Source organism: Parus major, chromosome 4A (assembly GCF_001522545.3).
Source record: "Parus major isolate Abel chromosome 4A, Parus_major1.1, whole genome shotgun sequence".
Taxonomy (NCBI): Eukaryota; Metazoa; Chordata; class Aves; order Passeriformes; family Paridae; genus Parus; species Parus major.
The window spans coordinates 18,172,860-18,314,705 of NC_031772.1; the positions used below are offsets into that span (position 1 = coordinate 18,172,860).

A 141,846-nucleotide genomic window follows, 5' to 3' on the forward strand; every position below is an offset into this window, starting at 1 on the left:
GACATACACATATATTGTTTTTTGCATTAAAATAAAAACTTCCTGCTGCAACAGCTCTATTGATTTCACTTTGAAAATGAAGCTGCATCATTTCATTCTGCTCGTGTGGATCTCCCCAGAGGAGTTGCAGCTGTTGCCTTACTCACAGGCCTGAATATGTTTTGCTGGTTTAATACAAAACCCTCTTGTTTGGCTTTTCCTTCTCAGTTTACTTTAGTGGTGCTGCTCATACAGTTGTTAGGAATTGCATTTGACAGTCCCTCGTCAGTTTATGGTCCCTGATTTATAGCACATAAAACGTTGCTCTTGGCTTAGAAATTTCTTGACACGAATGAAGTTTGAAAATAGGAAAATATCTGGCAGATTTTCTGATATTTCAGATAAGAAGTTGCCCATGAGTCAGTATCTCACAAGTCAGCTAAAAAGGGTTAGAGGGGATTTAGATGAATGAGCAGTAAGAAATACTGTGCTGGACCAGGAAAAAGCACTTAGGGCTGAAAGGAGGGAAATGGAATAAAGCTGGACAAATTTGGAGAGACAATCAGCAGCTTACAGGCAAAGGTTTTTAAATGTTTTTTAGAAAATATATATATTTATATAATGATCCCCTTAGTTTTGAGGTTCCCTGTGCAAATTTTGTTTGGAGACCGCAGTGTTTCTTATTTGGAATGCTCTGGAAGGGAAGCACTAGAAGGGATTATGTATTTTTTAAAAATGTTCTCTAACTTTGCCTGTACCTTAAATCACACAAGTTTATAAACAGCTGCAGCAGAGTCTCTTTAAAAGCTGATTTTCTGACAGTTAGAAAGGAGTTGAGATAAAACTTACCCTGTTCCTCTGAGGGTTCAAGGGACTCACCTGTGACATCAGTAAATCATGAGCAGCCCTATTTGTAAAGTTCTCAGACTTATCTAAGGCTGGGGGGTTGATAACAGAGAAATTCTTCTCACCTAATAAACGCTGTTGCAGATCTCCACAATAAAATAAATAAAATGCAAATAAATAACAGCGGCATGGGAACTGAGAGCTGAGCATTTCCTCTTGTACGCGATCGCAACTGATCGGGAGCAAAAATTACCACGTGAATATTTGGAGGAGGATACATAAAAATAAACGTGATGGCTCTCCTGGGCCTTTTGGTCTAAAATCCAATTCCCTGTGAGAGCAATACCTGGGGCTACTTTAGTCTGAATCTTCGGGGGTGAAAACCGAGGAAAAAGGAGATTCTTCTCCCTCCCCACCCCTCAGCTCGTTCACGGGCTCGGGAGGAATGTGGCTGTTGCACTGATTTGGGAACAGCTCAAGGACTTTGCTCTGCTGCTTCAGCTCCTTTAGCTGATGAGACAGCCACTCCCCATTTGAAAATTATTTTTAGAACAAGGGAAAATATAATTATCAATTCACGCATATTGTAAATGTGTGCCCCGTACGGCAAGAGAACAATGGGTTTTAAAGTCTTGCTGCTGGTACCAGTTTGGACACAGCCTTAAATCGGGTTAAGATTTGAAGAGAAAGAAACACATCCCAAATACAAAATGCCTCTTGAAGTTTTGCCTCCCCCGGCTGTGAGGGTTGTTTGAAGTCAGTAAGATACATCAGGAAACACTGTATGAAATTGGATGAAAAGGCACCTTCAGTGCCATGTGCATCTGTAAACACATGAACCATTAACACCGATGTCTTAACCAGCAGAATATGTCTCAAGTCCTCTACAAATGAGATTTAATACTGTTCTGTCTGTCTCTAGGGGAACGTAATCTTAATCCAGATTTATTTTTTTTATTTTTTTGACTTCTGCTGTTTCATTATTTACTTAGGAGCTGTCACCTGTGGTGAAGGGCATTTCAGCTACTGGTTGCAGCAGCTCTGCCTACCCAGAGGCATTGGCAGAGTTTAAGTTCACTTCAAACTCAGCTGCAGCTGCCCTGGGGAGCCACAGTTTGAGAAGGTTTCGTTTTGTTTAAATGAAGGTAACTTGTTTTCTTTCTTTCCCCTTTACCACGATCTGAGGGTGAGATGGAATGTAAAGGGGAATTACAGACCTAATTAGCTCTTAATTCAGCTTTTTTAGTTAGTGTGAGCAAGCTTGGGCTGGAAAGTACTTTGCATAAGAAGCCCTCTTACCCCGTGCAAGGAAGTCTGAGCAGGGTGATGTGTCCTGCTGTCACCCTGCTGTCACCCACGGCATCGGGCACAGGAGCTGCTGGGAAAGAAGAGCCAGCCAGGGGAAATGTGCTGGAGCCTCTGGAATGACTCTCAGCCATCCTGCCTTTATTTTGGGGAGCTGAGATTCCAAGTGCCAAACTCTAACTTTAAACAGAACACCATTAAAAACAAATAGTGCTACTGGAGCTGAGACTTGGACCAGGTAATGAGGAGTTCTGTGCTACTTTATCCTGCAGCAAAGCCCTAACCTGGTGCTTCTGATGTTAAAAACTCTGTCTGTTGATAGGAAATATTTCATCTCCAGGTGCAAAACTGCTTTCATGCTGCTGGATTGCTTGTGGTAAAGTTTTGTAGAAAACAAGAGTTCCTTGTTTGTGTTTTAACGAACTAAGAAAATGAGTTATTTCATGCTTAAGGCTGAGAGTAGCCAAGATTAATTTCTTTTAACTGAAATTAATTTTAAAGTAGCACTTTGATACAATGTGATAAAGATTAAAGCTCTGTAGGAGTTTCTCACAAGACAGGAAGGCTTAGAGCTACAGAAATACCTTTTGTCTCCCAAAAGCAAGAGTCTCTCTCTTCCCGCCTCCTCCCTTCTCACATTACTTTTAAATATCTCTGATGTGACCACCCCGGTGAGGATATTCAAACAGGGGCTTTTAAAACATCCAGTTATATAAAATACAGTGCACAGTCTGCTGCTTCCCCTGGATCCTTTGGAAGTGCTGTGCTGAAAAAGCAATGCCTGTTCCTGACCTGTGTGACAAATACAGATCACAAGTGGACAGTGGTGCTCAGGTTTGCTTTCATCTCTCTCTGTAAAGAAGGAATTTGGAGGCAGACACACAGAAAGTGAGGAAGTAAAAGCATCTGATACTTATTTATGACCATTAGACACTTGATTTTTACCTCATGTTCCCAGAAGCAAACACAGCTCCTTGGAAAATGAGTGTGCTCCCAGATATTCAGATGAACCCAAATCTTAACATCACATCTCCTAATCCCTCTTTGTTAGGTTTTGGGCTTTTTGTTGGAGTTGCAGAAGCTTTGGTTCTTAATTACTGATTAAATCCTTAAATAATAGCACTGGGTTCCTTCTTTCTTTGTAGAAAGCTTCTCCCACAAACATCAAACTGATTTTTAGGGATAAAGTTGCAGATAGCTGCCAAATTGAAAATGTAGGTGAGGGTGGAGGTGGGAGTATTTAATTTCCTGGAGAAAGATGATTATAGACACAATAAAAAAAAATAAAAAAATAAAGACAATCCATCCCTGGGGTGGTAAAACTTCCATAGGAATGTTTGGGTCAAATTCTGCAAAGAAGCAAATTGATTTAAGTGACTGAAGAATTCCTGCGAGCACAAAATGAGCAATTTGCATGTTTGTGTGGAATATGCTGTAGAAAGGAGTGTGGATATAGTAGAAGCATCTTGCAAGGGTGAGAAAGCAGGAAGAAAAACATCAATAAAACAGCTTTTTCTGCAGCCCTTGTCTTCAGTTTGATGACATTTAATGTATCCATTTTTCTGAGCACTGTGTTAAAATAGTCACTGTTGGATCCCCTTTGAAAGAAGAGTGTAGGTGGAAAGTTTAATTCCTTTAAGAAGGGAGGACAAAGGAAATTTTTTGGCTCTTGTTGCCCAGATAATATTAACAGAATGATAACACCAGAACATCCTGCACTGCAGAAAGTACTGGGATTAATTTTTGAGGTTACATTTGTTTAGTCCTGCTACTTTAACACTCTGGGTCCTGTGAGACAGTTACTGTTGTGTGCAATCATTAACTGAGAGAGTAGCAAATGTTCTGAGCATATGGTAGTGGGAGAAATAAATTATAAGTACCAATTTCTTAAGTTTTCATGTCAGCTTTTCATTCTCCTCAAATTAAAAATGCTTGCAATTTAAGCTGTTGATTGCTAGCAAGATTTTTAAACTGAGTATTACAAATCTTTCCTTGTGTTGAACTTTCAGATGTACTAACCAGACAGGATTTGTATAAAAATCTGCAAGATTTTTATGAAAGTTTTATAAATCTGTCTGGAAGTGAGTTATGTTAAAAATGGAAATCAATCGATGTTGCAGAACTGATCCTGCAGAAGTTGCTCCAGAAAACTCCTTGGGGTTGTCCTGCTCTACTCAAGCCCTTCAGCTCATCTCTCAGGATTGGGTTTCCTGGGATAATAACCCTTTTCTGGTCTAACAGGATAATGATTCTGATTATAATTAATGAAAATACAATTGGCTTTCTGTTTTCTGGTGGAGAAAACAGATACTTGCCCAGTAGCTGAGGCAGATAAAATACCAAATTGTTTAACGAGCACAGAAACACCAGGGAGTTAAATACAACTTTTAAAAACAACTTACTTTCACATTTTTGGTTAAAGAGTGAGTATAAAAAATGATGGGGGCAATGGAAATTTAAATTTCCATTTTTTCTTGATACTGATTACAGTAAAGCAGCTTTGATTTAGAGTTTCTGAGTCAAAATGTTCACACAAATGCTGAGCAGTTACTCTTGGAGATGGCTCATTAGAAATCCTGTGGCTTCAAGGCAAACTCAATTAGTGAAAGGGTTGCTTCTTATTTAGCTGTATAAATGTACCATTTCCAGAAGATTTTTACATTCACTGGCCTGATCTTTAGCCATATCAGAAAATAATAAAGATAATAGGAAATTGTATCAACACCTGAAACCATTCTTGGATTTGGTGTTGTGTTTTTTTTGTAAAATTGACCTCCTTCAGTATTGTTTATAAAAATCCTCTGCTATTTCAACACTTCTCTGTGCCACTGTTGTAAACTAAGGACAGTTCAGTGATGGTTGTGAAACACTGTGGCAACACACTGGAAGTGTTCAGTGATGACTGTGGTGCCTGTCCTATAAAACCTGGCTCATTTCATGAACCCTTCTGCACAGCAGTCCTATTCAATTGCAATTCAGCAAACCCCCCCCGGTACAAACACATTTTCAATGTGCTTTTCTGTCTCTGAAATGGAATAGAAAAAAAAAATGCCATTATATGAAACACAAAACTTCAACTCTTTGAAGAAAGTTTAGGAAAAGCTCTGCCCCTTTTTCTCATGTTTTATTTGTAAAGGATTGGGTTTGCTCCATCAGAATCCATCTGGAACTTGCTTTTAGGTTTGGTCTGTGCCCTCAACCATCTTCATCCAGACTGTGCTGGCTTATTTTGTCCACCCCCAAATAATTAATTAATTGTTTAGCCTTTAGTTGGAATGTTGCAATTCCAGTCTCCCAGGGAAATGTTGTTATAAATATAATAACTGACATAATTATTGCAGTGAAATATTACATAGCAGGAGATGTGGAGCACGTGTCCCACAGTCCCCAAACCAGCTTTTACTTGGGTTTTCAGCTCAATATTTCTGTACCAACATGTCAATGCTAACCTACAGCTGCCCCAAAGCATAAACCCTGGCATTTCTAAAATATTTCCCACGATACAACTCTATTTTTAATATTGAGAATTTGATGATTTTTTAAAAAATTATTTCTTCTCTAGTCACCCATAGCCTTCAGGAGGAATTTTACACTTCTGTTTTGTATCCTTGCTGCACGGTTCTGTGTTTTGCAATATGAAATGTGCTCTGCTTTCTCACCATATTTGTGGTTTTAGAAATCGGACAGGATTGATTTGATTCTTTTTTGTTTGGGTTGTTCTTTTTCCCTGGGAATTTCTTATGTGGTCTATGTAGGTCCCTTGAGATCCTCTGCAGAGGTGTAACAAAATGTTAAATTCCCAGGAGCTGGTGCCTCTGTGAGTCTGTTTCAGCCTCTGGTGATGTGATTTCTCAGTGTTTAAATGGGAATAGCAGCAATGTTACCCCACAGAGAAATGAACTTCAGGCAGATACATTGTGGCCAAAATTCACGTGTACCAAATGCTGGAAGCGTGTGAGCAGACAGGCCTGGAACAGAGCTGGGGTTTGTGCTCCGCACTAAGGGTGGCACAGTGAAATGCTTTAAATCAGGAGCTGTGTTTGGGAATGCTGGTGATAAGCTGGGAAGCTGGAATGCTGCTCTTGGGGCAGGCAGGTGCCACAGGCACAGCTCCTGCTCAGTCACAGCACAAGTGGAGGCACGGGCTTGGGAAGATTTCTTAGATAATCACCAATTTTTTTTTAATTTTTTTTTTTTTTTTTTTTCCAAGCTGTAGAAGTGAGTCATCAGTTCTGTTTCCAAGTCTGGGCTGCTGAGCAGGGAATGAGCAGTTTGCCCACCAGGAATGGTGCCGAGGGGTTCAGTGCTGCTGTGGTTCTTGGCAGACCCCTCCCAGAGCTATTAACAGTGTTGTAGATGTTCAGAGGGGGCAGATCTGAGGCTCTGGGCCCTGGCAGAGCTAAAACAAGAATAGGCAATGTGCTAATATTGTCAGGAATAGTCTTGCTTTGGCAGGAATACAGATTAGACTACCTGATAAGTCATCTTTTAAAAAAAAATGTCTAGTCTTTGAGTCACTGTTACAGTACCAGGAATCCTACTTTAAAAAAAAAGCCAACAGTGATTTTCTAATTTATTTTTTTTAATACAGTAAAGATAAAGGTGATCCCAAAGGAATCCTTATGGGATAAGAAATTAGGAAATATAAAGAGATTTTTGCTGGTCTGTTTCCTTCAATTCTTCATTACTCATAGAGGTGTTTCTCTCTAAATAATTCTGACTCCAGAGGCATTTCTTGTGTTACCCTTTTAGAACAGCAGAGTCCATTAGAGCAGCACATGCACGTGTCAGGCTTTAACAATTTCATGCAGTTAACAATTTCAAGCTGTATCCTGATGTTGTGCTTCCCTCATTATGTGAGTGAAAAGCCACAGAGAGATTCCAGCACTTTGGAGAAAGACAGGAGCAGGGAAGGTGCCACCCTTTGCTGGAAGGAAGCTGGAGAGTGAGGGATGATGGAACAAAAAAAGCAACACAAGGATGGAGGGATTGATTGCGTTGGTCTGGCCTTTGGAGGTTGTAATGAGGAGCTGAGATTGGATTATACAGGATTGAATTTGTATCAAAGCTCCCCTCCAGAGCTGGAATCCTGTGGGCTCTCTGGACTGACTTTGGAGCGTGGCTCATTGAAGCTGAGGGGAGCCAGGCCTGTTATGATGAAACACTGATTTTCTACACATTTCAACTGGGCCTTGTTGGGCTGCAGCAACATCTGTGCTGGATGGGATTTTAGCATTTCTCCCCTTGCAGAAACTCTGCTTTGTGCCTGAGTCCCTGAGCAAGGGAGGCTTGTTTGAGCCTGCTGCCCTCCCCATGCTGCTCACTCAGCCCTGCCTTGCCCAAGGCTCTGGGCTGGGTTTCAACACAAGTGTCAGCCTTGGGTTCCCTGGTGTCCTTATTGAAGGGACAGTGGTGTAAAAGTAAAAGTCACCTGGGCACCTTGAAATGAAATCTTCACCCCTTGTTTTCAAGGATCTAGAGGCGAGACAGCAGATCAGCTTAGAGCAGCAAAATCGTGGTGACACTTTTATCTTCCACAAGTTCTTACTCAGAAATTACTCATCAATGGGATTCATCTTGTGTAACCTTTAAACACAGAGCAGAGAATTAATTTGGTAAATAATCTGAAAAACCCCCCAATAAAAGTAGTTTATCAGCAAAATTACTGTGAGGTTTGTTTTTGCTGAGAAAGTGGATTTGTTTCATCACCTGCCAAACTTTTATGCAAATAGTCCAACCCAAAGCACAGGTATCTCTGATGGGTAATGTTTGCCTTGGAAGCTCCTTGTTTCATGAAGTGCTGGTGCTGAGCTGATTGATTAGAATTGGTGGGAGACGTTAAGTGATGGTCTGATGTTGAAATGTTCCTTTTGCACCTGTAAGATCGTTCAAGATCAGCTGAAGGCTGGCAAAAGGGCCAAGAAGGAAACAGAAGGGCTGCCTGTTTCAGGTGGAGGCAAGCACCAAACGGGGATTTCTGAGAAAAGGGGCATGGACACATCTGCATTCATTTCCATGGGTGCTGTCTGAGAGCTGTGCTTTGTTTTGGGAGCACTGAGTCAGCCAGGCAGGAGTTAATGAAGGAAGGCAAACAGAAGAGTCAGGGATGTTCACCCAGGCTGAGTGCTTCCCTCAAGGGGAAGATGCTTTCTTGGCACTGCAGCAGGGGAGAGAGGAGCAAACACCTCCTGTTGTACCCACCTGGAACTGTGACAGTGATGTTTTAATCTTTTGAAGTGAATAAGTTCCTGTGGCTGGGTAAAAATTCGCCTGTGAAATGGCTGATTCTGTTGGTGATATGCTCTCCCTTTAATTAAATAGCTGACTTACCTTGACAATTAATTGGAGTGATGTATTATTTTTATTAGAAACCCATGACTAATTTTTTCTTGCCGTTCCTGGTATCTTATTGTTCTTGTCTCACCCCCTCCCGAGTTCTGCTGTGTGCCAGCTGTGTCCTCCAGGCACTGGTGCAGACCAGTGTTCCCTCTTGCTTGGGCTTTTACCTGTTCCAGATAAAGTCATTGTTTTCAGGTATTTTCCACATCGTGTTTCAGAAATTTTCCATTTCATCACAGTTTTGCTTCTTTTTTTTTTTCCTATGTTTTGTTTTGTTTTGAGAGTCTGGGATTCTTTACTTAAAAATACCCCATCAATCACAAACTCCTCAAAACATCACCACAAACCCCCCCACCGTGTAATGTAGTTTGTTTCCTTTAATACCACATTTCCTACTTCATTAAAATAACTGCCAGGTTAAAAAAATCCTCCCTGCAGTCATCCCTGTGCCTGTATCTGCTAGGAAACTCAAGTGAATTTTGTATTTAATTACAACAGGCAAGATTCAAACTGGATGTGACTGAAGATGTTTCTGTTAAAATCAGAGCAGCAGCCACAAGGACTCAGTTTGTCCCTTATCCTGCTCTCCCTGGCTTAAAAGAGCTGATGCTCAATCCTCTCTCTAACCTTACAACAAATGATGTGGACTATTCTTTACATTTTTTCCATTTAGGAAGCTTTAGTCTTTTTATAGGAAATTTGTTTCCATGGGGGAACTTAGGCATGGATGAGTGGGGAACAATGCATTGTTTGTTAAAACAAATTTTTTTGAAGGGAGTGGGCTTGAAAGGAAGGAAATGTGGTTTAGATTTAAGTTTCTTTTGAAATTTCTTCCTCTTCTTTTGCCTCATCATCCCCACCCTCCCCCCCAAACACAAAACAAATCCTAACAACCAGAAGTCTCCAAATTGGCTTTCCACCACACACATCTTTAAAAGATTTGGTATAATCTGGAAAGCCACAAGAAGTTTAAAAATCACTGCCTTGTGTATCCTTCCTTTCCCTTCCCTCTCTGGGTTGTTCTCCCTCAAGGACATGCAGTTTTGTCTCAGCTTTTCTAGTCCCTATGTTGGGCAGGGTTCATTTAGCCTGTCTCTGGTGTGTGCATGTGTGAAGTTTAAGCCTCGGTTTAACCACGTGCTTAAAGCTTGTGCTGAACGAGCTCCTTGCATGCTCTGATCCCTGGGCTTCTCATTCACAGGATGGTTCTGGAAGGAGGAGGGGAGCAGCTGGGGGTGCAGATTCTGGGGGAGGAAGCTCAAGGCAGGAGTTTTTGGTTTAATTTTTAATTGGCAGGGTTTAAAGCAGGCAGTTGGCTGGAAATCTCTCTCTCTCCCCCTTTCCCTAGAGGTCCGTGGCAGAGCTGCTGTGTGACAATCTCCTCCCTGCTGCTGGCTGCCATGGCTGACCCCATCACTGAGGAAATCGTGTCCCAAGTGCCCGAGCTGTGCTGTGAGTGTGGCCAGGCTCACCCCTTGCTGGACAATCACCTGTACAACTTCCAGGACGAGGTGGACGATGAGCTCATCTGCCACATCTGCCTGCAGCCCCTGCTGCAGCCCATGGACACACCCTGTGGGCACACGTACTGTTTCAAGTGCCTGGAGAACTTCATGCAGGAGTACAGCTTTTGTCCCATGGATCGCAAGAAGCTCTCCTTCCTGCAGTGCCACAAGTCCAGCCTGCTGGTGCGGAACCTGCTGGATAAGCTGATTGTGCTGTGTCCTTTCAAGGCTGAGTGCCAGCAGACCATGCAGCGCTGTGAGCTGGAAGCTCACCTGCAGAACAGGTGCATTCCCCTTCCCATCCTGTTATTGCTGTTGTGCTGCTCATCAGAACCTCAGAGCAGCTCCTCAACTGGGGCAAGGTGGGACACCAGAGATGCCAGGGTGAGGCTGCACAGGTGGGTGGGTGAGGACAGTGTAATTGTGTGTCTTCTCTGGAGGAGAAGGATGAGCTGCTCTCCTTCAGGCCATCTGCAGACACTAAACCTGTCAAATACCTGCCAATGTTTGTGGGTCCTCAGCTGGGGCACCAGCTCTGGAGTTGTTAGGAACAAGCTTATTCTTGTTCTTTCCCTCGTGCAGAGAAGAAAGGCACAAAGTCAAGGCTCTGAAAGCAAGGGATTGTGCAGTGCTGCCGGTTTAATTGGTCCAATTAAGATGTGCAATACGTAAGTCTTTGATTCAAATAGTGCAAGTCCCTCCAAGCCGCACATTATGCACTTGCTAAATCACCTACTTATAATTCCATTATCTTCTCTCGTTCTTTTGCTGAGAAAGAGAAGCAAATTAAAATTACTGTGGGGTTTTTTTCCCATTCCTCTTGTGTGGAGAAAGGGAGAATTTTTGGTGCTTCACTGCTGGTGGAGCTGTTGACAGGCAGGATATTGTCACTTTAAAAGGAGCGCAGGTGACAGAGCTCTTGCTGTGGTGTGTGGAGAACCCTTGTTCCTCCCTGGTTAATGATTTGCAGGAAAGGGAGCTAAGTGCAAGCCCTGCTGCAGGTGGAACAGACCTTCCTTGGCAGGGTGTATTTGTTAGCAATAAGAAATGCCACAGGCTTGGGTCATTCAGCTGTGTTGTCATTTGTTGTGGCAATGACAGATTTTATAAATAAGCCAGCCAGGGAACAGGTACACTTAGGATACCTTTGCAGCTCCAGCCAAGGATGACCCTTGTGGTTTTTGCTTCGATCCCCATGAGCTGAGAGCTCGTGCTAGAGCCAGGGCAAGGGATGGAAGGTGCTTGGGTGCCCCTTTCCCTTCAGTGAAAGTTTATAATCTCCTTTTTCTCAAAGCAGCCCTTTGTCCTGGCTGCTCATTATCAGGCTGGGGCCATGGCTCACACCAGGGCTGGGCCTTCCTCTGCTCTGCAAATCTGCCCTGCTATCAGTAAACTCCTGTCACTGGGTAATCCCTCTGGCACAGGAGTTACACACAGGGGAGGGAGGGAGGGAGAGAGAGAAGCACCTCAGATGTTTACGTTAGAGACCTGCCTGAAAACTGTATCATTCTCTTATATATTCCACGGTTGTTTGTGTCTTTCTTGGGGACAGAGTATTCTAAGATTCCAGACTATTTCACCTGGGCTGTTTGGCACAGTCTGACTGAAAAATAGGGAGAGAAAAAAACCAACAAACTGATAAGAAAATTGCACTGGGATTTAGGGTTTTTCTTGTTTTAAGTGAGATTAATAATTAATAATTTAATTGATAGGAAAAGATTTAAGGAAATAAGAAGCACACAGTAACTTATTTTCTTGGGGGATTTCCCTGCCTTTTTCAAATTGAATTTGTGTTTTGGTATCTTAAGAGGGACATGTACACAAGTGGATCACTCAGCTTCTGTCATTAAGTTCAGGGTTATTTTACTGCTTGGAGAATAAATAAGTAGGAATAAACCAGAGGACGTAATACTGGGATGAGACTTCTTCAGCCAGAATGTAAATAGTTCAGTTTAATTTGAAAAGTGACTCTGCTAAACACCCAATACTACTCATGTCTCTAAAAGTGATGTTTTTGCATTTATCACCTCCTCACCTGTCACCTTTTTTATAAATACTCGTGATAAAAGAGCTCACCCATTAGTGCTGGGACAGGCTGGTGATGTATCTGCATCCAGGGCACATTTTGTGTGTACAGCTGCATCCCAGTTCTGGGATCTCAGTGGGGAGCAGTCAGTGGGATGAGGAATTCAATTGCTCCCATTCAGGTAGAGCCATCACCTGCATGGACTGGGAGCGCACCCAGGCCCAGGGTCAGACCTCATTCCACAGCAGAAAATGCTCTGTCCTCCCTTGCTGCTCTTGTGTGTAGCTGATGTGTTAAAACAAAGCCTAATTCAAGGCTGAGCTTGAAACTTGAGCCACTTTCTTTGCATCAAGGTACAGTTCACAGCGATCTCTACAACGTCAGAGCTCAGTGTTTGCTTATATTTAAGGATTGTTTTCTTCATGGAGTGTTTGCCAGGTAAATATTTAGCAAGGGAGACTCCTGTTTCTATTATGTTCTTCTTTTTCAAATAATTTACTTAATAATTTCAAAAGTAGTGAAATAACAAGGCTGCACTTAAGCTGATACTTGTGTAAGTAGAAACTGAAGGTCAGATGAGAATCAACTCTATCATCTGAGAAACCAGCACTGCACTGGTGAGATCTGGAACCAGCTTCTTCCCACAGCTTTGTCAGAGCTTTCGTGTGCTGGGTCACCTGCCCAGGTGGAGGCAGTCACTGACAGTCCCTGCCAATCTCTCTCCAGGTGTCCTGGGTTTAAGAAATACAAATCTGAACTCCAGCGGAAAAAGAATCCCATTCCCAAAGGGAAGGAGGATCCTCCTGCCAGGGGGGAGACAAACAAGGATCCAGAGGTCCCAAGTGGAGGCTCCTCACTCGTGGCAGAAAGCTCTGGAGCTGCTGTGGTGTCACTGGGGACTGCAGAGCCTGGACTGGTTAACCCAGCTTTTGAGGAGACTGAAGAAGGTGAGAGATCGGTACAGAGGTGGAACTGTGTATTTACCTTTCATAATATACAAATGAGGCAGTTATCTCAGAAAATTCAGTTTTTAAGTGTCCCCAGCACTGTCAGACATCCTTAATGCTACTCAGCCGTTAGTAGCTATCAGAGGCATCTCTTTCTTGAGCAGAAGGGAGATGCATTCATGTGCATCAGGAATGGCAGAGTCTGCTCACAAGCACAAAACTCTACAAAACCATTTGGAGAAAATCTGTGAGATTGCAGTGAGTATTTGCAGTATTCCATGGAGAAACAAAGGCAGTCCCTGGCAATGTGAACGTGGAGCACTTAAAGCCCTTGCAGAAGCCAGGTAATTTGTAACTAGGAAGTGTTCCAGGTTATTTTTAATCTTGTTAGGAAAGTTAAATACACAGTCAGTTTCCTGGAGTGGTCAGTACCTCCCTCCTGGTGCTTTTCTAGCACAAGTTAAGTTTTGGATTAACAGGCAGCTCTGAAAGCCTTGCAGATCAAATCACCATCTCCAGGGTAGCAGCACTTGTCTCAGCTTGGTAGGAGGCAGCAGCGTGGAAACCTCAGTGCCTTGTCTCAAAGTCAGGCTCAGCTTCCAGCCCCTGTGCCTGGGACAGGTAACTCACAGGTCACTTCAGTTCCCTGCTGGCTTTTTCCCAAAGCACACCTGGAGCAGGTTTTGCATCCCTGATGTGACACCTGCCCCTCGCCCTGCCAGGCCCTGAGTGTCCCCGTGCTGGGACATCCCACTTGCCAACAACAACTTTCATCTTCAAAGTGCAGCGTTGCTTAATCTCCAGTACACTGTGAAACAGCCAGACATTCCTCCTGTTTTACAGGGGGGATGGGAAAAGGGGAGCAAAGGAAATTAGAGGAAGGAAGTTGCAGAGCAGTAATTACAGCTGGGTAGTCCCTTTCCCTCACTGGCATCATGGAAACTGGAATTTGTTATGTGAGTGCTTCTAGCAGGCCAGCTGTCACAGGAGAAAAATAAATCTCTAAATATAGCCAAACCATGCTGAATGCCTTTTAATAAACCCCAAGCAACAACAACAAAGAGTTTGGATTCACCAAAAGCTAGGAGAAAACAGAAAAACTTCTGGAGAAACTCTAAAGAACAGAGGGGTTTAAAGCTTTTTATGCAGCCTTAGGTCTCCTGATAGCTGCTTTCCCTCCAGATGCTACACCGAACACAACTGCCAGGGGTTTGAATCCTGGGGTGCTGTGAAAAGGAAAATTCTGTTAATTTGTTGCTTTTTCTCTTTAATTTCCACTACCAGACCTTCCTCAAAGAACCAGTCTTGTGGCTGAAACTACCACCATCGAAATCCACCGGGAAGATCCTGAGGAAGAGCTGGGGATGAGGATAGTTGGGGGTAAGGACACCCCCCTAGGGAACATTGTTGTTCAGGAAGTGCTGAGAGACTCTGTGATTGCTGCTGATGGAAGAATTGCTCCTGGAGACCACATCCTTGAGGTAGGGAAACCCCCCTGGTAGCCCCATTGCTTCCCTTGACTGGGGGAGGAGAGTGCCTGGAAAAACTGGGAAATCTCTGCAGCTGAGGGTTTTAGAGCACAGATCAGATCTCTGTGTCAGGAGCATTGTGTGTCACTTTTGGCATTCCTACCAGCCAGACTCGTATTTCTGTGTATTTGACAGCTTTTTGAAATTTAGGCTGTTTTGGATAAAGTAAAAGATTCCTGACAGGTTTCACACAGCAGCCCCGTGTCTCTGCTCTAGTTAGGAAGTCTCATAATTGCTTGCTCCACTGTGTTGCTTAAGCTGCATATTCTCCATGGGCAGGTCCAGGGTGAGAGCTGCTGACTGGCAGTGAGTATCAGCTCCAAAATGTGAGTAAATGCAGAGCTCCAACCCACGGCCAGCAGGGCTGTGTGGCCCTGGGTGACCGAGGTGACACCTTGTACACACTGTGACAATGGTTAGCACCTGCAGCCATGGCTGCCCAATCACCTGCCAAGCCATAAATCCTCATTATCCCATGGGATTGGGCACCAGGAAGGACTGGCAGCCCCACATACAAGTGGCTGATGAGATCTCTGAGTTGATTTCTCAGGTGGACCCACAGTGACTCCTGTTTTATCCAGTTGGATTGTCCATGTCTCAGTAAATAGGGCAGGTCCCACGCTTGGGAGCTCTATTAACATCCCAAAAAACTGCACAGAATCTTGTGTGACAGCAGGCAAAGCAAACGTTGCCTTCTCAGAGTCACCCTGGTAAAAGCATAATGAGATGGATGATTCCAGAAGCTTGTAGACTGTGGACCACTCAGAAGTGGAGATCTGGGTCTTTTCCAAGCCTGTACTGAATGCTGGAAATGAAGGGAAGGCAGATCTGCATTTACTTGGCATGGAAGGAATGACTGAACATTTTCAGATCTGTTAGTTGTGTGGGTTGTCCTGTCTTGTCCCTGTCCTCAGTTATTCACCAATTACAGCCTAATCCCATCATCTTTCTTCATTCTTTTCCAGAAAACTTTGCTCCCTAATGTGCATCAGAGTCAGAGATTGCACGGGGAGTTTTCCATCCTGCTCCAGCCTGGCCGTGCCCCACAGTGCGGACAGTGCCTAATTAATGTGGGCTCTGATTAGTGAGTGCTTTGTTTGTCTTTGTAGGTGAATGGCGTCAACATCAGCAGCGTGACTCACTGCCAGGCTGTCTCCTTCCTGCGCCACCCAGGCCCTGTTCTCCACCTCATGGTCCTGCAGGAGAAGGGCTTTTCCAACAAGACTGCACAGCAGGATTCCCCTTGCACACACCGGGAAGTGATCCATGTCACCTTGGTGAAGAGAGACCGGTCCGAACCCCTGGGAATCAAACTGATCAGGAAGACTGACGAGGCAGGGATTTTTATTCTGGATCTCTTAGAGGGAGGCTTGGCAGCCAAGAATGGGAAGCTGAGTCGGAATGACAGAGTCCTGTCAATAAATGGCCAGGATTTGAGGCAAGGAACTCCCGAGGCTGCTGCCCAGATAATCCAGGTGAGCTCAGACATGGAGAGGGTGTGTGAAGATGGCTGTGAGTGGCTGGTGGCAAGGCTCCTGTTCTGAGCCAGGGCTAACAGAACACACCAGGGCAAACTGCATTCCCCCAAATCCCTCCCATGGGAAGTGACTCCCCTCTGGATGTGTGGGAAGCGCTGCTTCTGAAGGAAGATAAACACCAAGAGTGGGAATCCGTGGTGAGTCATCCCTGCCAGGTCTGAGGGGAAGCAGTGGCTCACAGCACAGGAGTTCATCCGAGGAAATTGCATCTCCAGTGTGGTGTTTGCAGCCTCAGCCTTGCAGAGGGAATGTTGGGATGCACAGTGTGGATTGATGGGGTCAGGGCAGCCTCTTGTGCTTCCACCACGCTGAAGGTACTGCCTGGGAGATGGGATGGGCTGGCAGCACAGAGCAGATCCCTCTGATTTGAAGCCCATTTTACCTGTATTTGTGAAGAGAGAGTGGAAAATGACGTGGGGCACCTCAGGCTAAAAACATTCCAAGGTACTAAATGGGTAGAAGAGGGGTGGTCTTTCCCTGTGGAATGTGCTCCTGTTGCAGCATGCCAGATGTTTTGGTGGAAGGAGTGGGCAAGGAGTTCTAGTTAAAGGATTAAGGATTGCTGCATGTGCAGCAGAAATCACATAGATCAGTTGAAATTCTTTATCTCCCCAGGCGAGTGCCTCCAGTTTGTGTTTTTATCAACAGATCCTGACACAATGCACCTCATCCCACTCTGTTTATATCCCAGAAAGGATGTGAGGTCAGCAGGAGGGAGAGCCTGTTCCCTTCACAATTATCAGAAGAGTGCAGTGCCATGGGAGAAAGAGCAGAGTTCCAGCCCTGAGGTCCTTTTCCATGTTGTGCTTCTGTTCCTCTTAGAATTTGTTTGCATCCCACAAGTGCTGCTGCATTTCTGTTGCAGTGTGCACACACAACTCCCATATGAGGAACTTTTGATCCCATTGGAAGCAGCAACCAAAGTCTCAGAACTGGCTTCATGAGGTTTGGGGGCTGAATCTCTTTGGAAGTGACATTTGTGTATAACTGTGGCAGTTTTCCAAACATGATCTGTTCCTCTGAGGGCTGATTAAAATCCTTGCTTAAATGTAACTTAGAGTCTCTTTTCCAAGGCCAGGGAGCTCACTCTGGCACAGAGAGGCAGGGTCCCGTGGCAAGGAGGGAGAGCAGCAACTGCATTTCTGTTATTCCAGGCAGGAAACGAGCACGTGGGCCTTTCCCCAGTGAGTCCTTCACAATAAGGTTCTGTCAGGTGATCTGAAGGAACAAACCCAAGGAGAGCAGCAGAAACAATGGGAACACTTCCCCTGCAGCCCTGCCAAGGCCAGACATGCAGCTGGTGAAGTGTTTAACCAGAGGTGCTCTGGGGAAAACATGGATGGGAGATGCTGAACAATAGATGAACAAAGCTGGGGAGGGAAAGAACTTTAACAACTTCCTTTGCAATAAAAACTGTCATGGTCAATGTGAGTGGGCCAGCCAGGGTTCCAGCTCTGTTCTCTCTGCAGCACAACACAAGATGCTGTGTTGGTTGTTTGTAGTGAAGTGCAGGAATTAATCATCCCTTTCCACCTTCTCTTGTTTGGCATTTGTGGGGGAGAGAGGCACGAGTGAGGCCTGCCTCTACTCCTGTTCCTTCTGACTCATGTTTGCTAATTCCCTTTTTCTTTTTCCAATCACATTCCCTGGCTTGTCACAAAAGACTTTTGCATCACACTGAGGATGTTGGAGAACCTCAGTAGGAACTGATGCCAGCCCTTCTCCCTCCCCGAGGCAATGAGAGCTGTCCCTCATTTCTAACCCATTTCTCTGTCTTTTTCATTTCCACTCCTTGTTTCTCTGGGCAGACCACGGAGTCCAGAGTGAACTTTGTGATCCTGAGGCAGCCTGGGGTGCAGCTGGGGGAGCCAGTGGAGGATGGCAGCACCTCCAACAGCAGCAGCAGCAGCAGCAGCAGCAATGGGGGGAGCCCAGTGCACCACAGGAGGCGACCAGAACAGAACCACTACAGACGAAAATCCAGCTACCAGAAGGTGAGGATGGGAGAGGAAACCAAGGTGCTGCTTATTCCCTGTTTAACAAATGTATGGTGGTGTTCTGTGATGGTGTTTTATCACAGAAGGCTGATCAGCAGCTCCATTTCTGCTTGGGCAGGTTTGGGGCCTTTGGTACTGAAGAACCATTTTGTCATCTGTAGGGAAACATCATTTTAAGGGGAAAAGGTGACAAAATTTCTTCAGGGTTGATGCAGAGCTGGAAAAACAATCCTTTGTTGTCTGGAAAGGGCAATGAGAAATTTGCTGTCCACAAGATTTTTTGGGATTTGCTTCCTGACATCCATCAAACCCCACACCCTGAGGGGTGACAGCCAGTTGAGCTGGTGTGGAGCCAGAGCCTTTGTGGTCCAGGAGAAGAATCTCCAGTGGTCCCCTGGTGCTGCTGTGACTGCAGTGTGGGTCTGCCACCCCTATGGGGGACACAGCAAATCCCCAGTGTGCTGAACCCAGAGAGAAAATCTGTGTGTAGAACTTCCAGCTGAATGAAAACCTGCTGCAGCTGCTCAGTGTGTATTTGAGTGTCCCTGGAGCTCAGGAAGTTGCTGTCCTGCATGGCTGGAGTGTGGCTCCTGCATTTAAATCCCTGAGTAGCATTTACACCCTGTTGTACAGCCTGTGCTCTAATGTGTGCCTTCACTGCAACCTAAACATTCCTTCAGCTTCATTGCTTGGCATGAGCAGCCTTGAGACAAGCTCACAGCTGGTTCCTCAGTGCAAAATTCCCCTCCTCAGAGGGAGCATCTCCCTGCAGCAAATGGATTTGGGAAAGTCACTGATGGTTCACCTTAGAAATGCTGCTCTGTATTCCCACCCCAGCAAGGACGTGGGGAGCTGGCTTTGCCCTCCAGCACCACTGCTGGAATGCTCTGGATGAAGGAAACAAATGTTGTTGTCTTCCAGAGCTGGGCTTCTCCTGTTAAATGCATTAATGAAAGCTGCATTTTGTGCTGTCATTGCTTTGCAGGATTTGCCTCAGGGATATGTAAGTCATGAGAAGACAGTTGCAATAAAAAAGGAGCCAAAGGAATCTTTGGGAATCACGATTGGAGGTGGAAGGGATAACAAAAACAAGCTCCCTATCTATGTGACAAGTGTGCAGCCCATTGGATGCCTCTTCAGGGATGGCAGAATCAAGAGAGGTAAGGGAGGCTCTCAGACACTTTATCCTTTAGGAACTGTGGGGTATTTCCAATGGAAGCTGGATTTGGACACTGAAGAGAGGCTGGAAACAGAGTTCCCATGACCCCTTCAGGCTGAAATGGGCTCCATAGCCAAAAGTCTGCAATAATCCTCTTTTATTTCATCAACAGGGGATGTACTTCTGAGCATAAATGGCATTGATTTGACTCATCTGAACTACTATGAAGCTGTGTCAGCACTGAAATCCAATGCAGCTTCCCACTCAGTGACACTGAAAGCCTTGGAAATCCTCTCCCTGAACTCCCCAGAGCCATCCCTGGACATCAGGGAGCAGGGATTCAGCTGGTCTCCCCTCTGGATCACGTGGCTTGGATTGCCCAGGTATGTTTGTCAGGCACTGGATGGAGAGCTGTTAATTACAGGGTTGACTTTCACTCAAACACTAGAAATTAATTACTTTGTTGATGAATTTGGAAGCATTCCCGGTATTCCCATTTAGCTGAAAGGCAGTGGAAAGCCTCATTTGCCAGTGAGATCATAGAATAATGAGTACATAAGGAACTTCCAGTGTTTTTCTGGAGTGCCCCATCATTCCCACACTCCTGTTGGACAGTAACCTTGCTTTAGAAATTCTGAAACCCCCTTTTTAAAAGAGAAATAGCCAATGTTAGATACAGTCCTTGCTAAACTACTGCCTGAAATTCTCTGTGGCTCTTTCTGCATCCCCTAACACAAGCCAAGAGACACCTGGGCTGTCTGGGAGTTTCTAATCTGCCCATCTCACTTAGGGGCAGACATTCTTTCAGTCTAATTCTTGGCTGTTGTAACGGTGTCATCTTCAGCACGAAGCAGAAATGATTCTGCACAGCTGAGTTTTCCTGCTGCAAAGCTTTGCAGCACAGGCTTAGCCCAGGTTTTAATCTGGTAAGTTCCAAGAGAAGCTTGAATTTCCCTCTCCTTCCTGGAGAGGTGAACCTCTGGCTCCCTCCCTTTAGCAGCTACATCAAAACACCGTGAAAGGCAGAGTTTGTTGTCACCCCAGCTGACTGCAGGAGCATCTGCAGGTGGAACATAAAGCCAAACCTGCTGTGGGAAGCCTGGATCATGTACAGCCTTGTTCCTTGAGACACCCAGAGAAGAACCACTCACAAAGCCTCTGTTGTGTTACTTAGCAGCCTGTAAATGCTCAACAAACCAGCCCAAGGAGAGGCAGCTTTTGTGTCTCCTGTACTTGGCCTGTGCTCAGCACCTCCTCCCATCTCCCTCTGCTCCCCCAGGAGTTGGCCTGGCTGCTCCAGGCAGGTCTGGTGTGATCTGGCTCTGAGCTGCACCTGGAGAGCCCAAACCTGGGCACAAACCCTCAGATGCTGCCTGGTGTTTGTTCCTTGTGCTGCTGCAGGGAACTGCAGCAAGGCAAAACCTGGCTGGGCTTCTTTTCTTCCTTTCCCAATTTTTCTGGCTGTCAGGTGGCTTGCAGCTTCCCCACACTCTGCTGCAGGAGTCTTCTGTGCTCCTGGATCTCCTGCCCTCATTTCAGGATGTCCTGACATTGCCTCCATTTAATGCATTGCTGGAAATTCCTTTGCTGCTGGTATTGATGTTCCCCCTTCATTTGACTCCTGAAGCAAGAAATGATTCCTGCTCTTCACTTCCTTTTACTCCAGCCTGAATTCTGGCCGTGGAATGTGTCTGCAGTTGTGGCTGTGGGGGTTGGTAGGAGGCACACAGCAAGGTTCTTTGGAATCTGACAGGATCTTCCTCCCCTTTCCTGCACTAAGAAGGGCTGTAATTCCTGTGCTTCCTCACTCCTTTTCCCATCTGCTCCCAGTGGGAGCTGGCTGGTCACGCACAGGACCCGTGTTTGTCACCTGGGCATGTTCAGGGTGCCTCTGGCCCTTCAGGCTGGCTCTGGGAGGTGCAGCTGCAGTGATCCCAGTGCCCTCACCTGCTGGGGTGTGGTTCCCATCCAGAGAGCTCCTGACCCACCCAAACCGGGTTTCCTTCACACAGAACCAAAGCCCCCGTGCTGCAGGGGAATGGCCATTGCACTGTGGCCCTGACAGACCCGTGTGCACCTCACTGACACACAAAACCCCCCAAAATGTGCCCAAACTGGTCCCAGCACCAGCTGTTCCACTGGGATCGGCTCCTTTTGGCTGCCCTGGCCTCACTGTGCTGGAATGTTCTGCAGGCTGAAAGCTCAAAGCTAATTGCATGTGCAATTTGGGGTTTGTTCAGCTTTTTTCCCCTCAGTTATTGCTCTGCTCCAGCAGAAATATCCCTTTCTTTTTAGAGGAATGTGTTTCTTTCTAGTTTGATCCCAGACCTGATGCTGAAAGGTGTGAGCTGAAACGAGTGCTCAGGGTTAGGGAAATGTCTTTGATCCTTGCAACACTTGAGCCCACAGAGCTCCATTCAGGCCTCCATTCTTATATCTGTGATTTCTGTTTCTGTCAAACAGAAACTCTGACCTCTTCCTAGCGTTATGTTAAATCCACACCAGCCACTGTTGGTATAAAATACCATCTCAAAAGCTGGTTAGGACTGGATGTTCTAATCCAACACACCCTGAATCCCAACGGTACCAGAAACAAAAGTTTACAGATTGATTTTTCTCTCTGAAACCTTTGTCTCTTGAAAACACATTGCACTTGTGGAGAAGTCCTGGGGGTAGAAAAGCAGTTTTCTTCCCTGGGATTTATCTGGCTCCAGTGTGACTCTTCCCACAAGAACCGTGTGGAGCTCCAAACTCCAACAGGGAGCAGGAACTGCCAGCTCAGCAGCGTGCTTGGCACCATAAACCCTGCGCCTCGACCTTCCCTAAACTCCCAAATTCTTTTCCCACAGTCATTTTTGATGCTAGTAAATTAAAGTTTCTCTTCCTTGAACCATTTTTTAATATGGAAAACGGATTTCTAGCAAACAGCCCTTCCCAGCTCCAGGAGAAGGTGCCTGATGTTTTTATTTATGTTCTGTGCTGACCTAGCCCTTGCCACTGTTGCTCTTGGGGCTGTTTATTCGCTGGAGCTGCCACAGCCATGGCTCAGAGCTGTGTTTTTGTACCTGTGGAAGGAAACCATGGAGGAATCTGTAAGCTCGAGTGGGGCTCCTGGTGTTTATGTGTGAAAAACTGCTGCAAAAGTAAATTACAGGTTGAAAGTAGATAATTGGATCTTTCTCCTGGTGAGAAGTTAAGTGGGAAGGCTTTTGAAATCTGAAACTCCTCAGCAAAAACTGCTCAAGCAAAGCCCTTGAGGCAAAAACGTTTATTAGGAAAAGTTTAGCTGCTGGAATAGCTCAGCGGGGTGATGATGATGAGCAGAAGTTTCACAGCTCCACCGTGCCAGGATGAAACCTGAGCTGGAGCCGGGGCTGAGACGGTCCTGTGTCACCTCCTGTGTCACCTCCTGTGTCACCTGGCCGTGGCTTTGTGGGGTCTGTGCTGCTGGCACTTCCAGCTCACATTCCCCAGGCTCCCTGAGGAGACAAACCTCGCTGCCACAATCCAGAACCAGGGAGCTCTCAGCAAGGAGCCCACGAGTGAACTGGACATCCTGGATCCTGCAGGAAAGCCCTTCCCTGCTCTCATCTGGCAGCTGCTGCAGCTCACATTTGAAAACCTTCCTTGCACCGAGGGGATGAAAAACCCTCTTCTCTTTAATTGCATGGGTGTGGCTGCTGCTCACCGTTAATTTGGGTTTGCCACTGGCTGTTCATTAGCAGAATTCACAAAGTTATTCGGGAGTCTTGCAGGTCCCAAACCCCTTTAGAGCCGGGTAATTCCCTCTTAGCTCTTAAAGCAACACTGAGGAAAGATTTCTAAAGGTCTGGCATCATCCCATTTGGGAATTAACCCTCTGACAGGCCTTGCAAAGGGGTGTTTCAACTCCTAAAAAACAGGAAAATGAGGCTGTGCTTTCCATGAGGGAAAACATAAATTCCTGGTCAGGCAATTTTCCTCACAACTTCTCTGTTTTTGACACAGCTACCTTCACTTCTGTCAAGATATCGTCCTTAGTAAAGGAAACCTGGAGAGTTGGGGTTTCAGCATCGTGGGAGGCTTTGAGGAAAGCAAAGGAAACCAACCCTTCTTCATCAAAACCATCGTGCCCGGGACTCCGGCATTCCGGGACAGGAAACTCAAGTAGGTGTGAGGTTCCTGGGGAATCACCGCCACCACCAGGGCTGGGGGCGCCTCCCAGACTCTCTGACCCTTGGAAGGAGCTCAGCTCCCGGTTAATGACTCGCTCATCATCTCCTTTGAGAGTTAATACTGTAACAAACTTGTAACAAACTAAGCCCTGCGTTAAGCAGCGCTTTGGTTTCTCCACAAGGGCGCGAGGAAAAGGAATTTACAGCCCTTTAAAACCTAACTGCGAAGGGTTTAATTGAGTAATTAGGTGAAAGTAGAAAGAGGATGTTTGAGATCAGTCTTGGAGGTTCCGGAGTATAAATAAAACCTCTTGGATTAGGAGAAGTATCCCAGCACAGGTAACAGGAGCCCTCCTGAGCAGGAGCAGCTGGGGAGGGATCCCAGTGAGAGGAGCAGGGTGGGGCTGCAGGAGCCCACAGACATCTCTGGGGCAGGAGGGGCTGCCAGGGACACCGGGGGGACACAGCCAGGGGCAGGGTCGGGGCTTGGCTCCCAGAGCCGAGGTGGGAGCAGCAGGCTCAGCTGGGCTCTGTTGGAGTCCTGGGGCAGCGCTGGGGGGGCTCAGCCCCTCACACCCCCCAGGAGGGGCTGGGTTGTGCCACTCTCACACCTCTGATGGTGGCAGTGGGGCCGCTGGAGCTGCAGGACTGACCTGGGTCTGCAGTGTTCCAGCAGCACAACTCCTGCCCTGCTGCCTGCCCCTCACTGCTGGCACCCCAGCAGCAGCAGGTTCTCATCGTCCCCTCCCCTCTGCCCCAAGCTCTTTGGAGGAGGAGTTGATTTGGCTGAGGGTGATGGTGGGTGCAGGGTTAATACTGAGCCCAGTCCTGACTGGATCCTGTCTTTGGGCAGGTGTGGAGATGAAATCGTGGCAGTGAACGGAGTGCCAGCAATAGGAATGAGCAACTCGGAATTAATCCCAATGCTGAAGGAGCAGAGGAACAAAGTGACCCTGACTGTGGTGTCCTGGCCAGGGAGCCTCGTGTGACAGCTCCACCAAAGCCCCAACACTTCCAGGTATCCAAGAGCAGCTGGACACCACCCAGGCCACAGCTGGCAGGGAAACAGGGACTGCTCCACTCCTGCTCCCGGTGCATTGCCATGGAAGACTCCTCGCTTCCTTTTCATGGAAAACATTTTACCAACAAACCTGGATGTCAAATTCAAAGTAAGGGTTAATCCCACAGTTGTTGGAGCTTCTCAGGCTCATTACAGCTCCTGAGGCCTGGTGGTGCACAGAAAACTCTTCCCAGTGTTTCTCCACGACCTGCCCTGGAGGCTGCTGAGGCTTGCCTTGATTTTCGGGCTCTGCTTTCCACGGAGTGTTTGAACAGGTTAAAACAGAGGCTTTTAGAAGCAGCTACTAAATCTGCAAGGATGGGGACCCAATTTAGGCACTTGTACCCATCAGGATTTCCCAGTCCTCATTTTTAGGTGTCAGTAACCCCAGGAATGTGTTAACACAGTAAAACTCAGAGCTGCTGGGCCAGCTCCCTGTATGAGGGTCCTGTCACAAATCCCAGTTTAGGATCCTGCCAACTCCACTGATTTATTGTAAAGGGACAATTTCAACAGCTTCAAGAACCACTCTCAAAGGTATCAGAAAGAGGAGTTTCATTGAAATATGACATTGCAAAATGTGATTTTACCAAAGGCCAAGGGCAAGGTTCACTTATTGCACACAGGTTTCCCTGGTTTTAGGATTGATAAAGCAGCTTTTTCCCCAGAAGGAAGGTGAGGAGGGGAATGGGCTGGCCCAGCCTGTTTTATTTTTGTTTCCAGTGATGAGAGGCAGAGTTCAGGCAGGGGCAGGAGGGCACCTGTCAGACTTCTCCTGCAGTTCTGTTCACGTCCCTCTTGTAGCTGGAGCAAAATATCAACTCATGGGATCAGGGGAAGCTCAAAGGATCCCTGGCTGCAGGAAAAGTCACCTCCAGAAGGAGACTGTGCCCAGCCCACCTTCAGTTCAAACCCACTGTGCAGTTAAAATTCACAACTGAAGAACTGAAGCCCAGGCAGGGTGGTTTGACCTCTGACACTGTGAAAGTTCCTACTTGCAAACTCCACCTGAAGCAATTCCCTTTTTTTAGCAGCTTAATGAGCAGTAGAAATGATGGGTTTTTCTCAAGGCAGGTTGCACTGAGAGATCTTTCCTCCTGTGCTGCCTCTGCTGCACCTTTTGCAGGGCCAGCTTTGTAAGAATCCAGGGAGCCTGCTCCTTGTCCAAATGCTGCCTGGAATGAATGTTTAATTCCTTGGAGCAGCCCTGCAGGAAGGAGCCCAGCCCCAGCTGAAGCTTCTCCTGGGCTGGCAGTTTGTCATTTGCTGTCCCTGGGCCTTGTTTACACACAGTGACTTCACCTCCTGCGCTGGGAGCTGTGGGCAGGGACAGCAGGGCCTGTCCCAGAGCCCAGGACACAGCAGGAACCTCGGATCATCCTCACAGCAGCCCTGGCTGGGCTGAGCAGAACCTCTGGGGACTCTGACAGCACCTCTGGGGCTACCTGGGCTCCAGGCCTGCTCTCCTCTTGTTCCACTGAATGCTGAGAGCAAAATAATCCACTGAGGAAAACTCATCATTGACCTCGCTGGGACACAAAAACGTGAAGCAATTTTTTATCTCTTTCCAATCAATGTGCAGAATCTGTGCCTGGAACAGTAAATATTGATGTGATTCCCACTGCCTGCCCCAAAGGTGGGGAAAGGGCAGGAGGGAAGAGCTGTGCAGCTGCTGGGCTGGCAGTGGAGGGAGGAGGAGGAGGAGGAGGCTGCAGAACCATTTTTACTCCATCTCCTTTCAAGGTGCCTTCAACTTCACCAAAATGTCCTCATAATTTAAATTTTGTTTCCAAAATCAGCTCGTTGTTAATAGATGTTGAATTTGTTTTGATGCCTTTATAAATTATTGTAATATTGCTGAAAAATATGCATGAGAGGTGTGGTCTTTCCTTTCCATGTAGCAGCTAATCCCCCAGAACAGGTCACCTCAGCAAGATTGCCTCCTCTGTGGCAGGAAATGGTGGAACTCTCTTTGCTTCTCCCAGGGAAGGAGCTGGACTATCCTGAAATACACTGTGGCTTGGAAAAATCCCTCAGCAGCAGAAAACCTCACATGCCAACACCAGGAAACCTGCAGCAGCTTCCTGATGAAAATACAGATTATTTCCAACACCCCACCTTCACGTTTCCCTGATAGTAAAGGCAAACAATTTACCTCCCTTTAATGAAAAGAAGCCAATTTAAAACTATTTACCTTAAATCCACAGCTGCTCCTGGCCCCAAAAGCCTGTGCCCATTAGAGAATGGGGGTCCCCTCCACCTCAGCATATTCTGTCACTTGGGTCCAGCTCATTCAAATGACACAGGAGGAGGTGCAGCTCTGAGTGAATCCACGCTGGATTCCCTGTTCCCACTCCCACAGCACCCCCAGGGCTGGAGGGGTGTGATCACCATTAATTGTGTCCCTCCAACAGGGCAGGAGCTCAGGGAGTGGATGTGGAACAGCCCTGGCCACCCCTGGGGAGGCACCAGGGACACCTGAGCGTGCAAAGGTGGCAGAAATGTCCTTGGCTGGGGCCAACCCCCCTCACCTGGCTGCACCATTCCAGGGCCAGCACGGATCTGATCCGGGGGCTGGGGGCACTGCCTGCCCCAGCAGCAGCAAATGCAGGTTCTGAGGGCCTGGGCAGGGGTCTGGGCCCCTCTCCCCCCTGGCACTGCCCTGGCCAGGCCTGGGCTCTGGAGGGACGGGGGCACCGCTGTCAGGGTGCTGCAGGAGCTCGGACCAAGCACTCCTGATCCCTCCTCACAACTCTGGCCTGGATTTCTCCTGGGAGCAGCAAGTTCATCCCACTCTCCGAAAAGCGTTTGGGCACTCCCAGCTGAAGCCCTGCCCTGAGCAGGAGCTGCCAGGAGGATTCCCTTGCTCCTCGCACACCCAGTGCCAGGAGCTGGGATTGCTGCAGCCTGCAGAGCTGCCCAGGGAGCAGTGAGTGATATTCCCAAATCTGGGCTCCCCTGTGCCTGCAGAGGCAGGAACACCCTGCAGCCTGATCCCAGCTAATGCTGGCTCAGTGCACACACATTTCCCAGGAGCTCACGCACATTAAAAATACTCCATGAAAACCAAAACCCAGCAGAAGTCCCAATTGTCCCCTGGGCTCTGCAGTTACAAACCCATCACTGCACTGTCACAATGCTGAACCTGAACCCAAGGGCTCTCCTGGCACAGGTTGGACACTTCCCAGCACACTCGAGACTTCCAAGATTACAATACCAAAAAATACAGAACATTTCAGAACCGTATTATTTTAGGACAAATATTTCAGACAGTTTTAAATAACAAGTCAAAGGAAAATGAGACATTTGTGGAGTCACATGAACAGAAGGGCAGATCCTAAGGACCAGACAGACCCAAACCCCTCAAAATTATTTCCCCTGTTCTTCCCACCCAGAAACATCTCTGTTGCCCTTTCCCCAACCAATACTAAGTCCAAAGAAACTTTGGAATTTGACTAAATTTATTTTGGAATCTAAGGGAAAGGAATGCATTGGACAGGAGTGTTGGTGATACCCAAATAGAAATGCCAACCCCACGAGGGCAAACTGCTAACTGGGACTTGGTGTTCTCTACTGCACTCTAGGTTATTCAGTCAACTCTTAGTAAAAAAAGGAAATAAAATAGTTAAGTCAAAAGGAATTAAAGAGAAATTCATGCTCTTGCTATGGATCTTCATTGATTCCCCACGTAGAGGTGCAATGTGACAGAACTACCTTTGCAATGGATAAAAAAAGCCAGTTTTGGAGTCTCTGCACACGCTGTGTGAACGCCCTCAGCAGCTTCTGGAAGCTGTCACATCCAGGCAGGCCCCTGTGCCCACCTGGAGCAGATCCTGCAGCTCCTCCTGACACGCCCAGCTGGCCACGAAGAAATCAGAAGCTGCTTTTGTAGCTAGAAAGAAATTCATTCAGGGATGAGACTTTTCACTACTGGATGCCAGACTCTAAGCTGGCTGCTGGGATCTAAGCCACGCTGTTCTTTGGACAATAAATTTCAAGTTGCACTTACTGTCCTAGTTCTCAAAAAGGAATGATGATGACAAAAAGAACCAAGAACTACGACCTAATTGCATTAATTTCAGCTGAAGCCATCTTCCATCAGAAACCATAGGATCTGATACACCAAAGTTCTCCCTAGGGATGTGGATGAGTAGCTCAGTGCTTTGTAACTAGTACTGCTGTATTGTCTTGTATCAAAAACAAACAAAAAAAGGAAGTTTAAGGGCATGTGCAGCCTCAGCTCCGGAAGCGCTGCCGGCTGTGCCACGGCTCGCCCAGTCAGCCTCTTCCCTTGGAAAAAAGTAAAAAATAATAATAAAAAAAAATCACCCCCCAAGCAAAATATCACCAAAGCCATGCTGGTTCCACGGGAGCGAGTTCCTGCCGAGGGCTGATGGGGGCCTGCCTCACTCCTTGGTGTCCTGCTCCTCGCCCTCCTGGGCTCCGTCCTCGCTGGCCTCCTTCTCCTCCTTGCTCCGCTTGTTCTTTTTGTGCTTGTGGCGCCGGTGGCTCTCCCCCTCCTCGCTCTCGTGCTGCTTCCTGAGCGGGGACAGAGGGGACAAAGTGACATCAGACACAGCCCTGCCACAGCAGGGACCTGCTGATGGCCACTGGGGGCTACATCCCACCAACAGCAGCCACCTCAGCAGCACCGAGGGCACGGCGGGGATTTCTGGGATACATCAGCACTGCCACATTGTCACTGTCACACATTGTCACTGTCACACATTGTCACTGTCACTGTCACACTGTCACACACTGCCACTGTCACTGTCACACACTGTCACAGTCATACTGCCACTGTCACACTGTCACACACTGCCACTGTCACACACTGCCACACACTGCCACTGTCACTGTCACACACTGTCACAGTCACACTGCCACTGTCACACTGTCACACACTGCCACTGTCACACACTGCCACTGTCACACTGTCACACACTGCCACTGTCACAGTCACACTGTCACAGTCACACTGTCACACACTGCCACACACTGCCACTGTCACTGTCACACTGTCACACACTGCCACTGTCAGTCACTGCCACTGTCACACACTGCCAGTGTCACTGCCACTGTCACACACTGTCACAGTCACACACTGCCACTGTCACACACTGCCACTGCCACTGTCACACACTGTCACACACTGCCACTGTCACTGCCACTGTCACACTGCCACTGTCACTGCCACTGTCACACACTGTCACAGTCACACACTGCCACTGCCACACACTGTCACAGTCACTGCCACTGTCACAGTCACACTGTCACACACTGCCACTGTCACAGTCACACTGCCACAGTCACACACTGTCACTGTCACTCCTGGCAGTGTCCACAGGCAACACCTCGGTGTTCCTGCTCTCCCGAGTGAGCTCCAGCAATTCTGACACGGCGCCGAGGCTGAGAGGAGGAGGAGGAGGCCGTGTTTGAAACTTTCACTGCTCTGAACATCCTGGGGAAATCCCTGGACTGAAGGCAGCAAAGGGATCAGTGGAGTGAGAGAAATGTGGGTTTCCCCATGAGAACAGATTCTGTTTCTACTTCTGCTGACTCACACCTGACCTGGCTCTTCACTGCCTCTGTGCTTTAGAACTCCTTTATCTCCCCCAGTTTTCCAGATGTGGGTGGAGAACTGGGGATGTTTACCCAGGAGCAATCCCAGGCACAAGAGGCCTGAACAGGCTGTGCATGCCCTGAGCCTGTGCCCTGCCAGCTGCTCCATGCAGCCAAACAGCCCCAGGAGCAGCTCTGCCCCTCATCAGGAAAAGAGGGGAGGCTCTGGTTTGGCCTCTCCTGGCAGATTTTCTGCTGCTTCTCTCACAGCTTCAAACCAAGGGAGTTCTCGGGAGCTGACTGTGGTGTGAAGGTGGCAGAATTCAGAGTACAGGAACAAGCAGATAAATTTATCCCATGATAAACTGTGACTGTGCAGGCTGTGCTCCATGAGCAGGGACAGCATCAGGTGTACAGACCAACTCTTAGCACAGCTGGAATTCCAGTTTAGCAGCAGACACAGAACTGGATGAACCTGGCTGAAAAGCTCCTGGCTTCAAGTAATTTTCTGACTGGTTTAATAAATGGTTTCACAGTCATTAAAGGCAAGAAAAAAAATAGAGAAAAATAAAAGGCTGCTGCTTCTCCACAAAACACCTTCAGCCACCTCGTGGCCGATGTGTCAGTGGTTTATGCTGGGACAATGTGACTGTCCTTTAATACTGAAACCAGCGTCAGTGATTTCCTGCAGACTGCTCAGTTTGCAGGAAGCTGGAAATGAAACCCTTTCATCTGCAGATGCCTCAAACCTCAGTGTGCCTCAAGCAGAGAACCCCAGAAAGGTTTGGGTTGGAGAGGACCACAGGCCAGCATTCCTGCAGTGAGGTACCTACTCCAAAGTTTCAATTCTGAGTAGAGGAAGCTGAGAAATAACCCTAAAGCAAATGATTTGTTTGTCTGATACCAGCTCAGCTTCCAGTTGCTCTGTATTCAGTTTTTATTATGGTCTTAGTTTTTCTTGCTATCACTTTGCTTCCAACCCTTCAGTAACCAGTCCTTCCTTGAAACTTTACTCATCTCCTTAAGGATAAAACAGCTTCTTTCCTCCAGTCACTATAAAGGAGTTTTTCTGATACCAGTTTCAAAATAAGGGTCATTACCTACAGAGCTGACAGGAATTTCACCTGAAAGAAGGGAGTTGAAGCATCAAGAAAAAAGAGCAAGTCATTAATGGGAAGTGAAGCGACAGGACCTGAGCACAGCATCTGCCTCAGCCCAGAGAGCAGAGCTGCTGCTCTGCTGGGGACTGCTGGAGGATCATCTGTTGTACATCCATTTTCTGCAGAAAAGTTGTGATTTCAGAACAGGCTGCTCTGCCCCAGAAGTTTCAGCTTTGTGTCACCATCAGACTCTGGGCAAGAGCTCTGCTCCTCCTGCTGCAGAGGCAATTTCTGAGTGCAGGCAGAAGGAAGTTCTTCACAGAAGGATTGACTGATTGGAATGGGCTGCCCAGGGAGGTGATGGAGTCACTGTCCCTGGCCATGTTTAAGGAGAGGCTGGATGTGGCACTCAGTGCCATGGTCTGGGTGACAAGGTGCTGCTGGGTCACAGGCTGGACTCCATCTCAGAGGTCTTTTCCAACCGAATGGACTCTGTGAGCTCTGCCCAGCACAGGAGCAGCAGGATCAAAAGCTGATGTTTCTGTCATGGCCTTGCACCTCCTCTGTGTGTGCTTTTGTTAAGATGGGAGCTCTGCTGGGAGGCTGAGCCCAGCTCAACCCCTCCTTCACCCACTGAGCTGGGACTCAACCCCGAGGTCTCCTTTCCCTGTCCCAGAGAGTCCCTCCTGCCCAAGGCTCTCGGGCAGAGGGATGAGCCGGGCTGACATTCCAGCCTGGAGCTCCTGCCCAGCCCTCACTGACCTGCGGGAGGATTTGTGTTTGCTGCTGTCGTCCTTGTCGCGGTGGCGGCGCTCGCGGTGCCGCTCCTCGCGCTCGCGGCTGCGGTCGCGGCTGCGCCGGTAATCGCGCTCGAAGTCGTAGCTGCGCTCGCGGCTGTAGTAGCGGTACCGCTCATCGTCACTGCGGGGACAACACAGGGACATGTGGGCACAGGGACACGGCCCCCTGGGCCTGAGCCACTGGGCAGGGCTGCAGCTGTCACCAGATGTCACCAGCAGTGTCTGACAGAGCTGGGGTGCTGCTGAAACGCCTGCAACAGGAACACAGCGCACTCACGCTCCCCTCGCCGCTGGCTGGGCTTCCCTCAGCACAGACACCCCAGACAACCTCTCATCCTTTTGTGTTTTCTTCCCCATGAGCTCAAAACCTCCAGCTGTGAGCACAGCTTCCTGTCTGTACCTCTCTACCTGTCCACCAGGAGTGGGAAACAACCCTCTACACCTCGGGTCAACTTCTGAAAGCCAAAATCCAAAGGGTTAACAAGTCCCTCTGTGGGAACAATACCCAGACTTGAGAGAAACGTCAGAGACATTGTTCTGACACTCCTGGAAATGAGCTGGACAAATAAATGTCCAGGATCAATCAGCTGGGAGTGCTCTCAAGGACTGCACAGCCACTTGCCCTGCTTTGACCTGCACCAGGGAGCTGCAGAAATGCCAGCAATGTGCTCAGGAGTGCTGATCCCAGGCCTTGGCTCCAGCACGGACCAGAAAGTGGGGGAGTCTGAGCTCTTCCAATTTTAGCAAGTTTGTCTTCTGTTCTCTTCCCCTCCTCCCATCCACAGTGCCCAAAAGCTTATAAAGGAAAAAAAAAATATGTATTGGGAGCACACTGCCCTGTTTGCTCGCTCCCTGGGCTGGGGAAGCTCCCAGGCAGGAAATACCCTGTGCCAGGAATGCACATTCTGATCATGTTTTGAATGATTATTGGCATTTCTGAGCCTGGAGCCTGCAAAACACCGACGCTGACTGAACACCAAAGGGATGGGTTTGGGAAGTCTCTGCAGCCCAGCCTCCTCCTCAGATCAGCACAGGGAGGCTCCAAGGCTCCTGGCCTTTCCCCAAGTGCTCCCGGCACTGCTGTCAGCCGAGGCCACAGCAGCTCCCACCAAGGTGGTCTCTCCAGTCCTGCTCCCATTTCCTGGCTGTCTCCCAGGGAATGGCACTCCCAGCCCCCCAGGAGAGCGGAGCAGAGCAGGCTGCTTGTCCTTTGATCTGACAGTGACATTTAGAAGACAAGAAGCAGCAGCTCCTGCAGCCAATGCTTCACACTGAGCTGTGAAACACTGAGTAAACACAGAGGGGCTGTTTCATTGACTGGCCTCGTGGGAGAGCAAGAGGAACTGGTTCTGCTGGATTTAAACAAAAAACCCCAGACCCAGAGACAGGAAATCAGCCAGTGACACAGCTCCTGGTCTGTGCTGTACTTATTGATCCAAAGGAGCTCTTCCCCAGACATTCCAGAGAATTCAGCTGGTGTCCCCTACAACCCAAGCCTTGGCCAGACACCCTGAGGTGTCCCAGGGCTGCCCAGGGAGCAGCAGGAGGGCAGCACTCACTTGTTGTATTCACTGGTGGTCGGGGTGCGGTCGCGGTCTCGGTCTCGCTCCCTCTCCCGTTCGCGCTCGCGCTCGCGCTCCCTCTCCCGCCTGGAGCCCGAGTATTCCCAGTGGCTGCTGCTGGAGCTGCTCGTGCCCTTGTCCACCGTGGTCACCCAGGGCGTGTGGGACGTGGAGATGGGGGGGTAGCTGATGAAACCTGAATCTGCAGCCAGAGAGCAGAACTCTCCATCATCCAGAGAATGCCAGCATCCCCTCTGTCCCTCCCTTGCCAAAGGTCCCCTCTGGCAGCAGAGCTGTGCCACATCTGGCAGCACTGGAGGCTCCTCTCCTTGGGAAAGGCTGGCACTGCCACTCCTCCAACCCTGCCCTGCAGGGCTGTCTGTGCTTCCACAGCTCAGCACAGCCAGGAGGAGCCACTCCTGGTCACTGCAGGACTGGGAGAGAACTGGGGCTGCACCAGGGAAGGGAATCTGCTGAAATCCTGGCACTGCCTCTCCAGTTACCAAACCACCAGTGACGGTGCCTGTAGGCAAGGGAGAGGGTGAAGTGGAGGAGGAGGGATTCAAAAGCTCAGGGAGGAGATGCCAAGCTCAGTAGCTGTAGATGGTTGTGCTGATCCCTGAGGGTGGGGAAAAGGGAGAGAGTGTGAGGGTGAGCACGTGTGTGTGCAAACAGGCATCAGAACACACTGCTGAGGCATTGGGGAAGCTGCTCTGTGCTGGGGATCTGCCCTGGAACAGTGACCTGAGCCTCAGTGCTCGGCCACCAAACTGCATCAGCACACCTGCACAGCACTCAGGGCAACAAACCCAGCGTGTGCTCCTGCCTGGGATGGTCTGGGACACAGCAAGACCCTGGAGCTGGAGCAGACACGATGTGTGTCAGCCTCAGGAGAGCCTGGGCTGCCAAGAACCAGGGAAGAAAGAGAGGGAGCAGCAGTTGGATGTGTCCTGCCCAGTGCTCACCTGCAGAGTTGTAGCCAAAGGGAGGTGGCTGCCTGTTGTTGTAGCTGGCTGGCTGCCTTTGGGAGAGAAAAGGGGGTGAGTTACTGACATCAGGGACCCCCACAGCTCTGGCTGTGCTGCAGCTTCACCCTGTTTTTCCTGCAGGTCTGTGGAGCATTCCTATGGGAATCCCACTATCAGAAATGCTCACAGGTCTTGCCACAGCTTCCAAACCTGCCATAGCCCTGCTGCTGGCCCTGGGAAAGCACCACTGCTCACAAACTGCCTGGAGCACCTTCAGAGAAAGCATTGCACTAACAAATCATGCCATCAGCTACTCTAGGCTTTATCTAGATCTTACTGGCTCCTTCCTGTGCCTTGAATATGACAGATCCAGGTGAATGCACAGAGGATTCCTGACAGACTCTGCTCTCAGCCCCCACCCCAACCCCAGACCAGACCATGCATCCTCAGCACTGATTGTGGACCTGTTCTCCTCCCCCCCTCCCTCCAGGGGAGCTGCTCCCATGGTGGGATCTTACCCAGGTGTGGTCTTACCCATCCAAGGTTGGGATGAGGAGAGCTGGTGGTGGTGCCAGAGGTGGTGGGAACAACCCTGGACACACAAGGGTAAATCAGCACCAAGATGTTACAGCTTCACAAGTGCTGTTCACAGTTAAAAACCATTAAAGCATCTTTTTACTCTAAACAAGGCCCTGCTTAAAACAGAATCATTTTCCTTCAGGGTAGGATCTCCTCCCCAAATTCACACCCTAAAGCTCTGTTAGTTTTGTAGGGATATGGGAAGAAAACCAAAGCAAAAACTACCTTTTATTTTGGCTTATAAATACTGAACATGAGATTCATCAAGGAGTAACAATTAACTCTTACAGCCCTATGGAGGAAAAGTGGTTCTTGGGATGAGACACGTTGCATTCTGATCAGAATATAACTATCATGTGATTCTGACCTACAGATTTATGTCAGAATAGGAGATAAGCAGCTCAGGTTCAATGCTCAGCTGCAGCTTATTAATCTTAAATTAACTGTGCTCTAAATTGGTGCCATCCTATTTCATGTTACTTTGTCCAAATGCTCTGAACCTGATCAAAATTGCTGCTGTTATTAAGAACAAGGTAAAACATACCTGGAATTGGACCTGGAGGTGGCAGGCCTGTGGAAATAAGCAGGGAAAACAAGTGAGGACAACAGGGAAAGCATGGCCTCTCTGTACTTCACAGACTCTCTGTACCTCAAGGTAAACCTCAAAGCACAATTTTGAATAAATCTCACATACTGGAGCAAATAGAGCAGCAGAAAAATTGGTGCTACAAACTGGGAATTGACCTATAAATTATATCATTTTCCCCAGTGATGATCTCTTTACCTTTATGATTTAAAATGCTGCTGTTCTCTTACACTGGGGAACTCCTTTTCTGAGTGTGAATATACAAAAACAATTGATTTGGTCTTCAGAACAACTGAAGGAGGAGCTGGAGAGGAAAACCTGCTGCAGGTTCCACTCCAGTGTGTCCACCTTGATTTTGCCAAGCATTTTAATCTAAGGCAGTAGGAAAAGCCACCATGGAAAAGCCACTGGGGAAAAGAACCTGTGAGTGCTGCAGCAAATCCTCCTTAGGCAGAAGTCTCTGCATGAAGTGCTCCTGGTGCCTTCTCCAGAGCTTGGCTGCTGCTCCAGGACCAGGAGAAGCCCAGAGTGTGGCCCCCTCAATTTTCTGGTGTATTTAAGCCAGAAGCAACAGTTCTCAGCTTCCTCCAGAGAAACAGGAAACTGCTTCTTGACATTTATCAATAAAACAAATGGATCAGCAGCACTGGAAGGCTCCCTCAGGGAAACAAAGCCCAGAGGGTTTTTTTCAAGGAGCAGCTGCCATTTTTAAGCATTCATGGCAAATATTAAGTAGGCTGATGGAGACTAAACAAAGCCTGGCTTTGGGTAAGGATCTGTTCCATGAATGCTCACCCATCCTATGGCACTGAACCATTAAACCTTTGATTTGCTCCAAGCCTGGGACGTGCCAGCTCAGTTCCACGGAGTGAACACGTACCTGGAGGATGCAGGGGAGGTGGAACAGAAGTCACTGGAGGAGGAGGGTGCAGGAAATGTGGAGGAGGAGGCCCGGCGAGCGGGGGAGGCGGAGGCCCTGCTGGTGGAGCGAACGGCTGCTGCTGAGGAGGCTGCTGGGGCTGCGAGGGCTGCTGGGGCTGCTGGGGGGGCTGGGGCTTGCTGCCGTGGTCTCCCAGGACCTTAGGGGGCACAGGAATGAGAAGAGAGAATTTTAATCCCTTTGCTCCTGCAGCAGGGCCCTCACAGTGCTGGGAGCATCACCACAGCAGGACTGAGGCCATGCCTGAAGAGTGAGCAAAATGCAGAGGCACCACAGTGACCTGAAGTGCAGCTGGCAGTGCTTGAGAGGGGGAGGAACAGCAAACAACCCTTCCCCAGCAAATTCTGTCTCTTAGGTAAACTCTTCTTGGCAAAATCTGGAAAACTAACTACTGAAAGAATAAATGGACCACACAACCATGGAGAAAAACCCAAGGAATTGGGCCTAGAAAGGGTCCATGTTTAGGTTTTTCTGGCAAGTTAGCAGTGTTGGCAGGAGGGAGGTGGTTAAGAGAAGGGGGTTTGGCAGATGGTCCTCAGACCCTCCAGCTTCCTGCCTAGGAACCAACCAGAACATTATGGCCACACACTGGGCAGGCAAGCCCAGAACTGAGACCAGCTTTAAACCCAGGCTTTTGTTTCTGAGGTGTGGGCTGCATCAACTGATTTGAGACTAAATGTTACTTTAAAGGACAGAGAAACACCAGCCCCAGGTACAAACCCTTCACTGCAGATTTGAAGATTCCAACCCCACAGTGGAAGGGATTAATACACAGCAGAGATTCCCAGCTACGCACTCCTAGGAATACTTTGGGAGAGCTGATGATGAAAGAACTCAGGCCTTACCATTCCAAAGGCAAGACTGGTCTTTAAATAACAAACCTGGCTCCTAGCAAGACCAAGTTTTTAACCCAGAAATTACCTGAGCCTGCAGAAGGGAATGATCCAGGCACACACCTCAACAGGGTCAATGCATTACCTGCTGCTCTGCAGGTATGAACTGGGACACAGGAGGTCAGGAACACACAGACATTTGCCCAGGGTTCACCAGAAGTGCAATAAAATGAGCAATCTGTCAAGGCTTTACCTGAATGGGGTTTTCCTCCGTGGCGTGTTTATCCCGACGTCTCCCTTCCACCCTGCGGATCGTGCCTGCCTGGCCCCCGATCACATCAATGGTCCCACCCAGCTTCCTGGTACAAAGCACAGGCATCTTTTTAGGCTCAGAAGCACCAGAAGGAACAATCTTCCCTGCTGTCAGCAGATTTCTTTCATGCTTTCTTTCCCACCAGGGAAAGATCTCTCAAATTGGGATGAGAAGCCAAGGAGAAGCCCGTTTGCATTCCTGAACAATTTCCCTCTGAGTAAGGGTGAGTTTGGGCTCTCTGAACACTCAGAAATGTGATCCAAAGAACCACCATGAACAGATGTAAAAACAGGGATTACACACCGGGACAGAAATGCCCCATAAAATGCTCAAATCCAACAGACTGAGCAGAGCTTTAATGCTCATCCTTGAAGCACAGAGTTGGTTCTCATACACAGGGAAAAATTGGGATGCAGGGCTGCTTTCTGCAAAGCAGGTGTGCAAAAGCTGTTTTATGAATGAAGCAACAGAAACACCCTGAACCCAAAGTTCTGGCTTGTCTGGTGTGCTCTTCTGAAGCCTTTGATAAAACCCCATCGATCTCCTAAGGGCCAAATGGTTTCCCCAGCAGAGGCTGCCCCTCAGAATGACTCAGTTGTTTTACCACACATCCAGCAGCGTCGCACACAGGCTCAGGAACCAACAGCTCCTCTTATCCTCTGCCAAACTCGTAATCCACTTCCACTTGAGGAGGCAAAGATTAACATCGTGGGAGTAGGAATAAGCCAAGCAAGCACAAGCAATGTCAGCAGTGTGAGCCCTCAAAGCTGAGGTGTTTGCCTGGCTCCTTCCACTCCCAGAGATGTGTCCCATCAGCTGGGATCCAGGATTCCCTCCCTGCACCAAGGAGGGGGAATGGGCAGGCAGGGGCTGCACTGCTGGAGGTGACACTGAATGAGTGACCACAGCAGCTTCCTGCCAAGCTTAAGAGCTTCTCTTTGAGGCTTGAGGAGACTCAAACATGGCCCAGATGGTTCCCAGGTGCCCCCCTGAGAAACAGGCTCCTCTCTTACCTGTTGGGAGGAGGCCCAGCCTTCATTCGTCCTCCCACCAGAGCCAAGAAGTCTGTTTTGAACTCTGTTTTGATGATGTTGTTTTCCACTTCTTTTTCAGCATTTCCTGTTCTTCCCTGCTGAACCTATGGAAAGTCATAGATAACACACAGGTGTTGTGCCTGTCTTTCAAGTGAATGGAGCACTGGAGATCAACCCACAGCAAAAGAAAAGGAACAATCACAGCAACCTATTCTTCAGTCAAGGCACAGCCATTTCTGTCAGCTAGTGGCCATTCCAGCCTCAGCCTGCTGTCCACTGTCTCCCACCAGAAGTCCTGTTATGAGTTCATTAAACTCATATCATTTTCCATGGAGTCACTAAATCAAAACTGGAATGGGCAATACTTGCTGTTCTGACAATTTGGCTGAAGTTCTGATGGCCACCATGGACTCCAGCAAGGTTGATGGCCAAAGCAGTCTGCAAACATGAAAGGCATGTTTCATGTTTCACAGCAGTGAGCAAAACAACCCTGGGAGCCCAGCTCCCCTCCCTGCACTTCTCTCATCCAGAAGGTTTTTCCAAGCAGGCACCCCTAAAGTCACCTGAAATTCACTCCAGTCTTGCTGCTGTAGTGGTTCAAACCTGTCAGGCTGATGGAACTGTTCCTTCCACACAGAAAAGATTTTCAACAGAGATTTAATCTTTAAAGAGTCATTTGGGTATCTTTCCTTGCTGAAAGCACACAGAACAGCTCAGAACTGAGGTATCTCCTGCTCTTACACCCTCATCTCTGTGACTACAAACACAATCCCAGTTTTCCTGGAGCTGAGAGCAGGAGTCACACATCACCCACCGTGATCTTGTTCTCAGTGCTGATGGGAGGAGCAGGGTCCAGCCCCAGCTGAAGCCGCCGCTGCTTTTCACAATAAGCTTTCCATGTTTCTTCATTGAATCCATAATTAAAGTAATCAGAAAGATCAGCACCTGGCAGAGGGAGCAGGAGTTAACACAGAGGTTCTGCACACTTGCATTCTCAAGCTGTCCTTTAACTGCTTACATAAAGGGTTAAGGCAACAAAAGTTTTCCAGAGAGTCCAGCCTGTGCCTCTCCCTGTCAGAAAACTGTGGGTGCCACAGAGGAGACAGTGGCTGCACCTTGGGGACATGGCCTGAGCAGCAGTGGGAGCCCAGGGACACACAGGACAGCAGTGGGACCCTGTGGGACACACAGGACAGCAGTGGCACCTGTGGGACACACAGGACAGCAGTGGCACCTGTGGGACACACAGGACAGCATCTCCACGGGCCATTGGGAGCTCCCTGCAATCATTTATTCACCAGTCTGATTTTTTTTCAGGCTGGTTTCTTCCAGTTGTCCACATGAGCTGTGTGCTGGGCACAGCACAAGAGTGACACTTCCAGCCCCCCACTACAGAAATGAGGTGGAGCCACAAACCTTTTTCCTGGAAGAATTAAACCCACACATTCCCCTCCTGACCATCACTGCCTTTGCTGTTTTGAGAGGAGATTCTGGGACTCAATCATTTTGTGAAAGGCAGCTAAAGTGGAAGGTTTTTATTGATGCATCCCAGACTACACAAGTAATTACAGTTCAGTCATAACCCTAATTATCCATCCCAGGGTGTTATCTCCCACTGCCAGTCTCCTGTGCAATGTGCTAATTCAGCACGAGCACTTCTGAATAACAGAGGTGACCACAAACTGCTTGCCAAAAAAACAGAGATGCAAAGGGGCAATCCCAGCTGCAGGAATTCCAGGAGCACCCCTCCCACCTCCCAGCACTACAAAGCACCTCCTGCCCCACTGAGGTGTCCCTCAGACATCCCCCACACAAAGATATTCCTACACAGACCAACTCCAAAACAAAGAGCTGCTACAAGAGCAAAGAAAAACTCTGCCCAAGCTGAGCTTGGTTTAACTGTGAGGTTTAAGCAGTGAGGTTTATCTCCTGGGCTGGCCACTCTTCCTGCTGTACCACTCAAACATGCAAACTGCATCCACACCGACTCAGCAACACAACATTTACTTGTCGATTTTATCAGCCTCTATTTCAGACCTCTATCAGTTCCTCCACACAGGATTTCTCCTTCCTCTCCCTCACTCAAAGACATACCAAGCTGCTGAACAATTAACTGTAAAGGATATAAACTTGAAAGGCTGTTGAGTAATGAGCTACTTGTTATCTAAAATAAACTTACAGACCACACAGCTCGGTAGAAATCTTCCCTCTACTGCGTTCCAGCAGTTTTAGGGCCAGCTGACTATTTTGGTCCAGGGATGTCAGCATGGCCACAATCATGTCCATGCTTTATCTTTCAACTTCACTGCATTCTTTCTAACTCATTTTCTTCCCATTCCCCTCTGTCTCACTTGGCACTCAAGGAGAAATCCCTGCAGAAGAAAAGCTTCTGTTCCATTCTGCCTGCACTATCTGCAGGGTGCTTCTGTGCTGGTTGGATACCTGGACGTGCCCATGGAGCTTTCAGCACTGGAGTGCCTTTCCTGTGGGTAAGAGATACCCAGACCACACCAGAGGCAACCTCAGGAAAGCTCTACTTACTCAGCACAGCAATATTGCTGAAAGATAAATAAAATACAGGGGCTGGCAGGGAGAATAATAATGGCTGAAAAAAGGCAAGTGGACTTTTGGTTTCAGTTAACATTTCATAAAAGCACATTTTATGAGTAGCACAGCAAAAATCTGGATGTCTAGTTCCTTCAATTACTTTTGTATCAGAAGAAAAACAAGAGCTGATTTGCAGCATCCTACAGCTGTAAGAGGAGGGACCACAGGGACAACTCTGGGCTTGGCCTGGGGACACAGAACAAGCTCCAGCACAGGAAGAGGAAAACAAATATCGACACCCAAATCCTGACCCCACTCAGCTGCCTTTAAGGCCAAACATTATTGGATTGGAATCAGTGCAATGTTCTCGGGAAGCAGAGGATTAATAAAATAGACCATTTAAAAAAACCCAGCTGTTCCCTTTAGGGAAGTTCAATTACTTGAATAAATGCAGCCCAATTTTACGTAGCAATGGCTTGTTCAATCAGTAAATGCCATTGATTGTCTAGCCAGGCAGCAGAGGCTGAGCAACACGCAATGTTCCAGCTTCCCTGTTCCCTGGCAACAATAAATGGCCAGAAATTACATGTGAAAATAAAGAGACACAACTAGAACTGCAGAAAATATTTACCACAAGGAACTGTCAGGCCTCACCTGGTTTCCTCCACGGTTTGTCTTCAAATGAATCCAAATCCACTTCTATCACAGGCAATCCATTAATATTCCCTGCGGCATCCAAGTCAATACCTTTGGGCTGCAACTTGGCTTTGGGGAGAGAGGGACTGTTACAACTTTTAATGCAAAGCCTTTAATCCACTCATTTGCTCAGCAAATTATTCCAGCAAAAACAAAGCAGGGCAGTGAATTAATCATCGGCTTTACAGCACGCAGGTAACCACAATCAGCTTTTTAATAAAAAGGACTCCAGTCACTCCATAAACAAACAGGGTGTGCAGCACCTGCAGCTGAACAGCAGAAAAGCAAATTCAACCCAGATTGGTACTACAGAGAGAGTAAATCATTAGGACATACATGAAATTTACCCCAAATGAAAATAAAATTAAATTAGTTTTCTCCCCAGGCAAAGTATTTCTTTTCCCCTCCCAAGACAGACACATTTTCTCATAACAAGAGACTTTTTCAGGATCAGTCTTTAGTGGACTAACAGGAATCTGCAAAAACCTGTCAGGAACAGAGCCTACAAGGGGAATTTGTTCTTATTTTCTCAATCAGAAGATAATTCATTTGGATAAAGCAATTAGTGGAAGGGAGTAGATGAAGCCCATGAAAGGACAGTCTCACATATGTGGAAGGAGAGAATCCAAGACTCAATTTACAGTAGAAATTAAACTGAATGCTGGGGAAAATTTCAGCACCCAAATAAGCACAGCTGATACTCAAGGCCAGAGTTTGTTTCTTTTAGCATCCTTCACTGCAAGTAACTCAGGTCACTAAGTTCCAGTCCTTCTCCAGGGCTGCAATGCTCAGCCTCAGTGTAACAACATGTTTTAGAAATATTCTGGGGTTTTACTATAAAAGTATCAATCAATACTTTTTTTTTCCCCTAGATTAAATAGAATTATAATCACCTTGTTCAGTGATGGGCAATTAAATCACTCCATTGCACCCTGCCCACTCACACAGTGCTGGGAGCACTGATTTTTAGGAAATGCACTTCCTATTCCTGGTTTACATCAACTCTATATCCTTTTAAGCAGAGCAAAATTTGCAGGTGCTGCAGCTATCAGTGCCAGGTAGGTGAAATACTGCAAAGGTGAAGGATAAAAATAACAGCAATACCTGAAGCTGATGCTCCATAGCCTCTACCCGTTTTTAAGTTTAGATTCATAGGAGTTCCCCTATTGGAAAAGAATCACTACGTTGGCATTTGAACAAATTACTTGGCTAAAGATTCTCATGCAAATATATTCAAGCCCTGACACCCTTCAGGAGATGCTTTAGTTCACCTGGGTTTGCTATTCAGAGTCATCCATCAGAGTGAAAGCACCTCTACAACAAGAGAAGGAAATTATCCATAAAGTGGAAAAATTAGAATATGCAGCAAAGCACAGGTAAGTCGTTTGTGTAAGAGGAAGGTTGCTAGCAGCAAGCAGAAGTGCTGTCTTATTAATTTTATTCAATGCACATTAGGCAGAGTTGTAAGAAATATAATTTCCTGCTTCTCAAATCCAGCCTCGCCTTTTCTGAGCCACAGAAAATCAGACAGCTGGAAATCAGTAAATTCACAGCTTCTGCAAATTCCCAGCAATACAGATTTTGGTTCTGGAAGTTTTCACAGATGAGTTAAACAGAACTTCCCACCTTTGATTCTGCCCCAGGGAGCATAGGAATTAGAAAGCTAATTTTCCAGCAGCAGCCCCACAGATTACCATTCCCATTTTACAGATGGATTCCCCAACAAGCAATTGCAGGGCAGAGCTGCCCATCAGTTCCTGAGCCCATTGTGGTGTTCTGGCCACGGCTCCCAGGAGCCAGAGCAGCTCCCAGCTCGTCCCCTTTCCATCCCAACACGCTGGGATCCCCCACAGCAGCAGTACCCACATGTAGGATGGCGCTCCCGTCTTGATGTTGCCAATTGTGACCTTCACGTCATCGTCATCGCTGTCGCTGTCACTGTCATCCTCATCATCCTCACCACTGGGAAGGGCCTGCAACAGCACAGTCACACAGGAGCTTGTCAATACACACAACTGAGAATTCTCCAGCACAGCTTCTTGAACAGCCTTCAACAAAACAATGGGCAGCTGCCCACATAAAAACTCCTGCATCCTTCGAAGATTTGGCCCTACGTGAAACTTGGGGTAATATTTGTGAATGTAGGAAAGGTTTAACTCAGTTCTAAGAATTTCACCATGTCCCTCTGCCCCACTCTTTTTGAGACACCTCCTTCACAAGGGCCATGGTCAAAGTACACAACCACAAATGAAAACCACCAAAATACATTCAGCAGGCTTCACCTAAGAACCCCGAGGCAAATATTCTCTCACCACAACTTCTGTGGTAGGGAGCTGCTGAGGAGTTTGGTTTGGCTGATTTAGCACAATCACTTCACTTTACAGATTTGACTCCAGTGCAACCCCAGTGCTGGGCACAAAAATAAAGAACAGAAAAAGAAATCTTCCAGATATCCAGCAAGTGCAGGTCTGTGGGAGGCACAAGCTGAATTATCATCTCACCCTACATGAGGAAGGTGTCTCTCACCCTCCCTCCTCTTCCACAGCACGTGGGTCTGTCAGAACTCTGCATGAACCTTCTTGATGTGGCAGAAAACAAACCCATCAAAGAGTCCAGGAGAGGAGGATGAGGAGAACCAACTTCCTCCTCCTCTTTCAGCACTGAGCCACTTAGATTGCATTCCAAGAGGTCTGAGCCTGTAACAAAACTGATTCCCAGCACTTTGGGTTTTCTATCCCACTGTTTCCCAGGTCCTTGAAAAGTCACACTGAATACTGAGCTGGAACACATCGTGCTCTACTTTTCCTACCAGACTGCAGCATCAGAGACCCTGATCTGCCTCCTGAGAGGGTCTGAGCAGAGCCTGCACCAGGCTCAAGGCAGGATGACAAGGCAAGGCTGCAGCTGGAGCTGCTCTGGGAATGGCTGGCAGTGCATCCCCACACTGCAAATACAAAGTGTTAGGCAGTACCAGGATCTTTCCACTCCTTGTTTGTCCCCAGAAGCACAGAAATCCCCACGTGCACCGTGGGCAGTGGGACACGTACATGCTGGGACATCTCTCTGTCCTCGTTGTTGACGGGCCGGCTCTCCTGGGGAGCATCCTGCAGAGGGTGAGCAGATTCTGTGTGTCTGGTGAAGGGGACAGAGAAAACAAAGTGACCATGACACAGAAGAGAAAGTGGACAAGCCCAGCCTAGAGGGTCACCTACAACCAGTTCTAAAGCCTTTGCCCCGGTGACTTTCACACAATACTTTATTCTTCTTGTGTGTTTGTTCTGCTGGAATTTGCTCAACTACCTGACAAAAAAAATCCATCCTCCTGGCTTGGCTTTGCTTTTGCTGGGAAGAATCAGTTTCACACATCCAGAGAGCACCTGACAGTACTCAACAGCTCAGTGGCAGCTGGCTCAGCTCGGATTTGGCACAATCACAACTGATAAGAATAAGACCATAATCAGCAACATTTCACCTCCTTCTTAAGGATGCTAATAATTACACATGCATTTAGTCAGCAGCAAAGGCATCTGTCCCAGAGAAAATAAGGAAAAAGTGACTTTAGTGTTTCTGCAAATAGTTTACAGTAAGTAGTTAAAATTCCAAAAGGAAAAGTCAGATAATATGCACCCATTCTTCTCACTCCTTACAAATTATTCCTGATGAAACAATGCTCAGGTTTGGATTTACCTCCAGTTTAAGAGTTTGTACAAATATCAACATTGTTTATTGCACTGGCCAAGCAAGAAAATGGAATTGATGTACAAGTGTTAGAAAAGAGTGTGCCAAGTGTTACAGAACTGAAATACAGAGAGCTCGTTGGTCTCTAATATCACAGGTAAAACTTAGTAGAACTTCAAAATAATTCTGAGTTTTTTCAAGTGAGACAATCAGAACAGCCCAGGCCAAGAAAACCCCATTCTCCACCAGTGCTTTGTGGAGATGTTGCTATTAATTTAAAATCCCACGCTGGACAACGAACATCCACAGGATTGTGTTCAAAAAGGAACAGGCAACATCTCACAGAATCCAAACACTGGTCACATCAAAGCCACCTCAGAGTCACACAAGTCACCACACAAGAAAGGCAAAATAACACAATTCAACAGTTACTGGGTGTAAAACAAAGAACAAACAATCTGAGCCTAACTGAAGCCCCATTTTGGGAAAGTCCCATGTACAAAGAAATTCATCAGGTCAAGATCAAAAAGAGAGCTGAAGGTTGGGCAGCTGACCAAGCACAGCTCCCATGGGTGCCAAGTTCCTGATGTGACACCTGCACACACTTTCAGGTATAAAAGGCAGCCAAGATGTCAGAGGAAAAATCAGCCTCCAGGGATTTCCATGCTGCAGCCACAGGCTGTGACATGAGGACCAAAGCATGGATCACTGGAGAAAATCTCTCTGATGGATCCAAAAACTTTTTGCCCAGTCCAAGCAACTCAGCATTGACCTCCACCCCTGAATCTCCTCAAAGCTCTGAGATGACTGTGTTCAGGAGGAGTGACAAGTGTTACCTTCAGCTTCAAGTCACATGAAGCATCTGTGGGTGTGCATTAAAATGTATGAACTGGAGTTCAGAGAGACACCTGAGAACCAGGGGCCTTTCCCTAACCTCTCTGCTTCCCAGGAATGAACCATCTGACAGGTCCCCAGCATCATCTGGGCACAGAAAAACATGGCAGAGATTTCACTTCTCCAGAATGCCAACACAATCCTGGGCACTGCTGACAGCACAGCCTCCTGCTGGCATCTACCACATCCCTTAGGCTCGGGAATGTCAATGATGCTGCATCCCAAACTCTGCAGATTTCTGCTTCCTGGCTGGGGACAAACACTCCAGACAAGCCAGCAGTGCATCCCTGGAGCTGCAGCTGCTGACAGCAGAGCAAACAAAGAGTCATTTTTCTTAAAACACCCCACAGCTCTTCATTTAGGCAGATTCTCATCGTGCAACAAAGAAATATGGGGAAAAAATAAAAAAAAAAGAAATAAAGGAGAGCCAGCATGGCCACTAATATTCTTCCTTCCTGCATTTTGCAGTTATTGGAGACAGTTGCTAGAAATTTAGATTTTTAGTCCTGCTTGTAAAGTAAAATTACATTCAGATGAAAGTGACAAGGAACAGCAGATTTATGTAAAGCAGCTGTAAATTTCTGTCTAAAAGTTGTTCCTCCTCACAAAGCTCAATTGATGTTTTTAGGTAACAATTTACCATGTTTTTTACCACTTGTTTATCTGAACAAGTTTTCATATTCCTTAAGCACAGAAGTAGGACAGTATCTGTAACAACCTCAGCATTCCAAACACTTCACCTACAATAACAACAAACACTAAACTGAACTTTGGAAGGGGCTGAACACACACAAGCCCGGTAAAAACCAAGCCTTCTGAAAAATGTTACATTTAAAATGGCAAACAGGTAATCCTGTGCTGAGTCCAAGCTCTGCTGGTGCAAAACACATAGCTACAAACAGAGAACAAATATAAGCCAGGACAGACAATCCCTTCCATACACAGAAAGCCAAACTGATCATTGGTTTTATCTCCAATTTCTACCCACACCACTTGAGAGATCTCACAGAATGTGCTGGTTTGAGCATCTCAATATTTTAACCCAAGCTCAAGGTTTTTACCTTTCCCAGACTAAAGCACAGGCCAGTTTTACCAATGCCAGGCCAGCACAAAGCCAATCCTCAGGGCATCTTTTTTTCCCAGGGAATTAAACTGGAAAACAGATCTGGTTTGAAACTAATTGCTGAGAGAAAAAAAAAAAAAGGCTCAAAGTTAGTTCTGAATCAAACCAGTCCACTCGTCCAGCTCAGCTTCCACATCCATGCATGCCTGCCATCCCAGCAGGGTGGCTGGGGATGATCCCATGGGATGGGGAAAGGACAGGCTGCTGTTCCTGGAAGCAGCACTGCTCTAAAGCACTCATGAAGCTCTGGTCAACAAGGTTCAATCTTTACACCATGCATTGTTATAATGAATAAACTGCCTCAGGACTCACCCAGAAATTGGTCCATCTTCTTGCTTACCAGTGGTGTCATCTGCAAAAACAACAGTAAAAACAAAGGAATTATTCAAGGGAAAGGAAAGAAGCTAAATTGAAGCACAAAAGGCATCACAGGTACAGAAATACCCAGTGGTGCCAAGGCACTATAACCCCAACACTCTCTTTTCAATAAAGTTCAACTCAAAATGGAACAACTAAAAATAAACCCAACCCAACAAATACCACCCATCCACAGAGGTGATGCCTCACACCAAACCAAATTCAAATCCTAAGTCTCAGAGAACAGAGACAACTATCAAAAACTGAAGTCACCTATGAAGGTCTCTATACAGAATTTTAACGCGCCAGGGAAGAAGAAACATAAAAGCATTCATATGGAAAGCCTATGGGGAGGACAAAGACGTTTCGATAAAGTCCTGTGGTTTACGCCGACCACATCCCAGCTCCGCTAGCCCAGGGGTTCACAAGGTTTGGGTGATTAGCGAACTGAAACTCTTAACAAAGCATGGCGTTAACCTCCCTGCATCAGTGTTATTGATGAAAGGACAATAACACACCGCCACCCGCCCAGAAAGAGCCGCTCAGGCGCTGCTGAGGGGAGGCCGGGGGCGGACGCGGGTCCCTCTCTGGGGCCGGGGGGCAGAGGCCGGTCCCTCTGAGGGGGCCCAGGGAGAGATGCCGGTCCCTCCCTCCCGCGGGGCCGCCCCCGGTCCCGCACGGCCCCGCAGCCGGGGGCGGCCCTGAGGCGGGGCCGGGCCCGCTGCCGGCCGGGGCCCCGCGCTGTCCCCGGTACCTACCCCCGTACAGCCAGTGCTCCTCGTCCTCCTCCGCCTCCAGCGGCGCCGCGCCCGACACGGCGCCGGCGGCCGGCGGCTCCAGCTCGGTGGCCATGGCGGCCGCGGGGCTGCGGGGAGCGGCGGCGGGAGGAGGAGGAGGAGGAGCGGCGGCCCCGCTCGGCTCCCGCCGGGCCCGGGCGCGGCGCTCGGGCGGGGGTTCGGCGGCCGCGCTACGGCGCCGCCATTGCTCCTTCTATGGCGGGAGGGGGGGGGCGAGACCCCCGGCGTGGGCGCGCAGGGCCCCAGAGCCGCCCGCCCCGCGCTGCCGGGCCCTAGAGCCGCCCGCGGTGTCCCGCCGGGCCCTAACGCCGCCCGAACGCCCCGCAGGGCCCTAGTGCCGTCGGCTGCACAGAGCCTCGGAGCCGCGCTCACGGCCCCGCCGGGCCCTAACGCCGCCCTCAGAGCCCCGCAGGGCCCCGCTGCCGCTCGCCCGCCAAACCCGCCCCGCCAGCCCCGCGCGCATGCGCGGCGAGCGGGGAGCCGGGCCTGCCCGCGGCAGCGCCGCGCCGAGCTCTCCGACAGAGCGGAATTCTCCGATAAAACGGAATTCTCCGATAAAACGGAGTTCTGAGCTTTCGGCCCCTCGCCAGGAGTCTCGCAAGGCTGAGGCGCCACGGTTTAGCCGCGGAAAGGAGCAGAGCCCGTACGGCCGCTGAGGCGCGTCCCGCTCGGAGCTCCCCGGGAAGGGCGTGAGGGGCCCCGCGGGATTCCCGAGGAGGCGCTGGGAAGGGACGAGCAGCACAGAATGCCGCTCCTTGTCACTGCTGCCAGCGCAGCGGTGCTCCCGAGCAGCTGCGGACACATTCGGGACTGTCTGGGTGGGGTTTGTGCAGCTCCTCGGTGAATGCTGAACTTCACCGCCTGAGGCTCCTTCTGCAGCTCCATCTGCGAGCTCCTGTTCGGAGCATCACCCTCTCCTCTTCCAGAGCTCTTAACTCCATCAGTACCACAGGGAAACTTAGAGCAAGCTGATTTTCAGCACTAATGCTCACAAAACCTACAGAGAAACCCGAAGCAAGTTACCTTTTCCATGCACTAAACAGTGCTAGAAAAATCCCGGATTAAAATGTTCCCTGTGGTTCCGCTGTGGTCCATTCCTGCTCCTTGTGCCCTGCTGGATCCTACCTTGGGAATGCTGAATGAATACTCACCGTAGGAACTGGAATGGGAATTGGACATCCAAAACCCACCAGGAGCTGATGAACTCCGTGGTTTATAGCCATGGATCCAGGTTAACTCTATACAAGTGGGAAAGCCCTGCTCACCAACAAGCCTCAACAGTGGCTTTTCCATTTCCCATTGTTTTCCATTTACAACAAAACCCAGAATTCCTTTGGACTTTTGCTGCTCTATTCACACTTCACTGTCAAAAAAGTCGGAGGAGATCCCTGTAGGAACCGTCTGGAGAACCAGTAGTTTTCAATTACTCTTCCAGGCTTGCACACCATATAATTTACAGTAAATACAGATCAGTCGTCACCTTTTGATTAATATTTTCCTTTTAATTTTAAATTCTTATTAGTCTGAGAGCTACTCTAATTCCTCTTTCAAATTTTATTACCTATCCCATGGGACCAGCACTGTTGTTGAGAAGCGTTTCTTTTCTAGCCAAAATCTCATATTGGTTACCACTGAATACAAATATACAAACCTATTTCCTGCAGAAATTTTCATTTACTGCTCAAGAAAGGCTACTATAGATGGTAAGGTATACATAAAAGAATGTGAAGTAAAAAGTGAATATATTGAAAGGATCATTATCTAAATACATTCAGTGATTAGGGAAAATGTAGAATTCAGCAGTTTAGCCCAGACCCAAATCTGCTGCTAGCATGTTTATAAAAAAAACAGATGTAAATCAAGCAAGTCCAAGTAGATTCGATCTCCCAGATAAACCACAACAAGGAAATTACTGATACAGTCAGATGTAGAAATAAGAGAAATATTTAAAGCAGGCCAGGGACTAAGTAAGTAAAAGGGCATTTATAAAATCATAAGCAAAATTCAGGCATCAAAACTCATCTTTCTAGTAAACTCATTTGTGTTAATTTTGCAAATTGAACCAGCCTGTGACAAACACTTTTTATAGGAATACAAGGTGAACTGGAGGACACAGCAATGGAAATATTGAGAGATTCACCAGTACAAAGTGTCAGATGCTGAGTCTGGACTGATGACGAGTGTCTGCAGGGAACTTGTATAAACTACGAGTGGCTGAAGAGAAACAGCCCCAGATTTATCACAGAACATCTATGAATCAGAAATACAATACAGCCACTGAGGAGACAAATGTGATCACTCAAATTTAATGGATCACATTCTTTTCACACAAGAGAGGGAACTATCAACACTGAAATAAATACCTGGCACCCTGGCCATGAGCCACTAACTGGAATATTGTTCCTGGTCACTCCTATTCAAGGATAATTAATTCAAATAAATGCAAGCAGGATGAACAGAAACAGAACTTTGGTTTTGAGAGGAGGCTAACATTTAATTTGGTCTAAGGAATGAAGGGTTTAAGTCTCTCCAAGCTTCACTAGAAAAATAAACTCAGCTAGAACAGCTCAAGTGATGACAGACACAGCATTATAAATACACTGGCACAGACACCACAGCAAAGCTGCTCTCTACCAACAGGTCTGAGACTGCCTTCCAACAGAGCCAGGGCCAAACCCCAAATATCCTTAACACAGGCCTTTGCTGCTAAATCTGGGCAATTCCATCTCCTCTACCCCGAGGGATTAACTCCTGACTCAGCCCCTCATCCCCGTTTTGGCTGAACACCCCAGTAACATTCCCTGCAGTTCTCAGCCAACATCCAGTATCAGCTCTGCTGCTCCTGGGTTTGCCCAAAACGGCTTCCAACAAAAACATTGCACGTGCCCCTTTCAGGAATGTGTGCTTTTCCCTCAGGGATGAGCCAAAGGCTTTAGTTTAAGTCCTGCTTTCACAGCTCCAAAGGCAGGCTAGTCAAGCACACAAAGGGCTGTGTTGTGCTGGGCACAAACCCCTCGGGAAGCCAGGGATTTGTTCACCCTCACACCCTGTCCCTGCTCAGGCTGGCTCCCTGTCAGGTGGGAGAAAACCTCTGCTTTTGGAGAGGAATGCTGCAGGGAGAGATTCCTTCAGGAAGTCCTTCCAAGGGAGGGGCTGAGACCCCACCAACCAAATCATGGAATCGTTAAGGTTGGGAAAGACTTCAGAGATCACCAAGTGCAACCATCAACCCGCAGCACCACCATGGTCACCACTACATCACGTCCTCCAGGGCCACATCCACACGCTTTTCAACACTTCCAGGGATGGTGACTCCACCACTGTCCTGCCAGGAAGGTGGAGCACCAGGAAAATCAGATATGATGATAATTCTGCAGTTTTCATCTTTGGGAATCCTTCCTAAGCTTTCCAAGTCTTGTTATTTGAAGCAGCCAAAGCCCTGGCCTGGCTGTATCAGGTGGGTCTCATTTAGACACACCCCACCACTGCTGCCATCACACTAAAACACATCCACAGGGAAAGACACAGGAATTTTTAATTATTTTTTTTCCCCATAAACACATTGCACTATTCAAGGTTTTCATCTTTGAATTTAATTAAAGAAAAATGTCTCAAAGTGATGAAGCATGTCTGACTTCCAGCTTCTTTCAATGGCACAAGCCAGTGCAGTAAATTGTAGAAAGCAAGCTCAGTTAGAATTTTATTTTTCATTTAAAATAAAAAACAGAGAGAAAACTCTCCAGATGTGAGGTCCTGTTAAAAAAGTGGCTGTTCACTTGTAAACAGAATAAAAGTGTTAAGAACACAGTTTCATACAGCTTAAACAAAACCACTTTTCAGAAGCAATACAAGTATGTTACAACACCGTAAGAACACCAAAAGCAGAAAACAAAAGAATGGCAGAAGAATCACATAACATTGCTTACTAAAGAGATAAATAACTGATGGCGAATATTAATAGCTTGACATTTTTATTGCTCCAATGGTAGTGTGTTGACAAGAAAATGTAGTAAACTGTCAGTGGGACAATAATAAACATCAATTTATGGTTTTGCATATGGAGTTTTGTACCTATCAAGAAAAGCACAGGAACTTTTTCTTTTGCATTTATCAAAACTACACCAGATTTAATATTTTTTTTTTCTGTTTTAAAGTCACCCATTTACAACTGACCCCACACTCTACCTAGACTTGGGTGTGCATGTTTGAACACTTTTGTGTTCCTCCTCTGGGAAAACACCTTTGCAGGAGCAGGTGGGGAATCGCTGAGGAAAAGCTTTGATGCTCTGCCAGAGTTCTGCACTCCTTCAGCACTCTCTAGATACAAAACTTTCTAGATACAAACCCAAAGATTTCCTGGATAAAATTTTGAAGCAAAATTAGTGTCAACATGTCGATGTGAAGAAATAAACACTGATTTGGTAGACAGTAGCTGCTTTTAAAAATCTGCTGCAAACTCCCACTCCTGAGAGGGACCAGTTCCCTTTTCTCCTTCTCTGCACAATGGTGTTGGAACCAGCCAAGGCACTTTCTTTACCACTTCCACTCACTCTGCTGACATTCATCTGTTACACTGCTACAAATTCTGACAGAAACCCTCCCTGAACACTTCACCAACTCATGCTGATCATTTATTGTCAAAAATGAGATTTTCAGTCTTGGGAGACAGAATTACCTGTGGTGTTCTTGTATTAAAGGACAGCCCAAGTAAAAAGAACCTGTAGTCTGAGAACTACAGAGTTGACAGCAATACTGCCAGCTGCCTTCACCTTGCAGTGAGCTATGAATCCTGTGTCTTTCACATGCAAATATAATACTGCTGCTGGTTTTGCATTTTAATGCAAATTTACCTACTTATTAAAACATGGAGCTTACTGTAAATGACAGGTTTGGCTCTGGTTCATTACCAGTTGCTTTATGGCCACATAATTAAATGTCAATTAAAACACAAAGACAAGACCCATTGATGGTTTGGAGACTGCACAATTAATAATTAAGGACAAATTAAAATGTATAGGATTTATGTACTTAGAATGTAAACTTTACAAATTAATATTATGTGCTTAAGTGTTCAAGGCCAGTTTGGATGGAGCTCTGAGCATCCTGGGCTAGTGGAAGGAGGGGGTGCAATGACAGGAGCTTTGGGGTCCCTCCCACCCAACCCATCCCGTGGTTCCATGGGAAGTGCCTGTTCTCCCACTTGGAAAAGTACAGGGAGAAAACAAGAGACATGTGAAGAAGAAAATCAGAACCTGCTGAGATTTTTTGAGGTTTTTTGCACAACAAAGTTCTGGCAGAACAGTAAGAAACTTCCATTGTTCTGTTAATTACTCCAGAAACTCATTTGTCAGGGAAACCCAAGGAAAGAACTGGGTGTGCCAATTCAGTTTTGGTTTACTCTGCCTTTTTCTGCCATTATTTTCTCTGCTTCCAGTTAACACTCATCCCCCCAAAAAAGGAAATAAATTGGAGACAACACTTTGCTTAGTTCTGCAATGGAAATCTGAGTTGCAAGGTGCAGCTAATGATAATTTCAAACAACACAGGAGGTTTTTATTCATGTCACAAATGCAATTACACATTTAGTTGTCACCAATCTACCAGTCAAACAAAGTTTCTGCGTGAAATGTGCAGATTTCAGACTCTGAACCATCAGTCTGGGACTGGAAACAGCACAAACTTCCCTTTGAGTAACAACTTGCATAAAACTGGCCTTCTGTAAACACTGTGTACAAGGAATCTGACCTACTACAGGTATTAGGATGCAATGGTTTTACAAATACTGTATTTTAATAGCATATTGCAAACTGGAGAGATGCAAATACATTCAGAGGAAACCCCAAGTCACCCTGAAACTAAAAAGCAACTTGGGATGATGTTGCAGGGAGTCAAGATGCTGCAAAGAAATGCCTAGACACTGATAATGAAATCCACCACAACTTGCTGATGCTCAGTTATCTGCTGGGCTTTGTTATTTCTAGTTAGGAAGGGCAGGGAACTTGCAACAATTTCCATTTGCTTTCTTTTATTAAGTGCTCTTGCTTAGGTCAGCCATTAGAGGAAGTTTTTCTACAATGACTTCCCTTCCTGAGATCAGGCAAACAGGGAAGAATCCAAAATAATACTGAATTCCACAGGGCTTTCCTGGCTTTCCAGACAGTGCCTGACTGCCAAAACATATTCAGGAGCCCTTTCAACTGCTGCACTTCCTCCCCTCAGCATGTTTTAAAACTTCACTTTGACTGAGATAAAACCTATTTCCACTGCAAGGGACTTCATGTCACTTAACTGTAAAAATGCTGAAGTACAACCACACCACAACAATGACAAAGGTGCTACTTCAGCTTGGATTTGGCTCTTCCTCATTTTTCTCCTCTGTAACAAAGATCTCCGATTTGAGGTTAATTTAACCTGACTTTAAAACAAAACAGAACTTAACAACCGTATATTCCTCACTTCAGAAGAGACTTTAGGGTATTTTGTTAATAGCAGCTGCCATCTATCCCACAAAGGCAGCTGCTGCAGAGGTGAAGATTTCAGCTTTGTATTTCAGGTGCTGCAAACACCACCTGAAATAGTTTTCAAAATAAAGACAGAAATGCAATGCATTTTTCATCCATTCACTAAACAAAGTGCAACTGAGCCCTACACATCTGACATATGTACAAACTCTTTATGGCTTTCCCATAAAACCAGTGTGGGTGGGGCTGTACAATCCCAGGGGAACGAGCACATGGAACAGATGCTGGGGGACTGTTGGCAATAGAGTAAGAGCTATAATACATTCTGTAAACCTTGGCATACCACACTTTACATAATGCAAATATTTACAAATCCATAGTGGGTAAACTAATGAAACCCCCCTAAATGTAAATGATGATTTTGCAAAGTGCAGGACAAAACCAGTGCTGTTGATTGCAAGTTCTATGCAAGCAGGTTCTACTAAAATCATTACTACTGGAGTTTACCTGGACATTCCTACTGAGGGTTTCTAGGATTGCAACACTTAGGATGAAATATAGGATGACACAGCTTTAGGATGCATGTTGGAGGACAGCAAAGAGAGAAATTAATAAGGCAGCATGCTCAGAACAAGTTTAAGCAGCACTGATGTTAAGATCCCTAGTGGCAACTCTATCAGTTACTGGTAATGTTAAAAATTCAGAGTGCAACATAGAAGCCTCGTTTAACATAAAAAAATGTGCAAATTGTTCTCTTCTTAACAAAAGAAAGTAACAGCAAGGAAGATTTCTACTGAAGAACATTTTTAAGTCACAGCAAAGTAGACCATCTTCTTTCCAAAATCATCTACAAGGCACTAAGGGTAGAAAATGACAGGTAACATGAAAGACCAATGTTGTTCCTCAGTCAGGTCGAAATATGGGGTATTTTGGTAAGAACTCTATTAATATTACCTGTTGAAGAAGGGAAAAAGACAAGAACAGAAGACAGTAACCAAAAAGTTCAAAGTTTCAGCACAATTTCCATGAACATTAGCTAATTCATCAAACTAAATATATCTGAGATAGTCTGTGAGGAGGGAATGTTCCCCAGGGTAACAAAGCAGAGATTCCAGTCATTCTGAAATAGAGGGATTCTGGGTGCTTGGCTTTTTTTGGGGTGGATCTCTTTCCCTAAAGCCTAAATAACCTTCACAGCTACATGTTAAAGTGGATAGGGGAGTGGCAGAACCACAGAAATAACTGAAATTCTGCTTTCCTAGAAGGCTTGTCTTGTTTACAACCATGTGAAATTTAGAGCAGGCAAAAAAACCAAAAAACCCACCAAAACAAACCAAAAACAAAATCACAAAAGATCCAACTGAAAAACCACATTACTATAAAGATGAAATATTTCTGCAAAATTATTTGAATCGAAGGAATTATGGATACCACTGGAAAAGGTGGATAATTAAAGAACTGCAGACTGGTGCTGGTGTGGGAATCACTCTAAGTCCCAGTGGGCATTCCTCATTCCAAATTACAGACCAAACTGCACATTTGTCTGGGAGATCTTTTTGCACAGGGTCTCTAAGGATTTCCTCTAATAAATCACAGTTCTACTGAATAGCAATAAGTAACAAGCAATACTCACATATTCCATCATATTGCTAGTTTCACATTTCCTTTTACTCAGCTTCCAGTGCAAACCAAGCTAAGGAAATAATTAACAAAAAATCTGAATTACCTTGGATTGGTAATGCAACAAGCATTAGCAATACTGAATTATCAGGATCTATTATTTAGGATCAGTATAAAATATGGAATTATGACAAGACTGTAAAATCTTTCATTGCCAGTATTATTAAAGCTGAAAAAAACAAATACTCTTTTCTTACCTTATGATATAATCTGTTATTTTCCCATTCTAATAACTTCTGAATTGATCTTCTAGTCTAGAAAGGAAAGCAGAAGTGTATCAGAAATGGTTCAGCAGTCTCATCCAGAAGGATCTCACTACTGCATTTCTGGCTAAGGTTAATTTATAGTAAGTAAAATTTTATAAAAGTAGAACAAAGCAAAGAAGAAAAATGGAAATTATATCACTTCAACTTCCCACTTTTTTCAAGAAAAGAAACATATGTTTTTTGTTCACTTAGAATCACTGGAAAAATCTCTAAGATCAAATCCAACTTAGGCTGGTGACTTTTCCAGAGTTCATTTAGTTTTGTAAGAGATCCTTTTGAACTTGGTGTTTTTACCTCCCACAGCCAACAAAACACTCTCCCAGATTCTCCTGGCCAAATCCTGCACTCATTGCAGGTGTTCTGCTGAAAACACACATTTCCATACATTTCATTTCCATATTTTGCTAACAGAATTGTGATTTGGATCTCAAAAAACCCCTCACCATCAAACTCCAGTTCACAACAAATTCTTTTCAACTCTTGGCTACCAAATGTGTCCTTCATGTTCTGCTCTTTCCATGACTGTGGAGAAGAGATGAGTTCTCAAGTTTCAGTGATTTTTGAAGGACACAAAAAACCAGCTGTGTTGATCCTGCATGGTATACATTTAATTTTAATCACTGCATGACTGTTATCACCCTCACACACCCATAGAAGTGCCATCATTTTCCCTACTTGGTGCACATTCTCTGTAGCCTTGAGAATTTCATATAATTAATACTACACCACCACATGTGCATTTATTTAGATTTTCACTGGTACAGGAATATTAAAAATAGCTTTACAACTGCAAATATTCCTTTTGTATCTCTCAGGCATAAACCTTTGCAATAATTATGTTTTTAAAGGCAGTTAAAATGAACTAAAACAAGTCCTGTAACTTTTTAGTGATGCAGCTTCAGTGATGAGCACTTCAAGTTAACACATTAATGCACTTCCTCAATATTTACTGCTGTGATAAATCAATTCCCAATGTAAACCACAGAGGTAATTTAGATCATGTTTACCTGGTATTACTAAAGTGCTTTTCAAAATTATTACTTTGGACCTCATTACAGGCTCTGTTGAAGGTGAAGTCTTTAGAAAATAAATTTGTACTTGTTCTTAACAGAAACAGCACAGTAAAATATGGCAAATGTTATCGTGTCTATTGCATATAAAAAAGTGATTTTTAAATTTTAAAAATATTTATTTGGGGGGTGGAGGGGGTGGGGATGATGGGTGTGAAGAGGAAAAGGGATTTTTCAGTCTGATTCTGCCACTCTGTGAAGGTTAAGTTCTGCACTCAATTCTTAGACCTTGAGAAATCCTGGAAATTTAAGGTATCATATATTTCATCCCGTCTGAACTGAGATGAGATCAGCTATTCTTAAATCTATTAAGTGAACTGGTAATTTGGTGTCATTTCAAACATCTTTTATTTTCTAAGGTGGAAACCAGCATAACCTCTTGAGTGTGAGGCCAAGCCATGATTTTAAAATGGGGAAGATTATTACGAGAAGTTATTTAATCCTACCAATAATTAAAAAATCCACTTTCATTTGGATGAAACATGAATGAAATCACATGAAACATGGACTCACTCTTTTGTTAAGACAGACCACGGGCCACAGGCTGCAGCCCAGAGTGCAGCAGCAGCACAGGCAGCCACAGAGCAGCCACTTCACATTGACAGGGAGGTTCTTCCTCAGGCAGGCGTTCACTCGGCTGATGCTGGTCTTGAATTCCTCAGGGGCCACCTGCAACAGAAGGGCTCAACTTCAGGGAGAGCCAGCACAGGTGTATTTTCTCAGATATTGTCTCTACAGGTTAAAATGAAACAGAAAATTACACAATCTTCTAAAGCACTGGTCACCCAGTGAGCATGAAAAGTCATTTTCCTGCAACAAATTCATTTCTGGTGCGTGCGCTGCACAAACCTGAATTAAAAAGCCATCTTTTTAGATGAGCAGCCTCATCCATATTTATTGCACCAGTAATTAATCAATGAATCTGATAACACAGTGGGCCCAGACAAAATCAGAACTGGGACACAGCTGGGCAATACATGCACTGGCTACACTGAGCAAAAACATGGAAGAATGACAGATCTCTGCTTTCCAAGGGAATGTGGGATCTTTCCAGTAAAAACAGGTATCACAGAAAGGGAGAACACTGTCCAAATTAATGTCACACCAATCTAAGTCTACACTGTGCCTGGGTGAAGGCTCTGTTCACAAATAACTTCCTGAAGTGGCCCATACTGAAGCCACAACTTCCCTTGTGGCTGCTTTCTGAAACAGGGAAGCCTAGAAAGAAATACACTGGATTGCATTTAAGGTAGAGCAATGCAGGGTTAGGAATAAAGCCTACTTACTGGAAAATAGCTTTCTGAAATGAAGGAATAAGCATTTTGTATCTGCATTGCCACTGCAGTCACAATGGAACCCCCTCTTTGTATCAGAAAGAAGCTCTTTTCTCCAATAACTGAATTTCTCATCTAATCACATACCCCAAATCCCTCACCTCCCTCCAGAATCCAAGTCAAACATGGATTTGAGGCAGTGACTCCAAGAGGACACCCTTAACTCTAACACAATCCAGCATCCAAATACACAAAGCAGAGAAGATCAGGAGCAACAAGAGACTTGACCAGGCAGGTAGAACTCAGAACAATTAAAACCCCCATCTCTCCCACCTACTTGCCATGTTGATGCAAATCCCCTAGAGTGAGTCTGTACACAAAGCCTGAACTGCTCCACAACCCCCAGCCAAGCAAGCCCAACTCTGCTCATCTGACTCTGCAAACAAGGGCAGCAACACCAACAAAAGTTCATTTAATGACAAAGCTCCTTTTCAGCAGGGGCAAAGCCACGGGGCAGGAAATGGAGAGGACCTGATGCTGCTGCCTCTGCCTATTGAGCTGAATTCTTTAAAGCATTGCAGGGAAGGGAGTAAATAAATACAACATCTGTTTCCTGGCCATTCAGGTCACCAGACATTAGAGTCAGGGGGCAGCTGGGCTTGCACACAAGCCAGGCCTACAGTTAATAACATGAGAACATAATTTAAGTGTGATTATTTTATTGCAAGAATTAATAAATACAGAGAAAATAATTATTTTGCCCCCCTCCCACATTAAGTAGACTGCTTTGTTTTACATCTACAAATGAAGTGACAAAAAAATTGTCTGTTTTACAAGAGATACCTTAGTTTAAGGAAAAAAAACAAAAAAGAAAATGGTCAAAGAAACCCCCTGAGATCCTTTGTACTGGGACATCTGCAATGAAAAAATCCCACTGTAATGTGGCAAACTATCCTGTGCTTGCATGTTTCTGGAACAAGGTTTTATGGATTTCTTTGCCAGTGCCAGATCTTGAATTGGGATATAACAAATACCACATGCACATGAGCATAACCATTTAATCTTCTCCGTGGGAGAGTGTTTTGTAGGAAAGAACATCTGGGCTGGTGGTTTGCAGTAACTTCAGACAGCTGCTGCAGTCACTGCCTCAAAGCAAACTGAGATTCCTACATTAATTGGCATTCTCAACTCCTAAAGAAGTTTCCATGGGCTTCATATTTATATCTCTATAAATGGCACTTCCTTTGATAAATCTTTAAGAATTTTACATTCTATTTATGTGAAATGTAAAAATAAGTCCTTTTTTTTTTTCTAGAACCCATTTATACTTCTGTATTGAGACTCCCTAAGAAAAGAGAATGTTTCCTTTTCCTTCAGACACAAAGTTAACTGGACCTTTACAACAACACAGCCCAACCACCAAACCCAGCTGAACAAACCTGCCAAAGACAATGGAATGGCACAGCCCAGAATTCAGTTTAACAAGAATGACCCTTATCAGTGGTAACATCCAACACAAAGAGAACTCAACCAGATCCTCAGATCACAGCTGGCAGAAAAATTTGGGACCTAAAAAGAAAGCACAGGGAGATTCCCTGTAGCTGAGATAATTTTTAGAGAGCCACTGTTCACATCAGGTTAACATGCTCCTACATTTTAAGATGAAAGTTGAAGTACTCTCCTTCCTGCAGAGCTAATGGTTAAACCAGAAACCAACTTTGGATGCCGTTAATCAATAGAAAATTCCCATTTTAGGAATTCTGGTGTGATATTTACCTTAATATAATATTATCAAAGTACCACTACCTGCTAACTCACCAAATATTTTCAGAAAAAGGTGAATCTCTTGGCTACAACATAAGATGAAATTACTTAAGATGCTTTTGACTAACCCAAACTATTAGATTGTTTCTGCCTTTAGGAAATGGAATCACAAACATTTCTGTCAATAATGACACATCTTCATCTGAAACTAAAGGAACTGGAGATCAAGATAAGCCTCATGTTGTTATAAACAGAAGAAATCACAATTTTGTTGCTCAGTTACAGCTCAGTGACAGTTAAGCTTTGTTACACAGTGATTAAGAACAAAATACCTGCAAATAACTGTTCTAATCTAATAATGAAATGGAATCCAAATGAAAGTCACCAGAGAACTGTTGATTTTCTGACACAAATTTAACTCTTGACTTGTTGCAGGTACAGCTTTTGAAAGGTGTATGTGAAAGGGCTGGTGTATTCCAAACAAACAGAATTAACACCTCCTCCTGCACAAAGACAGCTCCCTAAGAAAAGCTAGTTTTGAGTAATTCTGGAAATCTCTTGGAGAGTTTGTGTCTGGCTCTTGAAAAGAATGAGATAAGCACTTTGCTCCTGGCTGTGCTGTACACCTTGGGAAGGGACATTAGCTCCTTTTAGGAGGGAAAAAACAAAAAAACATAAAAGGAAAGGAGGGGGTGTCATAATATTTTACAACAGGATGCAGAGGATCTCCAAACACAGGAAGGGAGCCAGTAAGGCCCAGCAGGCCTGATCTTCCTCCTTCAATCATCATGATCAGCAGCCCTATCAATCACACGGCACAACGGCACCACAATGCCCAGCCCTCACTTTATGGCTCACATTGCCCTGCACTGCACACTCCTCTCTGGGCAGGACCCCTTTTGTTTCAAGATCAGAGCAAGAAATTCCACTTTTCTCCTTAAGGATCACTGCCTCCATCATTTTCTGGTCACCTGGAGCAGTGTGTGCTATTGTGCTCCATAACACAGAGAAAATTTTGTTAAAAGCTTGTTTAAGAGAATTAATAATCCTGTAAAACTGTAGCACACAGAATTTAAATTTAGCCACCATTCCAATTTAGGCCAAGGTTCAATTACATTATTAAAAGTTAAATATTGCCTCTGTATTAAGTGTAGTCAAGTCTTTTCTTATAATGTTCCATTGAAAAGAAGCCTGGCTCAGGATTTACAAACCAGGTGAGTTTATGTCTCATCCTGCAAGACAAATATTAATCCAGCTGAATTAGCTAGGCCTAACATCTGACATACCTGGGATCTTCTTTTCCTTTATTATTTTATTGTCTATGCTTTACCCTTAAATGTACACATTCACTCTCCCAAGGAAAGCAACAAATTAAGTCTCAATTAAACACTGAAGATGTAATTACAAGCACGTAGCTCTAGGCTAACCTACAGCAGCTATGAAGTCTCTGTAAAACCGGGAGACTGGGAAAATGGGTGAAGGAGGAGGGGGATTGCAGATTTCAGAAAAAGAAAATCAGGTTTGCTGCCATCATTATGTGGATAGGCAAACTGAGGGCAGGAAGCTTAAGTAAATTACTGACACAAGAATGAGGCATAAATCCCAAAACTTTGTGCTTCTGGGAGAAAGGTGTAGCTACAGAGTTTTCTCTAATTAGGATTTTTATCCTGCTTTAAAAACTTCATCTTTTACATCTGTATTAATTCAAAAGAAAACCAGTATCACTGAGAACTCCATCAAGCCCATCTAAAGGTTTCATCTCTTACACTCCATTAGCAGATGGGATTTATTATTAATGGCAATTCACAGGGGACAGCAAAGCCATTAAACTTAATGTTACACAGGCAATATGAATAAACTATGACATTGTCTTAGAGTAGCTGAGGACTAATGCAAATTCAGAGTAAACATTGTAATCCCAATTTGTAAATATAAACAGTCACTGTTATTCATAAATTTTGATTTCATAAAAAGCAAAAAAATTACATTTTAACAACAGAGGTTCTTAACTGAGGTCTCAGTTGACTACTATACTGATTATTGTGAATTATTTAACAGGGTATTTGAAGAAAAACTTCTTACTGAAAAAAATGACTGAATTTTCATTTTCAATAGGGATTAAGATGACTGACTGCCTCAACCAGAGGAAGAAACAGATTCTTTATTTCTTGCAATTGACAGAAGTATTAAAAACCAGAAGACCCACAACTCTGGTTTTTAAGGTCTTTCATGGCAGTGTGTGCAGGCAGGAAGAAAAATGTGTTTACTATCTTGTTAGATTGGTATTCTCCCCTGACAAAAAGGAATTCATTTCCTTGCTCAGAAAGCCCCTCAGATCCACAAGATAACACAATATATAGATTCTCACCAGAGGAGCATCGTTATATACAGCAAATCCCTGCCCATGCCACTCCTGCAGCACTGATTACACCCATGGAACAAAAAGGGTAAATGCCAACAGAAGAACTTCTTTCCTTTCTTTGCTAAATTAAGTCCAAGCACTCAAGTGAACTTTAAATTAAGCTTTTGTTCACTCTCTATTTAACAAGAGGAGGATAATCAAGTGGAAAATGTGACAGCCACTGATGCTGGTATTAAAAACTGTAGACCTGGTTGCAGGTTTGTTTTTTTAATAAACCAAATATATTTTACAGAGACAGAAAGAGATGAAATTATATAATTAAATATAGTTTTAACATTTCTTGCCTGATATTTTCTACAGGCTTATTTATAATAAACTACAATTTGAGTAAAAGAACATAAAATTGTTTTTTCCAAAATGCATTGTGGCTGTTCAGTGATCAGAAAGAGCTTCTCAGAAAAGAATAAGCCTCAGAAAGGTGGTGAAATGCAAAGTGTTGTCAGCAGCCCTCACACTGGAATCAGCAGGATTTGTCTTTCTGAGCTCAGTGAGATCCCAAAACAAGGGCAGAATTCCCAGGCTGATTTTCAGCACCCCAAAAACTCCAAGCAGAACCTGCTTTTCAGGGGTATTGCTGTCAGAACAGCTGGACAACCCCAACAGAAGGATTTTATTCATTGTTCTCTGGTGTGAAAATGCAGGTGGAGAGAGCCCAGATGGATCTGGCAGAAGCAGGAGCAACCATCCAGCTGTGTTTAGTGAATTGTTGGTATGACTCAACCTCTGCAAGGGGCTGCAGAGGGAGTGGAGCTCTATGGGATGACATGAGACAAAGTAAAAAGAGCCAAATAAACTTTTTTCTTCCCAGATTCTGGAAAAGATAAATGAGGGGGATATAAATCGAAGCAAAAACAAAGCACTAGAGAGGGAAACAGCAGGAAGAAAAAAAAATCAAGAGAAAAAGAATGAAGCAATTAAAAGATTAAAAAAAATACAATTACAAAAATAATTTAAAAGTAAGAATTTAGTGAAGATTGAATTAATAACTACAAATTACAGTTTCTTACATTTGCAGTAAGTAAAATGACAGGACTCCAGAGAAAGCAAGAGAATTGTCACCACTGATTTTCAGAACTAAACAGTATTTGTGAAAATGTACTAAAAATCTATTTCATGTGTAGATTTAACACTATGTAGATTTAACACTGTTCTGTAAAGCTTCAGAAAAAACAGATTCACTTCCTGAGATTTGTCTAAACAAACTCAAGGCTTGTCAGGCATACTCAAAAGAGAGGTCTAGTACTTGTACTGATTTAATTGACCCAGGAGGGAGCACAAACTCCAGGTATTTAAAAAGCAAGGTTAAGTGAGCGTTGCTTTCATGTCTGCATGGAAACAGTCGGATCCATGGTGAGCTTTGCTGGGTTTGGAATGTCAATAATGATAACAACCACTGCAAATCCTTCCTTCTTGCTCCCAGCTACACTGAGGGACTGGGCAGTGAGCAGCTGGGTCACACAGGCCACAGGGAACAGATTTTAGTGGGTTCATGCTCAGGTACCCAACACAAAAACCACTGGATGCACTGGCTCTTCCCATTGAAAAGAACAGTTTAATCTCACACTTACCTTCCCTGTCAGAACAGAAGGAAATTCTGTATCAAACTTGTTGCTCAAGCCAAACCTTGAAAACAAAAGAGACAAACAAAATATATTCCACCTAACTTATTTTGTTTCCCTTAATAAAAAAAAATGTAATAAGAGTTTTTACTTTAAAAAGAAACCACTATTCATTTCTTTTGCCCTTACATTTGCATTATTTCACGAGCTTTTGACCTAAGTTAATATAAGGTCTCGTGTACCATTCAGTCATTTCCAGACAAACACAGCTTGGTGCCTTACTTCAGTACCTGCAGAAGTGTAAAAATTCTTTTCCAAATGGATGGCAGCAAGTTTCAATCTTTGATTTCTGTAAGAAAAAAATCCTCCAGCTATGAAATCCCAGGTTCAACAATCCTTTTACTTTCTTTTACATGCAATTGTTCCACATGCAGTGTTTTAAGGAACCCGTTCATCATCTTAGAAATTTATAACCATGTGGTTTTAAAAACTTCCTTTGGGCTGTGTTAAGGTACCTCATGCAAAATGTGCAGGAGCCCACACAAAGTACAGTTTTACAACAACTATGAACTTAATGAAAATTAAGTTTTGGGTACCATTGTGACCACTCTTCACTGAAGTGTTCTGGGGTTTGAGCAAAAGGTTTTCATTATAACCAGGGAAAGCTCCAGGGAGCTGGATTTGGCTTGTAAACCTGTTACCACTTATTCCAAAACTCCTGAACCTTTAAAATTCAGTATTTTAAGAAAATATAGCAGCAGTTGGCCCTCAGCTACAATATGTATGTTTGATGAAAGTTAAATATATTGTACATCAAGTCAGCTCTGCTAAACTATCTCCTGAGTATCTGTTAAAAAAAAATCAAAATACCTGAAAGAATCACTGCCAAAAAGGAGAACACAAATACATTTGGTATTGAAGGAGTTCTTGAATAAACAAACTTTGATTTGAGTCAAACTGACACCTGCCATACTCCAAACTGGTCCTTTGTAGCAATACCAGTATTGCTGAAATATCACAGAACTGTGGAATGGTTTGGGTGGGAAAGGTTCCAAGACCTTTCCCTGGACATCAGTGCCCATCATTATATCACACACCCACACTCCTGTGCACTGTGTAATAACCCAGATGTCCAAAACTGACAATGGAAATTGTTCAGAGGTAACAAAAAGTCAAATCAACCTTAAAGAAGAGAGAGGTAGAACAGAAGAGCTTGTGCTGTCTCTATGAATCCAGAAACCGAAATGTTTGGCAACAACACTGGTGAAGTTCAATCCAGTCCTCTGATGAATAATTTAAGTTAGAACCTCTTGTAAAGAGCAGTAGTTGTGTAAAACATTACTAAAACCCCCAAACAGTAAAACCAGTAGGATTTTAGGCAAGCACAAAGGTTACTAATATAGCACATTTCCATTCTCTTTGTAATCTGGCAAGTCAGCCTCCACATTTTGTACCTTTTCTTTTTAAGCTGAAATCTTCCAGGTTTTGTAATGCTATATATTTAGTTTTAAGGAAGCTGGGAGAGCAATGAAGTAGTCTTTTCAGTCTTAAAAAAAAAGACTAAAATTATAAAGCACATTCACAAGCTTGCTTTGAGGAACACAGACTTTTCTATGCATCAGCAATGGAACAGCCTGAAATGATCACAAAATAGGAGCAATCAGACAACACAATAAAAGAACTACTGGAAAATTCAAGAATTATTTACTCTACCCATATAACAGACCAATTCCACTAAATCATGCCAAAGGTCCATCTTGTCCCCAACACTGATTTTTACAGTGGCCAGGAGCAGAAGCTTAGGAAACAGCAAAAGAAATGAAAAAAAAAGAGCAGACATATCAGGCTGCTCCTCAGAACCCTCCTCTGACCTTCAACAATTCAGAGTTCAAACACTTCCTAAGCCACAGGTAGTGTCTTTCATCCCACTGATCACATACACTCATTAAAATTCCCACTGCATCCCTATTTCCATAAAGAACAAGATAAATTAGTGCTTTCTGATTAATAAATCTTATTAGGAATGCAAGATCACAGTATGTTTTGGGTTAAATTTCAAAGCTGGTGTCATGAAACACATTAAAACCTCCAAATTTTTATCAGCTGCCAAAACACTCCCTTCAGTTGCAGCATGTCCAGGAAACCTGAATTACAGAGAAGCATCTCTCACACTGACACCTGTGAGTGGCTGAAGAATATAACTTTGTTTAACTATCCTTTAAATACTGTATTCAGTCAGAATCACTGATGGCCCTTAGCATAGCTTTACTAAAATATCTCTAGAAGTTTTATAGACTATTCTGTGATTATTTACTACAGGGTTTAGAAACATTAAATTCCTCTTAGATGGAGCAGAGGGGTGTCTCAACAACCAAATAAAATAAAAAGATTGAAGCAGGATGTTATACAGTTGTACAACTTCGTGAAAGTACTGAAGTGTTATTAGAATCTTTCATGCAAAGAAGTTAAAATCTTGATCAACAGGCAATTAACTTAATTAGATTTCCTACAACAGATCTAGCATGAGCAGGCCTATGAAATCTTCTAAAACTCAGTATATTTAAGAATCACTATAACATCAATTCCAGTAGCTGTCGTTTAAGTCATTTAGAACAGCAGTTGGTGGTGATTTATTTCTGGACCAGTTCTGTGACTCCTCAGTGCAAGCTGCCCAAAGTGTAACATTTAGAAATTCAGATCAGTCACCCACGTCCTTTGCACTTTTCTCACTGCATGACAAGTACCTCTAAAAGCCAGGCACTGTTTCCTAGAGGCTGCAATAGAACTAGGATGACCTCACTTGCCAGTTCTGCCCCTCTTTCTCTGTTCTCGTGGATGGCATCAGACAAATCCCATCACCTCGTTTTCCCCCATCTGTAGAGTGGTGAGAAGAACTTGTCCTAGGGAGCTATAATAAGAGAAATGCATAAATCCCTCAGTTAAAGGCTGAAATGAACATCTTGAACCACCAGTTGCAAACCTCACCTGCAACAGGTACCACAAGATAACGTTTATTATTTTACAAAGCAGGAGCTCAGGTTTCCTGTCCCCAGAACTGAAACAGAAAGATTTTACATCTAGAAGAGAAATACTCATAGGTGCTTTGCCTTTTTATTTTGACTTAAACCTCACCTCATTCTCATTTCTCCCACTCCTGTATTTATAGATAGTAATCAGCCTTACTAGACTGCACAAGTTAAACCTGTTTAGTGAAGCTCTCCAACCCCATTCGAGCACAGCTCCTTTCCCCACACCTAATCCAGGTTATGTTTAACCTCTCTGCAAGAGTGGAGCTCAGATCCTACTCTGCTCTTTATGATGTATCAGCTGAGCTTTGGCCAGCATTAGAGGGTAAAGATGACATTCCTCAAGAGCTCTGAGCTGAAATCTCCTTGAACATTTAATGTTTTCCAGTTCAGAACATTTTCCCATGAAGCCAACAGAAGTATCCAAGAATCTTTACCCATGGATGATGGTTTGGAAAATGAAGTTTTTGGTAATGAGTGGAAGGCTGAGGTCATTTGCTATTTTAAATATGTGGAAGGTGGAACAATACCAGATAATAATCAAATGTTATCTCAACTGGCTCTTCCCTTCCCCAGCTGATGAAAATAAACTTTGCATCAGCACCTGGACTGTGGGTCCCTGGGGCACTCCTACAGAAAACAGGATAGAGTACCAAAAGTTAACTTCTAGTGAAAACCAGGAGGTTTGCAGACTTCAGCAGGAAGCTGGATACTAATGGCAAAAATATGTTTAATGGATATTTCATTACCTCATTACCATCCATCCACATGGGCTTAATGACATAGAAAAATTATAAATTTTCTAAATAAATATACAGATAAATACAACCCTATAACCAGGTTACAGTTTGGTTCCTGCTCTGGTTTTGGAAGTTATTGCCTTTCCTTTGCTAGGCATGACTCACTACAAATGCCTGTGTGGAGATACTTGGATACAGCAAGCAGAGTCACACTGACTATGGGAGAAACAGCAAACAAGGTGTTTATAACTCATCAAAATGGAATTGCAGGAGAACAGGCATTTACTAGGACCTAGTGCAAAAATTCAAAAGCTTTCAAACACAATAAATGAGAGAATTTTTTCAAAGAATCCTGGATAAGATGAATGTAGATTTTGCCAACTGTTTTTACACACATCCTCTCCAACTAAAATAAAACAAATACTCTTTCCATGGTCACTCTTACCACACACAGGCATTGAAGGGCTAGCAAAAGTAAACTGGGAAAAGCAAGATCCTGCTAAATACCCCTAGAAAACTCTTGGAATTTATATTTAGTACTGTTGGATACTGCAGAATAGTTACTCTAACAGAGTGAGCAGCTCACTGACAAGGTCATAAGAATAAAAAGTCTCTTGCAAGAAACCAACAGTGATTGAATCTACCAACTTGGGAGTTTCATAAGAGAACTGGGCATGAAAAGCTGAAGCAGATGACCCTGGAATTTGAGAGCTATCCCTTCTCTATACAGCAAAAGTATTCAAGAAGGCCAGGGTCAGATGAGAAACAGGAGACATCTGAAACAAAAATCCAAGGAAAACAATGGCTTTATAAAGATAACTGGTTTTCTTTTTTTTAATAATGCCTGACTTGTCAGGACAGACATTTTCATTAGCAGTACTCCAGACAGGTTCAGAAAAGAAACCCAAGTTTTCCAGGATGACGTCTCTCCCTTCAGTAACTGGAGCAGGCTGCTTCTGCAGCCAACTGATTTCAAAAGCAGCAGCATCTATGTGATCAAAAAGTGACACAGTTCCAACACACAAACTCTTTGGGAAGCAAACCAGCTCCCATTTAATACAGGGTTGGGATTATGTACTTCAGTGTCCAGGGTTTATTTTCATTTTATTGGTAACATCCAATAACTGTTTTTATCAGTATAAAATCAGGAGATTTAAAAAATACAGCATGAGCTGATAAAAGCTGCCTCCTACCATGAAGGTGGGTCCTGTTACAGGAAGAAAGCTGAGAGGGGTGGGAAAAAGGGAAAAGAAGTTGGATGGGGATTCAGCTCAGGTGGTTGCAAGGGCAGGTAACTAGCTAAGGATTTCCACTTTAGTGACAAGAGTGTATTTTTTTGATGTAGACATCACTAGTTTTTGGAAATGCTTCTCCCCATCCCAAAATGACACTAGAGCCAAGAAAGAACTGTAAACAACATCACACTAACACACAAAAAGCATCAGAGAAAGCAAAGCAGAGGAGTGTGTAATGTTTTTTCCATTTCAGCACTTCAAATCAGGTAATTCCTAAGATGGGTACTTGGTATTCTGAGCACCTTGCTTGTGTTCCACCTCTCCTTTAGCCAGGCCAGCAGCTATTTGGGGTGAGGACACAAAAAAATTCCATCTGCACGAGCAAATGCATTGCAGTGCAGCAGAGCAACTCCCCACTGGCAGCAGCTCAATGCAACCCTGATCCAGGCTTCCATGAGGACACAGTGTAAGATCCAACACCACTTCCCATGGGATGGGAGAGCCTTCCCCACCCAGTGCTTTCGCTGCAGGGAGTTAGATCACACTGCACCTATTTACAGAGAGAAATGTGAAATTCACACAATCCAAAGACAGAGCCAAAGCAACACAAGCTTAGTGGGTCTCTGCAATACATAAATTTCAATACCTCCCTCCTTGCCACGAAAATTAACGTGACAACCAACAACTTGTCAAGGATGCACTTGGTTCTATTAATTCTTCAGCTTGCTGGAGCAGGAATACTAAGAAAATCCCTATGAGTAAACATTACATATAAGGAAACACAGCTTGCTCGTCTTCTGTTCAACTGTTTAAATGAGCAGCAAACATTCTGGCTCACACTGTGTTCCAGTGATAAAAACACTCAATCTAAACCAAACTCACAACTAAGTTTGGAGCAGATAAAGTACAGCACAGGCAGGAGCCTCCTCTGCAGTGCAGTGTGGGGGCTCCCCGGCTCAGCTGTGGCACACAAGGGTCACAGCGAGATGGTCTGAACAGGCTGTTCGTCCTCGCATCGCGTGGACTTTGCTTTTTATCTAACAAATTGTTTGGATAAAGAGGAGCAACCAGGGAGGGCTGCCAGGGCTGCGCTGCAGCCTCCGCAGCCAACAGCCAACTCCGGTTGTTCATTCACAGCTGGGGGTTTCCTCGAGCTACCGGAAAATACCCACGTTAAAAGCACAGTTCCCCTCACGGAGCAGGGGAGGGGGGCGCAGGGCTGCGGCTCTCGGCCCCGCGGGGCGGGAGGCTGGGGCCGACAGGGCCGGGGCACGGTGCTCCCGCTGCCCTCACCCCTCCCGGCGCTCCCGCCCGGCTCCACCGCCCCGCCACACCGGCCCCTCACGCTGCCCCCCGCTCCTTCCTTACACGGTGATGTGCCCGGCGCCCCGTACCGCTACGGGATCGGGCGCGTCGCGGGGCCGGGGCAGCTCCTGGCTCCGCACCACGGGCTCGGGCTCATCCTGCTCCTCCTCGTCCTCCTCCTCCAGCTCGTAGATCGTGTCGAAGTCCGCCATATTGGGCAGCAGGACGCTCATCGCCGGCCCTCCCGCCGCGCCTGCGCAGCGCGCGCCGGGGGCGGGGCCGCGCCTCGGCCCCAGCGGCGGGAGGCGGGAGGACAGCGCGCACGCGCAGCGCGGCTCGGCGGGGCTGGGGGAGTGCTGAGGGGAGCCTGTACCGAGCCGCAGCGTGCGGCGGACAGCGCCGGGCTGCCCGCGTCACCCCCTGCGCGGGCTCCCGGGAGGTGATGACGAGCAGGTTGCGGCCGGTGTTGGTGATCGGAGGCGGCCACTCAAGTGCGCGCGCGCCCGCCCCTCGCCGCTCCCGAGCGGCGGGTAACGAGGCGGCGCGGGGAGCCGCTGAGAGAAGTTAGCCTTGGGGGTTATAGCGAAGCCGGAATAACCTTGTTGAAATCCTGTTTTCAGAGACTCGCTCTAAGCCCTCCGCGTACAAGGAAGCGGAATAGCTCTATTATCGTTAGCGTTTATAACTCCCCCGGCCTTCCTCCCCGCCGCCCCCGCCTCAGGTGCGCGCTCGCGCCGGTTCCCGCCCCTCAGGTGCGTGAGGGTCACCACTCGCCGCGAGGAGCGGCTCTCGAGGGGAGTTTTAATTTGCTGGTTACAGGGAAGCAGGGACAAAAAAAACCTCACTGGGTTTTAATTTGCTTTCAAAAAAAAGGAAAAAAAAAAAAAACAAAAAAGAAATCTCCTCCATTGTTAACCGTATTTATAATTCCCCTGCACGCGCGCCTTCCCCCCCCCTCAGGTGCGCGAGGGTCACGAGCCGGCGCCCTCGCCTCCTGAGGGAAGGCCGGGACAGGTGCTGATCCTACTTTTTTTAACCTCTTTTCCAGGTGTGTTTCTGTAACGGTTTTAATAATAAATAGCCGGGTAGCGCTTTCCACCGTTCCCCTCCTGTTTTTGCCCGCTGTGTCGCTCCCCGGGGCACCTGAGATGAAAATAAGGGAGGGAAGGCGGGCGTTGTGGAATTTTCCCGGAGCTTTGGGATTTGTTGGTGGGTTTGGAAAGCGAGTTATGTGTAGCGTAGTGGGGTGGTGAAAGAGAAGAAAATCCACATAGAAATAGCAAAACCGGGGGAAAAAATTCTCTCAGAATATTTCTACTTCATGGGAATGTCCCCATCAGCATATAGGTCTAAGCTATTATTGAGGTAATAAGCACTTAATTACTCACCTACTGCAAATCTAAAATAATCTAAAAACTATTGGTGTTTGTAATTGCAGTAGAAGAATGAAAAACAAAATTATGTGGGGGGTGTTGGTCCTTTTTAGTGTTAGCGTAGCTCCTATAAAGTGTTGACTCTGGTATGTGTCCAAATCAAAATTTCTGACCTGCAGCTACTCTAAGGAATGAGCTCACCTCCTCTTGCATGAGGTAAAAATGTGCCTCCATCCCTGTCTGTTGTTTCCAGGAAAATACTTTCCTCATAAATCATCTTTATTGTTTTTCAGGAGTTTCTAGACTGCAGCAAAATACAGGTGACTTGACAGTGAAAATTTTTGTTGTCTCCGAAAATAACATTTTATGAGCTACAGTTTTATCAGTGCTGCGTGCTCTTACTTCAGCACATTATCCATCTTATGTGGAGCTGCAGGTAAATCACACTCTTAAGCTAGAGAAAAAAAAAATAAATTAAGAGCCAAATTGTTACAAAATGAAATTATGTTCTCCTAGTTTTGTCAAAATGCTTTTTTCTTATTTAGCATTGAATGTTGCAGTAAATTGTGGAGAAGGTAAGTAATTGAGCAAATACCAAAAATACATCCTGTTTAGAAACGTGATAAGAAATGAGAAAATTATTCTGTACTTAAGGACCTGGTGTTTTTTCTACTCATCTTCATCTTTATATGGATCCATAGCCAATGGAAAGAAAGTGTTGAAACAACAGAAATAAAGTTATATATAGGATTATTAATAAGGTAGTGGTCTTTATTTTACTCTCAGTTAAATTATGGATGTTTGCTTTAACTGGTGTGAAACCCAAAAAGGTGTGAGAGCACTGGAAGAAATGATAGTTCTGATGCTGGGCATTTACATTATGGGCTTTAGTATTCAGAGGTTGTCTTGGTTCATGGCTCTGTCTGTGGGAAAGGTCATACAACCATAGAGTGGTGTGGATTGAAAGGGGACTTCAGTCAAGGGACACCTTCTACTATCACAGGGTGCTCCAAACCACATCCAGCCTTGCCTTGGACACTTCCAGGGCTTGCATGTGTTCAGTGTTTTTCCAATACAAACATATTGAAAATTTCACAGGGATGAAAGAGCAAGGGACAAGCAGAATGTGTGCTGGAAAGTGAAATAAATCCATGATTTATCTGCAAGGATGTACAGCTGTCACATTCAATATGACAGTGGTGACACTCAGGTGTTAGGGCAAGGTGTGGCAAACAGGAACACATTTGGCACAGTCTCGTATTTAATTGAAAAACCTCCATTTAATGCAACCTGGGTTTTGATTTAGTAAACAAGCCAAAATTACAGACATTTAAATGGATCTTGTGGCAGAGTGACACGTGTGATGGCATTGAGGCATGAGCTCCAAAGCAGGTGGTGCAATAATTTGCTGAATTGAATGTAAAATGAAGCATAACTTACTGTGTGACCTCTTTATAATGAGGGTCTGAGGTGTTAACAAGCCAAGAAAAGAAGTTTTTTAATTGGAAAAGGTACTTTGCTATAGCAGCTTTGTATTTAATATCTTGTGCTTTTAAATAATAGATTGAAGTCCAAGTTCAGCTGAAGTTTCTGTGGACTCTTTTATTTAATGTGTTTGTGTTCTCTCCCATAGGAACAATAACCATCCGGGTTAAAATAGACTATTTTAGCAAAAACACCTTTTGTGTCCCATGTCTGTATTTAAAAAATGTCTGTTTAGTATTGGGTTGAGAAGTAAATACTACAGGGAATTTTTTCAGCATGACTTACCAACCTTTATGGCTTCACAGGAAGAAATACAAGCTTCATTTTCAGTACTTTTTTAGGATGCTGTTTATTTGATGAAACCATTATGCTATAAAAACTGAAAGGTTTGTGGAAGGATGATGGTCTCTGGCAATGTTTATCCACACAAATCACTTCCTTTCTTGGAATCAGAAGTGTTCTTATATAGAGCATGAAACACAAAGAGCAGAAAAGCCAGGAGCTAAAACAAAGGACAGTATTAAATAAAGGCACTTTTGGGAGAACATGGAAAGGGAATGTTAATGTGGGTATGAGTGATTTTCAGTCTTCTTCCAATATCCACAAATCACCACACAGGCATTCTGCAGGAGGAGGAATATACAGCAAGTGATGTCAGGGTGGCTCTCAGAATTCCCTCATTTCAGACAGGAAGAGCTTGTTGGATAATGGGAATATACTCCTGGAGTTTGGAGAATGTATTGTAAGTCGGGTGGACAAACCCCCGTGCTTGATCAACTAATTCAAACTCCTTCCCCAGGGTGTTTTGCATCTCGCTGCAAGTTCCCATTATTTCATTCAGGAGTAGAAATGCAGAACTCATTAGGCAAATGTGGATATGTTCATTTGTTGAAGAAAGGCAAGTCAGGAGCTGTGTGTGACATTTAATGGAATTGATTTTGTGATACAAATATTTTGTAATGTCTAGAAGGGTTTTGGATTTGTGCAGGGGTCTGCAGCTCTGTGCTGGCTATACTGAAAATACCTGATGTAGATAACTTTTCAAAAATAATCTGACTATCAAGAGGTTGTCAAGTTCAGAGTTGATCCAGAGTTTTTTTGACCTGGATGATTACTGCAAGCAGCCATTTAGGGGCTTAAATTATGCTGTCTTTGTAAACTGATATTGTAAATATCTTATAATGAGATACTTTCCCATTTCTAGTCTAAGCTATCTGTATCCAAGAGTACATCTGTATTTTTCTTTATTTTTCCCAGTGATCAATATTTAGAAGTTAATTAATGAACCAAACTCACTGAGTGCCAGCAGGAGTAGTTTGTGCCAGAGGCCTTTCTTGAACAGGTATTTCTGGACAGTGGGACTTAGGAGGGCAGTTCTGCCAAAGCCTTGGCACTGCTCAGGATTCTCATAAGACTCAAGATGATTCAGATAAATGTCAGAAGGAATTTTCTGGCTGCTGGAAGTAGGCAGTTGTGTAATGCAGAGTTTTCTTTTGATATCAGCATGGTGTTAAACGGGCTCACTACCTTGCAAACTAGAACCACCAGTCAATCAGCTGAATTCAAACAGTCTGATGGTTTTCTATTTACATACAGTGAACAGCAGGAAACTTGGAGAGCTTGGCAAAAAGACCCACTGGTGCAAAGGATGGCATTTGGTTTATTATTATTTTAATTGCTAAGAGAGAGTATAACTAAAGTCCCTGGAGAAGTCTTCAAAGGAAGAAAGATAAATATTGAAAAATGTTATTTACAGCCTTTAGCGTTTCATCCATGTAAATACAAATTTAAATACAGGGGCTGATCACATCTACTGAATATTCTCCTTCCTAGAAGCAATGCTGACGAGTCAAACACAGCTGCCCAGAGAATGGTGGAATGCAAGGACTTGGTGCCTCCATCCGAGTGCACATCCTGATCTCGTGTTCCCGTGCTGGCAGAGTGTGACCGTGGATGGGCTCCTGTCAGGCTGGGCTGGAGTCCTTAATGGGCCTTTGAAATGTGCCAGCGTGAAGTGCTCAGTTTGTATTTTGCTTTGGGATGATGTTTTCTGGCTCATGGCATAGCTGCAGTCTGATAAAGGCCTGCGAGAGGATTTTCTTTGAGCTGTTGGCCATATTCCCCTCTCTCTGGTTTTGCAGCCTCCTGAGCTGATACTCTGACTGCAGTTAATCACTCTCTGATGGAGTTCACTAAAAAATATCCTCATTAGTCCAGAAGAGTTTAATAATTTTTTCCTTGGATTATTTTGAAAAACAGCTGTGCTACTGCACTTAGGTTGAAAGGGATTTTATGATCCATATTATGCACAGCAACAGATGAGGGGAATAACTTCTTGACATAACTGTGGTCAGAGAAGATAATCTGATCCACTCTGAAGGCTTAGAAGTCATTATCTAGTGGATGAAAGGGACTCTCCTCTAAATATTTATTAACATATGCTTGGGATACATTTAAAACACATCTATCTGATGGATAAAATTTGGGATAAAGATAATGAAAAAGAAAAACAGTTTTTATTGACAAGACTGAGATTAAACATGCCAGAGGAGGTGCTTTGTATCCCATTCCAACTCTAACAACATCCGAAACGAGCTTATTTAAAGTGATTCCTTTGTCAACTGTGGTTGTTCTGAGTGCAGTCAGTGGCTTCAGTGGCTCCTCTGAGCAGTTTGTCAGGGCAGGGTGGTGTTTCCTGACTGCTTGGTTAGAATCTGCAAGATGATGATTGGAATATGTTGAATGTGAAGCTGGTAAATAACTGTGTTTTATTCCAGTTTTGCCATAAATGAGAAGGGAAATCTGAAGCAATCCATTTCTAATACACAAATACAATGAATGGTGTATTGTGTGTTTTAGCTGTACTTGCCATTTCACCTTGTTGATATGAAAATTAATCAGAGAAAAAAAAATAAATCTGCAGACTAGAAGTTTTCTCTCTCTCCATTTCTGTGTCACTGCTAAGCCTCACAAAAGCCCTCTCCTGGTTTCCATAGAAATGGCCCTTCTGCTGATTTGAGGTAAAGGTTCACTTCCCTTTCTTCTTGTATATCTAAAGTCTGAGTTTCCGGAGAGATTATTTTATTTTTGACATCCTTCATGTATATAAGGACAGCCCAGGTAGAGGGGCTGGTGGAACTGGGGAAACTTCCTCTCTCACAAGGAAAAAAAATCCAGATTTATTTGACGGAAGAGCAGAGAAAAAAGGCATGTGTGTGTCACTTGTGCATTTCAGTGAATCTGAACAGAACCAGCTCTGTGTGTGCACGTCCCACAACGTGCTCTGGCTCCTAAAACATCCCTGTGATCCCACCAGAACATCAGTGAGCGGATTTAGGAGATCCTGAGTTAAAGACAGGCAGATGTGGTCTCAATTTCTCATTGGGCTGAGTTTTATATCTATTTATATACACAAGATTTTCTGTATACACTTTGTTTGCATTAGAATACACCCATTTCTTTGAACCATGTGATAGGAGATAGCTAGGAAATATATTTGGGAACCACCCACAAAATGTTTACAGTGGATAATCTTAATCTGTGTTACAGGATTTCTTCCTAGTTTTGTTTGAGACATATACGTCTACAAAGATGTCATTCAGAATTTAGTTCTGATGAGTGTTATTCTTGGAAATTCCAACAGAATTGCTTTCATGGAGTTACTCTAACAGAGTTATTTTAAAATAAATGGGGAATAGCGAGGCATATCCTCAACTTTGTTATCCAGTGTTTTGAATCCAGATGATGAGAGCTTTGACAAGTTCTGTCCATGGCGTTCAGTGCATTATCAGTGCTCACTGACGCAAAGGAAAGCAGAATTTATTCTGCTGTTTCTGAGAGCAAGAGTTTGATGTTGCTGAAATAAGTGATGCATGATTTCATAATGCTGTTTTCTGTTCCTGTTCTGCTTTTTTCCCCTTTTTATTACCTTTGCTCCCCTTGACATTTTCAGGAATATTAAATTTTCCCAATAGAGCTGTTCACTTGTATACTGGCAAAAAGGTCATATTAAGAAATTCCAAAGACTAGTACTACTGAAGAGCTTGGGGATTTTTTTAGTGCTTTGGGTTTTCTTTCTGCTTTTTCCAGACTCATTGCTTGTCTTGAAGATACCATTGCTACCTTCTCACTTGCCAACATGGAACAGTAATTAAAGCAAACCCCACTGTGATCATGTCCTTAATTTGTGCTTTTCCAGGAGTGCCCATGAAGTGAACATTTCTTTTGTGGTTGCTCAGTTGCAGGTGACAGCTTCAAAATACCCTCTCAGCTACTTTGGGAGAGTTGTTGCCTTCAGCCCCAAAAAAGTGTCAGGGATAAAATCAATGGCCTGAGACTGCTCCTGTTTCACTTCAGATGTTTAAAGATGTCAAGTAAATTCTTTATTTGCTTTTTGGTGATTTGTTTGTAGTAACAGTTCTGTTTCCATTCCATTTGTGCTCAAATTTTTGAGCAATAATATGTGCAGTCCTAGAAGATTGAGGTAATACTTATCTTCCAAATTATCTGGCATTTCCTAATGTGAGAAATTCTTACAGTGGAACAAATCTTGGCAGGTTTGGTATATCCTGCACCTGTAACTATTGCTTGAATACAATTCCATAGGGCAGAGATGATCTGTGTTATTTAATTAAATGCAGTATGTTGGTTTAGCAACATTATTATGTTCCTTAAGTATTTCAAAGTGTTTTAAATGGTTTTGCTGTTTTCAAAAAGTAGCATTCTTTTCAGTCCATTTAATTGTAAATATTTATTAACATCTACAGTTTCCTCTAATAATATAAATGGAACAAACCAAACACACCCAGATTGTTATATTTTCTGCAATAGTACTCTCTTTTATAATCAGTTCTCTTGGTTTTCTGTGTATATGTGTGATCAGACTAGAACTATCTGTACTGAATCTTCAGCTGTATCATTCTTTGTGTCAGTGTCTGAAACAAATTACCTGCTAGCAAAGATACCGAGAGATGAATCTTAGCAGCACAAAGTCCCTGAGATTTTTTTCAATAATTAAAATATTTTGGTTATAGGTTCAGATTTCCTGCTTAGAGATCAGCACTCTGAAGGCAGATAAATGAAAATGGTCCCTTGAAAAGTTGAGTTTCCAAGGTGAGGGATGGCAATGGTGAAGAAATCCATTCTTGCTTTTTCTTTTTTCCTGTTTTGTTTTTTTTCCTTCTGTTCATTCTGAAACCATGACTTGATGAATGTCATTAGGCTGTAATCCATTTATTCCATGTGGTGGTGGGAAGAGAGAATTTGACAGTTCATTTGGACTGAGTGAACCAGAGTCACTCTGAGCTGAGCCCCCGCTGCCATCAAACTGCGAGATTTTCTTCTTGATCATTTTTCTCTCTTTTGCTCGGCGATTCTGGAACCAGATTTTCACCTGGGGTGTTATAAATGATACCTGATTAATTCAAAGTGCTGCTCAAATTTTTACAGTAATTATTGCAATGGAAAGGTAGGTAAGTACAAAAACACTATATAAAAAACCCAAAGCAAGCAAGCAAAAAGCCATGAGGAAAAAAAGCCCCAAAGCCAAAACCAAAAAACCCTCCACAAACCAAAATATTGAATGTGTGCAGTGAAATGTTTTTGCATTATTCTGTATTAATTTTTGGCAGCATAATCAATGGAAAAGTGATTCTTTCTTGATTTCTTTTTTCCTTGGGCTTGGTGTAAAGTGAACATACTGTGTTATATTTAGGAACACAAAAATCAATGCACTCACTGAGACTCAGAGGCCACAGGGTTCATCATTTCAACTTTGCTAGTGTCATAATTTAGGAAGATGCAATTATGGATTAATTGTGAAGATTTCTTTATTATCTGTGTTACAGATTTATTCAAAGCCAAGTAGTGAGGGTTCTTTTTCTTCATTTATGTTGTGATTTTTGTGTGTGTGTATATTCTTATATATTTAAAAGTTTTGATTTGTTTTATTACTGGAATATATATTTAAATATGTCTTTTACAGATACATATGTACTGTTATATGTATAAATAGATATATCAGCATTATTTAAGTCAGTCAATTTCCCAGGCTTATTGTGCAGGTGAAGGACTTAACCTATTTAAAATCCACTTTCGGTATCTCTGTTTTCTTTCCTTATGTGAATGTGTGAATGAGGAGGAACTTCTGTTTGTGTTTTCCTTCTTGCTAACTGTGTTAATTCTCAGTATTTGCTGAAGCCTTTAAGGTATGTTGAATACAATATACCTTAAAAAATCTCAGTGTTTTATATTTCTTTTTTATTACCTTGCTGGTATTGGCATGAAGAAGCATTTAACTTTGTCTGTCCTGTGGAAATGCAGATCAATTATGTATTTTGTCTACATTATACTTGAAGGAACTTCACCAGTTAAAGATGGGGTGGCATTAGGAACAGCAACTCTGTAAAAGGAAACTGCTGATTTTCTGCAGGATCATTGGTGACTCCAGGCATGTCTGTGTTCTAAATCAGCCAGCTTGCAGAACATTAATGTGGAGCTTGCAAATCTCTCATAATTACAGTTCTCTGCAAATTTTCTAGTGCAGCTCTATCCTACTATGTGACAAACTTCATCCATTATAAACTTGGTGTTTTCTTGTTCCTTCCTGGGAACACTCACAGTCTGTGCAGTGTCTCTGTACTATTTGGGTCTGGGACTGAACATCACCACACTAAAATATGTTTATAAAATTCCAGTGCTTGATCCTAAAATACCATTGATTGTCTCTGCATTCCTACGTTTCCAGCCTCCACTGGTCCCTCTCTATTTCATGCTCTTCCACAGACACAGTGCAGAATCAGAGGAGGTCACTGAAAGAGGAACATTTTAAGAGACCTGAATGTGTATACTTAGAACAAAAGCTTGTAAAATTCTAAAAAAAGAAATATCTATTTATATTTTCCTCAGGGCAATAATCTGATTTTCAAATGAGGTGTCTGATTCAGCACCACCAAATCTGCCCTTCTCCTCCAGCTGTAGCAGAACCACTGCAGTTCTGGAGGCTTGGATCCAGCAGTTACTACATCCACACACTGCAGAGCTGTGCTTGGGAAAGGTGCTCTCCAACACAGGGATTTTAGGGAATTCTCATCCTGAATTCCTCTAGTGTCTGTATGAACACAGCTAACATAACAGAGCTCTGCTCAGGAGCCTGGCTTTATCCAGAGCAGAGATTAAATATGTGCAAGATATGAGTGAAGGCAGAGCTGCTCTCCAAGGAAGCACTTGAACATTCCCTGGATGGATAGTCTTGGCTACACATATGTGTGGCAAAAAGAGATCCTGACTTGAAAACCCAAGGCTGTAAAACCCCCCAGAATATGCTGAAATCTGGCAGAGGAAGAATGTGGTCTGTGGAAATAGTGACAATATATTTGTAACAAAAAATCCCATAGATATCTCGTTGGATTGAGTTTTAACTTTCCTGTCTTTCAGCTAAAATATACCAAATGCTTTGGATTTTTTTGCTGGCCATGATTTGGTGTGATTTCAAGGAGAAATAAAATTATGAATGTTGTAACTATTGGGACCATAGCTAAGATCCCACTATGCTGAAGTATTTAAATTCCAGCTGTCTAGCAAGCTAGAAGGTAAGAAAAACTACTTTTTAAAGTATAAATTAATTCTTAATGTTGAGTTCCATATAACTTGAGTTTGTCAAATGTGCCTGTTAATAACTGTGGGGTTGTGTAGTGGATTCTCTGTGTGTCAAATGCAGAGGAAGGAGGTGGCTGCTGCTGTCCCCTGGCAGTGCCTGAGCACTGTGGGCACACCTGAGGGGTTCCCTCTGTACCTGTCTTTCGGAGAGTCCCAGGTTTGCTGCAAGTTCTGACTTCCTCCTGATTGTAATGTATCTGTTGCAGTGAAATTCCTTCTCTAATTCCAGTCTCTGGTGATCTGTGTAAACAACCCGGTACTTTTCTTTTGTTCTTGTTTTACCTGGTTAGGAAAGAAAGATTATTCATATATTGAATTCGATTTTCCATAGCAGCTTGCAAACAGGCATTTCACAGACATTAATTAAACTACAGAATACTTGTATGGGATTATTTGCAGTGGTCAACAGAGGATGAACAGAGGTGCAGGATGAAGTAACATAGTATTGGTTACCATAAGTGTCTTTCCCTCTTTATTTCCCTTTCTCTGTAAACATACATGTAAATGTGAAGGTCTTAAGTGATAAACACCCTGAAGCATCTTAAATTATTTATAGCAGTACCTAATTGGTGCTGGCTATATTAATCTCAAAGGGGTTTGTTTCATTTCAGTGCTCAGTGAAGTATTTCTGTGTCTGTGAGAGCATAAATACCCGGGATTTAAAGACTGAGCTTCAGTCACAATTTGTGCAGCTGTACCGTGGCCTAATTCTTTACCTGAGTTTCTAAAGATTGTTTCTCTGGCATGAAGATGTGTGCTACTAGAAATGTTCTTCCTTTCTTGTGTGGCCATAGGATAAACTTAGAAATTCAATAATAATTTCATTTACTTTGTCTAAAAGGTCCAGTCTTGCAAGGTGCTGAATGCCTGTAGGATTTCCTGAGAGTATTCTGTGCTGGGCTTCCCTTTTGAGTTGGAGGTACCTGACAAATTGTAAGATGAAGCAATAAAATCTTGTAAAGGGATTTCAGAATCATCCTCTCTCTAAATAAAAGAGATACTCTTAGATATATTGGATAAATACCATTAAGAGAAGCATTACTAAATGTTTAGAAGGTATCTCTCATTTAATATAATTTTTAAGCAATTCTTCATGTAATAATAATCCAGAGAGATCAGTTTTCAACTTATTTGTTCTCCTTTGCACTTTCAAGAGCCAACTAGATAGTTTTCCTTTTTTCTTCTGATCTTCCCAGGTTTTTTTTGATGTGAGTTTTCTGGGACAAACTGTAGGACAAAGACTCCTTTAAAGTGGTTCCCTAAAATCCATTGAGGTGTTAAGATGAAGCACACGCCACACAAAGGAGCGACAAGGAGATCTTATCAAGAACCCCTTTCACATTCAGAAACACAAGCCAATTGGTTTGGAATTTACAAGCCCTAAACAAATGTCAGACGCTTTCATCTTAGCAGAGGAAAAAGGGACAGAAATAGATGAAGGAATATTTTTTTCCTCAGTTCTCTTTAATTTTGGACAGACACTGAGGACAGGCTGGGATATTTTTATCTGAAGGTAGACATAGCTGAAGTACGCGTAATTAGGATTATTTCCCCAAATCCTTACACTTCAACTTCCAGCATAGAAGATTTTCCTGCCAAATTTGCAGAACCAAATCATCCAACTAAATTTACTTTTCTTTTGCTACAAATCATTGGCTTTGAAATATTTGCCCTCAGTGATAGTTCTAATGCTAACAATAGTATAGATATTCAGGTTCCTTGTAAACTGAGGGCTTAGAGGGAATCTTTGAAAACAAGTTAAAATTCAACAAGGTTATTCCGGCCTCACTATAATCAGCAAATATAACCATGATTTGAGGGGGTGGAGAAAAGGAGTAGTTTTCCCCATTCCCCTTGGTCATAAAATTCACAGAGTATTTCTTCTGAAGACAATAAAGCTGGGAGAAGGCCTCTTTATTTGCTGTGAAAATCATCACCCTTTCCGGCAATATAACTCCTGAAGAAAAGAGGGAGAAGGAAGAGACAAGACTGCATATCAAAGCAAAGTGAAGTGTTAAAAGGGTCTGTTGCCTCAATATGACAGATAGGCCTCAAAACCTCAGACAATGTAGGCCAGTGGAAAATAGATGTCACAACTAATTTACAAAGAAAAATAAATTAGCATTAAAGCAGGGGCCTGGCCTTTTTTCCTGCTTTTCTGTTTTACCTTCTGGCCGTGTTTCTGCTATTCTGTAATCTGAATTACTTGTACATCACTTCTTGTTTAAACAAAGACATAAAATGTGTTGGCTATAGTTAAAAAAATTCCTGTGGCTGAGCTTGTAACATACGAAAATCGTGTTGATCTTTTGTTTAGTCCTGTTGAAGTCCCTTCTCTTTCTGAGAAGGGTCACTCCCAGATCAAGTTTCATATGAAGTTTAAAACCTTTTTCTGGGCCCCTTAGATACCTTTCCAGTAAGTTTTACACTTGGAAGGTTCTCTTGCTCTCAGAAAATATACCTCTTACCCTGTCGGTTATGCAGGGTGTAGAAAATAATTGGAAGTTCTGCTTCAGCATAACTGAAGTCAGTGGCAGATTTTATCATAGATTTTCAGTAAAACCAGGATCAGACTATCAGGAATTCTTTAGATGTTCTTTTCCTCACTTGGAGGGTCTTACTGGGAAGATCTCTTTACCAAGACCACTTTCAGTGTTTGGTTTTTAAAAATTTCTTATTGCCATGTATATTTGCAGTGTTTGTGTGTTTGAAGTCAAACAAGGGTTGGTTCTGTATATGCAGTTACAGTCTTTTAGTCACAGGATGTATCATTTCAGATCACGTTTTATCTGTTGAAAGGACAGAGTACTTCTGTCTTTATGATCTCATTTCATCCTGAAGATTGACTTGGTCAGGTAAATTTTCATTTTACTTTACCTGCAGTTTAATATTTTTTGTTATCAAATGCTAAATAAGAATATTGAATCAGAATATAGTGTATTTAATAGAGTCTAAACAGAGAGGAGACAATTCCCACTGACATCCCCTCACTCAAAAGAATTCCCACTGTCTTTAGGACAGTATTTCAGGAGGCTTCCTCATCAGATGTCTTGTGGTTTCTGTTACTCCATCCTGCTCACGTACACTGCTGTGTGTCCGCACTGGTGGGGTTAAAGACATACACATTTATGCATAGAAAAGTCTTTGTAGAGTTTAGGGCTGTAATTCTGGCATTTTAAGGCAACAAACTTTATTAAGCAGGGATAAAATTGAAGGAGAGGAAGCAGTAGCTACTTTGATAACCCAAATAATATTATGGCAGTAAGGAAAAACAGCAAGTGTGTTTCAAAGAGGGGTTATAATGGCATCAAATCAATTTTCTTCTAGAGAAAGCATTGATAAGGTGGTACAAAGCAGTTACATGCATAATTTTAGCATGTAATTTATTTGAATTTTCTTCCATTTATCACAATTTTTCTGTGTTAATTCTGGATTAAAATTTTAAATTAAATTTAAATTAAAATCCATTTAAAAAAAAAAAAAAGAAAAGCCAAATCTCTTTGGTACTTTTCTTGTTTTGCACAATTACCACATTTGTGCTTTACTCTCACATTCTCTTTTTTTTAAGGTGGGTTGATGCCTTGAGCTCACTTCTGTGAAGTCCTGGCTGTTTTTAACACTTCAAAGGTTTGGGTTCTAGGAATGCACAGCCTCAGGACATGCAGCTATTGATGGGCTCTGTTCCACCTGTCCCAAATGGTTCATAAAGTATTGCAGAATGTCTGTAAATCCTGTGTAAGCACTTTTCAGACTAGAGATGAATTTAGCCCCAAACTGTCTCTGAATTGCAAATCTATTTTATCAATTTGGATAAACGCATGAAAAACCTTTCAGGGTCTTCCAAGACTGTTCAATAAGTATAAAGCAAGGTTTTAGATTTTCAAGTGTGTTAGATTTTAACAATGTCATTCTTCAAGAATGCCAGACATTGAAAATTCAGTTCTAACATGACACAGCCAGGGCTGCCTCATTAACATTCAGTAGTCTCAGCTGAGTTTGATCTACACTCAAGTCTTGCATCACTTCTCCACCTGGCAATCTCCAATGATGTTAATGAAGTTACTGGGATTTCCATGAGTATACAGAAGGGGGGAAAGCAGACTCAATCTGCCTGACTTTAAAGGCCTTTGTCGAGGCTCCAAGTGGCAGGAGAGCATTGTGATATCCTCATGTTCACCAGGCATTTTATATTTAGTAACAGAGGCAAAACAATGCGTGCCTGCTTTATAATTAAGAAACAATTACCAGGCTAATTTTGCTCCTGAGTAATAACCATTTGAAGGAGGATTGTGTCTGAAGCAGCAGTGCAGATTTTGTGTGTCTTCTAAGATTACCCCAATTGTAATTGCTCTGCTTTCTTTCCAGCATTTCTTTGATGCTCCCTAACACACACTTACTACTTTTAACCTTAACAACAGATTTAGCAAACCTTGCTACACCCAGTTTCCACCTTGGGAATATACATGGAAAGGTTCATCTGGCAGGCAGCTTGTGGCAAGAACAGGCGAATCAGTGAGTGGCACTTGCAGGAAAGAGATTTTTAATTGTGTGATTGTGGAAGCTGAAAAATTCTGTCATGTAAGGAAAGTAAAACTGATATGAAATTAAATGAAAAGGAAGCTTAACCAAGGAATTTTGTGATCTGCAAACAAAATAGTCTATGCTGATTGTTTGAGACAGATTGCTTCTCTAGGAGTATATGTGCTCACCTAATAAATCTGGGCAGAAAAATATGAGACACAGGAAAATTGCAGAAAATTACATAATCACTGCAGTTATATCAGAGCACGTAGTTTTCTTTATAATTAATGAGAAGTCTGTAAGGTTTAAAAAGATCAACCTGATTCTATATTGACATCTCCCCTGCAGCACAAAATAACAGTGTAGTATTTCTGTCTGTAACTGTTAAATGCTGCTGCATTGCTCATAACACTTTGATGATTATCATATTTATCACAAAAAATGCTTTAGAGAATGTTCCAACAGGGAATCCTGGAGCTGAGCACCAGCCATGTCTGACCACTTCAGCAATTCCACTACAGCAACCACATAAAGCCTTTATGGGAGAAAGTGAAACTAGCACAAATTTAGTTAAAACTGCATTAAACAGCAGTAGGTTAAATAAATGTCATAAATGACCCACCAACCTATGTGCTTCAAGTAAAGTTAATTATTTCTAAGCTCAGTGATAGCAGAAGATGCTTTCTGAGGTTGGAAGTTGAATTTGCACTCACCAGCAGCGTTGGTTTGCACCGTTTTCCTCATCCACTCATAAGAGCTGTGCCTTTGGCTGTTGGGAGAGATTTGCTGGGCATTAATTGTATCTACAGGAGGTAACCCCGCAGCAGCAGCAGCAGCAGTGGGGTGCAGGGAGCTGTAATCAGCAGAGCTGTAGGAGCCCTGCCCGGGGGACGAGCCATTGATGTGGGCAGCGGGCACGGCGCTGGAAGGGCCTGGGCCATAGGCGCTCCAGTCCTCGCGCTGGGGGCCGTAGTGGGAGCCCCAGGCCGGTGCTGGCTGCCCGTGGGTGTCCAGGGCTGGCACAGGGTGGTATCCCATGTAGTCAGAGTAGGCTGGAGCAGACACGAAGTTTTGCACGGGCAGGTTGTTGCTGGCCCTGGCAGATCCTGGGTACATGCTGGGCTCCTTCTCCAAGAGCGAGCTCACGTACATGGCTGTCCCGGACTGTAAACACGGCGTCACAACATCTTGTTCCTCAATGTCTTCTTTTACTGCCCAAAAATATTTGTGTTGGGTTTTCTCTAATAATGCCACTCTGCTTGGAATCTCCTACTTCATCCTCTTTTATTATCAACTGTGTTACCAGGTGCTGGTGGTAATGGTTTACCAAGATCTTGTCTGACGTCAGCCCAACTGCCTGCCTCATAATTACATTTACATTCAAATGAAGGGCTGACCAACCCCACCTTGCTGCTGGTTCTGGTGCTTTCTCTTTCAGAGAACTTTTATCTATCCTATTATCCTGCCCTGATATTCCACAGCGATCCCAGTCCTGTAAGATGATGCAACAGTTGCTTGGGTTTGTAACTTAAATAGTTAAGTAAATAGATCTTTCTAAAAGAAATTAGAATGGTAACTATAATAGCAATGTTTAACATTCTTCTTGTCTGAAGCCTTTATTTTGTCAGGTATTATCAATCGACAAATAAATCTGTTACCCTCTTAATTTCTCATATAATTAAAGCAATCTCCTTTTTAGTCTTTAACGGATACAGTTAATTTGAATAATTGTAATTCAATAACTTCAAAATATGGAGCACCTTGTTAACAGCATGTCTTGAGTATAACTGTTTCAAAAATGTTCCTCTCATTGTTGATGTTTGTAGGAGGTTTTCCAGAGTGAGAGTTTAAAGCTCTGACTGTAAGACACATGTTCACACTCTCCCCATACAGAGTGATTTAAGAGATCCCTTCATCTGGTGGCTGTTGCAAACTGATAAATTTTAAAAAGCAGACAATAAATCTTCCTAACAAAGATGGTGCCAGAAGTACAAAGAAAATGACTGTAAAAAGTAGTGAAAAAAGTCTTTGATTAGGCCCAGGAATATTGTTGGCTTCTGTTTCAAGCCAGCCTTTATCTGCCTGAAGGTTCCTTCCTCTGAGGCTGTTGGCTGTAGTCTGCTTTCCTTGGCAGCTTGGGCCAGGGAAATCAGCAGGGAGAGACATCTGGGTTGTTAAGTTTGTGGATCAGAAGTGCCCTGATGCTGCTCTGTGACACACGGGTGCTCCCTGGGTCAGTGTTCTTCATGTCCCTCTGAGAAAAATGATTCTGAAAGTGTCTTTATATCCTGTTACTAACAGCTTGTTATTAACAGGAGAACTAAACCACACCCTAGGACTTTAGAATTGCCTCTCTGGGTTGTGTAGCTGCAATTTGTGGAGTGAATTCGCTGTATTTTTATTTTGGATGGGTCTCTTTGCAATGAGCTATTTGTAAGGGCTATGCTTGCAAAAGAGGTGCAAATTACAATGAGTTGTTTCCCTTTTCAGAGGTGTGGGTTTTCATTCAGTATCCTTTGTATTTTGACACTGCTCTGTATTCACACATCCCTTCTAATTCCAGCACTAAAGGATTCTAACTGTGTACTTACAGACAGGAAAGATTTTACTCTTCTCTTTAGGACTGGGCTTTTCTTTGGGGAAAGAATTTGTACTGAGAAGTGTGTCAAAATCTTTGTAATTAATTTTGGTATATTTACAGAATTCTGCTTTGAGCATTGGGATTCTCAGAATGTTGAGGGAAGTTGCATGGGATAGGGCATGGAAAAAAATAATATCTTCTGTAATTGGTGTACCCTTATTAAAACAGACATTAAAAATAAATGGAAAGAGATTCCTATTCCCTTTATCTTGAAAGACACGGAATTGTAACACAATTTTTGAGATCCAGGAGACTTTTTTAGTACTGAATGTCATCCAAATTAAAGAATATGTGTTTCCTACATCCTTGGAATATTTATCCTGTTTGTGAGCATTATCCCCCAGTTAAATTCCCCAGTATTGCCGAGGGTTGTGCAGGGCTGTCAGTCACAGCAGAGCCATAGGAAGGGAAGGGTTGGGCTCCATTGACTGAATCTGCATCCACTGATAGGGTCTCCATGAACATTGGCTGCTCAGAGATTTCAGCTCAGCCCCGTTGCTTGATTTCCCCCAAACACACCATTTTCACATCCCTGTGAATGGTGTAATGTCATATTCTGCAGTAGATGATGGGAACATTTTTAATCCCTGGGGTTCCTCTTGCTTTATGGGATGTCTCTGCACATACCATCACAATTTCAGTATCACTTAATCCTATTTTTTGTATCTCAAAGCGTTATCCTTTATTCTCTGTTCTTCTTTTATCTTTTGTTTATGCTCCTCCTTTCCCTTTCTTGTTTTGCCTGTTCCATTATCTGAATTTTCTTCAGATCTATTTCGATTCTTTCCAGAACATAATTAGATCAAGATACTCTGATGGCAATTTGCTACACTGATTTGATATCAGCTAATAATAGTAAGCTTTGAATAAGGCATTTTGTTTAAAAAGATTTACATAGCAGGATAAGATTCCTCGGGAGGACTGCAGATTTTTTAACACCAAAGTGAGAATAAGATAACTGAAATGGCAATGTTCAAATGATCTGCACCCTGGGTCTGATATCTCCTATTTTGTGTAACAGAACAGGGTGGAGATATTAAAAAGGAGCCGTACCTTTGCATGTTGTCTTGTAGCTTGAGGCTACCAAAGTTTTGGGACATCTCTGTTTTCTGAGAGCTAATTGACTGTTAATCCTAGTCTGCCTTTCCAAGGATCATTTCTTGCCCATGCTCAGCTCCTTCCTTCTCTGGCCCAGCATGTCAGCAGCTTCAGAGCCAGAGAACCACTGAACCTTCAGTGCAGTAACTTAGGCTGCAGTTCCATGGGCATTTCTGGTGGGCATGGCTTTCAGGGAATACAAAAAAGGAGGGAAAAAGAACTGGAATTGCCTTGGACTGTGTGGGGGATAGCAGTGGGTGGAGTAAGGGTTTGGTGTGATCCCGTGTAAAGTGCTGGTGGAACATGAGCCCTCTTTGGACTCTCTGGGGTGATGGGGAAGTGAAAACAGTTCTGAGGCAATGAGCTGGACGTCCAGAAATCTCAGCTTTGTGGAGATTGTTTGTATTTGCACCATTTTCTGTGGTGGATAAAGGCAGAACAGGGCAGATCTGTGTGGCACCAGCAGCAGCAGTGATGTGCTCCTTGGCAGAATTCAGAGAGATGGATTGCCAGGAGAACTGAACTCCAAGGTTGTTTTCATTCTTCACCTGTTCAAACGCCAGGTGTAATTTATCTACTAAACCAGCGGCCATGGGAGTTGTCTCAGTGGTTGTTAAAGTTTTATGTCTGTTAAATCAAATGTACTTTGAGATTTTTGGGGAAGAAAATCTTCCAGTTTTCTAACAAGTGGTTGATGAAAAACTATCAATAATATCAAGTGTGGTGCTCACTATTGGGACTCTAAGGGGTTTGTTTGTACAGGCAGTGGAGATGGTGCACTATTGTATATGAGCTGTTCTAGAGAGCAATTCCACCCCAGTAATAATAACATAATCACAAACGTGCAATTAAGTGTTTTAATGACAGCTATTAAAACTGCAATTTCAGGGCTACTGGTACTTTAAAACTTGCCTGTAGAACGATAACTTACATTAAAGGTGTTTACAACTCTGATAGTTTTTATTAGGAACCCTTACTCATAGAATTACTTTTCCTTTTATATGGAGATAAGAAGACAATAATCTGCCTGTCTTTGAAGCGTGAAGATGATGTGAAATCTCTTGTTTTGGAGAATCAAAAAGCAGGTGAGCTGAATGTGCCCCTTTGTGGCTCAGATGATAGGAACAGATGTTTGTTTTCTTGCAGCCAGATGACCACTCCAGTAACACTGCAGGCTTAGGAATGCTCCTTGCCCATACTTTTAGAGCTGCATGCTTGGAATTTCATGCTCAGGACTTTGTTAAGGAGCTCTGTATTGCTGATTGTTCTAATGCAGTTTTTTTGGAGGTGTCACTGACCCTATATTCAAGCTGGGTTTGCATGCACATTCATTCCTCCTAAAATTCATAGGCAGCTGTAGGAATACTGAGGAAAGGTCAGTCATGACAAGGTTTGCTGTCAGCTGAGGACAGTTCTGTTGGGAAAAACCCAACTAGTGATGAAGGAAGGCAGATGGGTTTAAAATCTTAAAACACAGCTAAAGAGGTGGCTTTTGCTTTTTCTGAAGCTTTGACAAACACAAAGCTTCTGAAAAATTTATTTGCCCTTTTTCATTGGGCTTTTTAAATATACAGAATCCTACTTAGGTCTCATTTTGAGGGCTTGAAATGCAAGCATGTGCACATGGCAGATGTGGCAGAGCCCAGAGAGCTGAATGAGCAGTGCTGACTGAGCTGTTCTCACTTGCTCAACTGAATCTTCTGGGGAAAAGGAAGAAGTGGTATAGCACAATTTCAGTTCTGCCCTGTGTCTCTGATCCCTGCTGGGGATTTGTTTTCCATAAGAGAGCAACAGAAGAAATAAAGGTGCCAGCTGTCTGTGAAGCCTTCCTCAGTAGTAATGGGTTTAATTTCATGCTCTGAAGTTTTGGTTGTTAACAAATCCTTTTGAAAAATGATGAAAAGTGGCTGGTAGAGAGCTGATTGTATTTACCCTTCTGTCTACCCCACTTCTTTGTCTCTAACTGCTGCTAACAACTTATCATTCGTTTCTGAATGTTAAAATGTGTTTTATTAATATATTTAATGGATAAACTGCATCAGTTTTGCCAGGAAGAAATGGTCTGAAGCTAAAGGAGGCTCTTAATATTCTGAAATCAAAATCATTTAACTTCTGTTTCAAAATCAATACTGACAGAGATAAGATCACTCCTTATTGCTCCACAAGCAGCTTGAATTCAGCAGGACATACAGAGCCTGTGTGTGAACCCCAGGGTAAATCAATTCTTTAGCAGAACCATGAAAATGACCAGCAAATCCTCGTTTTGCCATTGATTTGGTTCCTTCCTGAGCAGTTCAGAGCTCCTGGGTACTGAGCTGATCCCTCCTGCCCAGGTGTGGCTGGGTGGGCTGTTGGGTGCTCCCTGTGAATCCTTCAGGCATTATTTGGTGTGAGGTTTCTTGCAGGAGGTAACAAAGGAATCGATTTTATTCTGCTGCTGGCAGCCTGGCATTTCTACCCCACACATTTAACTCTGGGATTATTGTCCATGTCAAATTTTTCCTGCCTTAGAGAGACTCTCTTGTGGCTTAGATGACCAAGAGCATCCAGGTGTATCTTAATTAATCCTCTCTATTTACTGTGAGATATTTAAGAATAGGCTTATTTTTCAGAGAATTGAAACAATCTGTGTTCTTTGGGTATGAAAACAGCTGGCAAACATTTTCATCCTAAAACCCGTGCCTGTTTCTTTACCTGGTGAATTTTGCACAGTATTGTGTCCAACTAACATGCAATGCCATCTGAAATGTGACTGTGAGTCATTTTCAGGGATGTGTCATTTCAGTGCCCCTAGACTGCCCCAGCAAACCAAACAAGGAAGCTAAAGCAGAAATCTGCATTTTAATTTTTATGGTAAAATCCACAATTAATATATTTTTGAATCTCCTCCTTGGGGAGAAGGTGACACATACTTGATGTTCTCTCCTCTGTCCCTTAATGATTGCATAACTCTGAAGCAAGAACTGAAGATTTTGTTTTAGAAATATCATTTTGAATTGTATATTTTGCTTAGTTTCAAGAAGATTTGGTAGAAGGTGCTTGATTGTTTACTTGATTTTTTGGTACCATCTAGATCACAATACTAGCTGGGAAACCGAGTTTAAAGTTTAGTAAATTCCTCTGAAAATTGGATATTCCTTGATACTTCTTTTAATCACAATTAGGATTAAGGGCTTAGATATTCTTGTGATGTAGCCTAAGGTATGCTTTTCTTCTTCAAGGCACTTCCCTAACAACCAATCAATCTTCACAGTACTCTGCTTTAGTGTCCTGAGTTTTCAGATGTGATAAAAGTGATGAGTTATTTGATACACCCAAAGTCAGGAAGAAAGTGAGTATTAGCCTGAGGATGGCACCAGCAGTTCATAACCCACAGTGCTGCACCCAAATAATTTCAGCTGATTTGTCTGCAGTTTTCTGTCTCTTATTTTTATTTGGACAGAGTGCAGCAAGTTAACAGCACTGCACAAGCTTCTTAGAGAAAAATCACTTCCTTTGGGGTTTGGTGGGCAACTGTTTAAAGGATTAGAGCCCATTGGAAATACTTAACCAGAGAGATTGCTGGGAATTCTTACCAAAAAATCGAACTACTTTAAACAGCCACTGGCATAGCTAGAAGGTTAATAATCTCTAAGCTATTGCCCTGGTTTATAGATACTGCTTTTGGAGCAATAAATTTTAACCTTTGAACATGTTCTTCTGCAAATAAAATCCAGCCTTATTTTGTGTACTTAACAACTTCTGATTGGAAACACATAGCAACCTATAGCAAGCATGCTTTCAGCAAACTGGAGCAGAAATGAAGCAGATCTTCAAAGTGGTCACTTATCTTCCCCAATAACTCTTCTACATGTAAACAAGATAAACCAGGTTGCTCTGCCAGATCCCACTCTCTTTGAATGATGTTTAAATAATTTTAAAGAGAAAGAAGTTGTGTTCAGGCACATTTCTTAAAGTTCTTCCTTGAAGTACTTTTTTCCTTTTAGAAATGTTAATGCAGAGTTGAGCTGTGTCATGAAAATGTGACTAAAATAAGTAGCTGTGTACTTGATTCTGCAGAACCCTGGGGCCAGGCTTCTGATCACTTAGCTAGAACTGGGTCTCAATTTATTGTATATCAATGCAAAAGACAAAGTTTCTCTCTGTATTCTTACCTTTTGAAAGTCTAAATCTGGATTTTTTTAATTGGTTTTTTTATTTTTTCTAGTCTGCAAGCACAATCCCATTTAATTGGTCAATGTGGGGATGCTTTTCCTGTTGAAGCTTTTCCAGTTTCTGTTAAGTGAAATATATGTGCATATGTGAATAAAATATCTTAACATTTCCCTCTGCCAACACAGTGGCTGTGCTGTGTATTTCCAGTGGACTCCTCTTTTGGGTAGATCCAATGGCTCTTTATTGGGAGAGCAATTTGGTTGCAATGCTCATTGATGAGGATGGGAAATCCCTTTTGTTCCCTTGTGCTCTTTGTCATGTTCCTCTTTTCCTACCGTGTGGAGATCAATTGGAGACTTTCTGTTACTGAACTTTGAGTTGCAGCTCCTTCCTCTCCCCTCTGCTAGCTGTGCTGTTGGCAGCAAACAGAGCACCACTGGGACAGGAATGAGTGGGAATTTTACAATGCACCTTCCCCATTTCATCAAACTCTACCTTTGTTTAGCACTGTCCTTCTTGCAAACAAAATGATAAACCAAATTACTGAGGAGTGAAAGCTGCCATCTCCCTGAACCATACTGCTCTTCCCAAGCTCCTCTAATTTCTCTGAACTCTTTTACCACCACTTTTAAATTTGATATTGCAATTTAAGAACAGACTAACCATGAAAATCTGCAGGTTCACTTGCTGCAGTAGCTGATACACATTGCAAAATGGTTATGAAAAAAGGCATTTATTTTAATGTTCTTTATATACAATGTCATTTCACATCATCAACATTTTGATACTCTAATAGTACTATTTGTTATAATTAAAGAACAAACCCAAGAATGTAGTGCCTAAATGACTCAATGCTCCTAAGTCTTTTTTGCAACAATGACAGTGAGATTTCAGGGGATACCTTGATGGAGATTACTGAGGATAGATATCCTAAATTTCTAAACTGCTTTGGACAACGAGAGTAGAAATTCCCAAATCACTCACGTGCTCTAAACATTTTCCTTTTGCAGATAAAAGTTTTGCACATGCAATTGGGAATCATATTGAGGAAATAAGTATCCAGATTATTTTTAAGTACTGATTACCTAGCAAATTCTGCTTAGTATGGAAGGGATCAGCCCTTCAGGAATTGAGACCCACTTCAAAAATACTGAGAGCTTTATTTCAAATGAAGTATTTTGTTTGCTTTTTCTTCTATAAATTTGGTTTCTCAAATTTTAGTAGTGTCACAATAACTCATGAAACTGTACCAGATTTAAACCTGGTTGAATGCAATTATTGCATCTTTATCCATGGGCACTGCTGTCTCAGGAAATGCAGCCATTTTTCCAAACATGCTTTTAAAAGTATTTCTGCCTTGCTTTGCTCTTTCTTTTGGGATCCAGAATGAATCTGATATGAATTTTCTTTGTCCAAATATGAACTTGGGCCAAGATTCACAATTCCAAAATGCTTTCAAAACATTTATAGCAAGATCAGAGAGTGCCTGTGTATGGAGCATTGGAAATCATACCTGTCAAACCCCCCAAAATTCCAAAAAGCTCATCCCTGACCTTTGCCCTTAACGTGTAGTGAGTGCAACCACCCGGCTCCAGGCTTTCCATCAAGTGGCTCAAAACACATCAGCCAGGTTTGCATTTCTCAAGATGCGTGTGTGAAGTCCACAAGTGGGATCAGTACATGGAACCTGTGTGGAGATCAAGGAGCAGGAATATTCTCTTTCCCTGGGGGCGAGGGACACTCGGGCACAGCTGCCTCAGCAGTGTGGGATTGATTACCTGGGGCAAGTTTTGTGCTTTTTTTTTTGTGTGTCTGCAGTGGAACAAGTGGCTGTGGCCTTTTCCTCCCCGTGCCAAGCTGCTCCCAGGCCGGAGGGCTCCTCGCCTCGTGGCACAGGCATCCTCTCACCGAGGGACTCCTGCAGTTCCATGGCCCTTGGCAGCTCGTGCTGTGCTGCACACCTGGCAGGTGGCTCTTGGTTTAGTGTCCTTGAAGCTGTGTCACGCTGGGGACCCCCCCTGGGTCCTGTAGTGCTCCGGTACCTCTCGGTGGCTCTCGCTCACTGCGAGGCCACCACCTGCTGCAGGGTCCCTCCGTGCTGCAAAGCGCTCATGGGGAGAGCAGCCGGGGCAGGCGGCGCTGGGAATAAAGAACCGGCCATTTCCGAATGAGTCTGTGCGTCAGGACCTGGCATCGGGCTCACGGAGCCAGAGTCACTCTGCAGAGAGCCCAGACCGCTGCCATCAAAGTGAGTCATTTTCTTCTTCATTAATTTTCTCTCTTTGGCTCTGCGGTTCTGGAACCAGATTTTCACCTGCAGGGGAGCAGAGGAAAATTGTTTTCAGTTGGTACCAGACTGAATGTGGTCCTTTGTGTATTTAGTCACAGAATCATAGGGAAAATCAGTGGCATGAGGAGCACTGAGAAAGGCAATGACAAACTGAGACAACAGAGCTGTTTGCTTGTTTGTCATACAGGTAATCTTTCCTATCTAGTAATAAAATATTTATTAAAAGATTGAGGAAAAAGTGAATTTTGTTGTTAGTTCAGTTATTTCTTTATGGAATGAGCTTTGATTTATTTAATTTTTTGAAACAAAATCTAAGAACAGAATCTCATGTGTCCTAGTGATTGCCAAAATTATGCAAGGGTATTGTTACATTGAAAGCTGTATGTCCTAGTCAGGGCAAGCCAAGATCTTCTACTGGCCTATAAACTGAGGCACAAAGGCTTTCCTGATTGGATGCTGCATGTTAATTAGTGAGTTCCAATGTGGAAGCCAGTGGAAATCCACTTCTGAGCAGAATTTCACCAGCAATACACAACATTAATTCAAAATGTCTTAGCAGTGAAGCCGAGTGCCCTCTACTTCATTTATAGATGGAGCCAGAACCTGCTGCTGCTTCCCACACAATCCAGTGCCACCAGTGTCCCTTCCCTGTCACAGGCACACAGGAAGGAATGAAGGACCTGCTGAAGGTGGATCTTGATCGGGGTGGGACAAGTGAGGATGTGAGCTGAAGGTGAATAATGGTCAGCTGAAAATACTGCAGAGCTTGTTGAGGTGTGCCAAGTTCTGTGGTAGCTGGACTGGCTTTGGATGTGAATCCCCAGGGTTGGATTTAAAGCTGTGCTCTCCAGCTGTTTATCCTTGGAAGTGGCTCTGGATCACGTCTGGACAGTGTAATAAGTCAAGCTACCTCATTCAGGTTTGTTGTGTTTTCTTGTTCAAAAAGCAAAGGAAACACTTCTGTCACTGTTTTCTATAACCCAAAGGAAAAAAAATCAATATTTTGCTGAGAAATATTGGTCAGTCTGGTTATTTTTTGATGGAAACTAGAAAGGGAAAGAGAATAATGATTGGAAAGGAGGTAAAACAGTGAGAGGTGATAACACTTGTGGTTACCAGGTTGTATTTTAAAAGAAAACCACTGGTGAAGCCCAACAAAACATCTTAAATACTCTCTGTGATAGTCTCAGGGTGCTTCTCCTTGTGGCATTACAAATCCATTTTACAGCTGAAGGATTCAAATACCTGCAAAGCCCATGTAAATTTAAACCAGGTCTCTTAAGTCACAGGCTGCTATCTGAGATGTTTGGCAGTTCCTTTTGTTGTCTTAGTTCTGGAATATCATTTCAGTACCAAATTATGTTCCATTAAACCAATCCCAAGCCCTCTCAGGTCTCTTGCATTCTGACTGTGCAGAGATAATCCAGCTTTTCTCATGCATTTGCCAAAATGTATGAAAAGGTGAAACAGTCTAAAAACTCAACCAACATTTCAGAATTGCCCTCTGGCTTCAGTGTTCTTACCTGCTTGTGAACTGAGGGGTTTTTTTTGTTGTTAAACTAGGGAAGAAGATCTGCAGGCAGAAATCAGTAGGCACTTCAGGGTTGTGTGCCAGTTATCAAATAAATCAGAGTAAGAACAGGTCTGTAATGTCAGACTAAAAGCTGACAGGTCCAGTTGCATCTGTCTGACTTATTCTTTACCTGTTACCCTCCTTCCTTTCCATATTCATTTTTCCATGCAAATCACCTCCCCTGAAGTCTGATTTTCTCTCTTCTTTCTCATCCTTGTCTCCTTTATTTCTGTATCCTTCCTGTGTTAACAGTGCTTCATTTTGCCTTTCTTTTCTTAATTAGATATTGCACCTTTCCTTCCTTGTTTAAAGAATTGTTCTTAGTCCTTTTATGATATTCCTTCCAGGCAATTTTGGATTTTGGCAGAAACAGAAAAAAAGTTTTTCCAGAAAATCAGCTGAGGTTTTAGGTGGTGTGCAGAGAAATTTGGCATAGAACAGTGTGTGTTCAGCTGTGCTCATATGATAGAGTTGTCAGGTATTTCTTACTTAATCTTCAATTTTTAAAAAAACACCTCAGAGATGTAGGTTGTATAAACTGGAATTCATTTTGTTCTTGATATATTGATGATGAAGAACAAATATTGCAAAAGCTGTTGTCAAGTTTCCCCAATATATACAAAGAAACTGGTCATGTATTTTTGTTTCACCTCTTCAAATATACTAAAAAAAAAACAATCATAGGGAATTATCACTGAGCTAGGAAGTTTCAAGTAAATGTCACTGGTTGTTTACAGAAGCAGGGCCATAAGATTAAAATTCAGCATAACTAAGTCAAATTATGAATGTTTTAACAGCCAGCAAAAAGACATATAGTGTATTTTTTATACCTGAAACAATTTTAATTTTCAACAATTCAGTCCTGGCATTCAGCAGATTGATAAATTCAGCAGCAGATTGAGGAATATGTGCAAAATGGGTGTTTGTTTGTCCATTTCTGTGAGCTCAGTGTGTGATCCAGGTTCAAGTTGGATGGTCAGTGCTACAGCTGGGTGGGTTCTGGGCTATTCCTGCTCAGCAGAGCCCATAAAACAATGGTGAATCAGTCCTAATCATGGGATTGTATTTTGATTTATCTTCTGGGAACAGAAGTGGAATTTGGAGGACAGGAAATGGGGCAGGAGAAAGAAGTAGCACGTATGTAGGAAATCTTTAACAAAAGGTACAAGGCAGCCAAGGACACAAAACCCTTCAAGTGTCCTGAACATACTTGAGCTCATCACTTCCATCTCCGCTAAGACCGACCTTGTTGGGTTTGGTTATGGAATTCCCACTGACTTCAGCAGAACCAGGACTTCTGCTTTAGGAAGTTCAGCATGAAATTCTCCCTGCTACCACAGCCCAGAGAGAAATCCAGGCAGGATTTTGATGATGTGGTTTAACCCATGTTTCTCAGAACGGGAGAAAGTTGGTGTTTGCATTTCCTGCGTTATTGCACAGCTCTAGTTTGGTTCTACTGCAAAGGAAAAACCCAGTGTTTGGTTACTTGAGGCATTAACATTTCTGTGTTCTTTACCATACAGTTATCTCCTCAGCAGCAATCATAAATTCAAAGGAAAGCCTGGGTGGGTGATCCATACTCTACCTGTCTCTCGGAAAGTCTTAGGTTTGCAGCAAGTTCAGACTTCCTCCTGATTGTAATGTATCTGTTGTAATGAAACTCCTTCTCTAATTCTAATCTCTGATGATCTGTGTAAACCACTCGGTACTTCTCTCTCGTTCTTGTTTTACCTGTTTTGAAAGAAGAACACATTGCTTCAAGCTAGAATTTTTTCACCTTAGTAACACAAAATATCTGGCTTTAAGTTTGAAAATATCTGCGGGGATTTTAGGCCTGATTCTCAATGCACTTACCCAGAGTAACTCCCTTGACTCAGTCTTGATTTACAACACAAGAGGTTCATGCCATCAGATATTAGTTTGCTCCTTAGTAAATAGATAATAAACTGCTTCTCATCTTCTTTATCACCCCTGTGTTATCATTTGGGAAAGGGAAGGCATTCCTGGTAAGAATAAGGAGCCAGGAAATCTGGATTCTGTCCCCAGCTCTGCTGCAAGCTTCCTGCCTGGTGTTGAATTGCTCTTGTCTCTGTCCCTAGAGCTGATGCTCTTACCTGCCTCAGAAAATTGTGAAGGACATTTTACTGCACAGAAAATACTGAGAGATTCCAAAGTTCTTCACTTCTTGTTGCTAGAAAAATTCCTACCACGTTGTGATTGTTACTGCAATTTGGAGGTTGTGTTGTCAAGTCTGCCACAATCTGCCCACGACCTGATAGCAGTGACATAGATTTTCAGATGACAGTTCATGAAACAGAGAAAAGGCAAGCAATACTACTTCACAATGGGCAGGGAACTGCAGCATCTGCTGTTTTGGGAGCAGCACTGCTGCCTCCCTTCAGCTGTGGGTGCAGCTGAGTGGAGCAGACACGGCTCAGCAGCATCCAGGGCATTAAAAGGCAATGGCAGATGACAGGAGCCAGGGAACACAGATGCAAGGAGCTGAAATTTTATGGATTCCATACGGGGTCATTTCTGAGGACAGAATGTGTGGCTGCTCTGAAAGAAAGCTGAGAATGGGAAAGACTGCTTGCTGGTTCCCTTCCTCTGTGGCTTATGCTCGTATTAGGCAATAATCAATATACTGGAGATCAGCACCTGCTTAAAACCAAAGCCTGAGCTCTTCCCACATTTTTGGGGGAACATAAACACATTGTTGTATTGAAACCAGTGTTATCTTTGACCACAATCATTTTTTGATGCTTCCTTGTTTACCTGTATTTCTATGGACATTCTTTCAGATGTGCACATTTAGCCAGTGAATTGTCTGGGACAGGGAATGTATTTTCAGTATTTTTTTGCTCTGTATCTCATTGTGGTGCTGGAGGTTGTGAATCTGTGTCCTCAACTACTGCAGCAGAAGAGCCCCCTCAGGTTCAGGTTCTCTTGGGTGATGCAGAGAACTCGATGTGTTTGTACCTTACCCATCTGCAGTTGCTGCAGGTGTCGTGTGCCTTTGCATAGCAGCTTCTGTTTGCTTACAGAGCTTTTCCTGATGAGGTTATGGGGATGTCTAACTCCTCAGAAAACAGCAACAAACCCCTAATAATTACACTCTAATAAGAGCAGTTAATTTTGAACAGGGTGAAATAGATTCTCAGGCATGGGCTTGGTAAAATTTTAGGGTCTGAGTAAATCCCAATGGCACAGAGCCCCAGAGCCACCAGCTTTCCCTGGCTGGAGACAGGAGCTGGAGAGATCATCCCTCAGTGCTGCCAAAGGCCTGATTCCCACCCAGCCCCTCCTTCCCAGTCCCCTTGCTTTTGAAGTTTCATAGCACCCAAAGATCAAAATTCAGGGTACAGAACTACAGCAGAAACTTGGGTTAATGTTTTTCCTCCTTCTGTGGAGGGACATGTGGTGTCTCTGTTTTTTATGGAACATATTTGAAGTTAGCATTTCCTTCCACTTGCCATGCACACCAAATAGGGTCACTTTCACCTAGCCCAGTATTTGACAGTCAGGACTTTGCTATTTCTATGAATTTTTGGCTCACCAAACTATTGCTTGCATTAGAAGTTTCTTCAGGCTCTGCTCCTCTTAGGACTATTTGTATAGATCCCAGAACCAGAGTTGGTGAGCACTGGAAGTTCTGGGCAGTGCAATGCTGTAAATAAATCCTTTTATATCCTGGATGGGCATGGTTCTGGTTCACCTTACAAGACAGGGGTTCTCTAGGACTCTCCCCAGGCTTGTAGCACCAAGTCTTCATCAGATTTTGTCCTTCAGCTTCTATATTCCAGCCCTGAGGGAGCATCATTGGTGCCTTTACAATGCTCTGGGCATTATCTAGCTTTTCTTAAGTCCATCAGCCTGAAGTACTTGGAATATTTCAATAGGGAAAATAGATGTGGGATTGCTCCTTAGGCTGTGGGTTCTGCTCAATCCATGCAGCCAAACTCCTTTGACTCAAATCTGTTACCTGCCTGAAGGTGCTGCCTGGCTGAGGAAGATGTACAGGACATTCTCATTCTCTGGCATTTCCACCACTGTGAAACTGCAGTGGAAGCAGAATTATCCCAGTGAGGTTTACACTGATAATCAAGTGAAAAGTGCTGCTAATTTTACAACATTAAGGTAAGAATTGTAGAGTCTCTAAGGAACAGCAGTGATTCAGTTCAGTCCACATAAATACCAGGACATTTGTTTTCCTTCACTAGAAGTGTAAATTGTTTGTTTAACATATGGTCACCTGTGGTGCTTTAAGGCCTCACTTGATATTTTTTGACTTTTGATCTCTCTAACTGGTGGTTTGGTTAAGGGTTTTTTTCCTCTTCAAATGAGAATTTGGGGTCATTCTACGGGACAAAATGTTTAACATGTTTCCTTAGTGTCCTTTGTGTTGTTAAGATGGAGTACACAAAAGAGCAACAAGGTGATCTTATCTTGACCTCTATTCTCAATCAGAATGCACAGACAAATATCAAATATTCCTCTATTGCCATAACAAGGTGGTAAACTTCAAGAAAAAACTTCCTGTTTCTGGTTTTAAGTGCTGAAACCCTCATTACCTGAATAGGAGAGGGCTGTGGTTTTGTTTGTTTTTTTTTTTCTTTTTTAGCTGAAGAAGAAATTAAATGTACATGGAAAACAGAACTTTCTCCCATAAAATTCTTTATTTCTGTATGAGTAACTCTTTTTTTTTTTTTGTGGAATTGATAATATCTTGCTTCTTTTTGAAGGAAGATTGGGAGCTTTGACATCTAATTTCTTTCTTAAAGTTAAGAAAATAATTTAAAAAGTAAAAAAGCAAAATGAAGGAAATGCTGAGAAATGCTCTGAGAAAAATTCTCTGATGTATCACATAAATCTTGTCTTCAATAATTGGATTTTTTTTCTATGTAGGATAATACTGTCTGTGATAGACAAGAGACAGTGGGAGCTGAGATCTGCCAGTCTTGCAAGAGATACTTTCAGCTCTGGCAGAGCCACGTTTTAGTTTGTTAGGCCTTTGCTCTCCTTGATGTCAGTGAGAGTTTCCTACAGCCTTTGTTGGATGCTGGGCTGGAATTAGTCTGCACATGGCATTTCCTTTCAAAGGCAAAGCACACTTTTATTTGCCAGAGTTAACAAACAGCAGCAACAGAGCCCATCCCTAAACAGTTTGGGACTTTAGCTTCTAAATTCCATCTGTTAGACAGAGCAGAGCCACTCCACTGTGTTCTGCAGACCTACTGGCTTTAATTTTAATTGCATTTTAATTCCAGGAGAAATATTACCTGAGTAAAATTTGAGGTGGGACTGATGGAGTCACCCCATAGACAGTGGGAGAATATTCTTCACTTCTCAGGCCATAATAGCAGAATTGAATGATGCAATGATAAAAGTCCTTGTTTTAATCCAATTCCTGCATATTTTCCTCACTTAGGTGTGTGAAATAACCAACATTTGGCTTTGTACCATCTCAACTGATCTTTTGTTAGTGACAGGTTAAAATTCTCATCAGTAATTCTGTGTCAGTTCTCTAGGGAGAATGTTGTGGTGTGGACAGTTGTACATGGAATTGTGGTTGGAGAGGTTATTGGTGCTCGGGTGGAAGAGAAATGAAACAAAAGGGTTTTGAAGCAGCCACCTTTGCAGCCTGCCTGCCTTTGTGCTGGGGCAGTGGATTTCCTGGGTTTAATGAGCTATGTAAGAAAAGGGAGTTTTATCAAAACCCTCTTTTGCACAGTGACTACTGGGGAGTGCCTTTGGACCAGCAAGAAATCAGATATTTCAGAGCTGGGGATCTTTTTTGGGATATAGTTTAACAGTGCTGTTCCATCACACCCACTCTGGCAATTTTTGTGACTGGGCAAGTTTTGAGCTGGGGGAAGGGAACAGCTTTCCCATTGGTCATAAAATTCACAGAGTATTTCTTCTGAAGACAATAAAGCTGGGAGAAGGCCTCTTTATTTGCTGTGAAAATCATCACCCTTTCCGGCAATATAACTCCTGAAGAAAAGAGGGAGAAGGAAGAGACAAGACTGCATATCAAAGCAAAGTGAAGTGTTAAAAGGGTCTGTTGCCTCAATATGACAGATAGGCCTCAAAACCTCAGACAATGTAAGCCAGGAAAGGAAAAAAAAACCCCCACCATCGGACCTCACAACTAGTTTACAAAGCAAAATAAATTAGCATTAGAACCAGCCCTGGGCCCTCTTTCAGAGCCTCCTCTCTCAACTTTTCAGGAATATTCTGCAGGCACTGAAACCAGCATCTTTCATAAAATCCAGAAGCTGCCTGAAGATGTCCTAGGATAGGATAGTGTGGGATTACAACCTGGATTCCAGGGTTCAGCAGTGTTTCAGAGGAAGTTATGTCTGTCCTTGGTGACTGGATGTTACCTTAAATCATCCCAGAAATGTGAAGCAACTTCTGGATATGCTCAGTTCCACCTGCATCTCTTTGTTACTTTAGTATTAAAAAACTGATGGTAATTTTTGAGTTTATAAAGATACAAACTGACAGAGAGCAGGCCTCAGAGTTTTGTTTAGGACTCTAACTACTTATGTACTTTAAAAGTGTAGAAAGGTAAGGGGCAGATTCTCCCTGACTTAAGTCAATAATTTCACTGACTTCATTGAAGCTGTGAAGCAAAAGTATTTTTAAATAAGTTTTGAAGACAAATATTCTGCTGCACATGATTTTCTGTAAAGCTAAATTAAAATACCCCACCAGCCACTGTATTAGAAAATATGACATAGATCCAATCCTCTATAATATTTCTGCCAGAAACCTTGGTGTGATAAGTAAGTGTCCTGGTCCTGTACATTACTGCAAAGTTAGGTGCTAAAGGCTTGTGTAACTCAGTGAAATTCTGTGTTTGTATTCTCTGCTGCATCTTGCTCATCTGTTCTTTAATACATTCTCAGATTGTTCATGCTGAAGAAAACAGAATAAAATCATAGAACTGAATTTCAACAGGCTCAAATTTTCTCTTGTTTTCAATTTTTAGAGTGTTCTGCTATTCTGGAATAAAGCTCATTGGACAAATTCTGTTCTTCCCTTTGCTGGTGTAAACTTTTCTATTCATCTTCATCACACAGAAGGAATTGGACCAGAAGCAGAGCCTTTTTTATCCTCTTTAAACAATGACAGGGCAGGCAGAAGCACCCAACCTACAGAAAATGTAGGTGAATTTCTGAGTGGCAAACCAGGGGAAATCCCATTGCCAATGACTGTATAGGTTAAAAGGAAAGTGATTAACTGAGATTTTCACCAGGTGTTGTATGTTCTTTAGCATTCAGCATTTTACAGGAATGACCTCTAAAAAGGCTTGTTCCTCTTCCTTAGGTTTGAGGAAATATAATTTCTTCCTTCAAAGACTAAGTGTGATATATTTACAGTGCCTTTAGTCAAGATGTTCTCAGTTCTCCTGTCATTAGCAGCAGAAAACTGTCTTTATGTCTGCAGAGTAAATTTGTATTGAAGAAGAATGATAGGAGAGTTGTCATCTACAGGAAAAAATCTCTCCTCTGAATCAGTTCACCTGTTTCAAAACTTGTCCCCACCCTGTTTTATGGTAACATAAGTGCAGATCTTAAGGTGCACTTTCAGCTTTGTGAGCAAATTCTCCTGGGAGTTCACTGCTCAAACTCAGTGTTTTGAGCACACTTTTACCACAGGTGTGTGTTGTTTTCTCACACAGTCATAAAGTCAAGTCTACTCCTGTGGAAGTGATGACACAGCTCCATAAAAATCCTGAAATCAACAGGATGAGATTTGTAGCTTCTTCTAAGGTGGTTTTAGTCTACTTTCAGTGAAAGAATTTGCCTGTAATTATGTCTTGTGTGTGTGAGGAATTACCACCTCACATTTCTAGCTGTGGCTTTGTTCAGTTCTGAGTTCCAATTGCTCCTTGTCCTGGCTGTGCTCACCCTCTCCAAGGGGAAGCTGAGGATTCAGGAGCAGTGTAAGGCTTAGAGTCTTTCCTCACAGTGTTTGTGGCTGAAATTCCTGAGTACTCAGTGCTTCCTCCTTCAAGTGTTCTGAGTCAAAACACATCAGCTTTTTCCTGTATCCTCAGCACCCTGAGGAGTGCAGAGACAGGGTGCTGAATTCTGTGTGCTCTGATTGAGGATCCAACCCCAATTCCTGCAGTGCCAAGGCAGGGACAGACACTCAGCTATCCTTCAGGATGCATTAAAGTCTCAGCAGGACTTCTCTGCAGGAAATACATTCTAGTAAATCAGGATGATAATGTCACATTAAATAATGAGATCATCCAGAGGTTTCAGGTAACCTCACGAATTTCATTTTACATCAGTAAAATTGTTCTACATTGATGTTGTTTTTTAAAGTTACAGGGCAAAATTTGAAGTAATTTCCTCCTTTGTTTCAGGTTAGTTGTGTAGGTAACAGTATCAAAAGATCTGGAGGGTATGAGGCAGTGGTAGAAATTGCAATAAAGTGTTTTGTTTGTCATCTGTCAGGACATGAGGCTGCAAAGCACCAGTAAGAGAAGATAACCATGAAATCTCTGGAGATGGGAATGCCACAGATTCAGGGCCTTGTTCCTGTAGCTGCTCCAAGCCAGACTGCTCAAAGTGAGTGAACCTTTGGCAAGAATCTCTCCCAGGCTTAAAGGAATGAGATTACAGGAATGTTTCTTGCACATTTCTGAGAATATCTTGCAAAAAATTACTTGCTTTAATAATTATTGTTTTCACAGTGAAATATTACTTATAGTATTAATATTGATAATTTGTGCTTTGCAGCATGTAATGAATAAATAACAACATTTATTTGTCTAAATGATTTCTGTTGTGATCATCTCAGGTGAGTCTGATTTTTCTCATCACTAAGAACAGTGGTTTGTATCTATTCACAGGGAATAAGAAAAGCTAATTAATAATGATTCCTTCATTCTTGCAACACCAAACCTTTACTGAAATTCCCAAAGGTTTTGTAAAGAGACAGAAGGATAATGCTTAATGAACAGAGACAGCTTTAAGGATATAAAAGAATTGGATTTCATCTAAGAAAATAATGAGGGGTTGGATCATGATCCAGCCAACAACATTTGCAGTGAGCCTGGTCACACACCTGAAATCACTGCAACACCTGCATGTACAGAACCAAATTCAGGTGCTTTCCTAGAGCTGACACCGCTGCAAGGGAAAATATTTTAAAATTATTTTCTTTTTTGGGAAACCATGAAGGACAATAGTGCCTTTCCTTTTAAACAGCAAAATAGGATAAGGAGTGAAGGAAGAATAAGGAACCAGTTCCACTGAAGCAGCTCTGCTGGCACTAAGCCTGCCTGGCCTAGCAGAAAAACTAAGATATGTAAGAGGGAAAGAAGCAGCAGGAGAATTCCTTCTCTGGATTTCCCCTAAAGCAGCACTCAGTAGCTTTTAAATGTGGCCTTCCCCTGGCCCACAGGCATTTGGGAGGGTCTGTTCCTATGGCATGCTGATTTCTCCAGGTCTGGACACAGATATTCTCAATATCTTGTTAGACCACTCCAGAAAGGAGACACTCCCAGCTCTCCTGTGAATGCTCTGACCTTTGCAGGGTTGAAATTTGGAAAGTTAGAAATCTCTAAGTGCTTCTTGAGCAGCAATTAGAATGTGATATTTTAGATTATGTATCTATATCTCTATATGTGTGTGCTGGATCAGTTTATCCCATGTCCCACTGTCACAGGGACAGCACAGAACACATCAGGCTCCCTTTGTTATTGGAATCCACAGGAGCACAAAGCAGGTAAGGAAGGGTTGAGGAGCAGAGTTTTTTTTCAGCAAGGGTTCCTGCCATCTATAAATCCCACAATTAGTGAGCAATTTTCTTGCCTTTGTAAGGATTCCTCAAAAATAAGCTGCATGGTCTTTTTTCAAAACAGGCCCTCTTTTGTTTTTTCTCGGGTAATACTCAGTGAAGAACAAGTATGATTTTAAAAATACAAACATTTTTATCCCCACAAATTCTTATTCACACAGAGCAACAGCCTGTTCTGATTGTTCTATTGAATTCTGGGGACTCTCCATGAGCTAAAGTTGTGTTCAGCAGGAGTGAGGAGGACTCTGCCCATACAAATCAGATGCATTATTTTAATACAGACAACTTTTCTATACAGTTGCTTTCAATTCTCTAATGTCTGTTTTAAGTAATTGCTTTTCTGCTAGAGATTGATTCAGTCCCCTGCTATGAAGACTTTTATTTACAAGCAAGTGTGGAGGGAGGGAAAGGGAAGGAACTTTCCTGGGATGCAACACTGAAATTCTTTAGGGGAGGAATTGAGCATCCCAAATTTCTACTGATCTCAGTGTGTGTCAAAGCTGCTCAGCACCTCAGAGGATCAAATACTTTCATACAGCAGATTATGCCTCTGTTCTGTTCAGGCAGTTTTCCCTCTTTTTCTTCTCCCCCTTCTTGTTTAATATTTTTTTCATATACAGGGTGCAGATTTTTGTTTAAGGATGCTCAATATTTATATTTTTCTCTCTTGTTCTGCCTCCCAATCAAACAGAACTTTCCCCTCAAGCTTCATGGCTTATTTTTACTGCTTAAATTGAAGAATTGTTTTGTACTCCTTGACTCTCATGCAGCAGAGCCTGATCTGTGGCTGTATTACCAGGCTGTGTTACCATGAATCTTTGTATTCCTGAATATTCTGAGAGCTGCTACTACAAAGTGAAGCAAGACTTTCCTTATCATCCCTGCTTTTAAAGCATTGACTCATTGTTTGATCTTGCAGATCTCATTTCAGTGTTCTGAGCTTTGGAGGGGTTGTTTCTGCTAGAAACCCCCTGCTGTGCATATTTTACTTGAACTTTTCCTAGGTACTCCAAAACTTGAGGCAAATAAGCAAAGAATAAGTGGTGGTGAATGCAATACTTTCTGTTTCATTCCAATCTATAGGACTCCTATTCAGAGCAACTATTGGATATCACAAACTTAAAGAAACATATCTGAAGTGAGAAGTGAAAGGACATTGCTTTTCATTTCCCACAGGATTAAAGGAACAAAGCAAGAAACATAAGAAATAATCAGCCTAGCATCCAATAATTGAACCAATATTTAAACTGCTAGCAAAAGAATCCTTCAGAGCAATCAAGATCTTTCTTTATTAATCTGAATCCTTCCCTCTGAACAGGGAGCCTGGCAAAACCCCCACAAATGCCACAACAACAAGTTAAAACCTCTTCTCAGCACAAAACCCTCCTACCTGTGGAAGTGGATTGCACCGTTTTCCTCATCCACTCATAAGAGCTGTGCCTTTGGCTGTTGGGAGAGATTTGCTGGGCATTAATTGTATCTACAGGAGGTAACCCCGCAGCAGCAGCAGCAGCAGTGGGGTGCAGGGAGCTGTAATCAGCAGAGCTGTAGGAGCCCTGCCCGGGGGACGAGCCATTGATGTGGGCAGCGGGCACGGCGCTGGAAGGGCCTGGGCCATAGGCGCTCCAGTCCTCGCGCTGGGGGCCGTAGTGGGAGCCCCAGGCCGGTGCTGGCTGCCCGTGGGTGTCCAGGGCTGGCACAGGGTGGTATCCCATGTAGTCAGAGTAGGCTGGAGCAGACACGAAGTTTTGCACGGGCAGGTTGTTGCTGGTGCACCTTGCGGATCCCGGATACATGCTGCTGTCTTTATCCAACAGATAGCTCACGTACATGATGCTTACAGCCTGCCTTTGTCTTGCTGGGACATCCTGCTCCTCGAAGGGTTTGTTTGATCTCCCTTCCCCTCCTCTTTCTTTCTCTCTTTTCTAGCCCAGCCTGGCTCTATAAATGACTCCTGCTAGCCCTGATGTCCCTTTACTACACATGATTAACAATGGTTTTACCAGGTGCTGGTGGTAACAGTTTACTAAGGTCCTGCCTGATGTCACAGATAACTGCCTGCCCCAAAATTACATTTGCATTCAAATGAAGGGCTGCCCATGCAGGCAACCCCACCTTGCTGCTAGTTCCAGAGCTTCCTTTCTCACAGATCTTTATGTATTGCCAGCCCCCTTCTTTACTTTGAGAATGTGGTTTGAAATCTCGTGGTCCTCGAGCAGAGCTGAGTACACAGTTAAACTGTTCAGGCAGCAGAAGTTGTATTTTTCTTGAGCAGTGCATGTCAGGATCTCACTTCAGGCTCTCAGAGTTACTCAAAGCCTGGTGTCTGCTGGTCCAGTAGTAGTTCTGCTCCAATGTGCTCTATGTTTTATAAAAGTAAAACCAAAGGAGCAGTTCAGTGTTTAACTGCAGCTCTTACAGAGCTCCTCACATGAGCACTCTTCTTGACTTCAGCTCTTCATCTGTGTGGGAGAGCACTTAGAAACCACAGTAATCCTGGTGATTTTACCATTACAAAGGATACACAAGAAGTCTCATAGTCATTTTGAGCATTTGTTCATACGAATAGTCTTGTTGATGTTAGCAAGCTATTCATGAGCTGGCTGCTTGCCACAGTGATTGAAGTTCTCTATTCTAACCTCCAACGTTCACAGAAAGGGAATCTGTTATTGAGAGAATGCAGAATTTGTCACTTTCCCTGTGCTTATATCTTGGTTGTGATACTGAAATAAGTGATAGTTTTCCCTGAAGGTTTTTTTTTTTTGTTCTCATTGCTGTGCTTCTTCACAATAAGTAACACCTTACCTTGGAAATATAGGAACAAATTATAGCTTTTTAGCTCAGGAAAGCAGTTTCCTAACTTTCAAGAGCAATCTTATGTTTGTGAGTAACAAATCCCTGTGAGATCATCTGTAACCAGCAGCAAGGAGAGAAAGTGTGGATTTCTTTCCTTAAACGAGATAGATACCTTAGCATTGTCTCTTAATGGGAGTTTACCCTGTTTTCATTCCTGCTCCTTTAACGATGTGATACTTAATTGCACCTTTATTAATGATCCGACTTGTTAAAAGGAGTTTTTCCTTAAACAGGTGCAAAGTATAATGAGTTTTTTCTTTGTTCAGAGGTGTATTTTTTTTTCCCCGAGTCTTTTGTACTTTAACACCATTTCAGCTTCCAGAAGGAAGGAATCACTTTGCACACCTGACAACACCTTTATTTCCCTTAGTGAGAGAACGGTGTCCTTAGGCTGCATCCACAATGTGCCTCTGAAAAAAGCTCTTTTGACCCATCATTTCAGAAGCACAGCTACCTGCTGGAGTATTTCAGATTCTCCTGCTGTAAACTTGGGTAAAAATTGTGTTCTTTTGCTTGTTTGCTTGTTTTTTGGGGGCTGATGTTTTGTCGGTGTACTTGCTGCAAGGTATTTTAAAAATCATTAGGTGGTGGGAAGTTGCCAGAAGCTGTTTCTGCTGCTTGCATATGTGAGTTTACTCGCTTGCAATTTGCACATCTGTGACAGCTGGCCACTCAAAACTACCCAGCAGAGCTGCTGGGAAGGACTTCTCAAATCCAGGGAAGTCAGTGATCAGTGGGTCATGGATCTGAACTGCTTAATTCTGCTGCAGCAGCAAAATAAATCATGGTTGTCTAGTTTAGACTTTATAATTTAGAACTGGATGTCTCTGGACAGACTGCAGTTAAAGTGTGATTTTAATGTAGTGGGAACTTCCTATTTTTTAACTCGAGTGTTTTTCTCCTCAAATTTAGAGCACTGTGGTTGCTCAGTAACTCTTGAGTGTTGAAATAGTTACAAAGAAAGATACATTACATCTTTTTGTTCTAAGTTGATCTCATTTCCTTTCTTCCTCTTCAAAACTGTTGAAGCCTCATCCTTGTAGGTATTTCAGTGCCTCTCCTGAGTGCAGGTGTAGCAATAAATCAGCCAGAGGAAGAAGCAGCATTTGCTCCTTTACTGGAGCCCTCCAGCTGTCTGCAAAATGTTTTAATTAATGTTTGTTCAATGACTTTTCCTGCAGGCTTTATCTACTTGATATAGCCCAACACAGAGCTCTGCAGAAGGGTTGAGTTGGATCTGCCCTTGTTCAGTGTCCAGGAATGTTGGATTCACCAGGCTCCAGCCATGGATTCATTCTCTCCCACTGCAGCATTTTTCCATGAGGAACATTTTGGTCTTATTTTCCACAATCATTTAATTTGTCTTATGGAGCTACTGAAATCAGTGAAATGGTGATCATTCCTGTGTGTTAAAAAGATCACATAAAATACCTTTTGATGCTTTCAATAATACATGGGTATAGTGACATGGAAGGAGATTTTTCCTCTTCCTTACTGCCTAAAGAAAGAGCTTTACAATCTGGGATGGTTGGACTGACAATGCTTTGCTCCTCTGGCCACATGCTGTGCCCACGAAGCAGGAAACTGCTTCCTTTGGATTCCTTAGTACCCTAAGCTGGTCTGGCTCCAGCAAGTTTTATTTTATTTTATTTTATTTTTTATTTTATTTTTTATTTTATTTTTTATTTATTTAATTTTAAAAATTTTTATATTTTATTTTTATTTTATTTTTTATTTTATTTTTTATTTTTTATTTTTATTTTAATTTATTTTATCATTTTATTATTTTATTTTATTTTACTGATTAGTCCAAGCTTTTATAATTGACATCATTTCAGCCTTACCTATTAGTTAAACCACAGTCATTGGACTGTGATTGCTGGAGCTATGTGAATAATCACATAATAATATAGTTACTTTAAAATGAAATATTTTCAAGTTCTCAAATGCAAAGTGAATCGAAATGAGAAATCGCCCTGAGTTCTCAAGAGGGAAAAGAATTTTATTGAGATGATCCTAAAACACCTTCACCCTTGGACCTCTCTAAGACACATTTTTCTAGTTCTAAATTTGAGTAGTTGCCATCCTCTGAAGCTGGGAAGTGCTGTCCAACAAAGATCCTGGATGGAAAAACAACTCTCAAGGAGCTTTTATCAGGAGGTGTGGGCAGAGACCAAGGGGATCCTCCAGTCCACTTTGATTATTCCTCTTCTGCCACATGAAGGAGTCTCCAGAACTTTCCTTTGTCATGTCATAAAGCCATGGATGTGCTGAGGCCCCATCCCCAAGCTGACCTGTCTCTCCTTTTAACCACATCGCTGTCCTGGCATGGAGACCTACACATCCCATCCTCTCATCTACGCACTGACAGAGCTCCAGTAGCTCACTTTTATTTTTCTGAGCTTTTCTTTTCCTTTTGGTCTCCAAAGAGCAGCAGCACCCATTTTTGGAGGTGTGTTCCCGTTCCAAGGCTGATCTCTGACTCCAGTGAAGCAATGGGGACAGCTGCTGGTCAGCTGCCTGCATGGCAAGGAGACCTTTCCAGGCTTGCAGGGATTTAGGGAGATTTCAAAGTTCTCAGCCTGCTCAGTTCTGTTTGGAGCAGGACTCGTGTCAGTCATTTCCAGCTGCAGGAAGCAGCAAAGCTCCTGAAGAATCCTGGCTTGGAATTCTGGATATGTTGCAGGGATTTTTGCTCTGCTGTTGGATTAATGGTATCATCTCTCCTTTGAAACCTGGACTATTATGGAACATGCCAAGCTTTTAAATATTAACTTTTACAAGGAATTTTCTGGTCTAAAAGAGTCTGAAAGGTGCTGTAGTACAGAGTGGGATTGCTGAGTGGTGACAAGCTGGGGGTGTGAGCAGGCAGGGCTGGGACACTCCTGCCATCCACTGTGCCACTGCACACCAGGGAATGACCTCAGGACGTGATGGCAGTGAGGAGCCAAGAGCAAGACTGTGATGTTTTAATCTTGCATTTTCTAAAGAGCAGCTGTGCTTCAAATGTATTTTCTTTGTTAATTAGTGTATATGCTCTTAAAATAATGTCCCCAGCTTCCAGCTAACATATACTGACATAAGCATAGCCTTTAGGATGGCTACAGTATGCAGCTTTCTCAAAAGAACTCTGACAATACTCCTAGTTCTGAAAAAAAACCTCTCCTTTCCTCACTGTTGTTCTGTGTGCTTTGAATTTTAACACCTTGCAATGCACTGGATCTCCTTGGGCTGTGTGAGTCACGGCCCTGCTGCGATGGGATTGGCAGTGGTGACGCTGTGGCAGCTTTCAGTAATTCACAGAACCTTCAGTTATTCTCCATATTCATTCTCCAGAACCTTGCCAGAAGTGCAGACAGATCACAGCCACTCTTCAGTGCCTGCTGCCTCACCTGCCCCTCTGTCTCTTTATGACTTCTTGGTTAGGTTCTTTTTCCCCTTGAACTTAAATTGATGAGAGGGAAGCTGTTTTTTCTCTTGTTTGGACTTGGTTGTTTATTCTTTTCTTATCAGCATTACGTGGATACAAGGTACAAGGAGCTATGTGCAATAAGATAGAAAGGTGTAAAATGGCCAACAAAGATCTTCAAGGTCTTTTATATGTCCATTTACCCAATTAACAGGTGCCAAGTAAATTATTTGTCTTAGTGACCCAATGACCAAACACCTGTGTGCTGCACTGTGACATTTTCTATCCAATCATCTCCTGCTACCCAAAAATCTCTGGAAGAAGAAGATGAAGAAGAAAGAAGGACAAGAGACAACACCCTAAATCCTCCATCTTGTCTTCTGTTCTCTAAACTACTTTAAACTCCAAGCTTTAACTTTTTCACCCAGTGACATAAGAAACTCTCTAATTTACACATTTACACTCCTAGCTTTTCTATTTAACCTTAACAGTTGTTTTCAGGAAGTTATATGAAATCCAGTGTTTTCTTGGATGTCAGAGCCAGGTATCAGAGATAAGGGCACACTCTTTGTGCCTCTGACTCCAACACCCCCCTGCTGTCCACAGAACAGGAGAAAAACCCATCCACAGAGAGCTCCCTTTGCTCACTTCACACCTGGTGAACAACACGAGGTTCCAGCCCCAGGCTGAGGGGAATTCCTGCTCTCAGCTCAGTCAACAGCTGAGTTCAGCAAAGTGGGATCCAACATTCCCATCCATGGAATTGTGTGTTTGTGTGTGTGTGGTTAACGCTCCTCTGCTGCTGGAAACCCCCCTGTCTGCAGCTCCTTGAAATTTAGAAGGAAAATGTGTTATATTTTAATATTAGGGCTGCTAAATCTTATCTGGTGAAATTCCTTACCTTAGGTGATGGTTTTGAAAGCTCTGTGAACACCTGGCTCTAGGAGCACATTCTGCATTTGGGTGCTTGGCTGCTGAGCCAATAAATGTGGATTATTTTCATTGAATTCTTCACTAACATCAAGAATTTTTTATTTTTTATTTTTGGAAGTGTGTTTTATCCCCCTCCCCTTTAGTATGGAAAATATCCCTGGCTCTGAGAGTGTGTCAGCAGAGGTGAGGGATGCACAAGTACCTTTCCTACAGCTCCTGAGTGAAAATCACCACAATGGCCTCTCCAAAGTGACAATTCCCACTAGGTGGCACTTGGAATCCATGGCACGGGTAAAACCCTGGCTGATGGAGAACCTGTGAGCTGCCACTCGGATTTGTACTTAGTGATCGACCAAGCTAAAAAAGGATCAATGTAGTGCTGCCTGCAGCAAGTTTCACAGCTCTGTTTAATACCAACATTGATTAAATCCCCACCCCCAGCTCGGTGTGAAACAGCATTAGCACAGAAATGATCCCCTCTCCCAATCCCTGCAGCCAGCTTTCTCTAGAGCACCACCAATTTCCCATCTCCAGAAAAAAACACCCCCAAACCCTCCAAAAACCCCAAACCTAAAAGAAACAGACAAAAAAACCCTCAAAAACCTCAAAACAAACTCAACCCTCCCCCAACTAACCAACTCATTGTTTATGTCCCTGGAAATTCAACTTAATACTGTTGTTTAAAAACCTAAATTTTATGGTTTTATTTGAAGTGGCCAGATAAGTGTCAACTCCCTAAGCTCTGTTCCCACTGATATTCAAGAATCTCCTCAGAGTGGTGCAGGAATTTGGGAGTTTCCACGAATAAAATTGGCCATAAGCAAGGACTGAAGGGACTGTGGGAGTAACAGGCAAAGAAATAAATGACATGGAGAAAAATGGGAGCTGCAAAGGGAAAAGTGCATTGGGAATATTTGTTTCTGTATTGTCTGCCATGGGCTCAGGGGACATCCACAGTACCTCATAACCAATTCACTGCTACTGTTGATGCTTCCCAGCCCCAACTTTTGAGTTTGGTGAGAGCAGAAATGCTGAACATACAGGGCAGCAGCTGAGGAAAGCTCAGAGCCAGGTTTTAGCACAGCTCAGGTTCTGTTTTGCTGTTGCCACGTTATTTAATCTTTAATTTAGGGCAATGAATCTTAAGCTGTCCAGGGGTACAGTGGCAAAATCCTATTTTTCACCGTGGTTTATGATCAGAGGAGTTCAGATCGATGAGAGAACTGGACTGAGTGTCTTCCATCGTCCTGTTAAGGACACAAATCCATGCTCAGCAGTTGAAATATGGCTTTGTGAGCATTCAGCTTGCATATGGCTCTCTGAGTGGTTTCTAGGGTTCAAAAATTACTCAGTAAACTCAAAAAGAGCCTTTCAGCTATTTATGTTGGCTGTGCCCTTTTGAGGGAAGTTACTCTAAGTAGTAGGTTCGCGATTGCCATTGTTAAAAATTCATCATGAACCAGATGAGATTATTAAAAATAAATCAAATACTTTGGATTCACTTGTACTGGTTAGCTGAATGTATTTCTGCAAATTCTGCTATGAAAACTCATGAGTTGGAAACATTTGAGTTTGGTGTTAAAAGCAGAACTTCCAGCATCACCCCAAGAGAAGCTCTGAGCTCTCTTTGTGGGAGGTTTGTGGCTCTGTTGGAGCACACAGCACCTGCGATGCTGCAGCAAGAGAGGGATTTAAAATAGCAGCGTGTGGGCATTTAATCTGTTTACTTGGGAAGGGACAATACCTGCCAGTGCCCCTTCCATGTGTTAGAAATCCATATTGTGATATTGAAATCCATATTGTGATATTGGCTTTTGCAGGTATTAGAATGAATATTATATGTTAAATGCTTTTTGGCTATGTCTGTACTTTTTCTCTTGCTAGCAAGTTTTAGGCTTTGAAGAAATCCAAACATTAGAGCTATATCCCTCTGCACAAAGCAAGAAAACCCCAGAGAGCAAAGACAGTGGGGCCCAAGCTGTTATCAGGGGAAGGACAATTCAGCCCAGACTGTTATCAGCACTGACCACTTGTAGAGAAAAGTTCTAAAAAGGTGGAACCAAGGAGTGACCATGCAAAATACTTCTTGGAAAAGTTTGAATATGCATTAAACCCTCACAGCAGGGAGGGATAAAAAGGGTGTTCCAAAGATATCAGGTGTGTTCCTGGCAATGTGCCAGGGCACCCGGCCTTTTTAACCCTTTGCTTTATTTTCTTTGTCTCCTAATTGTCTTTTTGTAATTTATTAAGAGAGTGAACCTCGTTTTTCACATGGGAGCTCGCTGAGTCCCTCAGAATCTGAGTGAACAGATCCAAGGGGCAAAGGTTTTCCAGAAGGGAAAAGGCAGAGATGCTCCTCTGCCTGCTCCTCTCTCCCAGGTGCTGAGTGGGAGGGGCAGTTGTTTTTAGCCCAGAACAAACCCCATGTGCAATTCACTGCTGCAAGATATTATTCTGAACAAAGAGCTCAGGAGGAGCTGGATAAAGATGTGATAATTGTGTGAGTCACAGGCAATACAAGTGTTTCAAAATTCTCAATCCTTGGGCTTCAAGCTTCGTTGTCACTGTAGTTTTCCAGCATTGTTCAGAGTGTGGTTTACTGAAGTTTTCTCTGAAGTATCCCAGTTTAAATTCTGACTATTTGGAAGACAGTATGCTTGAATAAACGCATCATTGCATTTGTTTTGCATAACAATCCTTGTTTCCACTTTTACAGCTGTATAATGGTATTTCATACTTTTTACAGTGCCTGATATTCAAGAAGATCAAAGTATTTAGCAGATATTTTCTATCTTTGTACTTCTAGCACTGGGATAAATATTTCTGCTCAAATCTAATCTGTTACACTGGGGCTTCCATGGCTGCTCAGCTGAGCGTGAGATAGTCTGGGGGTAGATGATTATCTGCATAGATACTTCTAGGAAGTAATTAGAACTCACTTGGCATAATTATATGGAGTTTGGGCATTCTGAGAATAAAGAGTCGTGGTTAACAACATTTATTTGAATGTTTGCTGAGCGTAGGATCCTACATTTAATTAAATATATTATTAGAAGCTCCTGTTCATAGAATTCTCTGATGATGTTGGTTGTTTCAATGGCAGTAATTCTCTGTGTGTGTCTTTGCTGTGTGGACATTCCTTCCCCAATGTCCTGTCATGTTCCCTTTCCTTGCAGCTCCTGAATGGGACTGTGGGTGTACATGGAGAAAGAACCCTTTATGTAATTCTAATTATTTCTGTACTATTTATTTCTCTAGGAGTGCTCTGACTGTAACTCCTGAGTGTTTTTTCCTGTCATATTTCCTTCTCTTGACTAGAACTGTTTCTTTATTTCTCTAAGGCACCGGAAGGAATCCTTGAGGTCCCAGGCTCAGTATGTTCTTTTTTTTTCTCAAAGCCTTCCAACAGGATATCCCATTTTCAAAATAAATACAGCATTTTGTTTTTGGAAAACAGGAAGGGCAGGCCATGGAATAGATGGCAATAAAGATTGTTGCTGAGATGTCCAAAATTGGAACTTAAATTTTAGCAGAAGGTGTACAGATCATGAACAGGAACCTTCCCTTTTAAAGGCTTTTAAGGAAAAGAAATTACATCAGGAAATGCTAGATGGAATTTTCAGTCTTTCCTCCAAAGAGATGTCTTATCCAGAAACAAAGCCACTCGAAATAGAGACTGGCTTGTAAACATGAGGAGAATTCACTTGTAAAGTAGGCTGAGATATTGTCTGCTGATCAGTGCATGAATAAAAGCTTAAAAAAGTTTTTATTACACAGCAAGCAGCCAGTGCATCTTATTTCTGTGGTTGTGGTGAAAAGGTTTGGTTTTGTTCTTTTTTGTTCTTTTTTTCCTTCTCCTACTACAGTCACCGTGCAAAAATTTAATGAGCCATCTGCTGAACCACAGTTTTACTCTGTAAATCAACAGGGGAAAATAGCAGCCTCTTCCTCAGCAGAGCTATTCCTTAAATATGTTCAAAGTGGGATCTTTTTTATCAAAGTGCTATCACTTTTCATAATACAACAACAATTTTAACATTTAAAGCAATTGGAAATCTCAGCCGAGGTTTAGCTCTTGGTTGGCTGTTTGGAGTCACAGGATACTGGATGTGGTGTAACAGGGACAGATTGTCCAGGTTTTTATTAAACCATAGAAATTCCTTCACTGTCAAATATTTCCAAGCTCATCAAATCAGAGACAAAACATCCCAGTTGATATATTAGTTGCTTTTCTGTTAGCACAGTTATGTTATGCTCATGTCATTCCTGCAGCCCGAGATGAAAACATCCTTCTCCTGCAGGCTGCACACAAATACATCTCAGCACAGCTCCGTGGATCTCACAAAATCACACATTTGGGGGGTTCCTTGCCTTGTTTGTCAGCAGTTTCTGATGAGAATATTGCTGCTTGCCTCTCTTTGGGTTATGGTTTGTAATTTCAAACCTCCTCTCATAAACAAACCTCACAGGTTGAAATTTTTCAAAAGGTTGCTACAACTCAGATTTTCTCCTGTCTCATCCAGAAATTTCCATTTAGTAAAATCAGGGCTTAAATACTACAAAAAATCCTCCACAAAACCAAACAAACAATCTGGTACAGAAATACCTCTGAAAGCCTGACTGTGCTTATGATTATCCTTTTTTTTTTGTTCCCTTGGGGGTTTTTGTTACTTTTAGATCTAACTTGTTGTTAAAGGAAAGGCTTGGCTTTGCTTGCTGGACAGAGCACAACACAAATCCAGTGTGGTGAGATCTTCCTTGCTCCAGAAATTGTTGGGAAGGGATCAATAAGGAAGCTTTGATAGGTTCAGGTAGCCCTGAGAAAGACCAACAAAGAGCTGCAGCTTCTCCTTGTGGCTCAGTGTATTGAAAATTCCTGAATATATTCCTAATATTGCTGTTGGGAACAAGGAGAAAGCTGCACCCTTCTCCTGTTTGTAGCTGCTGAGCTCTGAGCATCAGCCACAGGGGATGAAATTGGGTTTCAAGGCATGTCCCAGTGATATTTCAGAGCCACGGATGCATCTGACTTTGCCTCATGAATAAGCCACAACAAAAAGTGCTCCAGCTGGTGATCAGTGCTGCTTCCTCAGCAAATGATCCTGTTGCTATGAGACAACAGGGACTCTGGGCTGGCTGCAGTGGCTGGTTTGATCCAAACCCCATCCAGAAGGTTGTTCTTGCCAGATGATGCAGCCTCAGTGATTTCAGTATTTACAGGACCTGCTGGAGGCTCGTTAATAAAATATTTCTTCTATTGGGATGTCACCAGAAATAGAAAGAACCAAAGGAACCATTTGTGATGTAGATTTTCAAAGAAAAATGGTAAATGAAGGGTTGGCTTTAAAATGAGATTCCAGATGGGAGAGGATCCCTGAAGCTTTGCATGTCCTGCAGATCTCATGGATCAGGGAAGAGAGAGCGAGGCACAAAGAGCTGCAGTTCTGTTTGGAGATCTGGTGAAATAGCAGAGGGATTTCTTTATAACTATTTCTGTAAAATATGTTCTATAAAATGATGTTGAATTAGACCAGAGGATACTGTAAGAGGTGTAGGATCTTTGAACCCTGTGTACTCTGTGAATCTGTGGTTAACACTAAATGCTTTGAAGGTAATTATAAAACCAGCAGTGAGGCCATGAGGTGTTTAAATGAGGAAGTCAGGAATGAACTGTGGGTTTATTAGTGTCAACAGAACAGAATATTCCTTTCTGCTGTTTCCAGGTCCACCAATTGAAGGTTTAAGCAAACACTATTTTGCAATAAGGTCTTTGAGCTTGTAAAGTGAATTTTAGAATGGTTACACCTTTATCTGAGAATAATCATCCTGAGCTGCTTCATGCACTTCTTTGGCCGTGATCTTATCTGCTGAAATCCTAAAATAATGTTGTGTCTAAGTGTGAGGAGAAAGGTATTCTGTACATCCTTGTCAAATGAAGGTGTTGCATAGCTTTGAAACACAACTGGAGTGCACAGCTCTGGAAATGGCTTCCCTGAGCTTCTCTGTTTGGAGACAGAGTGGAATTCAACTACAGAAAAGATGGACAGGTCATTCAAAAGGTGTGAGTGTTGTCCTTTCTGGGGTATCTCCACCCAAACTCACCTGCACTGTGCCACTGCTCAGAAACACATTGGGAGGGCAAGGACTATTTCAATATATGCCTTTCTAATTTCAGCTGATGCCAATGCTGCTTTAGGGAATAAGAGAGAGAAAATGAAACATTTGCAGACTGCTTTTTTCTTATTCTTCCACTCTGTCCTTTTTTTTTCCCTCTCAGGGATGATGTAAATATTAGCAAATTAAAAAAGGCACATTATTTTGAACTGATCCTCATTTCACAATAATTAGCAAACCCTAATGGCCTTTAGGAAAAACCTTTTCCATTCCATTCTGTTTGATTAGAGGAGCTCAACAGGAGGATGAAGAGAGAACTGCTTTCCTTGCACATTTGCTGTACCATAGAGGAGATGGGAGATATTTTTCTCCCTTCTGGTGATACTGTAAAGAAAGTAGCAGAAGCAGAGTAGCTCTTGCAGGTCCCTTCTTGCATCACAGTATTTAGAAATTAAACTTCTACTTCAGAGCTTGGTAATCCTTAAAAGGTTTGTCAAGATTGCTGGAGTCCACACCAAGCACTCAAAATAGTTCTGCTGCACTGGCAAAAAATCATTTGCTATTACATTTCCTGTCACGCTGTGTTTGTGTGGGGGGTGTTTTTTGGGTCACTCTCCTCACAATTAGGTAGTTCTGAGAAGTTTGAAGTGTCACTCTGAGCCTCAGGTTGTTGTTGCAGGTCCCATGAGGTGCTGTTGGGAGCAGATCCAGATCTGTGTGAGGGGAGGGAACAGCTCATCCTTGTTGCTGGAGGTGATGAGGACATTGGTACCTGCCCAGGGCAGAGGAAGGCTCGGTGTAGCCTTGAGCCATGGCATCTTCCAAGTGAATAATGAGGGCTGGAGATCACAGCAGTTCTCAGGAGAGCTCGAGTGGAAAGAGGAGCCAGCAAAGTCCAAGAAATGGGGCTGAGGGCTGGTGTTACCTGTAACAAACACTGGCCAAAGCAGTTTCTTAGGCTGTATTTTCACATCATGGAAAAAGTCCTTTAAAAGCCGTGATGAGACTGCTCCAGGCTCAGCAGGATTTCAGCTTCAGCTGAGCTACTTGTTCCTCTGAGCTGAGTCACCTCCACATCCACCCCCTCGTTTTCCCAGGATGCTGGGATCAGGCAGGCACTGTTCCACCTGCTGCAGGCTGCTGAGTGCTCCTGTCTTCCCAGCCACCTTCTCACAGCAGAGGGGGAGGACAGGCTGGAGGCTCCTCTCCTCCCCTGTCCCCAGCCAGTGTCTCTGGGGGTGGATTCCCCACTCTGGGCTCTGTGGGTGCCGTGATTCCCCCGCTGAGGAATGTCCTGGGAAACGAGCAGCAGTGCTGGACAGGGGCTGCCTTTGGCCCCAGAGTGGAACATTTCACAGTTTAATGGAAAATAAAATTACTCCAGACCCCCAGGCATAGCTGTGGCACCAGATCCCTCTGCAGTGTCTGTTGCTTCCCAGGTGGAATTGCCAGTCCTGGACAGGTTTTTTGGCCTCATTCCCCCATGGTGTCCCTGCCTTGTCCTTAAGGGTCGAGAGAAGCCAGCAGGGATCCTGCTGATCATCACAGAGACAGAAGTGGCAGCAATACTTCCCTCTCCTCTGGAGGTTTGTGCTGGATAATACCATGTCACTGTAATCCTCATCCTATTAGATCCTCCTCTGCTAGGAAATAGGGACACCTGGAACTGTCCTGATGAGTTCATGGAAGCAGCAGGTTCTCCTGGTTTGGGACTGCTTGGTCTTTATTTACCAACTGTCTCCATAACCCTGTGCCCAGGGAGTGTGTTCACTTATAAAGGAGAACCTGTGGAGTGATATTTGACTTGCAGGAGCAGTTTTCAGACACTTGCCAAGAGAGCAAATCCAGAAATCCACCCTTTTTTTTATGTACTGAGTAGTTGTTTGCCTTCCTTTACAGCAGGTCAGCTTTCCCCATCTCCACATGTCCCTCATCAATTTGGTTTCATTCCCATTCTTCAAGGAGTAGAAATTTAGGCACAGAAAAGCTAATTGCCTCTTTCAGAATGTAAGGACTCTGGTTTTGAGTCCCCAGGATCTCATTGCCTGGGTACACAGCTACATGGGATCAGTGCTAAACTGGCTGAGGTTTCTGGGAAAGGGAAGGAATGAGATGTTGCTATTCCTTCTCTTTCTCATTTCACCTAGATGGACTCAGCTGAAGGGCACTGCTATTTTGTCAAAACTTAGAGATTTACCTTTGAGAAACTGCCATCATTATTTCAAAAACACCTTTGACTGTCTAACTGCAGGTTGGTAAAGAATATTGCACAAACCATACTGTGACAGCTCCTTGGGCTGAGCTCAGGCAAGAAGAGTTAATCTGTTATTTTCATCATCTTTTGTTCCAAGGACCTGGCACTTTGGGACATGCAAAAATGAAGAAAACTGATTGTCTGCAGCATTTGCAGGGGAGTCAGATGTCTCACTCTGTACCAAGGGTGTGCAGAAGTGCTCGGTGACACCTTCTCACTGACAGACAGCAGGAGACACAGTTTGTATTATAGATTATAGCTTTTAATATTTTATCCAGTGCTCTTGTGTAACTGCAACTTTTACATCTGTGATTTGTGGCTTTGGGGTTGCAAATTTTATGGCTTAAGCTTGTTGTAAGAGTGCTGAGAAACGTTTGTAGCTTTTGTTGTAGGGGGTAGAGGTTCTGCTAAACATTTACCAGGTAATTCCTGAGGTAGTTGGCTACAGAGATTTAGGGGATTTCTCAATTGTACCGTTGTGTCTCCCTCAGCCTTTCCACAGGGGAACCAGCTTCTCCCAGTGCTCAGCCTTTCCACAGAGAGCTTTACCAGGCTTGCAGCTGCAGCTCAAACATTTGGCAACTCCACGAAGGGTCCCCAGTAATTCAGAGGAGTTTTTGATAGCATTTGTCTGATAAAAGTGGAATTCAAAGCTGGGACAAGTTGGGAATTCCTGACTTCAGTGTTTTCTGCCTTAACATTAATTGATCTTTTGATGAGCTATCATAAGCATTTCTCTTTCTTTTTTGCATCTGAGAGTGCTCCTCACTGCACAGACAGATGGTAACTCTCATTCCTCCTGCCAAAGAGCTCACAGTCTAATAGAGAGTGCAGCCAGAAAGTGGGAGGGAAAAAAGAGAGAGAACATAATTGATTGAGTATCACATCTCAGACAGCAGTAGAGGTAGAAGCATTACCCAAGAGTTGGATGGGAAGGACATCACCAGCTTGAGGGGGTCCAGAGCAAGTTCCAGCCCAGGGCAGAGCTCAGGCCTTCAAAGCTTTCAAATCAAATCCTCTCAGATCGCCCAAGAAAAGCAAACAGAAAGCAATTATTTGTTTAAGGTTAAGGATACTCAGCTTTTTCAAGAGAAATCCAATAGCAGCATCCTCCCTTTGGAATGGGCTGGGCTGCTGGGTCTCTGAACTCCTGAGGTCAGGGATTTTATTCTGTGAGTGCAGCTTGTTATCTCAGTGTCATGGACAGGCCTGGCCCAGGCTTTTATTCACCTGTATTCATCTCCAGAGGGAAAGTTACTCCCACATGGTCACTGAGTGCTGTGAGCTCCCTCACACCTGGGCTACAAACCTTGGGAAATACTGGTACCACCCCTAGAAATGCTTATTCCTAACCTTCCTTTGGATTAAAAGGTTGTGTTTGCAGAGATAATAATTTCTAAATTTGAATGGGATGAGCTGAATGTTCATCTACAAGAGAAATAGTAAGTTTTGTTATAGCACAGCTGCATCATCTTCTTTCTACGTGTGGTCATGAAATGTTTTTGGTCTCTAGAAAAACAAATTCTGGTCTCAAAGCAAAGCAGAAGATTCCCATAGTCTGGTTCTTCCTGGGGCTGGCTGAACATGAACACTGACCCCAAAATTCTGTCCCCAGGAGGAGTCACTGTCTGCAGACAGACCTTGAACTGATGTTTGTTTCCACCAGGCTGCCCTGGGACCAGGTGAGGAGGAATCAAACTGCACAAAGGATTGTCCCTGAATACTGATTTCAACTATAAAATAAGTTTACCTGGAGATGTATAAGCTGAAGGCCTGGCTGGGTATTTTTTAATTTTACTTTTTGAATAGAATTGAGCTGATCTCTAACAAGGAAGCAATGATTAAGCAAAGCCTGCTGCTTATTTTGATGAATGTTTTCTTTTTTTCTAGAGCAAGATGCCTTCTTCTTGCATACTGAAACACCTTCCCACTTTGCATCTGTTATTCTTAGCACTAGTCCTGTTGATAGAAAAAATAATGTAAAAATAAACATAAGGGTAAAAAAGCCCCTCAATTTTCAGACTTGAAATGATTCAAAATTAATGCTTTAAAATTTTAAGTATTTAATTAAATTAATATAAAGTGAAATATAATCCACAAAAATCAAATTTTGATGCAAAATTTTTCTGATCAATTCTGAGTTTGAAGAGAGGAACAAAGAAAAGTTATGGAGTCGATGCCTGGTGTTGGTGACCCAGCAGAGCTCTGATGCCATTCCCTAAAATCCTCTCCCACATCTCTGAGAGCCTGCACAGCTCTGCAGGGGAAACACTGAGCTGTGCAGTGCAGCTCTGGGGAATCTGCTTCCTCCTCAGTTCCAGACACAGTTTGACTCCTCAGGGTGGAGATCTGCTCAGCCACAGAGGATCAGGGAACAGCACCTGCAGGCTTTTTCCCCATTTAGGCAATTTTCTTGGAGGCAGTGCCGTTTCCCTGCCTGCTTCCCATGCAGAACATCCTCAGTGTCCATCCCCTCACCTCCACACCTCTCCTGTTAACTCAGGAATGGGCTCCAGACCCGAATCCAGCAGGCAGACTCTGTACCTAGTCCCAAATTAAAGCTTGATTAAGTCATTAACACTTGATTAACTCGTTAACAGGATTATATGCAGGAGGCTGCACTCTGTGAACCAGTGATGTCCTTTTCAATCCCATGTCCCCAAATCATGGAGCATGTGTCACAGTAATTGCCAAGTGCTTATGGAGGGCACAGAAATGCTTGTAAAAATAAACTTGGGCTGGCACAGAGATTACATAATGGCAATGTCCATGTCAGGGCCTGTAAGGACCTGTGTCACTCATGGCTCTGTGCTTCAAAGTCAGATGTCACAGCAGGGGAGCAGCACTTGGAGAAGCTCTGGGAGACAGGAGGAGGGAATTGCCAGGAGCTCTGTGCCTGAGGAACTCACCCTTTGTGCTTTCCACAGCCTGACAAGGCCCAGACTCCCTTTTTTGGGGGGTTTCCCATGGGAATTGCCTTTCTTCTCCCCTGGGAAGCTTTGGAAGTGAGCACACACACCAAGTTCTTCACTGCAGCCCTGGGAAGGTGTCCTGAGAGCAGCCAGCAGGGAGGTTCTGGCTGTGCTACAGCTCCTTTCTGCCACCAGAGCTGAGCTGATGTGGCAGCCAAGCTGCTGAGAGGCTCCCAGGAGCAATTCTGTGGCTCTGTGTGTCACACTGATACTTCAGACTGCCCAGGGCACGGCATCCATGGAGGAGCACAGCAGGAATGTTCATACCTGGGTTGTTCCCAGTCCTGCAGAGGTCCAGGAGAGCCTCTGGGTGCAGCTGGAGGTGTCTTTTTCCTGGTTGTTCCTCCAGGATGGAGATGGATGAGCCACAAGCTCACTGCTCCTCTGCCCAGGACCTTTACCTTGGTGGAAAAGCTTGATTCAGACAGCGATATTTAGTTAATTTTGATTCTTCTGAAAGAAAATGAAGGTGTTTAGGAAATTAAAGTCTCCAGCAGGGATTGAGTCTTCTTGAGTCCACAAACTCTCCAGGAATGGCTGCATTCCCTCACACATTCCAGGCAAGCTGCAAATGCTACAAGTGATGCAAACCCACTTGACTCACAGCTCCTGCAGATCGAGATCAGGAGAAACAAATCAGAATAGCTGGATTTAAATCAGGTAACCCTCTGCTGGAACCACTTACACATGGCTGAGTAACTCAGCTGAGCAGAGAAGTCTGAGCAGGAAAATCTGTTTTCAGCAGGGGTACATGGAGGTACCCTCAGAAAGCATTTATTTGGAGTCATGTTCACAGCAGATCTGTGTGATGTTACTGTGGCTTGTGAATGCCAAATTCTGTCACAGGAGAATGACTTTGGAAGAAATTTCAATATCTCTGTGGAAGAAACTTCTTTATAGTTCCTTGGTGAAAAAAAATCCCAACAAACAACAGCAAAAAAATCCGAAACAAACAACCAAAAAACCTCCCTCAAACAAAACAAAATACCACCCCAGAAAATACTCCAATAAAAAACATCAAAAAAGCAAAACCACCAAGGCAACTAACTTCTGGGAACATGACAGTACATCAGAGTACATTTTGAGAAAATTGGCTCTATTTTAGCTCAATATTAAGGAAAAGGGAGAAAATAAGTGAAAGATTTTGAAAATGACATTACTTTTCATTATTCAGCTTCTGGCTTTCCTCATTCTGTCAGCACCTGTTGGTGGAGGGAGCCAGCACATTGAAATCCCAGATTTTGGACATTGTGTCTGCAGCTCATGGACAGCCTGACACAAGCACACAGCGAGCAGCATTCACTCGTGTTTTGGTTTGAACTCCCACCACCAAACAATTTAAGAAATTAAATTGTACTGCAGAGAGACTCCTGATATTTTTACCATTTTGTGGTTCATTGTTTGTTCATTGTTTGTCCTGAATGAGTGCTTGTTCAGATGGCTTTTGTGTTCCCCTTCATCCTGATCATCCATTCCACATTCCAGCATCATTTTGTTCCACATAATCTTCCTTTCACGCTTTTCTCTGCAGAACTTGAGTCATATTCCTTCTGAACTTCTGCTTCCATGGAGTTTGCCAGCTCTAAGCCATCTTGGCCAACATCTTGTGCTTTTTGCAATCTGTAGCTGTGCTGCTGCAGGGATGAGCAGCATCCTAGATTGGAAACACTGTGTTCCTCCTTTTTCACATTCCTCATTTCACAGTGTGTCTTGACCATCCAAACACAGAGCTGCTCTTCATGCACAGCACAGAAACATCACCCACCTGTGCTCAGTGCTTGGCTTTGGCACATGAGGGACTCCAGTGACTGATAGTGACAAGTCCTGCATTCCAAACACTTGGTTTTCTGTCTCCTCTTCAAAGCCTGGCTGTGGAAATTCCAATTGTTTGGGCTTTACAGAGTTCAGAACTCACCCACAGCCTGAACCACACTTAACACTGAAGTGTGAAGAGGTCTCAGAGAGCCACAACTCCCCAAGTAACAACTTTAAGACAATAAGAAGGGTTTTTATTTCAGTACCTTCAACCCCCAAATTTCATCTTTGTTTTTAGCTGCTAACCAGCAGCACAGCAGAACTTATGTCTGGAACATTGGTACATCTGAGACAGCTGAGATCTGGAGAAGTTTTTCTTACAGGGTCTAACGGTTCAGCCAAGTCTGTCTGTGCCTGTTTCCCTGAGCTGAATGCACCTGGCAGAGGGACATAACCACAGTGTGAGAAACAGCAAATCCACAGTGGGAAATGCAGGACAAAACCATTGCTGGATGTGTCTGTGCCACACAACAAAAGCTCTCAGCTGGTTTGTTTTCCAATGTTTACTTATCCCTATTAAATGAGTTGTTTAAGCTTAATTGGAACTTGGCCCAGTCAAATGCTGACCCTGCCTGCAAGAAATATTTTTCTCTATCAGCTACTTGAGCTAATTTTGGTCACTAATTTATGCATCTCTATACATAATGATACCTACATAATGTCCTTTGGAGAAACATTTGTTAAGGCTGACAATAGAAACTGCCAGATATGTCGTAGGTTGAGTTATTTGCAGTGTTTGCCATCCTTTACAGAGAAAATAAGTTTTGTACTTCTCCAGAGTAAGAGCTGTGTTAGTGACCTTCATTTAGAAACTACAGAGCAAGAACAGCAATACAACAAAGAACAGAATTCCCAAAGCACTAAATCCTAAGCCATTGGCCCAGCCAGTAAATCCCCTTAAAAGAACAGAGATTCCAGAGGTTTGGAACAGTGCTCAGTCCTCTCAGTGGAAGAGTAAACATAAACACCACAGTGACAGTACATTGGATCACTTTATAGCTGAGAGGATTGAGCATTTGCATGACTTTTTTCTCTGCTTCCTGAGCGTGTCTGAGTAAATTCTGCTAAATTCTGACATTTCTCCCTCTTTTCCATCCTCAATTCTCACATTTCTTTTAACAACCTTGCCACGGTCAAATTTGTGCCTGCTGATTTGACTCCCTCCCTTGTGTGCCCCCACTTCCCTTTAATTCTTGCAGAATGCCAACATCTTTTTCCATATTAAAAAATGAACTTTCCTTTTGAGCAGTTTTGAGCCTGGTGCCTGGATATTGCTCTGGGTACAAACCCAAATCCATTTCACTGTGCCACAACGCTCAGCCCTGGGTAGTTTGATGCTGGTTTCAGGGGGGAACAGGGACTGCTCAGGCAGGAATGCTCCAGGAAAACCCTAAATCAAAGGATTTGAACCAAGTGATTCCCCACAGTGGGCACTGCAGCAAGCACAGACCTGACAAACCAGGTTGGGTTCTTGGGAATGAGCATCACTTGTTTATAATTTCTGTTCAAATAAGAGATGCGACACTGGGCTTAAAGGACTCCCAGCCAGCATCCCCTGGGCCAGAGGACCTGGCAGAGGTGTTCCCAAGCTGTGAAGGCCCAACCTCAAGACCACTGGTTTATTTCACACAGGATAAACACAATCTGTGCTTTTGCAGCCACCCTGGCCTGCAACTGCCCTGCTCCAGGGAAACGAGTCCCTGGATAAACAGCTCCAAGGGGAGTTAGGGCTCCTGCGGGAGGGAGGAAGAAGTAAGGGGCTGCAGGCTTTTTGTAAAGTCCTGTTTCACTCTCCAGCTTGAAATCCTCGACCATTCCTCTGCTGCTGAATGAGGAATGCAGCTGAGCCCAGAGAACTATTCACAAATACAAAATGAGGGGTGTGGAGGCAAAGCTTATCTGCCTCTCAAACACACCGTGGAGGTAAAGTGCATCCCCATGTGTGACAAGTGACGTTAACTGGAACTAAATATAGAGCTGCTTGCTGCACACTGATGATATCTCCCAGGGTCAGCTGAGCTGCTCTGCCTAATTTTGGCCTCCTGGGTCTCTGGAGGTTGTTGTTAGCAAAAGGCAGCAGTGCTGTAGTGGGTGGAGCAGTTCTCTTCTGGGAATATCAGCCACAGGAGCCTGTGTCCATCCTGTCCCACCTCCAGATCTGCAGTGTCCATCTTCTCCCACCTCCAGATCTGCAGTGTCCATCCTGTCCCATCTCCATTTCTACAGTGTCCATCCTGTCCCATCTCCAGATCTGCGGTGTCCATCCTGTCCCACCTCCAGATCTGCAGTGTCCATCCTGTCCCACCTCCAGATCTGCATCTTCTCCCTCCTCCTCCAAGTTTAAACTGATGCAGTTCATTCCATGGATAAATATTTAAACCCACATTTCCCCTCGCTTGAGGGAGAGTTGTCCCTTTTAGGAGACTGCATTTGGAGCAGTAGGGAGGTTAATACAGTTCTAGTCACAGTTTCTTACATCCCAATAGAAAACAAATATTATTTCCAAGCCTCAAAAGTAATTTGTGAATGATGTCAGTGTTCAAGCAGCTCTGTCACATCTCTTTGGTCAGTGTTATCTACAAAGCCTCTTATTTTCATGGGGCATCCCTTCATCCTGCATTTCAAAACAAACCTTGTACTGGAGTAATTAGTGGGGCCAAATTGAAATGATTGAAATCTCTGTTTTGGATTAAATGACCCCGGTGTCCTCTGCTTTAGGATCTCCTTCAACCTTTCTGTGCCTTCACTTGAGAAGATTGTTTTTGTCCTTGCCTCTGTCTCTGTGAGACCTGAATCCCAAAATCCTGCAGTGGGATTCAGAGATGATAAAGTCACCCTGGTTTATCAGTTTGGTGACCAGCAGAGCAGCCCAGAGAGGTTTTGGAGCCCAGCATGACTCAGTGCACTGTTAAATCTCTACAGCATCAGAGCCTCATCCTAACCATGGAAAATAAACCCCATCTTGGAATGAAGTTCATTCAGAAGCTGGGATCTGGGAGCATCTGGGAATTGGTTTAGTTTGCCTCTGGGAGGGCTTGAGTACCAGCAGCTAGGGAGAGATTCAGTGGCAGCAACAGCTTGTTCCTCAAAGATTTAACTCTGCTTGTGGTGCTTCCAGGGATAAGGAAATAGTTTCTCCTGATCACTTTGAATAAATGTTTGATGAACACACAAATAGCTAATGTAAAAGGAATTTAAATGTGTTATCCAGAAACAACTCCCTTCTATCTCCCCGTTCGTTCTCCGTGGACAGAACTGAGAGCAGAGCCTGCACCCAGTACAGAATCACTGCTTTGCACCTGGCTGAATCTGAGGCAAAAATGATCCAAAGGATGAAGTGGGAGGATGTGAAATCTGCCAGCTCACTTAAAATGTACATCTTTAAAACTGGAGAAGTAATTCAGATCATTAAGAAGAGTAATAGTAAAAAACCTGCAGATAAAGGAAGGCATTTATCTTGAACTAGGGAAGCTGCAGAACTGGCTGAATTATCTCTTTCACAAAGACCTTGTTGAACTCGGTGCCCTGAAACATTCTGGAATTATGGAGTGACCTATTTTGATTTCAGCACTGCCTCATCAGTCACCTTTGCTCAGGAATTGCCCTGATTAAGAGACATCACAATGGGAACTCCTGCTAAACTCACTGCACTGCCTTTGCACTGAAGGCATTTACATTTAAATGGGGAATTCTGAGATGCTGAAGTGCAGAGCTGGTGCCAAAGGACAAAGCATTAATCACTAAAACTGTGCTGCCTACCCAATTGTGCTTCCACATCGGGAATATTCACCTGGAAGAGACAAGGAACAGAATCTTCACCTCTAATCCATAGATCCTCTAAATACATTTAAATTACTGTACAGGAGACCTGGTCTTTCTCCTCAACATGGTTTTAAGCTACCCTGAGTTTTGTTACTTTTTAAATGACAGGAGGCCAATTTCAGACAGAAAATCTTTGACAGCTCCAAGTTTTCATGAAATTTGAGTGTTTAAGCACAGGCAATCATCCTCTGCTGTCACCAAAAGGCATTGATGGAGTCTGAGGGACTGTGATGAAAGGAGGGATTTCTTATTTTCATGCCTGCTTTGTTGGAAGAATGTAATTACTATAATATCTGAACCAATTATAGACAAAACAACTTCCAAACACTTTTAAAGTTACTCAGTATTGAAAGATGCAGTGGATAATCTTATTTTTCATTTTTTTGCTAGCTAATGATACACTTGGAATTGTCACAGCCAAGTTAGAATTTTTCATGAACTGCCAGGTAGCAAAAAATAGTTTGTGGACTGGTTTGTGTGCATTTGTAAATGCACTTCTGCTCTTCACCAGAAGAGTTCAGAAACAGGAATTTTTATGAATTTATAGAATCTGAAAACACTGATTACCTGAACTATTTGGAATGAGAGTGTTTCAAGGCCTGTGAGGGTGCACACGAAGCAATGACAACCCTGACATCCCAACTGGGCAATGGGTTGCAATAAGGCTGTAAAAATAAAGCAAAATTTCCCCTGTAAGGCAAATTAAAAACAATGATCCAGATTATTTTTAAAAAATAGACAAGTACTGAGACATGACAAAGTAATCAGTGCCCATTTAAAGAGTGCAGAACAGAATATTTGTGAGTTTAACATCTGACCTGTCAGGTGTGTTTGTGTGCCCTCACCACGGGGGCATCCCTTGACCCAGAGCTGTCAGAGGAGTTTCAGCCCCACAGGACAGAAGCTCTGGGACTGCAGTGCCTTTTCCCCAGCCAAACCCTCTGGCTGCTCCTCAGGGACACATGATGTGCACTATAATTGCACATTTTGAGATGGAAGGCTGGCAGGGATTTATTTAACAGCCTGGGTAACACAATGAACCCAGCTGGCTTTTGTTACCCCTGCTCAGATGTAACTCCACATCACACTGATAAAGTCCCTCTGAGGTGATCAGGACTGCTTTTCTCAGCAGATTAGGGCTAAACTTGACAAGCACTCTCTAGTTTGTCCCCAGCAAAGCTGGGAATATTTCCACCTGGCCAGATTAGGGATCTTTGACTGTAGAGGGGTGGAGGCAAAGGCTGAGCTGGCCCCTGTGCACTCCCCATGAGTTCAGACAGCTGCCTTTAACAATTCCAGCTTCTCTAAAAGTTTTAAAGGCTCCTTTTCTGGAAATTTATAGAAATCTTGTGTCTGAGGAGCCTCAAATCTGGGATCTACAGAGGTTCCCTCAACACTGGAGCAGCAGCTGGGTGCTGCAGCTGTTGGCAGAACAAGGCTTGGCTGGGAGCTGCAGTGCTCAGTCCTCCACCAAAATAAAGCCTGGCTCAGTGCACAGAGGCTGTGTCCAAAGGAACAGGATCAAACCCAACCTGGGGAAACCAGATAACAGCAGCTTTCAGAGAGCTGAGGGATCTGTTAGCGTTCAGGAACACATCATCACAGAATGATTACATGAAGGTGCTTTATTGAAGAGCTCTGGGTGTCAGGGGTACACAGACCCAAATCTGACCTGTCTTGGTTTTGAGCTGAACTTGTTTCATACTCTATCATTATATAACTTACATATTAATTATGAAATGTACGTTGTCCTATTGTATACATTGATTTTGTCCAAGCATGGATTTCTCATGATCCCCCTCAAACCCCTGACATAGTTTCTCATGTTCTTTGAACAATAATTATATCTAATCACATCTAACAATTATATCATTTATCATATACTGACTCCACAGGTGCAGTTTCACATCATCTCAGCAAGCACAAGGCCTAACATTCCCCAGGGCCTACTTTTAACACTTTTCCCAGGGCTTGCCAAGCCTAACTTTCATTCTAACTCCCCGAATTTTCTATGGTTTTAAAATCTTTTACCATCAGATCCACATGGAAATGCCTGTTCCAGGCAGGAATGGGGAAAGCTGCTGTTTTTGCAGAGGAACTGAGCACAGCTCAGCTTTGGTTTGTCCCTGAGATCACTCAAAGCCCAGCAGATCACTCTGAATTCCAGCAGGGAGTGGATGAGGCTCCAGCACACACTGTCCTCTCCAGAGGGAGAATTCATTCCCAGCCTCTGAGGCCCAGTAGAGCTCAAAATTCCAGATGGGCCATATTTATCTGAGGGAGCCTCAGATTGCTTTGCTCAAGGTCTGCTTGAGGTCAGTCCATCTTTGGGGCAGAAATTTGGAGATTAAACACAAAGAACTCCCATTTGAACAACTCTACCTGTGGCATGAGTGAATTCCTTTGGATTTTAAAACCTTTTCACTTATTACAAGGACCCAAAATACAAAGAGATATCACACATCCCACCAGTGGAGGACTTACCTGAGTTAGATAATAATGAGTGCAGAAAATATTAGAATAATTGCCAAAAGAAAGCCTCAGCTGTTATATAAAGAAAGGCATTGACTATTAGCAATATTCTTCAGGCCACTTTAATTACATTTAATTTTACTTCATAACATTTTGATAAAGTAAATTTGGAGTCTTCTTTCTGTTTGATTTTTTTTTGTTGTTGTTTTTTGTTTGTTTTTTTTTCCAAACCCCTAGAACTCAATTAACAGCCTTTGTCTTCAAAGTCCTGGACAGAAGAGTTTAGAAACTGAAATAAAGAAGCCCATTGTAAAGCACAGAAAGTGCAATTTCCACCTGAACTCTTCCCCTGCCACTTTGGCAGTGTCAGGACAGAATTTTCATTGCTTTGACTGTGCTTGTGTTACACTGAATTAGTTACAGTCCAGAAGGCACTTTTAAATCCCATCCCCAAACATGAAGATTAAATATTACTCATCAGTTTTCTGCAATTTAGAAAACAATTTTGTAAAAAAATCACCAACCCAAACCCAACAAATTAAAGTCCCCTGTGAATCTGGGGCCTCAAAAAATTGATTTTGTGCCCTTCCATGAGAATTTTTGCATTCAGTCCATTTTGGACCTCACTGTTTACAGTGCTGATGTTGCTCCAAGAGCTTTCTCATCCATTTCTCATTTCTTTTTGAAGCTACAAGTTTATTTTGAACCAATGTTTTAAAATTAACTCAATTATTAGATATTGAGGTGGGTCTCAGATCGCAGTAACCTGCTTTTCATCAAATATAATCACTGTTTTGAGAGTTTGGCATTTTAGAACACTTCATAACAAAAAAAAACAACTCTCAGTCTCTTAAGCATAAAGATCTGAATGAAAAAAATTATTTCCTACAAGCTCAAACCTTTTCAGCCTCTCTCCCCTTCCAAAACTTCTCCTAGAGGTTAACAAAAGTTGAGAGGTGGGGAAGAAAAATTTAAAATATCCTGTTTACAGAAACATAAGCACCTGCAATCTTGAAGAAGGACATTTAATTATAGATACAAAGGGATTATTAAAGCTGCTGACCTGGGTAATAGAATATTTGAGAAGAGGAGAAAGGGAAGGCTAAGCCTGGGAAAACTGGCTTTTTCTGAAGGAAGGGAGCTGGACTTTGTAAATGATTCAGCCAAAAAATGGCAAGTAAGGTACTGATAAACCTTTGAATCAATTCCCACTTATTTGCACAAATGTTCTAAAAGAAGGAGGCCCAAAAGTCCTTTGGGAATGCAATGTCCAGCCCCAGTCTGCCAGGGGGTAGAATCTGTGGGAATGAGGGCTGAGGAATAGGAAGGGCAGGGCTTGAGCTTCTTCATATCAGGCTAAAGTTCTTAATTTTGCGTTTTAAAACATTATTATTAATAATTAACTTCGACCTTTTCCATTTAGAAATAGCACTTTGAGCAGGGGACTGGCAGGGAAGGAGGGTGGATAACCTGTTTGTTGTCTTTCCCCGATTTCCCATCCTTTTCTCTCTGCTTATTTCAACCCTCTCAGTGTGTCAGGAGGGGCTGTGGTGTGTCAGCTCCTGCCTTGGAGCTGCCAGACACCAATCTCCAGTCTGGATCACACTGACTCAGGGGAGAGACCAAATTTTCACCTCCAAATCTCTGCCCGAGTGGTGACCGAGCTTCAAGGGGTGCTCAAACACTTGTCAAGAAGCCTCCATGGGGGGGGTGCAAACAGCAAAAATTCAATTAAGCAGCTTTATTTATAAATTTAATCTTTCATTTTATATATATTATTATAATATATATAATATATCATATTTATAATATATAATATATAATATATATAATTTATCATATATATTATATTGTTTTATATAATATATATAGATATATTATATATTATATATAATATATAATATATAAATAGATTTAATATATAATATATAATACATAATATATTATACATATTATATCTAATATATAATGTATATGCTATAAATTATAAATATAAATTATTTATAAATATTATAAATATTTATAAATACATCATAGGATATACTTATATATATTATATAATATATATTTATATAAAATATATATAATTTTATTTATAATTCTATATTTATGTATATTTATATATATTTATCATTATAAATATATGATGTAATATGTTTTATAATTTATATTTATAAATTTATAAAAATAGAAATATAAATTATAAAAACGTAGCATATAAAATATATATTAATATATATTAATGTTAATCTATAAATAGAATATTTATATTAATATAGAAATTAATTATTTTATATAAACAATATATTATATAAATATTATATACATATAAATTAATATTTATATAAATATATAAATGTATATAAAATTTATAACATAGATTTATAAATTTAATGCATAAATTAAATTTGGGCAGCTTTCGCTGTGCTGGGTACGGGACGTTCCTGGGTTCTCAGAGCCCCTGGAAGCCTCAAAGCTGCTCCTGGGCTTTTTTACTTTAAATTTATTTTTGTTATTATTATTTATTATTTTTGATCCGAGCCCCGCTGCAGCTCGCAGAACTCTGCCTGTCGCATCCCAATTGCGAAGCGAGTCCTGCATCCCACGGGGAGCTCTCCTGGCGTGGCAGGATCAGGGATCCAGGATGGCTCTGACTTTCCCGGTGCCACCGCTGGATGTCCCTGGGAGCCAGCAGGAGCCAGCAGGAGCCAGCGTTGCTGCTCCTCCGGGCAGCGCTGCGGCATCCCCGCATCCCCTCACCCGCACAGCCTCGGAGCATCCCCGCATCCCCTCACCCGCACAGCCCCGGGGCATCCCCGCATCCCCGCACCCAAACCCGCACAGCCCCGGGGCATCCCCGCACCCGCACAGCCTCGGGGCATCCCCGCATCCCCGCACAACCCCGGGGCATCCCCGCACCCGCACCCGCACAGCCCCGGGGAGCTCCGCTGGGCTCTGGGAGGGGACCAGGACACAGCAATTCCTCATTCCCTCCCTGCTCTGGCAAGCGGCAAACCTTTTATCCCGACATTTTATCCCAGGTGCAGAGCGTTTAATAAGTGCTTCTTTGCTTAAAGTTAATACACGTTTTTCTCCTCGATGCCCTAAAGATAACAGAGCTCGATGTGATTATTTTGGAAATGGTACCCAGGCACCTTTGGAGCAGGAGCTGGAGTTTGCCTGGATGAAGTTTGCTGCACACAGGGATTGCCCCGAGCACAAGGTGCAGCAGAATTTGCTCATGGGGGTGAAAAGAGGGGTTCTGGCCAGGACTGGGGATTACATTCGGCAGAGATTTGCTTTGTTCTCTGGAGATGGAGCTCTTGCAGGGCTGCTCCTGAGCTTCATGGCACTCGGGATAACACTGGGGTGTCAGGGGGACAAAGGCTGTGGGCATTCCTGCCTGCTCATTCCTGTCCCTGGTCATTCCTGCCTGCTCATTCCTTCCTCTGGTCATTCCTGTCCCTGTCATTCCTGCCCTTATCATTCCTACCTCTGGTCATTCCTGTCCATGGTCATTCCTGCCTGCTCATTCCTGCCCTTATCATTCCTACCTCTGGTCATTCCTGTCCCTGTCATTCCTGCCCTTATCATTCCTACCTCTGGTCATTCCTGTCCCTGGTCATTCCTGCCTGGTCATTCCTTCCTCTGGTCATTCCTGCCCCTGTCATTCCTGTCCCTGTCATTCCTGTCCATGGTCATTCCTGCCCCTGGTCATTCCTGCCTCTGGTCATTCCTGTCCATGGTCATTCCTGTCCCTGGTTATTCCTGTCCCTGGTCATTCCTGCCTGGTCATTCCTGTCCCTGTCATCCCTGTCCCTGTCATTCCTGCCTGCCCATCCCTGCCCCTGTCATTCCTGCTGTTTGCCCCTGACTGCACATGCCCAGGGTTTTGGGACCCGAGAGGTTCCCTTTGGAGAGGAGCATTCACCTCTCACTGCTGGGACTGAGCCTCACCCAGTCCTGTGTGACACATCTGGGGACACAGCTTCCCTCCCCAGACCTGCATTCACTGAAGCACACCTCTTTCATTCTTTATATGGATATTCTGATATAATATTTAATTGTTTATATGGATATTCTGAATCTGGGTTTGTTTCTCTCATGATTTATCAGCTAGGTAGGGATAAATAAATTAAAAAAAAAAAGAATTATTGGTTCCAGTTCAGCACTTGGTTCAGTAATGATTCCAGTTTTTCTCTAGAGGGGTAACAGAGTGAGTGACAATTCTGACAAACTTCTATTCTGTGAGCAAATACAGAGAACAAATTTAAATTCAGCTTCTGAAATGAAAGAAAATGGGAGGAAATATCTATTAAAAAGAGTTAATATAAATGCACATTCCAAGTGAATGTTGCCCTTATGGTAATGTTGCTGTTTGCCTTTGTAATCAGGACTATTTTTACATAACCCACCTCATTTTTTTTTTTGCTCTTTGGTTCTTCAAATACTGTTTTCACCATTTAAATTTGTATGTATGAGACTGTGTATATGGCTACTTCCACAATAATGTAGAATAAAGGCTACAAAGATTTGCTGGGCAGGAGATAAGAAATTTGCATTATTCCTCTGGTAAAGTAAGATGATAAAATAGTCCTAAAGAAAGCAAATTCATTTTATTCCATATGCCTTTGTGCCATTCACCTTGGGGAAAATGAAATAGAACACTCCTGTGGTTATAAAAATAGCAGAGAAGTAGAATTACAGCAGCAGAACTTACTTATACACTGTAATTCAAACCTATCCTTTCCTTTTCTCATCTGATATTTCCAGTGTACAGACCAAGCAGGCAATAAATACTTGGGATTGTTTATCAGTGAGGTCACCCCTGGAATGGCCAGCTCATGGAATTAGTTCCTAATGAGATTATTAAGCCAGTGTTTATTTTGTGGGCTCTGAACAGCTGACACAAACTTAGACATTGTTATTTTGCTGTCAAGATTGTGGCTGAAGCTCATTTTCTTTTCCAAGACTTTAAATCTAATCTAATCTAGCCCAGCTCCCAGAATTAACAGGACTGTTTTGTGTTGTAGAAATCTTCATTCTGCTCTGGGGAAAAATGAGCTTGAGCAGGTTGCCAGCCAACTGCATGCTTTGTACTGATCAGATAAATGAAATACACTGCAAAAAAATCAAGAAGAGAAGAGGGGGTTCTCTTTTTGGATGTGTTTTCATCCAGCCTCGTGGTAAATGTGGTGATTTTAGATGAATAAACTTCCTTCCCCAGTGAGGTGGAGGCTTGCATGGACAGACAGGGTTATGTCTAACAAAATAAAATTCTCAATTTTAATGGTGTTGATAAAGTGGAGCCCAGCAGTGTTTGAACAAATCCCACCTTTGAGCAGTTGAGATGAGGAAGTGCTGAAAGATTCTGTCTCCATGTAAAACCACGGGGGAATTTGCAAAAGCAACGTTCAGTTACACAAGGAGCAATTTCAATTTTCAGGGCCATTTCTCTGGAATCCATTTGACTTGTCTGCGGAATTATTTAAATGCACAAAATCAGAATGGAGCAGAGAAGTTGTTTAATGAAGTCAACCACTGTCTGTGATTATGTTCCAGAGAATGAATATTAGTTATATTTGATCTTTATCCTCACTCAGACAGGAGTTCTTGCTTCCTGAGCTTGACCTTCAATGCTGTTGAGAGGAGCTGAGTTCTGCAGGATTCTGCATGAAGCCTTTTCTCAGAGCTAAATTTACTTTGTGCTGCTCCACTGAATTGTGGAAGAGCAAGTAAATGTTGATAATGACTCTTTTGCATATTCCTTCCCCTGCTCCTGTCTCAAACACCTCCTTGAAGCACACAACAGAATGTGCTGGTAAAGAACCAGCCCTCAGAGTGCCCGTGCCAATTTTTGGAGTGTGGTCTCCAATAATTCTTGGAGTGGCTCAGAAATGTTTCAGTTCCTATCATCAGTGTTTGTGTTGCATGGGATCCTCCCTGCAGCTTCAGCCAGGATCAATTTGATTTGTTTTGCAGAGCATTTCCTCAGCCATGTGCCTTTGAAGGTCTCAGGGCCAGTGCAGGATATTCAGAGATTTTTTACCTACCCAAAAAATTCCCTTGATTTGTTTTATTCTGCTTCGAGGTGTGGAAGCTCTTTGTACTTGAACTTTTTCCTCACTAGAGCTGAGTTACTGGAGAATCAAATTTATCTCCAGGAAAAGCAATGAATTATTTTGGTTCCAGTTTTTCCAGGATCTGTTCTGCTTACTTAGACCTTGGATATTCAAAGAACAAAGTTCAAGGAGCTCCTCAGTGTCATGGGATGGTCAAGGCATTTATCCAAGGGGGAATTTCATCTCTTTCCAGTTACAGTTAATGTTCATACTGGTGTAGCATCACATCCTGGTGTAAAATGAGCAGTTTGTTCTCCAACATGTTCTCTCTCTACCACTTTTTCATCGCTTTTGTAGCATTTTGGGTTATTCTTTCTCTTAAGAATGAATTTGGGAATAATTGTTGCCTTTTAGCATGGAGTTTCCTAAAAGCTTTTTCCTTGAAGAAGCATTTACTTTAATTGTTGTGAGATTAATAGGCAGGGAAAAGAGATACAATAAGAGATAATGTGTTCATATTTATAAAATCTTTAGACAGGCTCCAGTGAGTTCTCTAATTAACCACAAGAAGACTTTATGGGTGCTGAATAAATTAACATAAAAAAGAAAAACCTTGGTCATTAGAATGCCCAAAACCAGGCTGTGTATTGTTGGTTTTGCAAACAGGGGTCACAAATAGCCAGGAGAACCTAAAATGAGGGTCTGGTTCCCTTTTCTTGTGTGAGCAAACTCCCTGGTGGCTCACACTGATTTACAGTGATGTAAGAGCAAATCACGTCTCCACTTCTTACAGTCTGAACTGAGTCCATTAGGTCTATTTTAGCTCAGTGAATTTGTCCTTTTCAAAGGTATTTTAAGTCAGAAAAAACCTCAGGATCTACTCTTTAATGAAGGCAATGTGAGGAGTTTTGGAGACTGAATTACCCCACTGTGTGTGCTGCCTTAAAGAGCACTGAACCCCCCATGGG

At 43.5% G+C, this 141,846-nt stretch overlaps 5 protein-coding genes and 1 long non-coding RNA gene across 17 annotated transcripts in view; 2 read left to right on the plus strand and 4 right to left on the minus strand.

Moving 5' to 3' along the window:
• Positions 1-25,378, plus strand: part of LOC107203911 (ligand of Numb protein X 2-like) — a 27,933-nt gene extending 2,555 nt beyond the window's left edge. The window contains exons 2-11 of one of the 2 annotated variants that reach the window (XM_015626519.2): positions 1,818-1,970; positions 9,818-10,258; positions 12,727-12,947; positions 14,232-14,428; positions 15,586-15,951; positions 17,823-18,008; positions 18,997-19,171; positions 19,343-19,553; positions 23,158-23,316; positions 24,178-25,378. In XM_015626519.2, coding sequence (XP_015482005.1) covers positions 9,870-10,258; positions 12,727-12,947; positions 14,232-14,428; positions 15,586-15,951; positions 17,823-18,008; positions 18,997-19,171; positions 19,343-19,553; positions 23,158-23,316; positions 24,178-24,313 — 2,040 coding nt within the window. In that variant the 5' untranslated portion in view covers positions 1,818-1,970; positions 9,818-9,869 and the 3' untranslated portion in view covers positions 24,314-25,378. The remainder of the gene's footprint in view (positions 1-1,817; positions 1,971-9,817; positions 10,259-12,726; positions 12,948-14,231; positions 14,429-15,585; positions 15,952-17,822; positions 18,009-18,996; positions 19,172-19,342; positions 19,554-23,157; positions 23,317-24,177) is intronic. The other variant, XM_015626520.2, reaches the window with a different exon arrangement.
• A 2,230-nt stretch (positions 25,379-27,608) lies between these two features.
• LOC107203913 (pre-mRNA 3'-end-processing factor FIP1-like) lies at positions 27,609-49,199 on the minus strand. 4 transcript variants are annotated; one of them, XR_004497302.1, is made up of 17 exons: positions 48,715-49,199; positions 47,912-47,951; positions 44,952-45,036; positions 43,771-43,877; positions 43,009-43,067; positions 41,863-41,973; positions 39,476-39,606; positions 38,641-38,765; positions 37,568-37,673; positions 36,422-36,620; positions 35,500-35,526; positions 34,911-34,968; positions 34,374-34,429; positions 33,406-33,610; positions 31,809-31,967; positions 28,394-28,923; positions 27,609-28,276 (listed from the first exon to the last, which is right to left on the minus strand). XR_004497302.1 is itself a non-coding variant. In XM_019006532.1 (16 exons), the coding sequence occupies exons 1-16, from the start codon at positions 48,806-48,808 to the stop codon at positions 28,791-28,793; spliced, it is 1,695 nt and encodes a 564-aa protein (XP_018862077.1). In that variant the 5' UTR covers positions 48,809-49,199; the 3' UTR covers positions 27,609-28,790. The 4 variants fall into 4 exon arrangements, 3 of the variants coding, with proteins under 3 accessions (XP_018862077.1, XP_015482007.1, XP_015482008.1); XM_019006532.1 differs by having other exon boundaries at positions 27,609-28,923; positions 34,911-34,973; positions 35,505-35,526; XM_015626521.1 differs by having other exon boundaries at positions 27,609-28,923.
• Positions 49,200-52,323: 3,124 nt separating this feature from the next.
• CHIC1 (cysteine rich hydrophobic domain 1) lies at positions 52,324-71,837 on the minus strand. 2 transcript variants are annotated; one of them, XM_033514136.1, is made up of 7 exons: positions 71,619-71,796; positions 65,540-65,598; positions 65,259-65,263; positions 58,744-58,899; positions 57,092-57,148; positions 56,848-56,907; positions 52,324-56,168 (listed from the first exon to the last, which is right to left on the minus strand). In XM_033514136.1, exons 1-7 carry the CDS (start codon positions 71,786-71,788, stop codon positions 56,118-56,120), a joined length of 558 nt encoding a protein of 185 aa, XP_033370027.1. In that variant the 5' UTR covers positions 71,789-71,796; the 3' UTR covers positions 52,324-56,117. The 2 variants fall into 2 exon arrangements, with proteins under 2 accessions (XP_033370027.1, XP_015482141.1); XM_015626655.2 differs by lacking the exon at positions 65,540-65,598 and having other exon boundaries at positions 65,259-65,313; positions 71,619-71,837.
• A 54-nt stretch (positions 71,838-71,891) lies between these two features.
• LOC107203845 lies at positions 71,892-107,119 on the plus strand. 7 transcript variants are annotated; one of them, XR_004497341.1, is made up of 9 exons: positions 71,892-72,046; positions 72,176-72,307; positions 73,222-73,364; positions 79,447-79,525; positions 81,848-82,002; positions 91,342-91,414; positions 96,303-96,732; positions 97,365-97,507; positions 106,822-107,119. It is a non-coding gene; the product is annotated as an uncharacterized LOC107203845 (long non-coding RNA). The 7 variants fall into 7 exon arrangements; XR_004497340.1 differs by having other exon boundaries at positions 71,892-72,307; positions 91,337-91,414; XR_004497339.1 differs by having other exon boundaries at positions 71,892-72,307.
• CDX4 (caudal type homeobox 4) lies at positions 79,542-87,801 on the minus strand. The gene is made up of 3 exons (XM_015626328.2): positions 87,304-87,801; positions 82,206-82,351; positions 79,542-79,805 (listed from the first exon to the last, which is right to left on the minus strand). The coding sequence occupies exons 1-3, from the start codon at positions 87,740-87,742 to the stop codon at positions 79,599-79,601; spliced, it is 792 nt and encodes a 263-aa protein (XP_015481814.1). The 5' UTR covers positions 87,743-87,801; the 3' UTR covers positions 79,542-79,598.
• Positions 96,544-110,001, minus strand: LOC107203704 (homeobox protein CDX-1-like). The gene is made up of 3 exons (XM_015626015.1): positions 109,560-110,001; positions 99,933-100,078; positions 96,544-96,798 (listed from the first exon to the last, which is right to left on the minus strand). The coding sequence occupies exons 1-3, from the start codon at positions 109,999-110,001 to the stop codon at positions 96,544-96,546; spliced, it is 843 nt and encodes a 280-aa protein (XP_015481501.1).
• Between the last annotated feature and the right edge of the window lie 31,845 nt (positions 110,002-141,846).

Bases quoted from the DNA above. Each gene is read 5' to 3' on its own strand.
- LOC107203913 (XM_019006532.1), bottom strand. From the start codon at position 48,808: ATGGCCACCGAGCTGGAGCCGCCGGCCGCCGGCGCCGTGTCGGGCGCG. The intron at 43,878-44,951 runs GTACGTGTCCCA...GTGCTGTTGCAG, and splicing joins ACAGAGAGATGTCCCAGCAT to GCCCTTCCCAGTGGTGAGGA. The intron at 33,611-34,373 runs GTGAGCACTGGG...CTCTGGCTGCAG, and splicing joins CTTTGGCTACAACTCTGCAG to ATTCAGGTTTCATCAGCTAC.
- CHIC1 (XM_033514136.1), bottom strand. From the start codon at position 71,788: ATGAGCGTCCTGCTGCCCAATATGGCGGACTTCGACACGATCTACGAG. The intron at 57,149-58,743 runs GTGAGTCCATGT...TTTCCTTTCTAG, and splicing joins TGGTCTGTCTTAACAAAAGA to ACTAGAAGATCAATTCAGAA. The intron at 56,169-56,847 runs GTGAGTATTGCT...CTTCTTCAACAG, and splicing joins CTAGCAATATGATGGAATAT to GTAATATTAATAGAGTTCTT.
- CDX4 (XM_015626328.2), bottom strand. From the start codon at position 87,742: ATGTACGTGAGCTCGCTCTTGGAGAAGGAGCCCAGCATGTACCCAGGA. The intron at 82,352-87,303 runs GTGAGTGCAAAT...TTTCCTAACCAG, and splicing joins GGTGCAAACCAACGCTGCTG to GTAAAACAAGAACAAAAGAA. The intron at 79,806-82,205 runs GTACAGAGGGAA...ATAACACCCCAG, and splicing joins TGGGACTCTCCGAAAGACAG to GTGAAAATCTGGTTCCAGAA.
- LOC107203704 (XM_015626015.1), bottom strand. From the start codon at position 110,001: ATGTACGTGAGCTATCTGTTGGATAAAGACAGCAGCATGTATCCGGGA. The intron at 100,079-109,559 runs GTAGGAGGGTTT...CTTTCAAAACAG, and splicing joins GGTGCAATCCACTTCCACAG to GTAAAACAAGAACGAGAGAG. The intron at 96,799-99,932 runs GTAGAGTATGGA...GCTCCCCTGCAG, and splicing joins TAAGACTTTCCGAGAGACAG to GTGAAAATCTGGTTCCAGAA.